The sequence below is a fragment of the Rhynchophorus ferrugineus genome, unplaced genomic scaffold (assembly GCF_030347505.1).
Source record: "Rhynchophorus ferrugineus isolate W39M unplaced genomic scaffold, kcgeb_rfMv2 rfM3, whole genome shotgun sequence".
Lineage (NCBI taxonomy): Eukaryota > Metazoa > Arthropoda > Insecta > Coleoptera > Curculionidae > Rhynchophorus > Rhynchophorus ferrugineus.
This window is the reverse complement of record NW_027472582.1, coordinates 55,418,091-55,548,358: the sequence shown is the minus strand read 5'-3', so window position 1 is coordinate 55,548,358 and position 130,268 is coordinate 55,418,091. Positions and strand designations below refer to the sequence as shown.

The 130,268-nt window shown below is 31.9% G+C and overlaps 1 protein-coding gene, 1 long non-coding RNA gene and 1 other non-coding gene across 3 annotated transcripts; 1 reads left to right on the top strand and 2 right to left on the bottom strand.

The window, feature by feature from the left end:
* Positions 1–15,958: 15,958 nt before the first annotated feature.
* TRNAD-GUC (transfer RNA aspartic acid (anticodon GUC)) lies at positions 15,959–16,030 on the bottom strand. The gene has a single exon. It is a non-coding gene; the product is annotated as a tRNA-Asp (tRNA).
* Positions 16,031–28,357: 12,327 nt separating this feature from the next.
* On the bottom strand, positions 28,358–28,731 carry LOC143194071 (uncharacterized). The gene is made up of 2 exons (XR_013005179.1): positions 28,613–28,731; positions 28,358–28,533 (listed from the first exon to the last, which is right to left on the bottom strand). It is a non-coding gene; the product is annotated as an uncharacterized LOC143194071 (long non-coding RNA).
* An 88-nt stretch (positions 28,732–28,819) lies between these two features.
* Positions 28,820–70,008, top strand: edl (ETS-domain lacking). Its single transcript, XM_076400635.1, has 4 exons — positions 28,820–29,014; positions 29,076–29,215; positions 68,948–69,133; positions 69,232–70,008. Exons 1-4 carry the CDS (start codon positions 28,959–28,961, stop codon positions 69,450–69,452), a joined length of 603 nt encoding a protein of 200 aa, XP_076256750.1. The 5' UTR covers positions 28,820–28,958; the 3' UTR covers positions 69,453–70,008.
* Positions 70,009–130,268: the final 60,260 nt, after the last annotated feature.

The window sequence follows — 130,268 nt, the reverse complement described above, 5'->3', positions numbered from 1 at the left end:
AATTATAATCAAACAGAACCCTAACCTACAAACTGTGTACTTAATTGTAGTTATAAGATCTTCGATATATTTCATAACAGTATTTTTATTTAATTATTTTCTTAGAATTTTGTTGTATGTCAAAGCCAAACTTGACTAAAACTCAGAGTTGATACGGCAACATTGCGATGTTTTACATTACAAATGATTATATGACGTATGTGCAAAAATCCTTTGGATAAACTATAAGTATTATGTTTGATATACAGCACATTATCTAGGGCTAAAAATATTGTTTTGTTTATATTTATTTATATATTTATATTTATGTTGACTTAAAGTTAGTATTTTTGTTTTATCAAGTTAATAAAATAGTCAAAAAGTAGTTTTAATTGTACCGTCTTCCACGGTTGTTACTTTTGGCAAATAAACGAGGACAAAGAACGTTTAATGCTCGCAACAAACAAATCGTTTACCCGCCGAATCGGCACGTCCACGACTTATTCAGCCTGACCATTCCCAGAGATTGCTTCTCTTTTTTTTCGAACAAAAAGTGGCTTCTTCTCCAACCGACTCGACGCCCGTAGAAATGGGAATATCCGTTTCCTGTTTTTAGCAGTTTAACAATTGACTTCCGCTCCGCTCGATGCCCGTCATCGAATAGGAGTATTTAAATCGGCTGTCGGGAGACCTCCCCCAAAACAGGCGGACGCTTCTAGTTAAGGGTAGTTTCCGGTAAGGATTTCGGACAATGGACAACCTTATTCGGTTACATTAGAAACATTAATTGTTTAATCTCTGAAAAAAAGATGTCTTTTGAATCGGTTTAATAATGTCTTTGGTGTGTTTGCTTCAATTGGTACTTCCCATGATGTAACAAAAACGGTACGAATAAACCGGTCGTTATCTATTTAAAATAATTCTTTAATTTAATTTAAATTCGTGGAATCGTTAACATAGCCGTATACGTTATATATTGTTAAATAAATTAGTCATTTATGAAGGATTGGTTATTAGTTATCGATACATTTTTAATCAGTGATGTAATATATTATATTAGGTAGTTAATTCAAAATATATTTATAGTCAGGAATTTTTATTTCGTTGGAATTATTTTAGGACAATACATTCTTCGGCGATGAGAATTTTCATTGATTACGTGTAATTGAAATACGTAATAGAAGGACAAATACATATTTGGCATTTTTTATTCTATTAATTCTTAAAAATGTAATTTTTAATTGGTATTTCAAATACAATATCTGACGCTGAGGTATTTTGTGGTTAGCATTTCAAATACTTATGATTTAGATAATAAACATTGGCAAAACACATTTGAACAAAAATACATTTAGCGATATTATCGATAGGTGTAATTAATAAGTTTATCTTTACAGCAGGCACACCTGTACTGTACGTCAAATTGACAAGTACCTGATCAATTGTTACTTTCTTAAAAGGTTATTTTTGCGATACCTCTCCATATTAGTTAAGTTTATTAGTAGAAATGTCACGATGGATGATATCTTAAATGTAAAGGCACTATCAAAAGTAATATTTTGAAGATTTAATAAGTTTTTAACGGATATATGAAATAAATAGAATATATAATGTTATATGAAAAAAGTCATTAGGGTCATGCTATCATAGTCACCCTTATTACAAAATGCGCTGGTTACCTGGAAACATCACAACAGATGAGAGGCAAATAATTTAAAATCTCACAATTTATGCCTTAGAGATAAACTACCAAAAAAAAAAACATGAAATAATACTTGGGGTGGCAGAAGTATTAAAGAGCATTATTATCTTATTGTTTTAGAAAACAGGGATAGTGATCAACCAAAAATGGAGTTAGAATTAGTTAGCTTTCTAAACGATAAAAATAAAAAGCTTACCATTCTTGAATGCTATCCAAATATAAAAAAGCGCTCATATAATATAACAATACAATTTGTGCTTATCAAGACCTGTAGAAATATTGTTTTCTATAACAGGTTCTATTCATTCTGCAACAAGAGACTGTTTGTCTGATAGTATATTTGAACATCTACTATTTATGAAAAGAAATCCTTCTTTTCCTGAGAGGCTGGGATGGATTAGTTAATTTTTATTTACATAACTTAACTCCTGATAGTATACCGTAATTTGTATTTTGTATTTTGAATACATCATGTTAGATAAAAAGTAAAGCAGATTAGATTCAAAGTCAAGCAACTGTGCTGGTTAGTCTCAACTTAACCTAAAATCAAAAAGATTAGTTTCATATCATTTCGTCAATCATAAAGCCAGTTTGGATCTATGGGGTGCAAATATGTGGTTGCACTAAGACATTAAATTATTAATTAACTATTAATCCAACGCACCCAAAACAAAGTTCTACGATTAATTACCAATGCTTATCGCTACGTAACTAACGAATAGCTGCACGATAACCTCGGATTCAAATGGATATACGAAGTGATCGAATATTTTGTCTTAAAACATGGAATAAGGTTGCTAAATCATAGCCTCGTGGAAGCAATACAGCTACTGGACAACAGGCAGGAAATCAGAAGATTGAAGCGAACCAAACCACACGAACTTGTTTAGTGTATAAGTGTATTTTTAAGTTTAGCTTAAGTAGATTAGTTTTGTTTCAAGTTTTGGGAACTACATTTGATATATTAATCCCGACACGTCTTGCTTGTGTATTAATGCAAGTACAACAGAAAAATAGTAATACATTAATTTGTAAATTAAGATTGCACTAAGTATATCTAATGTAAGTGTGTAATATATTTTATTGTAAATATTGCTTTAAATTTTATATGTATCCATTAGTCATATTGGATCATTGTAAATATTTTAGTCTACGCACTTCACTGTTAAAACTCATTTAGATTATTAGCAAGTATATTGAGGTGTACACTCAATTAAAGTATTAACGAAGTACTACCACAATGGATATTTTGTTATATATTGTATGGATTTTAGAGGGATATTATGCTGTGGTGGCTATAACATGCAATGTTTTGTTTTGGAACTCTTGTTTGGTCGCTATATTAGATTTGCAAGAAGTACTTCATAGTTGGATTCTTTAGTACCAAATATGCCTAATAAGTATTGATTTGCATTGCAATATTGTTATTTAAGGATATGGAAGAAATTGCTACCATGGAACTATTGTTAATTGCTGGAATCATATTTTTTAGAACAAAAATTCCCATTCATTCGAGTTTCGCATGAAGAGATTTTCATCATTTATACCTATATCGATTGGATTTTGGAAAGGTAGTGTCTTGCAACTATTCGAATCTGAATCGATGCTGATATCCCACTAACAGAACAAGGGGCAGTTGACACGATTCACAAACGGACTAGAGGCTAGAAAATATAGCTTAATAGCTCCAAATCTGTCCACGTTAATTTTGCGTTGCGGCCAAATAATAAAAACCTAATTTTGTCACATTAATCAGAGTTAAGCATAATCAGAGAAATAACTTGACATCCATCTCGATGACAGACTAACTGGAAATATCACATTAGACAAAAAGCAGAGTAGATCACACACAAAATCAAAGAACTCTACTGGATAATGTTCCAACTTGACCTAAAATCAAACCCAAAGAGATTGGTTTATCAGTCTATTATGAAGCCTATTTGGACTTATGAGGTTTAAATATAGTATTGTATTAAAATATTAAACCAGCTAGTAATCCAATGAAGCCAAAATTAAGTTATTGTACTAACTACCAAAACCTATACCAACGAAGAATTACACCATATCTTCGAAATCAAATGGATTTACGAAGTTATCCAAGATTTCGACTTAAACTGTGAAATAAGGGTATTAAATCATAGCAATGCAGAAGCAATGTAGCTACTGGACAACACACAGGAATTGATTCTTTAAATTAAGGTTATACTAAGCGCATCTAATGTTAATGATGTTACGAACAACAGTTGCTTTAGTTTAAGTTCAAGTTGTTCATGTTAAGATATTGAGCATCCTGGAGGAGATGGCAATTATTTATATTCATTGATAGGCATGCTCTCTTATGCTCTTTTAGTATGCCAATTTAGTTTGGAGTCTCCTTGATGTATTATTGTCGTGTCGTTTGCGTATGTTGGCACAGTACTGATTTTTGTGATTGGTAGATTAGCAGTGTACAGGAGATATAATACTGGGTCCTGTACGTTGCCTTCTGGGACTCCTGAATGTATTGGATATCTAGTTTTGTAGTAAATTTCGATTTTAAGAATCATATTGATTTTATCCACTTTCTAAATGCTCGAAAGTAATTCATTCGAAGCAATGTATTAATTATAAATGTTACTTTATTTTTTGTTGTTGTAGTTTTTGTTGGTATCCCTTGTACAATGTTTCCACCTTTTAGATCATATCTAGGAGTTTTTACGAGAATTTTTTAAAGGGTGGGTGTCCTAATGTTTGATTATTTAATACATTTACGGGTTTTCGATAAAAAATATCAATAATATGAGTTTCTGTTCGTGTTGCTCATGATCCCATTCCATATTTTTCAACGTTAACATGATTAGATTCATACAGTGATGCAATCTACCATTATATCGTATGAACGAAAAATATGGGTAATTTTGATTCATGCGGGTGTCTGTATTGCCCTTGTTTTTGCATAAATGACTAACAAGCCGATTAGTCGGAACATTATTTAAAACCCGCTTGACTCATTTATGTCTATGGGGTACTTCAATAAATCCTTTCGCCATGAGTCAGGGTCTTACCAGACGATTCTGAAGAATTCATTATTAATACACTAAAATACGCTCTGATAATGCCGATAACAGAGTATTAAATGCAAATTAAGTATGAATAACATTACATATATAATAACATTTGTAACAGCGATAGGTTCAGACTAACAAATGGTTCGATGGGAATACGTTATTAGATGTTAAATGACAGGATAACAATTATGTAAGATCCGCGATTAAATTATGTTTTAATGTAATGCTAATGCAAACAGTAACCGATTCAAAAATGAATATCTAGCATTTTATACTGGTCAGAAATTATTATATTATTGTAGTTTTGGTCTGGGAAATAATACTGTGATTTCAGAGATAATAAACCTATGAATAACTGTCAAGTGGTTTATAAATTAATAATAATTTTGAATATATTTCTGTTAATTTATTCGTAAATAAGATGGGTTGGAGAAAGGATAATTTCAGTTTTTTAATTTATTGAACTTATTCCCTTATCTTTTGATCCTTTTCTTCATTCAGTGGAATATTGGAGATTGGAAAAAGTTAATATAATGGTGTCTAAACCACGCAACCCACTACAAGAAAAGACTTCGAATAAAGAAACCTATAAGCTTCCTACCTATAAGCTAGTAAACTGCTAGAAAAAAAAATTTAACCAGAAAGAAAGAATATCTAAACAACATAATCCTCAAACTATCATTCCGATAAGATCATGGCAGTTTTGAACTGGCACGATGGAATAGCATACAAACTCAAAAAGTTACTTCTGCGTTGATAACACATGTTATTCTGAATCAACTAAACATGCTGTGTAGTTAAATGTAATGGTTATTATTCTGCCCTATACGAGATATGCTCAGGTTTCCTTCAGCAGCATAATGATACCTAATGAGGATATAATAACTGCACCTACGCTGACGACAATGGTTTCCTGTCAGTATCTGTCAGTCGTAATGAAGGCATCTCAAGAGAAGAAAGAAAGGCCGCCACTACCACTTCAGTCGTGATGCAAAATGATGGTATACAAAGTTATTATAACGCCAATTTGTACCTACGGTTTTCAGCTATGAGGCAAACCAAGCAACATTTTAGAAATATTTTAGAGCAAAGTAAAAACATGTTCAATATTCTCCAAAGCATAAGCAACAAATATCTGTGCCTCAATATATATTCAGGATGTCAAAGAGATAAATTAGAAACATTGTTAAATATGTTTATAAAATTCTTATATTTATTTCCCAAAATACCGTTTTTGTAACATCTGCCTCTGCAGGTATTTTGGGTCTTTCTGGCAGTAGACTCCAAGGCCAACTGAACCAGGCGATTGCGTGGTACAAATGCTGGCGGCTGCGGATAAGCCCGAGCAAAACTCAGGCTATTCTGTTCCACCGTAAGAAGGAGTTCCGCGTTTATCGTCTTCAAATGGAAAAAGATCCTATCTCCTTACTCCAGAAGGTATCATACCTCGGTCTCCAGTTCGACCGCAGGTTCCAATGGTCAGCTTATATACAGCACGCTATTTACAAAAGCAATGACGTGTACAGCCTACTATTTCCACTCCTCTGCAGAAAAAGCAAACTCCCAATCCCCCAGAAAGCGACTCTGTATAAAATGCTAGTTCGTCCAGTCTGCCTCTACAGAGCACAGGTGTGGTACAGGTACGTCTCTGAGAAACAACTTGCACTACTTCAAATGTTCCAGCCCAAAAAGTTCGCACGTCACTCAATGCCCCATGGTTTATGAGGAACGTGAACACTCACATCCAGTCATCATCAGTTTTGCGAACGTGCTCAGTGTAATGTTCTCCCTTGGCGCCTTAGAACACGGAAACAACTTGATCAAATCTCTACCCATCCACAAACCCTGGTAGCTAAACCAACTACGACAATCCCAGTCGTATTCCAGAGTCTCTATCGCCCGCAAAATTTCTCTATCCCGAACCTAAAGCGACACCATCAAAAGATCATTTGGTTCTAGCTTGTCAATCTGGAACAAGAAAAAAAAGGTTCATAAGCATTCACGATCAGTACGCGATAAGTATTCACAATAAAGTGTTCATGAAAATATTCACGACCAATTCACGATAAGTTTATATTCACGACTAGTTATTAGTCAAATTTGTAAAATAAGATATATCCGTTTGGTCGAAGATAGTTTGGGTATTTTATAGTGTTGCATTGCATTGTAACTGTAAATACAAGTTTAATATAAGTAATTAAGAAACAGTTTACTTTTATTTAAAGGAAGATACCTAGGAACTAATTGATGTCAGTTTCGTGATTCACTGACATCTCTAAGGACAATTTATTTTGGATCCTATTGAAATAGCATTCCGGAAATTATTTGAACAATATATGAACGGTAAAGTAAGAAATAAGATACTATTGCTTAAGATATCGGAAAAGCCTCGCACAATAGACAAATTAACTAGTACAAGCGCTGATTGGAGTGGGAAGACGATAACACACTGGACTAAAGAGATGTTGCATCCCCAGCCTCAGCCAGATATTAACATGGAGAGATGGGACATATACTCACTGATGGAAGCTATTTCATAATAATAATTAAAACCAATCAAATAAGAAGTTGGACAGTACAGTGGCTTATTGTTCTAGGATAGACATGGCAGAGAAGAGAGAGACGAAAAAATGTAACCCTTCGGAGAGGTCTGGCCAAAAAACTGAACCAAGTGATTTTCATAAGATTGTCTGAATCACTTTACAAATGCTTTACATCATTAAGGCAAGTTTCGAAATATACGGTGATGTATTTATCAAAATTTCCTCATAAATCTGTCTCAGTTTTTTTCAAGTATGAAAAATATGCATGATTCTGAGACATTTTTTATGTTTTTATTACTACATTATTATTAGTCGTTGCCAACTAACCTATAATTTATTTTTAAAATAACTTAAAAATTAGGTATATAGCTATGAAAATCCATTGGTCGTTGCTTGGTATTTACAGTAGCAATGTTTCGTGATTACTCATGAAATTCATTTCACTTCAATATAAGTCAAATGGTTTAATTCTTTTGAGTGTGTCCTGCTAGAGAGTTTATTTTATTTTATAAATATCGGTTGTCTGTGGGTTTTTTCAATAAGTCTTTTGACCTCTTTTTTCACATTGGCCGTTCTATCTATATTTCTATGCTTTTTAGTTCATGAGATCTATATATCTCACTTATATATCTCTCAAAATGTCGTCTACATATAGTAATATTTGTTGATTACATATTTTTAGTACTAAAATCTTTATCAGGAAATTAACAAAATATTTTTTTAATTATATGCACATTTAAATTCGCATTATTGTTGTAATGCAAAGAGAGTTTTCTTTGGAAAATTACCTTTTAAAGTGTTATAATGATTATTTTGTTGTTAATGCAATAATATGTAGTTAAAACCGCAAAATCATTCCCTAGAACTATTATTATTTGCTATTGCAATGTAAATATCGCAATATTTCGCTCCTTTATTGAAACCTACTTAATGTTTCTTAGAAGAGTCCCGGTGTTACCCAGCTAAATTATTTCCGTTGTAATGAGGTAATTTTTTTATTAAATTATTCACTCACGTATTGTCAGGTTGGTTTTTCCAATTTTAAGGGTGTGAAAACATTATCTCTTTATTAATCCCTTTAATAAGATCACATTAAAAATTCTATATATCCTATAGATTAGTTAGCAATTATTCTTATCTAATATAAGTAATCTGAATGAATTTATTGATATTCTCCGTTTTTTCGTAAAAATATGATACCCTTTTGTAAATAGATTTTGTTACTCTTTAGTTAATTTTATTTAAACGCATATGACGATATTTGAATTTCTCGTCTAACAATGAAAAAACTAATATTGAAGATCGAAATTGAATTTGTTTTTCAAAATATTCTGAATGCAATTCAAATTCAATTTTCGTAGCACTTTTTCTTAATTATATATTATATAATAATATATAATATAATATATAATTTCACTAATTATATATTATATAATATATAATATATAATATCGCATATTTGATATTTTAGCTAGTCAAAAACCTCATTGTCAGGGCGAATGTATGTAAATGGTAAAAGTAAGAGAATGTTCGTCTTTTTTTCGACTTTTTGCGAATTTCTCCGAACACTGAAGAGCGTCACATTTTGTAATAATCCGAGATGAATTCCGCAAATTGGGGAAAAAATGTACTGATTCCCCATAAATTTCCCACAATATTATTTTAAGGAATGAAAGTTTCAAATCCTTCAAATAATATTTATTTTTATTTTTGCATAATATGAAATAAAATATGAATTACAATGTATTTTGATTGATAGGTTTAACTTGACACTGCCATCTTATGTCTTTTTGTGCTGTCATGGATTTATAGGAAATTACAGCAGATAAAAAAGAAAATAGGGATAGTTGAAATCAAAGCGCTTGGTAAATATGTCTGACGTCAATGTAATATAATATTCTTGGCACGTTCAAAAGAAACCCTCAATAGCAGCACCAGGTCAATTTTCACCTTTTTTCAATTTTTCCACATTTTTTCCAGTTTTTAATCCAATGTATATTTCGTTTAAAACTAGAAAATGTTGTCTTGCTGAAAAATTTAAAATATTAGCTCAGAATTTGATGTACTTAATTAAATTAGCAGACAGCCTTTTGCAAAGATTTCTTACCTATGGTTTCAATCTGTAAAGAAAGGATATTTATGATTAAAACAAATTATAGAAATTTATTAACAGTTAAAGTACATAAAACATGCATTTCTAAATACACTACAGTGATTCGGGATCATTAATTGTAATCAGTATTTTTGAATAATACTGTATCTGTTATGTAGGCTTTTAATAGGATGTACGGCTTTAGCACGGTATTTTTACTTTATACGCACTTTTCGCGAAAACCATCGGGTGTGATCTGGTGCGAGAATATTGTGAATATCCACTTGAAAGAACTGTTCTATGGTATTTGAAGTTTTTATAGAAGTGTTTTGACTATCGATATTATATTTACAATGAAATGTCAAAATCGCTGTATAATGCCAATCTTCAATCAACATAAGATTTTTTGTAGTTTGGGCAATTGTTGAGAGTTGGCAACTCTAGGTATACTATTAAGAATTGATTGTTTTACATTCTCCTAACGTTCGTGACTAGTAATGTCGACAAAAGACAATCATAATGTGTTTCTTTCATAGACAACTTTTGGTGGGTTTGGTTCGTCTTTAGAGATCCATGAATCATCACCTGTGTAGATCTTACATATAGTTTTTTAACATCTTTTTGAACAAATCGATATGAGCCATTGTTTGAGCATTTGTTGCTCATGGAATTATGTGGGATCCAACATGAACATATATTTTTTAAAGCTAAATTATTATACAAGATCTTATTAATGCTTGTCGTAGGCCAATGCCCAAGGATGTTTCAATATTACGGATTATCAAATGACGACCTTGCTTTACTTTATATTATATTTACATTTTATTCCTTCACTAGTTGATCGAGTAGATGGTTTGAGGGAGGCAGCTTAGCAATGATAATGAAGTCTTTCGAGGTGTTTGCACAAAGCATTATTTTAGAGACAATCATTACTAGTAGGTCATCTGTTTTTTTTTGTAAGTGAAATTGATGGGAAACAAAAGGGACTGCCATCATTTGCAATATTGTAGACTTATCCGATGTTGAGATTTCTTGAAAATAAGTCTAATGATATAGGTACTTATTGTAAGAAAATTACCTACAGACTTTTATTTTCTCGGAGTATTAGGATATATTTCGGAGAAGGTTTAATAATTACAAGGAATTGTTAGAGAATGCAAATCTAAATGAAATTATTTTAGTATTCGGTCTGGTCCATGCCTGAATATATTATTACATTCAAAAAAATATAGCAGAATTAAAAAAGAACAAAAACGAGTTTTTATAGATAAGGTCTATTTTCGTAGGAAAAAAAAAGAAAAATAATAGAAAAACATATTGAAAGAGGGAGATGCGAAAAATGTGAAAGAAAAACAACAACATCTAACCTGTTAAATTCGATGATTTTGACACTTAATATAAATAAATAACAGTTCCATCCATTTAGTAATATTAAGTTATTCAGTGTAACGGTAATAATGAAACGCTCAAAACATGAAATTGATCAAAGATAGCGAGGAGAGAAAAGAGAACTAAAAAGTTCTGAGGCAATGAGTTGCAAGAAGAAATTCCAGCTCAAACTCTGTAATAACATTCAGGCAAAATGGGAAAGATAGAAGAAGAATTTTTAAAGGTTGTTTTAATAAATTTTTTATATATAACGGGAGGAGTGAGGATAATAAGGACTAATTTTGGGAGATTACTGAGACGGAGATCAAAACAAAACAGAGGACAAACAAAGGTTTTTGGTGATATATCGGTACATAATCCAAAGGAATAGTATAAAATAACGATATCTATAAAACCGGCTGCAATTGTGTTCTGTCGGAACCTGAGAGAAATTATGGCTAATTAACCGGTTGTATCTTATAAACCTGCATCAATGAATAATATTGTAATGAATGAATTATGCCTTACGTCTTAAAGTTTTCAATATTTTCTATTTAAATTCCGTTATGTGTAAATCCTTTCTTTATTTTAATTGAATATATGTTAAAATATTTCTTTCTTTAACATAATCACTGTCAATTGTATCGAGTTCTATTCCTTTTCTTGTGTAGGTCAAGTTAGCTATCAGTCTCATTTAAAATTCTTATATATCAGGCTATGATGCTACGTTCCGTTTCCTACGGTTAAGATTTTTAAAAAATGCAAGTGTTCGAATGTAAGGCATTGATGATGTTTTAGAATGCTCCTTATTATGTCAGAAACAACCAAACATACCAATACACTTGGGTGTCATTAGTCTGTGGGTAACACTAAAACATCAAACCATCTAGTAACCCTACGCACCCAAAAAAATGTCAACGATTAATTACCAATGCTTATTTTGATCTTGGAATCAAATGGATACACGAAGTGATCCAAGATTTCACCCTAAAACATGAAACAAGGTTGCTAAATGACAGTAACGTGGAAGTAATACAGCTACTGAACAACACGCAAGAAATCAGAAGAGTTTACCGAACCAAACCACTCTAGTGCCAACCAAAACCAAAACTAGTTTAGTGCATAAGTGTATTTTTAAGTTTAGCTTAAGTATATTAGTTTTATTCTAATTTGGAAAATACATACTGATATATTAATCCCGTACACGCCTTGCTTGTAACAGGTGAATTGAAAAGTGCCCGGCTTGACATATAGATGGCGCTATTAGAATTAAATGCATATGTTTTTTAGTTAGCCCTAACCCTCAAAAGATGCGTATATAAATTTGACAGCTGTCGGATCATTAGTTTGTGAATTATAACATTTTGAGTGAAGGAATTTTTGTTATTGTGAAAAAAATGGATAATAAGAATTTCGCGTGTTGATAAAACATTGCTTTTTGAAGGAAAAAAATACAATTGAAGCAAAAACTTGGTTTGATGCCGAGTTTCCGGACACTGCCCCAGGAAAATCAACCACCAAGGATAGGTATCCTAAGTTTAAACGTGGTGAAATGAGCACGGAAGACGGTGAACCTAATGGACGTCCAAAAGAGTTTGTTACCGACGAAAACATTTAAAAAATCGACAAAATGACTTTGAATGACCGTAAATCGTACTACAAAAATGGTATCGAAAAGTTGGAGGGTCGCTATAATCAGTGTATCACCCGTGAAGGGACTTATCACTACATAGTATAAAACAAAGTCGCCTTTTCTGTCCCTATATCCCTATGTGCGCTTAAATCTTTAAAACTACGCAACGGATTTTGATGCGGTTTTTTTCAATAGATAGAGTGATTCAAGAGGAAGGTTTATATGTATAATACATGCATAATATACTAAGGCAACATTGCTAATTTTAGAGGTTTCTAACGTGATGTCGTAAATTAACCTATTTTTTAGGCTTATTTAGCAATTAGCAAAAACGCTGCCTAACCCTACGAGTTAGATCAAATTAATGTACTACAGTATTGTACACCATAAAAAGGTCTACAAAAAAGTCCGCGATGGTATATGTTTATCTTTTAGGGATAACCCACATTAACCATTTTTATTGTTTACTTTTTACGTGAAATGGCTTATTTACGAAGCTATTTTAAGTAATACGGCATTAATCCTTATCGAATTAAGTACCTTAAATACAGTGTGCAATTAATATAGATCAATATGGTTCCTTACAGCATGTAAATTAAACAAATATTTTCGGAGATATTACAAATTTAAAATTTGCGTTTAAAAATGTGTAATGTAATAAAAATTGTATGAATTTAGATATTCCAAAGATAGCAGGAAATCTCCATAGTAAGTATAGGGGAAGAGGAATTGTTTTACTCCAAATTTAATGCGTGCAGGCCAAGGGCAGTAATGAATGAACCAAAAATACTGGATCGATTTTAATCATGTTTTCATTGAGTGACATAGGCATATATATTTTATGCCCGTGCAAAGTCGGAGCGGGCCGCTATGTTTTTATATACAACGTTCATATTTTTTCTGTACTGTATTTAATTTAGTATCAGCATTGCACCCGTGCGAAGCCGGGGCGGGTCGCTAGTGTTGAATAAAGAAAAACTAATTTTGCCAAAAAATGTGTTTACTATATTAGGCCAGGGACTTTTCAATTGATCTGTTATATTAATGCAAGTACAACAAGTTTATAAAAGGTACTTCCAGCATCAATCATAAGTTAATTCAGTCCATTCTGACTGATGTATTATAGTCACGTTGCACAAGATGCAACGGTATACCGAATTGTAATTAACAAATATCTTCATACCATTCCTTACTTTATACATACATTTACAAATTGGACTTGACTCATCCTTTGGGTTTTCTAACAAAGTTCCGATTCCAGTCGGAAAATTGGGGTAAACCAGTTGGTAAATTGTGCAGTAAATAAAAGCGCGAGTAACAAGACTAAAAAAACGTGAAAGGTTGGTTGTCTTGGATAATTTGAAGAAACAATATTGTTTCAACGATTAAGTTCTTTGAGGTAAATTCGTATTTATAACTGAACTAGTAAATATTTTTTCATGAGGGAGGTGTTTATACAATTGTTATTAAAAATCTGTCAATCTCCGAAGGTTCTAATAGCCTGACTAAACAAAATTTAGATTTTAAAATAAAAAAAAAACATTTTTTAAAATGAATCAAACGTCAAAATACAAATAGATTTTCCTAAATACTGTCTTGTTAACTGCTAATTTCAATGACATACACAATACACACTGAATGGAATTAGTAAGCGCCGGTCTTTTTATTTCATTTCACATGTTTTACGGTTACAGGAAACATCATTTTTATGAACACACTAAAACAAAATCTCTATTTATAACCACAAGGGTCGAAATTAATGGTTCCTTTCATTAGGCTTCATTACGCCATTACATGGTTAAAAGAAATGCTTCTCTTTTAAACAACAAAAGACATGTTGTACTGTTAATCTATACTTTAATCGAATGTTTATAAAGGAAATCGATTAGACTTATTAGCTTTAAAGATTTGTTAGATAAACTAGCTAACCCGGCAGACTCCGTACTGCCTCAATCGACAAATAAAAGCCCTAATAACCCGTAATTAATAAAAAAAATGCTAGGTATGAATGAATTTTTATTATTATTTTCGATTATTACACATGATGTTTCATACTTAAAAAACAAAGATGGCGGTTTTACGACACGCGAACCCGCGACTTATAATTGTCCATGCGCGAAACAGGGAAACTCCAAGTTGACTCCGCCAACTTACAACGACTGGCCTTGAGATTTATTTATGGTCATCGCAAACGCCGGACGTACTGGAAATTGTAAACGTTTAAAATCTAATGGTAAATCCGTTGGAATCATCTGTATACGCGGGATCTGTGATACTGTGATACTCCGTCATTTGCATTGGTTACAGCGAAGACGACCATATCGCTACCTTTGTTAACATATTTACATATGTACTTTATCGACTTCACAGAGTTACAATGTTCCACATTGATGTGAATGTCAAAAGTTTTGGATAATACTGGCGAATATGGCACGATCCAACCATTGTCTACATAAACATTTTGTCCTCTTACCTTCACAACTACGGATCTGGTGACGGGACCAATTGTGGTAATTTTACTTTGCCTCCAGCACAACTTAATCCAGTAAATTCACGACTGTATTTTAACGCCTTGCAATATTTACAAATTATTGTCATTTCCAGTTATTACCGATTTGTCGGCATAATAATCTATTACCGCATCATAGTGGAATGCAACTCGTTCCAGGATCACAGGAGCACTATGTCTGCGGAATCGCTCAATTTCATTACGTCGTGCTTGCTGATGTTGTGTTTGATGTGCATGAACTCGTTGCATTCTAAGCCTATCTACTTCATTGTCACTTTCTAAGGAACGCAATTCTAACATAGCAATACGATTATTTTCTTGATCTGCCTCTCCCTTTGGTCATCAGTGCGGTTAGCACGTGAGGTAGCTCTTCGCACATTGGATTGACTGCGACGACCTAAGTCAGGTCGTCTTCTCCTCGGGATCGTAAATTGTAATTATTCAGAATGACAAAAGTTCTCGCGCACTTAGCAGTAAAGTGTCACTATCATAAAAAATAAACAAAAAAAAGCACATAATTTTAAATGTCTATATATATATATATATATATTTATTTATAATGCGATGCAATTAATTATTAGGTAATTATAATTATATTTATTTTTAACAGAAGCGAAAAAATGTATTTCAATGTTTAAATTTTACTGAATGTGACAACAATGATTAGACAAATGAGGAAGAATCGTATATTAAATTCAGATAGTGTTTATCGCTATAAATACTGTTAAAAACTATATAGAAATTAATTAGGTGTTTCCACCTACATTTGGCAAGTATTTAAACATGACAAATATTTATGAGAAAACGTTAAATCTATTTAGTTTTGGTGTTACTGTTTATTAATAAATTATATTCAAAATATAATCAAGTTCGGTATCTTTTATTGATTGAGACTAGCTTGTATTTTTCTAAATTTCAAAATAATGTATATAATTTAAGTAAATTTAGTACTAGACCTTGACAGAAAAAAAACGCGTTCAAGCCATGATTTGGGAGTGAATAATTTATTCTTATATGATTCTTGTAACGTTAAATTATTGGTTTAACGCGCTGTTTTTAAGTACTTACTTAAATTAAAAAAAGTTCTCTCCGGCCGGGAATCGAACCCGGGTCTCCCGCGTGACAGGCGGGGATACTTACCACTATACTACCGAAGAATATAACTTACTTTATTTTAAAACAGAATTATTGAAGCATATGATCGCCCTGTGGTCGAAATTCGACTACAATGCATTAAATTAATTTTTTCTCTTATGATGGAGGACTAATAAAAAAATTAAATTACTAAAAATAAAAATTAACTAATTATCAAAAAGTATCATAAAAAAGTGAAAAGCAAAAAAAAAACCATAAGTAGGATTGTTTTCAGAACTATAACAAATTCAGACCATCAAATATAAGTATACATCGATCATGTACTTTCTTTACTTTTATGTTATAAACATAAATATGGAATAGAAAATTAAATAATACATGCTTATGCATTAAAATAGAGAATATATGAATAAAACAATTTTGAAATTGATTTTTGACTTTAGAAAGTATATTAAACCAATAACGAACAAAATTAGGTACTATATTTTTTTACAATTTGGTAATGTTTATAAAAGGCATGTTACATTCATTATGAACAATCATTAAATAAATTACTGACTTTCTAAAACTTATATCTATAAAGGAAATAATTAAAATAACTGATGCAAGGTTCAAATAATAAAATGTCATATAGTAGCTTATACACATATCATATTACACATTAAACACCTTAATGTTTATCAATGCTTGTTATATCAAATGTATTGTTAATAAGTCATAATTTCTTCTATTTGTCCTATGTATTCCATCTATACAAATTATGCAGTTAGTTCCATTTTATTTTCTTTATATTTATTTTCCATTATATTTTCATTGCTTCATTTATGTATTCATATAGTCCTTATCTTTTATACATACTCCTCACCTAAAATATATATCACAAAAGCAATAAATCCAACAGGCTGATTAAAATATTAATTTTATATCTACATTTTTAAATAAAATTGCATTGTTTTCGCTTATTTATTTCATTCTTCGATCTCGCCCCTGCAGATAGCTCATCGTCGATGACTTTCCTTTATCTACTGCTTTCTACTTTGTCTTATGTCCCATGTCCAAGTAACAACTCATCAACAAATACGGAATTAAAATTCTATGAGACTATTTTATAACTTAATATTATTTTTATGCAATATTCATTTTAACTCTTATACAAATCAATGTATTTATTATCTGCAATATAATGCGGAAATAACCGAAATTAACACAAAATCTTAAATAACACTCCTTAAAATTGAATAACTTCATTTAATAATGATTAATTAATTAACTAATATGAATTATATTAATATATAACAACAACTAATATTAATTATATTATACTTTGTTTTTAGTCATCCTAAATTACCAGCTCTGAAATTTTTATTTTGGTTGCGAACACAGTCTTAAGAGGTAGTAAAGTAAGGTTATTAAGTACTATAAAGCTTAAATACACATATTTTTATACAGAAATTTCATTATACTTAAGTAATCTAAATATAATTTAAAAATTATGATAGTGAAATGACCTATAGCTTTTATAGTCAAATATGATATAAAAGGTATATTTTATGTCAAATCTTTATAAGCTGCGATAAACGTCATTGAAGAGCAATTCCCAAGCTAACTATGTTTTATAACTTTTTTATGATTTTACAGGTTACATGAACAATAAAAATTTAGACCTGTCACTTTATTGCCACCAATTACCGTGCGGCATGTTTACTTTTCACAAAAATAATACGCCAACAGTCACGTCTATCTCTCCCGGACGCTGTGCGGCATATCCGTCGCCAATTGTCACTTCCGATCTCTAATTTCTTTTCAATTTCATTCTTATTTCCTAACTCCTTTGCCCGTTGTGTTGACGACTAGCGTTGGCAGTCGCCGACAAAACGGTTTGTTTCGTTACGTTTGACACCTGTCGAAAAGACCAGCATTCGGATAAGGTGGTAAAAAATATAGCGGAAGTACTGATTATTTGAAGCTGTACGGATTTTGCGCCAGTGGTATAAATACACATAGATGTATCTGTACTGCTTTTACTACGTGTTTGATGTCGTTATTTATAATTAGTGTCAAAACAGTAATATAGCCTCCGTTGCTAGGTTAAACTTATTTTTTGATTTATTCATTCAGATATGTATTATTATTTCCTTAACTTAATTACCGTATCCTAATATAGATAATTTTTTATATAAGATTATTACAATTAGAGGTTACTCCATGTAGCATCGGCACTATTCTTCTGAGTCATAGTTTGTAGGAATAGTTTTCAGGATACAAAGTTGGTCGAGGTGTTAAAACCTGCAAAGCTTGAATTTACTGTAGGTTTTTTTTTACCGTATATTAAACGCAATTGACTTAAAAACTAGCTGATATTTAATTTAAACTACTGGTATTTTATTTATACTCTGTCGTCCGTAGTTTAATATATTTTCTAGCTTATATCTGTATATAATATATATTCGTAGTCAATATATATTAATATATTTTCTACAACTTTTTCCCATTCAATATCGATGCGGAACAACTACTTATTCAAGCTGCAATAGTATATCTTTTGAAGCTCCTGCAAGAGGATGCTGTCATGATTTTGCATCTATTACTCGGTAGACATTATCAGTAGCAGTTTCAATTGGGTTTAGCAGATCGTATTACGCTACAACTTGATGATTCCACCATATACACAGCAAGACTTTATGGCCATTAATATTCCAGTTCGGTTGATTTGAATAAGTCCTTTGACTATGCACGATGACTTTTTGAAATTGGGACTGTCTTACTATATCCGTGACATCCTATGCCACAGAAACCTCTTTTTTATCTGGTAAGAAATTAAAGTAGCGTGTTGAAACAGCATTTTCACCCAAATTTTATTAGCCATAAAATGGCCATTTAACCATTATAATTATCCATTATAACATAGGTATCTGTAATCTAAATAAGGTTATGTTTATATACCAAAAAAGATCTTTTAAGAAATAATTTCTTGTGTAATAATTTGTATATACTAGCAAAAATGAACTAGGTGTAAGATTACTCTCATCTCGCTACCTAGAAAATACCTCTCCATTGGGAATATAGAGTGTTAATAAACAATAATATAACTTCGAAATTATTGTCTAAATTATCTCAGTTACATCAGCGACTACTATGATTATTCCTAATTTTGTTGAGTAAGGCCGGATACGTTATTTTTAAGATGATATTGAAAGCTTCACAAATTCCTAATGATCAATAATTCGATTGCTAGGCGGTGGCCGCAATTCTGAGTTCACATTAAGTTGAGTCACTGGAATACCCAATATATTAAAGTGATTAAAATACATCTGCATACCCCGTTATGTTAGATCCATTAAAAACCTCGATTTTGATGAATTGTCGATATTGATGACGTTTGTTAATTATGGTAATCAAGAGTGTGGAATTGGATTGTAAGACGATTTATAAAAATATATTAATATATGTATTATGGGGTAATAAAACAATATAGCGTAATCAGTAGAAAATTAAATAATAACAATATAATATTATATAGAGTTCATTTTAGAATTAACATTAGTTAATGTTATAATTTTAAATTGTATATGCTGTTATATAAATATACTACCAATGGTGCAAACGTACTCTTCCGATGTCGAGTCCACTGTTTGCATTGAACGCAGATGCTTCCGGATCTATCACAAAAGAACTGTAAAAACCGACAGGAGTACAATGCAAAGACAAACTTCCTCCGACCAAAACTCCCGTAGAAAATCCTTTCGTCTTGGCAAAAAAAAACATAGAACCCATGTTTGTCAAACAAGGTGACGTCTTAACAATGTTTCCATTTGCATTTAACACTGCGTCGTGATAAAATCTGGGCTATTTACTTAGACGTTTTTGGGGGACTCGTTTTTCTTTCACGTCGTGGGTAGGCTTTTGTAGTATTTTAGTGTGATTTGTATGTACGATGGGGCACGGAAAGATGTACAATAAAGATTATTAATTTGAAAAAATATGACTTAAATATTTTTATATTTGGATTTTTATGTTTCAATTTAGTATAATTATTTTTTAAATCTGAATATATGGAATGTGGTAAATATTGGGGGATATCTTATCTTTCATAGACAAATAATGTTTCAATTTGCCTGATGAAATTACACTCATTTTATGATAGAAATATCTGAAGATTTCTACCCAGATTTTTATGGAATTTTATATTTTTATGAAACATAGTAGAATGTTGTCATGGTGGTGTCATTTAACTTGATTTTTTATCAATAATCTTAGAACCAATTCCTATATATTGGATAACATTCGATGATTTTCAGCTTTATATTTACTCGAATTAAGTAGGGAAAACTGTATGCAAATGGTAATATACATTAATAGTTATCTTAGCAATGTATAATATTACGTCAAAATTAATTTACAGTTCAATTTACGCATGTTTATTAGTACCATTAACTCTGCTACTATAAATGTCGCGTTACACTAAATGATAAAATCTTCTGCTTTATGATTGGCCTTTTTATAAACTACCAGTTCAAAATAAATACTTCACGTCTGATTCATCTGTTTATGGGTTTTAAATGGATATCACGCAGCAACAGTTCATTTGACATAGTATGGAGCATTGATAATTTCACTGAAAACTTTATATTGGAACTGTTAGATTTCATATATAGAAATAGCCCCATAAATATATATTCAATATGTACCGTGTTATCTAATGATAAATTGGTTGTACTATAAGACCACCTTGTGTTCGTTTAGTTATGTACTTCTTCCAGTTAGGCTTCGGTATATATTATATTGTATTGTAGTGGTATGCTCTTCTTAGATGATTCTTGGATGCAGTTATTGCTTCTTCATGTGATGCTAAGACTGCCGTCTACATATGTTGCACTAGTAGTAATTTTGGTAATAGGTAGATGATCTGTATTTAAGAAATATAATATAGGCATGATTAAGATCAACATACATATAATATAAATATAACTGTAAAACAAATTATAAATGAACACTTTTAAAATTAGAATATTACGCTTTAAAAATCAATAAAAAACTGAACAGATTTTATTGAATTATTTTAATTAGTTCTTTGCTCCTTAAATAACTCCACATAATAATTGATTAATTATCACAGCTATTGAGATTATTGATAAGTCACTTTAATAACACTGTAGAATTGACTTTTCAACTGTACTGTTTATTACTGGTACTGTTTAGTATCAAAAATCGACTACTTATGCCATTTGTTTACTTGATATCAAACGTCGTTATGAGTTAATTAATACTTAAATCAATCCAACTTAGTCATCATTAATATCGCATTATGTTTTGACGGTAATACACGTGTGTGTGTAACCGTGAATTATCGTGACATATATCTTGTGAGAACTATTTTTTCAACATATCATGAATTGCTGTTATCATTATATAGTTGTCAATTAGTTAAGGGGGTATTCTAGTCCTTCAAAGCTCACTTCCTTAAAATTATATGCCCTTAGTAGGATTTTTCAACATTTAAATTACTTTTGTAGCTGTGTTGCATCTAAAAACAAAATTATAAGTACATTTTTCTCAAAAATACTCGAATTTTGTTTTTTAAAAATCAACAGAAACAAAAGAAATAATATTGTATTATTGTAATTAGTTACTACAACTCCACAAAATAATAAAATATAATGAATCGTCTACTGGGGTATTGTAAAACTGATTCATATTGATGACTGGCCCTTTGACCTTAACCTTATCTTTATATTATGTTGAAAACACTCTAGCTAATGAAATTATTCTTAAAAGTATTATCTATTCAGTATTGTTCAAATATCCCTGTTATAGAACAATGAAACTTCCAACTTCTTCTTCATTTAAGACTCTAAAAGGTTGAGCTGTCCTTTCGCGTCCATGTTGCCCAGTAGTAATTCGGGGGTAGGTAGACGATCTCTATATAGGAAAAACAATATCGGACCAAATTAACTGCCTTGTCGAACTCCTGAATATATTGGGTGTAGTTATGTTTTTATGTTATGGTAAAATGTGTATCTGTGAGTTAAGATGTTAGTAACTGAAAGGATTGAAGAATTCCGATAAGGGAATTATTATGTACAACATATTATCTCTAAGTAATCTTTGGATTTTAAGGCTAAAACAGTTTTTGGGTGAAGAGGAAAGAAGTTAGAATATATCTCTCTTATTTTTTTTGATAGTTTAGTATTCCGGGTTTCTATCCGCCTTTGGTTCTAAAAAGAACCTTTAATATTTTAACAACGGGTCGGTAGAATCTAATCTGCCATCTTCAGGTCTTGCTTCCTCTTCTTCTACTCCTCGTTCAGTCCAGCTCGTGTAACTTGTAGTGAATCGTTTGTAATCGTAGGATTGAAATATGTATTAACTGTTTTGTCAATATTGTAAGATATTAAAATATAGCCGTGAATCTATTGGATAATGTTCTGCCGACGCAAAAGTAAAATTGCTACAATTAGTTACACCACCAGATACATTACGCTCATTAGAAAAGATTCTAACTACTTTTTTGACCAACGTTCAAAAATATACTTCCAAATGACGTCGTTTGTCGCAAACACATATTGTGCAGGATAACTTTATACCCACTTTCAAGGTATTATTATCAAAGTTTTCTGGTAATATTTAAATTTATACTATAAATAAGTTAACTAAAGCTTTGCAGTAAAACAATGACCAGTTTATCACTTACCAGGAGCTGTTACCACTACGAGTACGCAGATCATCAATTCTTATAAATTTATTTTATGGGAAATGTGGATGTGGATGTTGGTAGGTTAATAGTTTTTAAAAGTAAACAATGATACATTTCAAAACTGGGATTAGCAGAAGTAGTTCAATCCGTGTTAGAATCTTCAAAAAGAATTAGAAGTAAGCAGAATATATTTTTCAAATAAAGTGAATTGAGATATTTGAAAACTGAATATTATAACTTCCTCCACAGATTATCTTAATACAGACGTAACTGTGCTTTTATCTTCAGGCAGATAAGAACCAGACAGTATAATGCCAAAACGACCAAGAAATAAGTGTATATGTGGTAATAATAATTAAGTGTTGTTTGTTTTAGTGGATAAGAAAAGTCACTAGAATTTCAAAACGCAATTTATATATATTTTCCTATTAACATAAAAGTTGCAGAAATCGAACTTTTTTTTATTAATGTTGAATGAAGATAATATGATATACATATGTTATATTTAATGTTTTAAAGAATAAACATTTCTATATACTCTCTTGTAGATTTCATTATTGGCCTAATGTTTCCTATTTGTTTAAACATCACAATTATCAGATTAGCTAGGGGTTTTTGATGTTTTTTAAACACACTTTTAAACGCAGAATTCAAATGTTAAGTAGTGTACATATTTTTTTTTCTCTGTATTATATTTTCTAAATATTCCCGCTTGCAGTGCTCTCTGGTCGTTCCCAAGCACAAACTATATAACTAACCTTATAAACTATTTTGAAAAAGATGTGCTAATCATATCTTGTAAAACATTTTGCATATTTTGCATTATTACGTGACAGCGAATAAATAAAGCAACAGTCGACCCGAAAGGTTATGGTTTCCGTGTTTTTCAACGCTTATTGAATGATATTTATCTATAATGTTGCCAGGGGAATAATTAACAGTAGTGAATATTATTAGGTGGAATTAGTTTGTAGTTAAAAAAATGAATAAAAAATACTGTAAAAAATCCTTTCCCGTTCTTGGACAAGAAGTGGATCCGTCGTCTGAAGAACTTGTCGCTTTTCAGTATAATCCTATAATCGACTTGTTTTTTGTAATCTTCACATGGACTATAAGTGGTAGTCGAACGAGGCATCAACTTGCTTGCCAACCCGTTTTGAGACATCTTAGTTGATAGCTATAGTTTCATTTAGTTCAGCAATTTAAAATAGTTACTATCAAATATATAGTGTAATCTTGGACTTTCTTGTTGATCATTTCCAAAGCTTTTAGGTATATGAAAGGTTTAGAAAATTTTTCATATATTTGACATGATTGTTTATTATTGAACTTTGTTTTAGGGCACGTCAGAAAAACACGAAAATATATTCAACATATTTAATTTATTGTATATTAGTAGACGCGAAAGAGTAGCTCAATCTATCAGGGTCTTAAATGAACAAGAAGCAGGAAGCTGCATTGTTCTATAAAAGGGATATTTGAATAATTCTGAATACATAATACTTTTAAAAATAATTTCCTTAGCTAGAATATTTCCAGCAAATTATCAAGATAAGGCTAAGGTCAAAGAGCAAAATAAATCATCAATATGAATCAGTTTTACAATAAATACCCCAGTAGGACGATACACAGAATTTTATTATTTTGTAGAGTTGTAGGAACTAATTAAAATAATACAATAATATTTGTTTTGTTTGTTTGATTTTTAAAAGTATAATTTCGAGTAGTTTCCAGAAAAATGCGTTTAAAATTTTGTTTTTAGATGCAAAATAAATACGAAAGTAATTTAAATGTTGAAAGATCTTATTAAGGGCACATAATCTTAAGGAGGTAAGCTCTGAAAAACTACAATACCCCCTTAACTAATTGACAACTATATAGTGATGCTAGCAACTCATGATATGTTTTTCACAATATATATGTCACCGTTATTCACGGTTGATAATAAATACACACGCGTATTAAATTCAAAACATAATGCGAAAGTAATGATGACTGATGTGAATGAACGACATTTGATACCAAGTAATCAAATGGCATAAGCTGTCAATTTCTGATGCTAAACTGTACCAGAGACAGCTGAAGAGATTTACGGATAAGTCACTTCTACAATGTTATTAAAATGACTTACCAATTATCTCAATAGCTGGGATAATTATAATAGATAGTAAAGAACTAATTACAATAATACAATAATATCTGTTCTGTTTTTTTTTTATTTTTGGTGTGTTAATATTCTAATTTTAGAAGTGTTCATTTATAATTTGTTTTACAATTATTTTTATATTATTTGTAAATATATCTTAATCATGCCAATTTCTTAATTTTTTTTTGGTGACTGGATTTAACAGTTTAACCTAGTTGTTTTTGTAGATAATCTTGTTATTGCTTTCCATAATCTTGCTTGTAATACGAGGGCCACTATTTATATTTCGGGAATTGGCAACACTGTTGTCATGTGGGTCCATCGTAAAGTTTGACATTTTTGACGATATACGTACTCAGAACATTTTGTCGCACGGACGCTATATGTTTATTTTGTATTTAGTTGAAAGTTTCGTCTCGGGAAAAAATGCAACTGAATCGTGAACATTTTCGTGTGATAATTTTTTTCGATTTTCGACGTGGAATATCACAACAAGAGTACATCAATCAACTTAATTGGACTTTTGGCGATGAAGCTCCATCAAAAACCACCGTGTATCGCTGGTTTAGTGAATTCAATCGTGGTCGTAGTTCGCTGTCTGACGAGTTTCGTGAATGTCGTCCAAAATCGGTGCCAGAAAACATCGATGCTGTGTGCGAAATGATTAAGCAAGATCGTCATGCCACCATGTATTGTCATGCCACATGTATTGTGAGATTAATGCATCCCTACGCATTAGTTCCACCAGCATATATGCGATTTTATTTGAACACTTAGCTGTGCGAAAGTTATGTTAGCGTTGGGTCCCACATAATTTGACAATCGTTCAAAAAAGGCTCGTGTCGATTGGTGTAAATAAATGCTTAAGAAATTCAATCGAAGTGCTTCGAAAGACGTTTATAAAATCGTGACCGATGACAAATCATGGATATATACGTATGAACCCGAAAGTAAGCAGCAGTCGACTGTAGGTATGAACCAAATCCAACAAAAGTTGTTCGCGCACGAAGCACTTCAAAGAAAATGGTGGCCTGTTTCTTCGGAAAAACTGGTCATATTGCCACATTGCCTTTACAGGATCCTAGAACAGTAAATTCTGGTACACAACCACTTGTTTGCCAGAAGACTTCGGTGAAATGAGGATAACAAACAAGAGACGCCGGATTGTTCTTCATCATGACAATGCGAGCTCTCAAACAAGAGACTATTTGAGCACTCATAACATCGAATTGATGGGTCATCCGCCGTACAGCCGCAATTTGTCACCCAATGACTTCTTTTTGTTCCGATCCATGAAGAATAAACTTTGTGGTCAACGATTTTCATCGCCCGAAGTAGCTATTGAAGTGTTCAAAAACATGTTGTTACGATACCTCATTTGTAATGGAATAAATGCTTTGAAAATTGGTTTAAGCATATGCAAAAGTGTATCGATCATCGTGACGAGTATTTTGAAAACCAATAAAAATATATTCGCAGCTTAACTATTTGTTTTTTCCTATTCCCGAAATATAAATACTGACCCTCGTATTAACGAGAAATATTAATGTTAATTTGTAAAATTGTTAATTAATAAAATCAGATACAAAAAATGGTAATTACATAGTTTAAAATCATATGGTCAGTTACTGTGTTAAAGGAGCATATGAACATATTCTTCTTGTAAAACCTTTTTACTTCTGTTATGACTGTGGATATTTATTTTTAACCAATTTAGAATAATGTAATGTATTTTTTTCACTTCCAATTATCATAATTGATGCACTTTTCAAGGTCAGGTGAAATATGCCTAAAAATGTTCGATTCTCTCGACAACAAACTGAAATGTTTCTGTCAACAATTTTAATGGCTTTAATGGTTAGTCTCCAAGCTTGAAAATCATAAGTACTACTGAAAAACCACTTTTTGTTTTTGTAGATCATCTTGTTACTGTTTTTTTATAATTTTACTTGTAATAATCTAATCTTATCATTATCATATCTTGAAAATTCATTGATGTAACAACTTTCATTCCTTGAACTTACTCGACTAATTTACTAATATCAAATTTATCATCAATAATTGATTTTGCAATTAGTATTTCTAGCGTACTGATTCATATCTTCTTTGGATGCTAACATGAAATTGTATTTTGTTTATATAAAGTTTGTAGCTAGTTGCTAACATCTTTCATCACAGTACTCTCGCGTTGTGCTGCGTATAATTAGCGGTAATTTTATTATGCATATATAAAGATTGTATAATAAGTAGCTAGTTACTAAGTTGCTGAGTGGTGGTAATATCTAACATAACTAACTTATAACATATCTATATGTTATCATTTGGAAAATGCGAAGCATTCATGATATGGTGAAAAATTAGTTTTGCACATGGCATATGTCACGATTATTCACGATTAATAATAGACACACAGGTGCATTAACTCCAAAACATAAAACAATATTAATGATGGCTCAGTTGGATTGATTTAACTGTTAATTCATAACCAAGTTTGAGACTGGATTACTTAGTCCAAGTGGCTCAAGCAGTAGATTTCTGATGCGAAACGATACGAATAAATATCAATTCTATAGTGTTATTATAGTGACTTACCAGTAACCTCAATAGCTAACATACGAAGGTTTTTTTATGTTATGATATGTACCCAAAACAAATGTTTTTCTTAAAAATCGGCTCGTTAATATTTTACCCACATAATTTCAGTTATGTAACAAACAGCAGTATAAAATATTTTTATATTGCTTAATAAATAAACTAAAGTATTTAATGTTAATTGTTATCTAAATATTATCTTTCGTTATCTGATAAATATAAATAAAATATTGACGTTTGAAATATTATTTAATAGTTTATCACATTTATATTAATCACGTTATCCTTGAATTAAATAAATGATTGATTGTGAAGAGTATTAGAAGCAGATTTTCTTTTAAATTATCTTTTATAGTTTGTTGGTAGTTTCAGTTATAAGGGTTAATTGAAATGTTATGTGCTTGTGATGTATTTTGATTAGCAATTTATATTGGCCAAAATTCGAATCAATACTACTGTAAACAACTGTTATAATGTAAACAATTTTCGATATTGGTTTCAATGATTTAAAGGTGTACATAATTGGAAGACTTAATGACCGAAAATCCAGTTCACACTTTCTTAGAACTTTCATATAGTTTAGCAGATGATTATATCACGAAAAAACATTAATTTGTAAAATGTTTTACATTTATTCTGATTAATATTAAATATTATTAATAATTACTATGTTGTGATAGTGATTGACGAAATTTTTTTAATTTACATTATAATAATATTGTATACAATATATTTAAAAAACCTAAGAAATCGGCAGAACAAATTGGATCTTACAGGCTTATTTCGCTGTTACCTGCGATATCAAAATTATTTGAGAAACTGCTGTTAAAATGTAATAAATCATTTATAGAAATACCAGATTTCCAGTTTGAATTTGGAAATAACCACTCGACAATCGACCAAGCGCACAGAGTAACAGCGATTGTTGAAAATGCATTCGAAAGTATAAAAGTACAATATAATATGATCTTTTTATTTAATTTTTTTAATAAATTTGTTTTGGGAAATTACATGTAGTTTTTTATTTAAATTTTCTTCAGGAATAAAATGTGATCAATGCATATTTAAATTAACTAATAAAATTACTAGAATGGCGATCGCAGTACCATCCGGACATTGACTTTTCTATAGATCTACAAGAAAAAATATAATCATACACAAAAAATCATTTAAATTGAAACTATCCATAATAAAATGTACACATACACCTACGTCTCATTTATGACATTAGAGAAGGAATTCCTATATCTCCGTCTTATGCCGCGAATAGAAAAAATATTCGGAACGCGCATCACATTCACTTTCATTTAGCTGTCGACTGGTTTAACTATATTGCAACTATCGACTAAATTCTATTATGCTTACATTACCCATTTAGTAATCATTTAAAAATCATTTAATTCGATGTTACCCATCACTATTGTTGACACGTGACAGAATGTGAAATGTCATTATTTGTACGTTTTGAATATATATAATTTATAATTAATATATATAAATAATTCTGTTACGTTCAAGTTTTAGTTGTTACAGTAAAGTGTTAAATTGATAATTTACTATGGCAGATTATTCTTGGAGAACTCGCACATTCCGCCAAAGTATTGTTGGAAAAATGTAATTACAATTATTATTTCTATATAGGGTTTGTTTGAAATTAGTTTATATTTTCATGAAGTGGTGAAGCTGTCCGCAAATCTGGAATGAGAACGCCCAAAAATAGCAAAGAAATGGAGAAGCATATCTTTCAACAAGCCAAAAACCAAGAGGAATACTTGATTTTAGTAGCTCGTCTAATTATTCATATCAGAGATATGAGTAAGTGTTATATTTTATTTTAGCAAGTTTATTGTTGGTTGTCACTTTGTATTAATACTTAATATAATAACAGGGTTATAAGTATACAAGGTTTTGGACCGGAGCTACCAAAAGCTGTTTAAAGATAAATTCGGCCGTTTTTTTAAATTGGTTCTAGCTTTCGAAATATTCAATAAATTATTTTAGTATTTTTTTTATGAAATTTATTGGATTGAAATACATCAATTATTATTGATTTACTTTTATACTGATTTGTGTCATGTATTAGGGTCAACAGTAATCGCTCATGGCCTTCGTCCCAAAATCCGTGGTGTCGCCTTTTGATTGTAGCTATATATGTTGGTATTGCGGTTGACCCCGTTCATCGCTCGTATCCCCCAGTTTTGTGGGAAAAAATCAAGATATGAATACAGGAAATTTATTTTGAGAGACATTCGACCTTCAATCTTATGGAAATTTTGCATCAAATTGTCGATTATGTGCTTGTACTCTGGTGATTTATAGTTACTGATAAAGTTGTGAATAGCGCATTTAAACCATGCCTATGCTGCTGCTTCATCACTCATTTTTATATTTTGCGCCATCCATTACTTTTCGAATATCAGGTCCGACACATTTTTTTAATTTTTACGTATGAACATTTTTGGAGTCAATTTGGTTTACTGGAAAGTCGGTACTTTTCGATTGAACTCTATGACGGAATTCCTAATAAGTCCGGGTTTAACATGAAGAGTGTGGTATACAGGGCAGGTTTTTTTGTCCTGGCTCATAATGGGTACGACTCAGCCACAACCTTTTTCAAATAATGTTGATCAACTGCACGGCTGTCTCACAAACACAAAAAAACTGCAAGAATTCGTGATTTTGATTGCATCGCAACTAATAAACCAATAATCTGTAATGAATATGTAAGTTAATTAATGTTTAGAAATTAGGTACAATTAATTTATTTATGAACCTTTAAATCACCACAACTTTTTCCGTTGATGCTCATTGTATTTGATCGTGACCAAAACTGTACACATTGTGCATTTTCAATGTGGAGTAAAGCCGCCAAACTGTAACTGTAACTAGCAAACTGTACTTAGAACCATATATGAACAAACGGCATTCATTTCGATCATATGGTGTATTCATTACATCAAATAAACTATTGATATCATTGTAGAAGCATATATTATTTTCTTTTCTGAACGTTAAAATCGCATGATTTCTATTTCTGTATATAGTTTTATTGGTGTTTTGTGTAAAAATATGTCGATACCTGCAACCGTGAGGCAAGCCGTTCTTCTTATTGTTTCGATAAATTCAAATCGTGAATGAAATCACTGAGTTCACTTTGCGAAATTAAATGTTTTTTTTCTTAAGGAAATAGCTTTTATTGCTCACCTGTGATGAAGACGAAGTTCTTAAGGATTTTTTTGTTATTGTATCTAGACAAATTGGAAATCTGTCACTGTCCGTATGTGGAACTGGCTTCGATACTCATGATGCGTCAGGATATTTATTGTTTGTAGTACCAAATGTAGTAATCATCTATATCATTTTTTTTAATTTCTCTATAGCGTTGGCACAGAAAATTACAGTACAACTTTTCACCAATTGACCACTTGTACAGCTTTGTTTTGCATGCGTTACAAAACAATTTCGGTATCCTTGACTTCAGCGTCTACTATAAGCGAAATGTCAGCAAAATCTAAGTACTGTAAGTACCGTTGTCAGCTGACAGCCATTATAGGAACGTAGCGGTACCATGCGCGAATTCGAAAACTAGAACCAATCTTGATACACTGAATATCTAAATGCAGGGCGTCAAATAAAGTTAAGAATCGTTCTCATCTGCTTGGATCTAAAAATTGACCCGAATTTGTAAACTTGTGTAAAGGACATGCATGGGAGTTTTTTAATTAAGTGCCTAAGAATTTTATAGATTTTTCAGATTCTTAGAATAACAGGTTAATTCAATTAATCCTATACATATTTTAGTTAGTGTGGTTATAACAATATTTTTCAGGGAGTAGACTATGAATCGTGGCATTGGTGCTCGTTGTGGACATAGCTGAAATTTTTAAAATAAACAACAATATTTAAAATCATATATTTAAACAATCATAAAATTAATTGTAAAATGTTCATTACATTTAACAAATAAAATTGTATCAGTGTGATTATTTTCAAAATATACCAGAGATAATATTTTTCATTTTTGTAATAAATAAATTTTTATTATTGTTTTTAACCTTTGGATTCTCCTTTCCACCCACCTTTGGATTTTCTACGCTTCTCCAGTCCCATATTGTATACTAAAAACATCCAACTACAGCGTGAGCCAAAATGCTCTATTTTAAACCATAAATTGATTTAAATTTAAATTATTTTTAAATCTGTTCTCACTCACTACCCTCTCCGAGATCATGGTCTCCATTTTACGAATTAGAGTTTATCTGGACTGGACTTACTGCTTAACGTGGGCTTCGATCTACTGTCTTCGGCATTAAGTCTGACAAGTGACCATGCCAGAATATATCTGGTCTTACTTAACCTGGTTACTGACGTGACCTGGATCATTTTCCTTGTCGGATTTTGCGCTTTTGCCATTTGGACAATCACAAATATAAATCTACGACCAAGCCACAGCAGGATTCGAACTTGCGACTATCGCAACAGTAGAAATACCGTGCTGTCGCCTTGATCACTGAGCGAACCAAGCCGGCGGGATATCTTTTAAATAATATCGATATACCAAAAAAAAGATTGTTATATTTATATGTCAGTTCTAAATTTATTATTCTGAAAACCCTACAAGGTTTGATCATAACCAAGTACAAGTACTGCGAATCGTACTTGGTGTAACCGCATAATCAAGTGACGACACCAGAATTCGGATTCCTCTCACCGGGTGTAGTTTCGTGATTAGAGGATTGCGGAATGAGGGAATGATGCCTAGGGCTGTCTTCAAAGAGCTCCTTAGTCATACCATATTTATTGCTGTCTGTGTTTATGCCTCGCGAGTGGTAAACGGATGATTTTAGCTTAATCGCTCAAGCTAAGAGGAGGCAACCTCAATAAAAGCCTAGATCTCACGATGGGTTGAGCCAAAGAGATGCGTCGCTGAATTGGAGATCGGTATCTTTCAACCAACCTACAGGATACCTCTCGTCCTTCTGTAGTATTCCAGTTACTCTCAGATTTCAGGCTCTCTGGAGGTTGACTTTTCTTCCCTAGATATTCATGAAAACACTATGTATCTTTTCCTCCTTTAATTGGGTTCAATCGATGCCAAATAGTAAGGATAATACGTATGAAAAAATTAGCGCACTTAGAATATTTAATCAGATTTACGAAGAACCTAAAAAGTGTTTGTAGTAATAAGACGGTTCCTCACTAATATGCACTTAAAATGATAAACAGTCTCACAAATAAGATAAAAACAACCCTTATCTCTCTGGATTTCTAGTTGTGGCAAAATGCCATTCTACTTTCAACTACTGCCGTGGTGTGATCTCTCATCAAGGACTCACTCTGTGTATGGACCACGAAATTTTGGGTACCTCCAAGCCACTTGAAGTTAATGATATTAAGAAAATATCTCAAAACCAAAATGTAGTCTCAAATCTAACTCAGTAGATCATATTAAGCATTTAAAACTTAAATAACATATCTTCTAGAAAGTATTAAATTTATTTATCTGTGTCCGTTGGTTCGTCCCTATATTCTCACACAGTAATACTGTCTTAAATAGCGATTCTTCGACCATGCTTCTTTGGCCTACAAAGTTGCTTCTCTCTGTATTTACTGTGATCATTCTGCGCATGACGAATTCTGGTTTTTGCCACTCTATGTCCTAATAGCAATGATAGCCACAGTCCTAGTTATAAAGTTTATGAAATTTGTAAGATGGAAAAATTCTTTACCTATTCTACATATGTCATATACCACAAATGGAACATCAATCCATCCATCACAACATTTCCTGATAACACTGCAATTCTTGAAGTCGAAGACAATAGCGAAGAACCAATTGTATTAGCGTAGATAATTAATGTAGAAGAAAATTACAACTTGTTACTTACCAACAATATAAATAATTGGATTCAAACCTGGAAAATAAAAATTAATTAAAATAAATCTGTGCGTGTACAGTTCACGTATAATCAGACCGCACAAGCACCAATAACAATAAATAATACTATAATTCCATATAGCAACAACGTTAAGTATATCGGAATTAATCATTTATCAATTACCACTAGCGATGCAGATAATCGATTCTGAGCATGAGCATGATAGTATTCTGAGAATGGTGTAGCGAACTGTTGTTCAAGAACTACAAACGTTTCTTTATCAGAATAACGGTTTAGACAAGGTGTCTAAAATAGCACTGAACTGGATACCATTTGATATAGGTATAATCTCGTCATCAGAATTGACTGAGAAAATATTTACTGGTGAGCACGTGAGGAGATTTAATTCACTGACAATCGACAAACTGGCTATTGTTTTTGAGGGAGAAAATTTGCAAAATAGATGTAAGTGACACGAAGTTCTCTGGGTTGGGGTTATTTGAGAAACAATTTTAAATAACTGTTATACTGTTATTTTTGACCATTTAGTCTAACTCTTGTTAAATTTAAAACGAATGACTTTTACAGAATTATATTTTTTTTATTAATTACATCTTACATTAGATATGCCTAGTACAATCTTAATTTACAAATTAAATTATTGCTACCGTGTTATTTTACTTGCATTACTATACAAGCAAGGCGAGTACGGCATTAATACATCGGTATATATTTCCCAAATTAAAATAAAACTAATTCTGATTTCCTGCGTGTTTAGTAACTGTATTGCTTCCACGTTGATTTAGCGACCTTATTTCATGTTTTAAGACGAAACCTTGGATCACTTCGTGTATTCATTTGATTTCGATGTCATTGTGCAGCTTTGCCTTTGTCATTTTGCATTTTCAACCCCATAGGTTCAAATTGGTTTTATGATTAACTAATAAACCAATATCTTTTATTTTAGGTCGAGAGTCTCTTCCAACTAATCAGTACAATTAATTGACTTTGAATCTAATATGCTCTGTTTTTTGTCTAACATGATGTGTCCAATTTAACCTACTATTGAGATGTATTCCGAGGTATTTAGCTGATTCTGCTTAAGGAATCGGGCATTTGTCAGTGATATAATTAGCTCTTTGTCATTTTAACATGGACAGATTTGGAGCTATTAAGCTGTATTTGTAAGTCTCTAGTCCATTTATAGATCTTGTAAACCACTACTTGTACTTGTTCTACATCATTAGACAGCGATGTATCTTTTGTCATCATGACTCTGTCGTTAACAAATGTTCCAAGGACTGCTTCTTTTGTTGTTGGGATATCAACAGTATAGAGATAACAGTGGTCCCAAGACACTACCCCGCGGAACTCTCTGGAAGCTGAAATAGATTTAAATGTTTAAAATGCCTCTTCATGCAAGATTCTAAATTTTCTTTCGAAAATATATGATTCCAGCAATCGACAGTAATTCCGCGGTAGTAATTTGTAGTATTTTGTAGTTTAAATATATAAATTAAATGCCATACTCGGTGAAAAGCTTGTGAGAAGTCAATTAGTATTGCAGGGCAGTATTTATTTTCTTCGAATACCTTTTCAACAACTGCTGTTACTCTGTGCACTTGGTCGATTGTCGAGTGGTGATGCATGAGACGAAATCCAAACTGGAAGTCTGGTATTTCTATAAATAGTTTAAAACATTTTAACAGCAGTTCCTCAAATACATTTTATATCAAAGGTAGTAGCGAAATAGGCCTGTAAGATCCAACTTGTTTAACGTTTTTTAAGCAAAATTATTCGAGCAATATTAAGACACTCCGGATCATGCTGCAATCTCAAATAGGCATTGAAGATATATGCCAACATGATTATTACTTTTCTTGGCTTTTTTAATAGCTAATAGCTAATAATATTTTTTAAAGCTCTTTTAATAACCCAGGTGAAATGTCATCAATTCCAAGAATTTTTTAGTATTGAGATTGTTGGAGAAATGTCTATTGGAGAAATCAGCTTTACAGCTACTTCGGGCTGATAAAAATGATCATTTCATTGGAATGTGGTAGCTAAATATTCTGCGAATAATTCAGCTTTTTCATCGTTGCGTTGAACCCATTCATTTTGATCAGTTTTAATAGGCGGTACTTTAATAATTGGTCTTTTATATCTCCAAGTTGCTTTCCATAGCGAGTAATCTGTGTCTGCTTCCGGGCTTTAGTGAATAACATATTTTTCGAAGCAACCCTGTCTATAGAATTATTTTCAACAATATTTTGAATAAAAACAAAATGATATTACCAACATAAAAGTTACTAATCTATTTTGATCACTAACATAAACTGATTATCAAGTCGATTTATTGCATTCATACAGTTCATTCTTTATACAACTGTGATATTTTACTTACTCTGACGGTTTATATACTGTCACTTTTTATTGGTTTATCTTGGATCCCTTCGATTAACCGTTATGTTGACGACGTATGCGACCTTCTTATTGGGTTTCGTGCTTTTGTTCAGCCCCGAGTATCTAAAATTAAAGCGGTGACGAACCCCTATACCTCAGACGCGTGTAATCTGAAAAAATATACCTAACCGAACACAACACCGGGCCCACTAGATTCCGTCCTCTTTTTTTTTAAAGTAGGTAAAAATTCCGATCTAACGTCCCGATAGGCAGTTGTGCCGGTCGGTATTTCCTCCTTTTGTCCGTTCGAAATTCAGGCACGTTTCTATCAGGCCACTATTAGCCGAAACCGTTGTTTCGTGCGAATCATTTTTGCATTCAATGTTGGTAAACGGGGCAGACGCGAGGACTCCTTTGGACATTTGAAGCTGGGACGTGAAATTTCTCAGGTGCGAGACCTATTGTTCGGCGAACTGATGCAAAACGATGACGCGTCAGTTAGTATGTATGGGGAAATTGAATTTATTACTTGCCATTTTTATTTTATTCTTCCGTTGGAAAAATACATTATTATACTTTGATACCGAACCGTATAGATATGTAGCTGGTGCCGGTCACATATTACAAAAATCATTTATATTTGTTTTTCAATTTTTCCTAGATTCCCTTTTAGACAACTAATGTAAGATAAATCACAATTGTTATTAAAAATAATGTTTACCATATCTAAGATCTACCAATAATTTAACGACGAAACTATAAAATTAAAACTAATTAACATCCTAATATTTAATTGTAAAATATATATCATAGGCGTAATATTAAAGGCTATAAGACGGTTGTCCTACCTTTGCGATAGTCGCGGGTCTGAATTCTGTTGGAGTGTGATCGTATATTTATATTTGTGATTGTTATTAGGCAAGAGTGGAGAATCCGACAAGGAAAATGATCCCAGTTACGCTAGTAACCAGGCTCGGTAAGACAGGATGCCTTCTGGAATGATTTCTAAGTTGGCTACTCGCCAGTCGGGAGGCTTAATGCCGAGGACAGTGGTTCGGAGCCTTAACTGTAAGTCCAATCCAGATAAACCGTCGTTGGTAAAAAGGAGATTTTAAAACATAAAAAATTTAAAGAAATTATAAGACATAGTTGGTGGTTCTTTTTCGACTACAAGATTGCTTCCGTTTCAAATATATATTATTGTACGTTGATACTGAACCTTGTAGATATATAGCTATTGTCGGTCACACATTATAAAAATCAAATTTATATTTGTTTTTCAATTTTTCCTAGATTCTCTTTTAGACAACTAATGTAAGATAAATCACAATTGTTATCAAAAATAATATTTATCATATCTAAAATCTACCAATAATTTAACGACGAAACTATAAAATTAAAACTAATTAACATCCTAATATTTAATTGTAAAATATATATCATAGGCGTAATATTAAAGGCGATAGGAAGGTTGTCCTACCTTTGCGATAGTCGCGGGTTTGAATTCTGTTGGAGCGTGATCGTATATTTATATTTGTGATTGTTATTAGGCAAGAGTGCAGAATCCGATAAGGAAAATGATCTCAGTCACGCTAGTAACCAGACTGGGTAAGACAGGATGCCTTCTGGAATGATTTCTAAGTTGGCTACTCGCCAATCGGGAGGCTTAATGCCGAGGACAGTGGTTCGGAGCCTTAACTGTAAGTCCAATCCAGATAAACCGTCGTTGGTAAAAAGGAGATTTTAAAACATAAAAAATTTAAAGAAATTATAAGACATAGTTGGTGGTTCTTTTTCCACTACAAGATTACTTCCGTTTCAAATATATATTATTGTACGTTGATACTGAACCTTGTAGATATATAGCTATTGTCGGTCACACATTATAAAAATCAAATTTATATTTGTTTTTCAATTTTTCCTAGATTCCCTTTTAGATAACTAATATAAGATAAAGCATAATTTTTATAAAAAATATAAAACTTATAACATCCTAATATTTGATTGTAAAATATTTATCATATAGATATCGATTTCAAGATAATTCCAAGGCAAAGTCGATGGCTTTTTTTCGTCTAGAAGATTCATTGGATCTCGAGTTCTGACCTGGTCTGGAGTTCAACAAGTTTTCCTACACGTCCCGGTACTGTTTGTAACATATATGGTTGTATAATCCTTCCAAAATAACAGAGAATTCATGCCATCAAAATTTATGACGTCACAACAATACAGTGTTGCTTGATACTGCTTTGACTTTATTTTGCCTTTGACATATGACGAAATTTTAATATAAATAAAATAATGAAATAATAACGTTATCAAATATAACTTTATTTATTATATAGATTTAGAATATTATCTGACGAACATTTTAGTACATCTAAAAAAGAGTTAATTATACAGTCCCAGTAGCTTGTAGTGTAGGGTTATTTTATTATATTTATATTGAATTCTATTCCATACCGCCTACGAATTAGGGTTCTAGGCAAGTTTTTTATGTGGCGGTATCTTCGTTGCAAACCAAGAAAATGTTGTGGCTCAATTTTACATCAACTTTTGTTGTCTTTCCATGTGTGCCCCAATGTTTCATTTTGGATTATCCAAGTTTCATCTAGGAATGCGAAATTATATAAGGAAACCTCTGTAATTTGATTATATGCTTTTAAAAATGGGATTCTTTTAAAAGTAATGTCTGGAAGTTCCATCAGTCCTCTTAGTGGGTTATCTTTACCATTTATTTAAAACCATTTAAACCATATGTTTCCTAACAGTACATGAAGGGATTGATTGATGATTACATCGCTCAGACGCATATTAGAATATAATGCATAGATATACATAAACAAGAAACGTATTATAGATAAGAGCTGTATGTTCCTGAATTTTCTGAGAATACTTCCCAGATTAACAGTTTCCTCTGAAATAATTGGATTAAATATATTATACGTCAAAAACCCTGAATCTTATGAAAAAAAACTACCTTATTGCTCGCACATTTCGGCAGATGCATACTGTAGATTACATTTAGTTTCGTCCGAATATATTACTTTAACGACGTTAGATAAGCAAGCTTATTCGCCAAACCTTATAGCTTCTGAAAACGCTGACAAATTTCTATAAAGATTCTATCTAACGAGGAAATCAGCTTCCGTCTCAACTCATCTTCAGCACTCATGATAAGTTAACATTTCTGGTTCTATCATCAAAAATGTTCCTTCTTGTTATGCTTTTTTAATAGTCCATGCAAATGTCAAGTTTTTGATACATGTTGTTTAGATAACTTACACTGCCACATGCCCAATCTTCTCGTTTTTTTATCAATGCCATTTGTGTTATTTTCTGCACGCATAGTTTTATGTCAAGTCCTTTTGTGCATATGTTTATGTATCATTCATATAGTGCTGGTTGCTAGAGGCCCAGGAGACAATGAAAGAAAATGACTGCATTGTAACTAGCAATGTTCCTGCATCTGATTTTGTCCTGTCTGTGTCAAGTGTGGACATTTGTTCTAATTATTACCCTTAGTATTTCCACAATCTGCCCAGTGGGCAGTACGTTTTTGTTATGTTTAAATTATATATACATGGCATGTAGAAAATCACTTTATTGAGTGATATCCTGTAAAAAGTACTATTTTAATTAATTAGTTTTAAAGCTTATTCTAAAGTCTATATATGTCCAATAATCAGATCATATGGTGTTAGATGTTTTAGTCTACGCACTTCACTGTCACTTCACATATTTAGCTGATTAGCGAGTACATTGGAATGCACTGACACACTTTCGAAGTACTTCACACAAACACGTCGAATTACACTCGTTATTGGTTGTAGAGAAATATCGCGTTGTATCACTTCATTTGAAACATAGTACGCAGTATCAACAATGGCAACACTATTTTAGAACCATCGTTTGTAGGATATATTATACTTGCTAGCGATTCCCCATAGTTGGATTCCATATAAGTGTAGACATGGAGAAAAATTAACAGCAAATGAAGCAGCATGTACACAAATCAGTTCAATTTTAGGATTTATTTTTTTAATTCTTTGTTGAACTCCTGAATGTCTCCCAGTACTAATAGCATAAGCTTACTCAAAATCATATAAAGAAAAAGGATTCTGCGATTTAGTCAAAAAATAAGTAACGAAAAATTCTTGGCACATTTCAATTGAATCATAGATATGTCAAACATAAGAAATTGTTATTTATTTAGAAAATAATTTTATATATTGTAAAATTTTGCTGCCTTTGTCTCCAATACTATGCTACGACACTGAAAGAGTGGCCTTCCTATTGTAACGATAGTCACCGGTTCGAATTTTGCTGGAGCATGATTGTAAATTTATGTTCACGAGTAATATGGTAAGAGTGTTAAACCCGCAAAGGAAAACTATTAAAATCATGCCAGTAATCACGCTGGGTAATACCGGATATCTTCTGGGATGATCTCCCATCATTCCCTAGTTGGTAAGTTTAATGCCAAGGACGGTAGTTCGGAGCTCACCTTAAGCAGTAGGATAAGTCCAGATAAATTATAGTTCAAATAGGGGGTAAACGGTTCAAACATATAATTCAATCTACGAGGGTCACTATTTATATTTCGGAAATAGGAAAAAAAGCAAATAGTTAAGCTGCGAATAAATTTTTATTGTTTTTCAAAGTACTCGCCACGATGATCGATACACTTTTGCATACGCTTAAACCATTTTTAAAAGCATTTATTCCATTCCGAATGAGGTATCTTCAAAACATGATTTTTGAACGCTTCAATAGCTTCTTCGGGCGATGGAAATCGTTGACCATGTTGTTTATTCTTCACGAATGGAAACAAAAAGAACTCATTGGGTGACAAATCAGGGCTATACGACGCATGACCCATCAAGTCGTTGTTTTGAGCCGATGTATGAGAGCTCGCATTGTCATGATAAAGAACTATCCTCGCGAACAACTTTTGTTGGATTTGGTTCATCTTGGAACACCCATACAGTCGAATGCTGCTGGCACAACAGCCGATTATAGACGACATTTACGAAACTCGTCGGACAGCGAACTACGACCACGATTGAATTCACTAAATCAGCGATACACGGTGGTTTTTGATGAAACTTCATCGCCAAAAGTTAAATCAAGATGATTGATGTACTTTTGTGATAATCCACGTCAAAAAAATCATCGCACGAAAATGAACGATTCAGTTCCATTTTTTACCGAGACGAAATGTTCAACTAAATATAAAATAAACAAATAGCGTTCGTGCGACAAATTGTTCTGAGCACGTATATCGTCAAAATCGTATAAAACCAAAGTTATATTTTCCCAACATATTTAAATACTGTATGGTCGCTGGTTTGTATAATTATCTTCTGTCCTTTTAAGAATTTTTTTCAATAACCATCAGCATAAAATTTGAAATTTATGACTTCTAGACAGTTTTTTAAGGGAACAAATTTAGAACCCATCCAGTTGAAAGGAAAGCGCGTATCGCTCTTGATGGTTTCTGCCTCCATTTAGCTGGTGATAAGAGAAACGACGTGCCAACATCAATTATAAGCAGCGACCGCATCCAATTAAAAAGGGATTTTTATCGGCCACTTCGGGACCCTCCAAACGAATAAAAAGCGGAAACCTATTAAGAAAACTGGGGCCAACCGATGTCAGGCATCCGGTACATTTCTAATAAACGATCGATTAAAGCGAGCTGGCCGTCTCGGCGATTCCATATATACGAAAAGGATGGAGACAGGCCGCGCCGGATACGACTTATCACGGTCAGGGATGCGTCCTGAAACGAGCATCTTAATTGATGGACCTATTAATATTCTTGGGGATCTAAAGGTCTCCACACATGGTGTTGACTGTCGTTCAAAGGCTGAAAAGATTTCCTTGTACGACGATTAGATTTTTTTAGACCAGTGACAGTTGTGTATTAATGGACAAATTTTTCTATTTGGCATTTTGAGATATTTTGACATTCTTTATTGGAGGTACATTATCCTTAATTATAAGTTTAAATTATTAATTAACGTCTTTATATAACTTATTTATATACGTCTTTATGTCGCATATACATGTTTGAATATATAATAGTTATTCAAATTTGAATGCCTTGACATTGTTACAAAAAATTTATTTTAACAGAATATAGTTTTATATACATTTTTTTAGTATAAAAGATTTTATTCTAATTCTTTTTTAAGTTGAATTATGATTTGGCACAGTTAATATTGTTATTATTTAAATTTAATTAGTAAAATCTTTTTTAAATGTCTTAAGTTCAACTTACATATTATATTGTTACAAAATATTTACTCCCTTGTATAGCCAAATGTGAAGTATTAATGAAAACATTTGTTAAACACCCTAACCTAATTGTTATATAGGATGGTTTTGATATATCTATATAATATAGTTTACAGCGTGTACAGAAGCTAATTATGGAAAGCGTTTCATGTTTGGTATTCATTATTTTGTTTGTTTCATTTGAAGAAATAGAAGACTGTTAAACATGTCTTAACAGATTTCAAAAAAGGAGGATGTACTATGTTCGACTGTATTTTTTTATGTATGTTCATCGAATTCTCCATCAATTATGGACCGATTTCCAAAATAATTTTTTTATTCGAAAGATGCTCTCTTTTGATCCGAGGTCCCATTGGAACCAAGTCAGGATCTGATGGAAATCGAAGGAAATATGCTGAAATCGATGGAAACCCTCAAATTTTAAAGGCATGTACAAAGTTTTCACATATTTTTTATCTAAAATAATCAGATATTTGAGTATAAAGTTGATGTGATGGAAGACCAGATGTCGTTCAGTGCAAAAGCCGTTCGTTTTAGTTTAAGCACTAACCATATCATATGAAAAGCCGTAGAAATATTGCAGGCAACTGCTTCTATGGTGTAGTAGTTAGAGCGTTCAGCTTCACGTGGAAGTCGAAGGTTCGATCACCGGTGGGGGAAGTTACTTTTTACTGTTATTCTAGTTCTAAGTTTGTCAAATCACCTAGGCTAAGTAGGGGACCCTGGGACCTGAAGCTTTCCATATTTTCAATAATTCTCTCTTTATTCCTATATATTATTCCATACTTGTGTTTGAATAAGTAAAGTGTAAGTACATAAAAGTAAAGAAAGAATAATCATAATTACTTTTTTATAAAGTTCAGTGACATCGTGAGATAGTTGCATATATTTTAATATGTTTCAATATACAGGAATTTATTATGTTCATTAATGTTATATATCAAATACATTTCTGCTCTTATATTGAAAATATTGTAAAAACAAGCTTTAGTAACATATCATCTTCAGATTAGTCCTTTTACTCTATTTTGAGCGAATTTCGACCATAGGGTGATCACCTTTACTTAACTACCCATCATAATACTTAAAAGAATTACTCCGTAATTTATTGAATAAACATCTAATACTAAAAGGAGAAAAATAAAATATTTGTAATAAAAAAATTGAATCGACTTAAAAATAAATAAGGAACTCAATAAAAAGTAAAAAATAATCAAGCCATTTTTTTAATACAAAAAAGACGTAAAATAAAATATATACATAAAAATCATTGTAGTAGCTCAATAAAAATAAACAAAAACCTTATTTAGCCTATCTACGACGCGTATTTTATATTCCGTTATATGCACACAATTTAACTTAAAAGGTTTAGGTAGGTACCTAAACCTATTTATCTACTTACAATATTATTTAAGTACTACCAACTGATCACTTTGAAGTCGGTGCCGAGCCCAAACAATATAAAAATAATAATATAATTTTGTGACCCATATACAAAATTAAATTGCAAACAAAACAAATCTAATTTGTTCAGGAAAATCATTCACATTCTCATTGTAATGAATATTATTGACTGTAAAGTATTATTGTGCATACGGCGAGATCAGTAAGGTGTAGTATATTACAAGATGCTGAAACCGAATGAAACTATTACTACAGATGTCTGTCGATGTTATTTGAATAAACTGGATGACACACACAAACACACACACACACAAAATACCAGCCATAGCGAGTAACAGTTGTAAGTCATCCTTTAGCGTGATAACGCTCAGCTACATGTTGAAAAAGTTATGAATGATACACTGTTGCAGTTCGAATGGGATGTTCTGTCGCAATCAGCGTACTTATCACACTTCAATCAGTATGTTCTAAGTATCACTTGTCCAGACCAATACAGAAACGTATAAAATATATTGTACCAATTCTTCTTCAATAAATGCTTATTTAAAGTAAGAGATGTTCAGGATACTTGCAAGCTTCTAATATTATATGTGCCATTATATGCGACTTTAAAGCCATCTATTGGGAAAATCCAAAATTACTTTCCTTAACCTTAAATTTTAATAGTTATTTATACTAAACTTGTTTATTTGCTTATCAGTTAATCTTAAGATGAAAAATGAAATAACTTTATTTAGGTTTTATTTCATTATATATATTATTATATATTTTATTAACTAGATCTCTGTGGGCTTCGGCAATTTTTTTGGCATTCTTCTTACAGTCTGGAGATTAAACTTCATTAATCATGGAATAATTATAGAATACTTACTTCGCTTGGTTACTTCTCGGATTTTATCCGTTTTTTTGTTTATCACAATTCCAAACAAAGTGGGATTTGAGAGTTGGAATCATCGCGTCCCATCCAAGCAGCAGAAGTATCGAGCTGACTGATCTGATATTGTTGAATTGACGAATTGAATTAGTATATATAAATATTTGAGATAGATGACGTTACTTATTTTGTGTCGCAATATATACTTTCAATATGCGAATTATATTCATATCAAAGTTCTGTTACTATGCTTGATTTTTATAATATGTCCTTTACCTCAGTTATATTTTTAGGCTTTTCCTTTTAACTCTCTTCTTAACCAACCCAAACTTTTAATTAGCTAAGAAAATGTTGTTGAAAACGTGCAGTGAATATATTTCGTCGATAAAAATGTTGTGAGTACTCGAAACTTTTTACATATTTGGTTTAAACATTTTAAAAGTGGTTATTTCGAAATAGTTGATAAAGAATGTCTTGGTCAGTAAATAAACAAGTAGGATTTAGGATTGAATGAGCTCCCTCTTATCGGATATTATCTTATTAAATAATCTGTCTATATTACCAACAATTATGTTTATAGTTAGATACATCGTAGTTTCACTTAACAGAAAACAATCACTGAGAAAGTATTAAATGGAATGTATGAGAGGGTGAGAACTTGGCGGAAGATGTTGGACCTATAAGGTGGCTATGAGAGATGTGATCAAATATAGAGAAATTTAGTGTCGTTATATTATAGAGAGCGGTATGAAAATATCTTAATTTGAAATGTCTTATCATTTATTTCGCCAATTTCGGATTATAATCAAAAATAGATCATCGTTTAACAGGTCGTTTTATTTCATTTTTATAATAAACTATAGTGTCCAATACGTAACAAAAATACGTAACCGAAATGTAGCTGTATGATGAGTCACACATGCATCATGCCAAATGCATTTTTAATTTTATCTGTTTCCGACCTATTCAATTAGTTTTAAAAGTAAATTAAATTTTAATGAATTATTATTATGTACATAATATTTCAATCTAATGAAAAATTAAAAATAAAATTTGAAAAACTAGATAGGAATATTTTTAAATCATAAATACAAATATAAACCATTGAATTTTGTTTCGTTTGTCAATGTAATCATATTATAATTACGTTGACTTGGTTGGCGCAGTGGTAAAGGCGACAGGATTGTTCACCTACTGTTGTGATAGTCGCGGCATCGAATCCTGTTGGTCGTAAATTTTTGTTTTTGTTCAACATTTGTGATTGTTCTTACGCAAGAATGCAAAATCCGACGAGGAAAATGACCCCAGTCACGCCAGTAGCCAGGCTGGGTAAGATCGGATGTCTTCTGGGATGATCTCCAATTTGGTCACTCGAAGTCGGTAAGCTTAATGCCGAAGACCGTAGTTCGGAGACCATATTAAACAGTAGGCTTAGTTCGTAAAAAGGAAACTCTCAAATTTAACAAAAAAATATTTTATTAGATTATTACTATTGCAAATTATATTATAACATAATTATGTTCCAAAAATTATTGCAATTAAAATATTCAGGTAATGCAGATTAGAAATTGTAAATTCAAGTACTCAAGTAATTATTTACATGGAACAACAACTGACTTTTTGTAGTGGCCAAAGATTGTGGCTATTTCGTTATATCCCGTTTCGGATATCTCAGAATGAAACCACTAATTCTCTAGGATTATATAGAATTTAAAATTTTTATAGAAATTTTGAAAAAGGTTCTATATAATACAGAATTTTTTGAAATTAATATTTCATATATAATTGCATTTGTTATGATATTAGTATTATTTAGTATAATAGTGATATTTTTGTATAATATTTAATATCTTGTTTGACAAATCGTTTAGTGTAGCGGCAGCTTTACGAATGCCGAACTCGTTTAATATTCCTGGGGTGTAAAGGAAGGACGCCTGGTGCTGTAACAGCTTGTGGTGGGTAGTACCAGGGAAGTCGTTAATGTGTTTTTTATTTATAAACTATTAGCGGTGGTCCGCCGAGCCTTATCGCAGATGTTGCAGAATATAAGTAGTTGTTTTTCAATATTTATTAAAATGTATTTTACAAAATTACATACGTAATTTTAGTTTGCATTTATTTTCCATATAAAAGTAGTCTTGTACGCATTAGAATATTCTCTGTAATTAAAATTGTGTGATTCATTGGGTAATTTAATATATTATAAGTATTAATTTATTAAAAGCCATTGCTATTTATATTGGCTATGGAGTTCATCATTTTATCTTTCAATTAAATATCGAATCTCGTTTATAATTTCAGTTCACCGAATTCGCAGACAATGCAACAACAATAAGTTTGAATACAAATATCGAAATATAGAAATCGGCGAAAAACAATAAAATGTAATAGCAATTTTGTTCATGGATCACCTTCATATTGGTAAAACAAGAAACTTTTATTATTATTATATTCCTTTAGATCATTTGATGCAATTCGTCAAAAAGTTATATACGGTTTGTCAATTAAAAAAACCTCTAAATCCTATCATCCTTAATTATTATAAACCAGATATAAATAATCGGATTTTTTCTGTTACTGTTATTTTCTGTTATTAGGAATGTATCGTTTAACTTTCTTATAATTTTTTGTTCTTCCTTTTATAAATTCTCAAACGCACCAAATATTTATAACCGTAAATAGTATTTGCAAAATTATTCCCAAGTTTTACCTAGAGCTTCTCGACTGACACACAGTATAGTTCCGTCTTGTTTTATGTTTGATTGTCGTTCAAATTTATCACTTCTAAAATGGAGACAGAGTTTGTGTTTAGTTTCAACAGGAAGCGATTATATTCGTAAATGTTCCACTAATGCCATTTTGTTGGAACAAAATTTAAATGTATAATTTTGAATTTAAATTTCCTTCTAGTCAAAATGAGTAGTTACATTAGTATAACATTGACTATAATTACCTATACATTAGTATTGTTCAATAGTAGAAAGTATCACATTAATATAATAGTTTTTCATAATTAGCGAATATTGTTAATAATAAAATTCTGTTTATAGATTTAAGGTTTATATTATCTTGTTTTTGTTGCTTTTTCTAATGGCTTAAATAAATATAAGGTCTTCAGGGATAATATTCAGTTTATAATAAATTGGTTATATTTCTTAAATTACATATAGATGATGGTTACAAATTCCAGGGAGGTTATCTGGCTCAATAACAGAGTTGGGCAAAATATATAATTTGCTTTAATTAATATACTAATTACAAAATATTATCTTACTTCCATTTAAAATTTAAAATACAAAATATTTTTAAGTCGTGTATTTGATGAGCCTATTTTTCATATTTGAATAGCGTTCAGGGACTTTTTGCTTTTTTCATTTAAGAAGCTGGTTATATATAATTCTGTTTTGGAAGTCTGTGGTTGATCACTATCCCAGTGCGTAAAAATAATAAAATCTTCTTTACTAGTACTGCTACTACTGTTACACATTATTTAATTAACTGACTTTAAATAAGAGGTTCGGCTGTTTATTTTTTAATGTATATTTCCCGATTTCTCTGTCAATTATGGACAGATTTTCACAATTCTATTTTTATTCGAAAAAGTGCACTTCCAAGATGGTTCCATTGGAACCGAGTTAGGTTATGATGGAGGAAGTGGGCAAAATCGAGGAAAAACCTCAAATTTCAAATGCACGTACAACATTTTCACACATTTTTTATCTAGAATAATCAGATATTGGTGTATAATGTTATTGCTGAACTGATGTGGCGAAAAGTCGGAAGTAGTTCAGTGTAAAAGTCAGTCAGTTTACTTTTAAAGCACTGACCATATCATATGAGAAGTCGCAGACAACTGCTTCGATGGTGTAATGGTTATAGCATTTAACTCATACGTGGAGGTCGCGGGTTTGATTCCCGACGGGGGCAACAACTCTTTATTGTTCTAGTTTGGTTAGAACATTTGTCAAATCACCTAGACTAGGTAGCGGATCCCGGGGTATGAAGCGTTCCTTATTTTCAATCATTGTTTCTTTATTCATATTTTTCCTCATATAGGCCGTACTTTTACTTGGGCTATCCATTGTTATACTTAATCAAATAACTGCGTAATTTATTGAGTAAATATCTAATACGAAAAAGAGAAAAAAAATTTTTAAGAAGAAAATTGAACCGACTTCAAGAAATAAATAGGAAACTCACTGAAAAGTAAAAAATAATCAAACTTAGATTCTCAACACAAAAAGAAACGTTTTAAAATAAAATATGTACATAATAATCGTTAAAATAACCAAATAAAAATAAACAAAAAACTTATTTAACCTATTTACTAGACGTATTTTATATTCTACTATATACACACAATTTAGCTTTATACCTGACTACATCTATTTATCTATTTACAATATTATTGTAACTAATACCACCTGATCACTTTGAAGTCGGTGCCGAGCCCGACAAATTTACAAACCATTAACGAAAACTATCAACCGAAAACAGTCGAAAGATTCAATAATCGTAAAATTAACTACTCCAACTGATGACTTTCAAGTTTGATAAATAGATTTAGGTAGGCATTAAGCTAAATGGTATGTATATAGTAGAATATAAAATATTTATAGTAGATAGGTTAAATAAGTTTTTTGTTTATTTTTATTTAGTTATTACAACGATTATTATGTACATATTTTGTTAATTTTTTGTTAAAAATATTTTGATTTTTCTAATTTGCCTCTAAAGCATGCATTTGCAGAAATGTGAATTATTTGCCTCTGATCTGTTATAATGCTTTCTGACAACTAACGTATTTTGTAACTAGAGTGTTAGCATGACGACAATATGGCTCCAGGTTATCGGCGTTGTTAGGTTCAAAAGACTTATCACATGCTCTTTCTAAGCTTTCCTTTAGTTGTGACGTAATATCACTAAAATTGCTAAAATTAATTATAAAAAATTATATTTATTAAGAATGACTCTTTTGTTCCTCTCCAGCTGAAGAATAATTCAGTATCATATAACCATAGACTGGAAGTTGATTCACAAGTTTGTAAAAGTAAATCCAAAAAAGGTCGGACAGACTTTACAAGACGAGTGAAGTGGACTAAGATCTCAGAGAGTTGTGAAGGTTAAAGACGAAAATACGTGAATTAGTCAGTTATACGACACTGGGATTGCACAGTAAAGGTAAAAAATAGACAAGCCTGTTCAATGTTCAATTCTTCATTTTAATTTTCTATTGATTACATTTCTATTGATTCTTTTAATAATTCTATTGATTTGAAGTTTGAACTATAGCTTTTCAGAGAGACTATTCATGCAAGTAACTTGGATTACGTTATTAGTTCTATATTCATAGTGCCACGATGCAATTTTATATTACAAATTTATATCAAAATATTTGTGTATATTATATCAAAATATTTGTGTATCATATATTAGGTGTTGCATGTATTCTGACCTTTTTGTCACTTTAGAAAGGCATTTATTAAGCAAAATTGGCACAACATATGGTAATTAAAATATTTTCCTTCATTTTCTGCAACTTTTTTCGATTTTCCCAACATATGGACGAGCGTTGTCAGGTAAGAGGATACCTTTGTGTCTGTTACTCGCTATTGCTGCTCTTTTTTTGCAACAAGTCGTCGTACAGTTTAGTCAGTTAATGTCGGTATATATGTACAGTACAGTGTCATTTCGTTTTAGCAGTTCATTACAAATCACTTCATGCTGATACCACCATGTACACAGCAAGATGGTCTGGCTATGAATATTCTACTTCGGTATCGATATGAATGATGATCGACTTTCTTGGACTAAGCCATGTGTTTTGTCGTAGTAGAAACCATTTTCTGTTTTGGCATTTTCAATCAATTTGTGTAGTTACAACTTTCTCTCTTTTGGAATCTCTCTCACCGCATGTAAACGCCTGAAGACAAATTGATTAATCAATTGCAAAAAAAGTTATTTTAAAATTTCAAAGAGTTTTCGCCGAATAAGTGGAAGCCTAAAACTTTTTTGCTGCCCTGGTCGTTCTTTGTCATTGACATAAAAAATCATCACTTTTCAATCATTGAAACTGATGCCATTATCACTGTAAGTTTCTGAAAATGCCCTAAAAGGCAGATTTCTTTATATCAAACAACAAAGGTCAAAAATGCAATATTAGACAGAATGACTCAATATTACTGAAGGGAAAACTGTTATTTCAAGTAAAAAAATATTAAAAAAACCGAATCTAAGAGTTAGGCTAGGTTGTTTAACAGTTGTTTCCACACTTTGACGTCTTACTAACAGATATTACTAATCAAAAATTTATTTTGACTTGTCTTGTATGTACAAGAAGCTAATATTAAAGCTTCAAATTTCATTAAAAACCTTTGAGTATTTTTCAAGAGAAAAACCCTAAAAAAATTCTTTTTTCACTTATATGGTAACATTATTTAAATATATTAAACATATATTAACACTGAATACTTGGGGCTGTATTTTTACGGAATTAATTTTAATGCATCTTTCTGATCTTGTATATTCCTTTATCGTCAAAATTAAACAAACAATTGTATTTCCTTGAAGATATTGTTTATTTACGCCGATCGTACGAAAATGTTCTGGTACACGATCAATAATCCCCCACCACTGGACAGTCCCGCCAATTATTTGTTGTGAACCGTCCGACAGGCGACAGCACGTGGCTTGTAGGGAAGCTTAGCTTAGCTCAGCTGCCGGAATCGATTTAAAGCTTCACAGTATCAGTCTGGCGCAGTTAGTCGTGTTCGTTGGTCGATCGCAGTCGGTTGGCACGTCCGCTTCTTTCTCTGTAATTCCTTATAGAGAAAATTAACCAATCGGTTTGATAAACAAATAACGCAGCTGTCGATATTGGAAACTATTTGGATTCAGCACTTGCAAGAGTCGTTTTGGTGATATTTCGGTTGATACAAACGGATTTGGGAAGATCCCAGGTGTGACTATCGATTCGGAGGAAACATTTCTGATAAGGTAAGGCCCTATTCTTTCTTTTGCTTGTTTATTCAGAGCTTTTATTTAATATTTAATTCTTCAGCGGTTAATTTTTTCAGTAAACAAATATTTTTTCTTATTTCTGTTATTTACTTTTCATGAATTTGTTCAGGATATTTTTGTGTGTTGCAGAGTGTAGTTAATATTATGAATCTATGAATATATTTTTAAATATTTTTTTATTGAAATCTAGTAATTAACGCTAATAAGCTATTTGTGTTATCCTAATTTTGCTACGCTTTCTACTATAAACACTTTCGGCTTAACATTTATGAAGAAAAATAAGTACTATTAATATATTAAAATATGTTTAATTACAAATTAATATTATTACTTGTAATATATTGCACTATATCTACATTTGATTGTTAAAAATTGTGTGTTATTAAAAATTAATAATAACAAACTGCTTGTGCTTTAATAACTTCAGTAATTAATACATTTTAATTTGAAGCAAATCAAAGTATTTTTTCGTTTTACTAACAAATATATGTTATGTTAGGTCATGGAACGTTTTTGTCCAATTCATTTATTTCGTTAATGAATAACGATAAATTTATAGCTATCTTTTCTATTTCCCTTTTTTGTATAATTGACAAAAGTGTCGGGTGTAATTTTCCGCAGGAATTTCCATGTAATCACAGAGTTCCGCTTGTTGTTCGCAACTTCTAACCAATTTCCGAATCTTTGTGACCTTCTCCATTGTTTTGACTATTCAAAGAGCCCACCATAGTTACCATCATTAGAAAACAAAAAACGAAATCCATATACAAAAACACACACACATCGACACAGGATTTTTGCATTTGTGCATATTGAATGAAACGGAAAAAAGCACGATAGCGGCAATTGAAAATCGGTGATAATATGTTTCCTTTTTCCTGTTTTGGATGCTTTTATGCTGCCTTTATGTAAGCAAGGATACGGATATCCTGTGCCGGCCTCGGCGCGCCATGTCCTTTCAGTATATTACGCTGATGCGTCCACGCGTTCCCATTTAGTATGTTAAAATATTGCCCCCGTGTCACATACTGGCCCCCATTTTGGCAGCCAATTTCGACGCAGTTTACCATCGATATTTAGTATCAGGTATTTATCACTAGTTATGCAATGTTTAATAGCAACGCCGCATTAAATAAATTAATAAATAAATTAAATAACATCAACCATCAAGGATTGGTATGCTAAGTCTAGACGTGGTGAAATGAGCACCGAAGACCGGTGAACGCATACTTGCTATCACACGATCAGAACATGGTATCAACATACCATCTAAATTGTAGTTTTCTATTTATACAACCCCTGGTAACACTTTAAAATTCATATTCATTATTTAACATTTATGCTTTTAATTTAAATATGTTTATTATTATACGTTTAAGGTTTTAAATTCATTATTTTAATTTATTATATTTATTAATTATTATTTTATTACCCTTTATTTGGTATTTTATGAATTCTACATATACTTTTTTTAATTAATTACATCTTACATTACACATGCTTAGTACAATCTTAATTTACAAATTAATTTATTACTATTGTTCTGTTGTACTTGCATTAATAGACGAGTACGGGATTAATACATCAGTATGTTAGGAGTTCTTGTGGTTTGATTCGCTTCATTCTTCTGATTTCCTGCGTTTTGTCCAATAGCTATATTGCTTCCACGTTGCTGTGATTTAGCTACTTTATTTCATATACATTGTTTCATGCTTAAATCTTCGTGAATCCATTTGATTTCGAGGTCATCCTTCAACTTTTCGTTTATTACGTAGTGATAAGCATTCGTAATTAATCGTAGAACTTTGTTTTGGTTGCGTTGGATTACCAGTTGGTTTGATGTTCTAGTGCTACCCATGGGTCCAAATTGGCTCTACGATTGACTGATAAACCAATCTCTTTGGTTTTAGGTCAAGCTGGAAGTATATTCCGACTAACCATACAGTTGCTCTGCTTTGAGTTTAATCTGCTCGGCGTTTTGTTAAACATGATGTTTCCAATTCTGATTCGGAATCGGGCACCGGTCAAGTGATATAATTAGGTTTTTGTAATTTCACCACAACGTATGTGTTTTAGTATGGACAGATTTGGAGCTATTAAGCTCTATTTTTCAGTCTTTAGTTCATTTGTAGACTGTTACTTTTACTTTTTCTACAGCTTTAAGCAAATATATAGCTTTTGGCATGATAACTATGTCATCAAGAATGTTCAAGCATTGTTTATTTTGTTGTTGGCATATCATCAGTGTAGAGCAGCCACAGGAGTGGCTCCAAAATTCTACATACATGGTAGCATTTTTGTTTTATCTGTCTCTATCGTCAGCAGAAAGAAATCTACAATGAGAAAGACTAACTCAATTAATATAGTGTAAATAGTTAATTTATCATAGTTTTGGACTTACTAAAACTAATTAAAGTTGTTAAATCAGCTTAATATCTAATTAAATACAGAAAAGATTCAGCTTAATATCTAGTTTTAATTTTACAGAAGTATGACATTTACAAAAATAGTTTCACAATGCAACAGATCCTTGAGATGATTTTTTTAAAGAAATGGAGACTTATTAGACCGACCTTACAAACCATCTTGTCTGGTCTATTCTGTTCTAATGTAAAGTAAACCTTATATCTAAATCTTTTGTTATACGAAAATGTTCTCAAGACCTATAAATACCTAATAGTTTCATTGTCAGTTAATTTACATTATGACACATTTTCTTATTACAATGAAACCAATTAAACGTCATGTATAAGATGCGTTTTATTCAATAATAAAAAACGTTACATTTTACACATTTTATGTATTCTACCGCATATCTATAACATAACTGAGTGATATTACGTTTTATTTACATTATTTCAAGTGTGTGATGTAATAGACGATATGGTTTTGGTATCAGATGTTGTCGTGATGAATTCCTTTGAAATAAACGCGTCCGTTTCCTGCGGGTTTACCGGGTGTGATAAGGCAACTTGTTATATTTACGTAAATATTGGTTAGATATGAGGAGGATATGCGTTTTTGGAAGAAGCGTTTATAACTAAACATGTTGATGAATAGTTTTCCAGAAAATATTTGGTTTGAAGTGATTAATGATCGTTATCAGGTCGCCGCACTTGTCTGGATTTCGTTGATTATATACAAAACATGTGAATCATTTTTCTCTTTTACCCGAATTTGGAATGTAGATAGAAATTGTTACATGCTTTGACTCTGTTTCTAAATAAGATAATAAACAGCATTTTTTGGCACCTATATGGTATTATTGTTATATATACCCAGTGAATAATAAATACATAGAATATGTATGAGTTCGTTTTACATCATGTCTTGAACGAAAAAATAACCCAATCAATTTCATTCATTACAAGTACACAACATTATTTCGAAGTCAACTTATTGTTGAATCCAAATATATTTTTATTAATATTTTGTTCCATAGCTATGTCGCAACTTTGTGTATTTGTAATACTACATCATGTTATTAATGACAAGGTGATCAGTATTTGGTTTGTTGCATCTTTCAATAATATGAAGATCATATCAAACACATTTTTTTACACCTTTTTGGGTCAATCTAAGATGCTTTGATGTACTTTGAAATCTAGAAAATGTTCGCAGCTATCTCTTTCACCCTAGACCAATTGTAGGTCTTCTAATATACTATGAAATTTCAATTCTATTAAAAGTAAAAATTGTGATTGTCAATTAATTTTCAAAGATTTTTTCAATTCACGACTTTTAAGCTTTTCTATCTAAATTTTTAGTGATTTTTTAATAACAGGTTAATTGAAAAGTCCCCGGCCTGGCACATAGATGGCGCTACTAGAACTAAATTCATATGTTTTTAGTTAGCCCTAACACTCAAAACATGCGTGTATAAATTCGACAGCTGCCGGATCATTAGTTTGTGAATTATAGCCTTTTAAGTGAAGCAACTTTTGTTATTGTGAAAAAAATTGATAAAAAGGAATTTCGCGTCTTGATAAAATATTGTTTTTTGAAAGGAAAAATACAGTTGAAGCATACATGACACTGCCCCAGGAAAATCAACCATCAAGGATTGGTATGCTAAGTTTAGACGTGGTGAAATGAGCACCGAAGACCGGTGAACGCAGTGGAAACCTAAAAGAGGTTGTTACCGACGAAAACATTAAAAAAATCCGCAAAATGATTTTGAATCACCGTAAATTGGAACTGAATGAAATAGCAGACACTTTAAAGATATCAACTAAACGTGTACATCATATATCATATGAAAGCTCTGTGCAAAGTGGGTGCCGCGCGAGTAGCTCACTTTTGACCAAAACAACGACGAGTTGATGATTCGGAGCAGTGTTTGAAGATGATCAAGCGTTATAAACTCGAGATTTTGCGTCGATATGTAACAATGGATGAAACATGGCCCCATCATTTCACTCCGAAGTCCAATCGACAGTCATCCGAGTGGACTGCACACGATGAACCCGCTCCAAAACGTGGGAAAATGCGTGGAGCAGTCGGCTGGCAAGGTTATGGCGTCTGTATTTTGGGATGCGCATGGAATCATTTCCATTGACTACCTTGAAAAAGGACAATCAACAGCGACTATTACATAGTACATAAACGGCCGGCAAAGTGAAAACGATGGCAAAAATCCATGAATTGGGCTTCGAATTGATTTCTCATCCACCGGATTCTCCAGATTTGGCCCCCAGCGACTATTTCCTGTTCTAAGATCTCAAAGGAATGTTCGCTGGGAAGAAATTTTCATCGAATGAAGAGGTGATCGCCGAAACTGAGGCCTATTTTAAAGCAAAGGACTTAAGACTTGACTATTGAGTTTTGTTTGTAATTCTCAAATATGCTATTAGATATTTATAATTGCTCATCTCTTACTGGTATCAAGTTATCAGATATGATTTTGAAAATGTTGTTGGCTTATATATTTTATTATACATATTATCAATAATGTAACATAATTATGTCATTATGAATAATTATTTATAATGATGATTTTCGTTACAATTATGAAAATATTTGTAACATGTTTTCGGTATAGTTTTGTTATACTATATTAGTGATTATCCGAAGAAGAGAGGACATAAAGTCTTGCTAGTGAAAACTGGTTCATTGGTACAGGTCATAAACTGTCCCGTTCATCCAACGTGCCGAAAATACTGGCGATGGCATCAACAACAACGATTTGTCTCGTAAAACCGTTTAAAACCCAGCCTTCCTGTTTTTCCAGCCAAACGGTCCTAACGAAAACAAACTCGAAAACACGCATTCGGGACAGTTTTCCTAAATGTTTTACTTTAAAAATAGATTAATTGGTCGGCGGCTCGTATTCGGAAGACTTAAATTTCCCCAGTGACACTAAATCAATTCTTCTATTTTTGGAGCGGGCATTATTGGTGTCTGTGGATTTTCTCTTTCCCCATTTTCACAGGAAAATGCCACGCTTGAAGCGTTGCCGATAAATCTCCGTAAATATAGACTGAAGATAAAGTGTATAAATGTCGAACGTGTACAGGCTTGTGTTTCCAATTACAGCGCTTGAAAGGGAAGTTCCACTTTATCCGCCATATTCTCCAGACATTACCCATTTTGATTACCACTTGTGAATTGCATATAATCTTAAGAATTTAAATGGCAGTATATGTTACTGAAGCAGTATTTTATAACTTTTTTAAATCTTCTTATCCAGGATTGCATTGTTTATACCTTAGAATCGGGATTGTGATAGGAAACTTGTGGTAGGCACAATGTAATATAACTACGGTAATTGAGCCTTAATGTTTTTGGTTATAGAGCTTGTGATTTCAGGTAATAATAACACTCCATGTATTTAAATGTATCATTAGGATTCATTGATTGACACTGATTGACAAGTTTAAATTGAGACTGGTACTTTACTTATACAGGAAATGGAACAGTGATCTTTATATGCCGATTTTTCAGTAAAGATCTTTGTGTGTTCAAAAATCTTACATTGGGTACTAAACTCTTGAGTACTTTATCACGTCCTGTTGATGAATCATCTGGATTTCCTAAATATTAATAATTTCAATGCTTCATGATGACTGATATCTAGATATAGGTCTTAAATAGTAACTTAATGTTTCTTATAAACTTTGATTAGAAATTTATTAGTTATCAGCATCGATGTTGAAACTATATTGAAGTTCCCTTTTTTTATCAAAACTGATTGAAAAAAATAATTATTCAACATATGATTTTCATACATATGAACTTTGTATTAATGTTAATAACAACTCAAAAATAACTGCAGTTCTGAACGCAAATTAATTAGTATTGATCTAAAAATAGATGAGGTAAGATTTAGAAAAAAGATATATGCAGGTTATTTTATGATGTCTTTTTATTTGACAGCTAATTTTTTCTACTAATGTTTTTTCGTCGATGTCAATGCAGAACATATATTCAAAAATACTCAAAGAAATTAATCTGGTGCATTTTCAATATTATTTCTAAATATTTCTTCTATTATTAGTTGAAATAATAAATTTCTCATTATTTTTCAGTTAAATTTCTCTGTGACTTAATTGAAATTTAAGATTTCAGTCTTCAAGGACGGGTTGATTTCTAATATTGTACGAAATTATTTGTATATTTAAAAATAATTAGTCTAGAATTTTACAGAATTTTTACTAGAATTAGTCACGGCACTTATTTTTAGCCTTAATTGATCAATTACTGTTATAGTTATTACACTTTCACGTATGCATTTCGTGTTTTTTTACCGTAATTATTACCATACGATATTCCTTCAATTAAAATAAAAGTTATCGTATCAAACTTAATTTATATAAAAAAAGTAATACCTGATGGTGGTAGTCGAAACTATTTGTTGTTAAACACATTTAATTACACATTAAGAAGAATTTGTTGTTGAATGATGTGTGGAGATATAATTAGCGGCACTTTATTCTCGATGTTTCATTTATTTAACGAATTGAAGAAATATGCGCTACGTCATGATCCAACTACGTCATAGGCTAACTGTTTCGATGGCGATCACACGTTTAATTGACCTATATAATTGAACCGAACAATTAAAAATTCAAGCAGCATGCCCGTATTATGTGCGGCGTCAAATAGAAATTAACTATTGGCCGGAGCTGTAAGACATTCGAAACAAATAAAAATTGACCTCTGTAACACGAAATAGTTGAGGCTATTACGTAGGTGGAATGGAAACCAGTTTCGGCTCGGACAGGTCAACATTCCTAAAAGAATTCTTCGTTCGAGAGGAGCTGAATGGAAAGACAATCGATAAGCGTGGTGGACTTTTAAACGGAATATACGGATAGACGCAAGTATCGCAATCGAATATTCACTGTTTTATTTTTGATTGCTTGACTTTGTCTAAGACTTTCACCGACACTTTCACCATTTACTCAACAGTTAATGCAAAATTTAATGCAAATTATTATTGGTCCGAACGAATTAAGTTATGATTAATTTAATTTAATAATCAACGGTTTCTTATTTAGATATGGTATTTCGTTGAAATTTGTTATTTCAATTAAAATGACATACTTTTCTAGGATTAACCGAATTACTAGGTTCGATAGATTTGGGTTTATAGTTAGATTTAAAGAGACTTAATTAATTAGAGGGTGTAAAATTTGGCGAATAAGCTGGATACTGTTACAATTAATACTTTAACTGATTTAAGCCATAGATTTTTAACTTCGTGAGCAGATATATTATCTTGAATAGATTTTTTTCTTCTATAAACTGGACCATTTCTGACCATTCCATCGGTCCAAAGAGTTAGAATAATAATCTAAATGTATTGTTCTATTGCTTTGAAGGTAATTTCCGGCACTAATATATTCCTGGGACATTTTATGAAGACACGCTCTCTTTGGAGTGCTAAAAGCTGGATTCACACTAATTTTTATCTTGTAGTTTTGACTCAGAATCACTCGAATCTCACGAACGCGAATGTTTTTGCACTCGGTCTTAACGAATGCGATACAAAACAACTTTTGTTTTTCGATACAAATTATTTTTTTATTGTGAATTATTTTTATAAAAGATTTGCTTTAAAATATAATAAAATGTAACAACGTATATTAAAACTATGTATTTAGAGTCCGTTCAATAAAACAGTGAACTTATGTCATCTAAATTTACGATGTCAAAATGTAGCAATTTCGCAGCATCAACTCTGAGTTTTAGTTTATTTTGGCTTTGAAAATAAAATAATAGAACAAAAATAATATCAAATATAGTGTATTGTAGTACCTCTAATGCATATATTATCTGGTTTCTATTCGAAGTAACTGACTAGAGACGCAATTTGCTTCTGACTTTTTAATGGTTTCGGAATTTTAAATTAGATTATCGATAAGAATCGATTTGATCAAAATAAGAAAAGCTCCAAAACAATATTTGCCGGTTTATAACCTTATTCTCATTAATATTTTCAAGAATTTTGTAAACGTTTGACAACCAGGCGAATTTTGTAGGTTGATTCGGTCACATGCTCGAAAGTATCAGGCAGCATTGTATCTGTTTTTAACTAGAATAAAATGAGAAAGAATATATTGTCTGGTTTTTAAAAAGGATTTACAAATTGCGATAGGAAATACATTCGACATTGTAATTTCGAATAGACTTGCTGTAGAAAGACCCATTGGTACTTACTTAGTCTCAAATAAAATAAAGGTTGATGTTTTTGCCATTTAGTGCACTTCACTACACAATTACTTAAGATCACACGATTTCGTTCTCTTGAGCCTGCTTCCTAGCTTAGTGTTGAACAAGAACTTCTATGTTTACATAGGAGTGAAGTCTTTCCTCATTCCTTGTTGCAAATCTTTTAATTTCCTCTATAACAGTTTGAATTAGAAGGTCTTGATATAAGTAACTGTTGTACTGAGTGCATGAACAATACTCATTCATACTCAGCCATTTATTTTGAAATATTTGTATCATGTTGACATTACTCGCAGAAGTCGCAGACAGTATTATGTTTTTCGACATAGAGAATTCAATTTTTAGAGTTATAGACGATGTCGATTTTTAAGTAACACTATCTTGATAAATACATGTATAAAGATGGCCTAAAGAAAAACGTATCAAATATAAATAAATAAATAAAGAATTTATTATTGCAATGGCGTGTGGTATTTTGCCTAATATTCTTTAAAATGAAACGCTTATTTTTAAACAAGGGGTCTCTTTCCTTTTAACAAATATCATTCAGTTTGAATAACATTAATAAAGCGGTGTTGTCAATTTTGCTTATTTTTAGGTAAATTTTATGAAAGAACCTTTTCGAAATTCCCCGGTAATTCTAATAGTCGTTTTGATGTACAGTAAGTTAAGCAGCCGCTGTTATATCATTAATTATTTCCCTTTACGATCATTATTTCTTTCCTTCGAACGATTACCGACTAATTATGTTGCCGTTTCCTTTTCGCCAGCCGAATAGATTTTCATGATTTCACGGTCGCCACCCCCCGAACGGAAGAAAAAATATTTGCCAGTGCATGAAAGAAACGCCCAAGTTTGAATTTAAATTAATTAAATTTAAATAAAAGGAAGAAAAAAAACGGTGCTACACTAACTACCGAACAAAAGGAAGATGCTTATGCATTATTAATAGTGATGTTCTGCACTCAAATTGCCTCCTCTTTTGTCCATTGTATTATAATAAACCATTATATTTAGGATATCCTGTTTTTATAATTCGTGATGGTGAATTTTCGCTTAGATGTTTCTGCTTTAATTACTGAACAAGATATTAAACTGCGACTGCTACTGAGTCGCGGTGTGGTGCCGCGATCTTCCCAGAGGAAGGAAGATATCAATTTTGCAATTCTATTGTTTTTTTTACGGAATAGATTTTAAGGACACGTTGAAGTAATTGTTGCCGAGCGTCATGGATAAGAACTTTTCTCTACATTTTATTTGGTCGGTTCGTTAACTACATACTACAAACATTTTTTAAACGCATCAACTTTTTCTTGTTATCTTAATGTGACGGGTCGTAGCTTGAGTTATGCAGAATAGAAATATTGATAAAAGCTTTCAGAATTTTTGAATTAAATATATTTCTATCAATTGTCACAATAATACACTTAACACTATTCACTTCTGTCATAGTTATCGTAATTTCGAGGAATTTGTGTGTTATATCCATTGGTTCTTTTTAATGTACCTTTGCTTTCTTTTTCACAAATTAATATCTATTATACTCCTGTTTTTTTTTAAGACTTGCTTTTGTTTTTTTCATGCTTTCAGACGCAAAATGTAGTTTACAAAAGTTTCCAAATATGTCCGGTAAGATAGTGTATTAAGGTAATATATATGTCATCATAATTTCTTTTCTAGCCTTGGTATCTCTTGGCTCATTTATAAAATATCGAGACATAGCTTTCTTGTTTCCTCTTTCATCTTTGGGATTACTTCAACTTCACGTATTATGTCATACTTCATTGGGTAATGAGAATGTCAAAAAATACAGAGCTGGTTAATTCCTTTATCAAATGCTTGTGCAAATTTTACAAACTAAAGCGACATAAATAGATAAAAATTCGTACTATCTAATAAACAGCTATTTCAAATTGTACTCAATTCTTTAATTGTCAAAAATTATATTTTGTTAGTCCGACTTGTCTGTCAATAAATAGTAATGTTGAGACTACTATTAGCTGTGTTTACAAAATTAATTTTATTCCCAAGTACTGTGCGATATTGATGTTAAAGGCACCGTTTTTGCAATAGTTAATTACTCATTGACAAAACAGTTCCAGTATAAATTGCTCGTTCAGCATCGCCATTCAAAGTGAAATTGATTTCTAGTAAAATTTAACTTATTCACTAAACATACACTTTTTTCTATCAGCCCTATCAATTTTTTTTCATAATCGATCAGTTTTTAGACGTTTGCACAACTTCTATTCTTAAATCATTATTTAACGCTGTTACAGGTTGGTTTTGTGTATATTTCCGCCTGATAATGTTTCGATAAGACTCCCTTTTCATGTTGAAATCGTATGAAAATTCACCAAATTTTCAATTTTATATCCTTTATGATTAAATAATTGATATTTATTATTATATTTCAAACATGTGATATAAGATTAAGCCCTTTATTTTAACGAGATTATTCAAATAAATGAAACTAAAAATAACTGTTTTGGAAATAATTCAGAAAGTTATTTACAGTTTTATAGACTGTTTTATGGTTTATTTTTATAATTATCACATAATAAAAGAGGAAATTTTTATGTTCTTTGAAAATAATAAATCGTCATATGGGAAGTAAATGTTAAAAATAATCATATGCCTGACATTATTTTTACTTTCTCCTTATATCTTGTTTTCTTAATCAGAATATTCTTGTTAGGTTACTCATTTTCAAATCGTTTTGTTGAGGAATAAGTCTAGAGTTTCCTTCTCTGTTAATCTGTTAATTAGATTATTTATACAATGATCATCATTTGCATATTAGTTGTGTTTAATATTTAACACCGACTGAATTAAATTGGTAATATATAATTATGAAATATCGCAGAGTGTTTTGGAAACAGTCAAAATATAGAACCTAGTGGTGTAATGCGATCTCTAGTACCAATTAATAAGCGAAAGACTGTGAAATATCGCTACAACGTCCCGAGCAAACGATTGGTCGTCGAAAATTAACTATGAAATTTGTCTGGAGTCCGACTACAGTGCCGCCACGATTTGGTGCAATAAATCAACTCCGGCATACACGAGCGCCACACAAGCAGCTTACGACTTCCTGTCAAAATCAAAGGAGACGTTCGCCGAATTTTCGTCGACAATTTCGGAGGCGCACGTTTTCGACACGCATTCCCCAGAAAATCGGGAGCGGACACATAATGGACCCATTCATTCATCGAAACATCAGACGGAAATGTTGGTTGGTTCTGTTAGGAACACCCCTTCCTGTACAGCGCTACGGTTACCAACTCCAACCCCCGGAATTGTGTCGACCCCCACATTTAATGGTATCGGTTTTTTGCTGCTGCTGTTACCGTTCCTCAACGGGATATCCTGTTTTAAAGGAAAAGTGTTTTGAATCGTTTATGAGCTTTGATGAATCATTTTTTTCTGATACAATTGGAGACCGTCCGAGAAATTAAACCGTACTAATTAATAAAAACGTTTAATTATCTTGAAAACCATTTTATTTTAATGGAAGAACTGGGTACTTATAGACAACACTGCCGACACAATTTTATTTCAGTACAAAGACAAACCTTTAATTCTAAACTCTTCACTCATCATATATCATAGATAAATGTAAAGGGATGTGATGAAACTATTCTGTCTGAACAGTGTACAGTTGTAGTAAAATGATTTGTGAATTTCAATTGTCAGTGTTTCGCCCGTCAGTTTGCCTTTGATGGTCTTCTGGTCTGCACTGGTTTAATTCAAATTTCCGTAATGTAGCTCGTATGTAATGTAATGTAATGCTTACTAAGTTTTGGTGCCTTCAAGTTTCATTATTCTAAGACTGAGCAATAAAACTACTTCAATCTACTTTTGGTGACTGTACTCGCCCAAGGTCAAGCTTCAAATCTAATATACTAGTTGAATCCACTTCTACCTTATGTTCATCTACCAATGTTTTCACATATTTTTTATCTATAAAAATCAGATATTTATGTATAATGTTATTGCTGAGCTGATGTGACGGAAAATCAGATGACGTTCAGTGCAAAAGTCATTCAGTTTTTTTTTAAACACAAACTATAGCTGTAGAAATATTGTACACCACTGCTACTATGGTGTAATGGTTAACGCGTTTAGGTCCCAAACGAAGGTCGCGGATTCAGTTCTCGGCGAGAACTATAACTTTTTGTTGGTGGTTAGTTAGAACATTTGTCAAATCACCTAAACTTGGTAGAGGACCCAGGGGCCCGAAGCACTCCTTAATTTCCATCATTGTTTCTTTAATCCTATTTTTCTTCATACGGGCTGCATCTTTACTTGGTCTACCCAATGTAATTTTAAATAAAATAACTGCGGAATTTATTGAGTAAATATCTAACACTAAATAGAGAAAAGTAACTTTAAAAAATAAATAAGGAATTAACTAAAAATTTAAAAAAAACCAAACCTAGATTTTTAACACAAAAAACATTTTAAATTAATATATGTACGTAATAATCGTAATAAATAAATAAAAGTAAACAAAAAACTTATTTAACCTATCTACTACACTTCTCACTGTTCTAATACTTTATAAAGAATAAACTCTTTTGAAATGCTTGGTAATTTGGCACATTAATAGGAATTAATTTAGCCGGCATGGTGGCGCAGTGAAGGCGATAGGACGGTCCTCCTACTGTTGCGATAGCCGCGGGTTCGAATCCTGCTGGGGCATGGTCGTAAATTTATGTTGTTTGTGAATGTTCTAGGCAAGAGTGTAAAATCCGACATGGAAAATAATCCTGGTCACGCCAGTAACCAGGCTGAATAAAATTCCTTGCACTATTAACTGAATGTTTAATTAATAAACTATTAATAAATTTAATAAAACGTATTGAAGACAATATTATGGTTTGGCTGTACTTACCAACGACTGATTGTAAACTTTCAAATTGTTGTGGACCCTAATATTTCAAAAAGGACAATTTGTTTTTTGGATATATAATATGATGTTTTTTGGATGATATATTCTCAACGCAAAATATAATATATAAAACGACCATCAATAAAATTCCAATTGGAATAATTCTAAGTGGAAATCTGTGGGATCATTCAACAAAATGGATCTAGTACATTTTTGCAATGCAGATTCGCAACGAATAAAACCTAGAGATTTATATTGATTGATCTACAAAGATAATTCTTGTAATAAAGATTTACGAGATTAGATCTAGGAAGTTTTATCTATTTAATCAAATAATCTAAGTAATATATGGGATATTAGCACGCTGTAAACCAAGAACGTTTAATCCGGTATTACCTAGTGTCATTACATCTAGGTCATTGAACAATTTGATCTAAATAATGTTTAATGTAAAATGCTTTGGGTAATACCAAGAATTTTTAGAGGTTATTTTCTTCGAATGTTTATTTACTAGTTCGTATTTCTGTGAGTCTTCTTGTTCGGTTTTGCAGTACGCAATTTTTCATTAATATGGATTGTGGTAGGAAACTCGATTGATCAAGGGTGTTTGTTAATTTTTCTACGAATAATCACTCGGGTAATAAAGGTACGAAGGACTTGTTTAATTACCAGTCGACATACTGTTGCAAACTGTGTAACATGATGGTACTGTAGCATAGCTGAAGTTAACAGAATTAACTTATTATTGATGCCGGAAGTTCCTTTTATGAATCTTTTAGTGATTGTGTTTGTAAAAGCAGCTATTAATGAGACTTTTAACTCTCTATGTATTTGGTTGTTTTTAATATGCTATGGGGCGTTTAGAATCATCTGCAACTTCTTTTTTCGGATTAGTTAGTTTGAGGGAAAACAGAGCCTGACGATCTTAGATGAGAATGAGTAGTTTACTTGATCTAAACAGGAGATTACTCTCGATACTCCGTAACCATTTGTACTGGCTTGCAGGATTTGATCTGACCATCTTAGACAGCAGTCGAAATTAAGTTGATAGATATGTAAGAAATTAAGTATGTTTGTAGACGACCGCCGAAAACGTGGATTTTATTTTTTCAGCTGTAGAGCTGATACCGTACAATAATAATCAGCCATATAAACACTAAACAGTACTGGAGCGAAGAGAACTGTAGAACTCCAGACTGGATGAATATCCTAAAGGTCTCTAGGAATACCAGACTTGAAAATCAGACTATGGTGCCACAATTTATTAAAGCTTGATGTTCTTAACATGAAAATGCCGTTTACTTTGCTGCTATCCTCGTAGCTTAATGAATTGAGTGGTTTTTGTTTATTTTTATAGGTAGAAAGAAGGGGGAGGAAATGATATATATTATGAGGTTTTTAAGCAGTTTTTTTAAAGGTCATTTAATAATACAAACTATAAACAAAATGTAAAATTAATGTAACGTCTTTTAAACACCGTTCACATGTCCCGTGTAAGGTGATTTGCTTTTATCTCGTTTTAAGAGACGTACGTGCATCAATATTTATTATGTCAATAATGAAAATATACGGTACGTCAATATTTGAAATATACCGTAATTAAAATTCCCGTTTCCACCGTGCAGGATACATAAAAGTCGGTAACGATCGGCCCGACACTTAAAGCCTTTTTAAAAACGACTCTCTGTTTGTGTAAATTATAATTTAAGTATCCCAGTTAAGTAAATATTACAATAAACAAACGCTTCCTGAGGTATTCTCGACGGGACACGCACAATGGAAAAATGACGAACTTCATCAGACTGCCTAAATACAGGAAGCTCTTAAAATTACTGGGAAACAAAGCTGCTTTTGTTATTATGTCGCGGTTATGAGACATACCGCTAAGGTCATCCATGACAAATAGTTTACTTTATTTCGTTTCTTATCGTTATTAGTTTTGATCATACATAAGCAATGACATGCGTGCGTTGGAATCATTACATTTATTGTTTATGATGAACTGACCATTTATGGATTTGTATTTTTCTGAAAATTATCTATGATAATTGTCCTTTTGTTACCTAAGTAAACATAGCTATCAATTGTTATGACTAGGTATTCGCAATACTCATTTATTCAAATCATTGTACATATAAGATTATTTGATTTTATTATAGTTATGCAATTTATTATATTTATATGCTTTTGTACGTAGTATGATTTGTACCATAATTTTTTTATACTCAGTTTCAATAGAGCACAATTTTCTTCTTAATAATTTTTGTTTTGTTTTATTTCTTACACTTAAACCATCAGGGAATATTTACTGAAAAGTGCTTGTTCGAGTATAAAGGCATTACATGTTGCAAAATACGTAAATAATTCAATTAATAAGAATAGTAATCAACAATCACAAAATATTGTATTTATAGGATTATTGGATTTATAGCAACTTATTTATTTTCCTATTAATGTCGGAATTGATAATTTATTTCATAAAACAGCATCAATCAATCAAATTGTTTAGTGACGAAAAAATTAATGAAAAAAATGAAATATTTTCTATATATTTCGATATTTTTTCAATAATTCAGGGATGTAAATCATTTGGGATTATTTTTTCCATGTTTAACGCCTCCTTTTTATCAACTAGGGTTTATCTGGACTTGACCTAATGTTTAATGTGGGCTTCGAACCGCGGTCTCGGCATTAAGCGTATCGAATGGTATTCGACAATTTGAAATCGTCTGGTTTTACCCAGCCTGCTTACTGACGTGACAGGGTCATTTTCTTTGTCGGATTTTACACTCTTGCCTTATTGGCAAACATAAACATTTGAATATGCCCCAGCAGGATTTAAACACGTGACTATCGCAACAGTATGAGGACCGTCCTGTCACCTTAACCGCTAACCACTAAGTCGTCTAACCATCATTTTGTTCTGTACATATTTTAACACTTTTTTTCATTGTTTAATTGTTTCATCTATATTTGTATATGAGTACACCATTTGTATACTTTAGTATATAATTAATATACAAGATAAATAATTTTAAATCTTAAAATTGGAAAAAGCAGTTTTTTCTAAAAATCTTTATTTCCTGCAAAAATAATATATTAAAAAACAGGAGAGTACGTATATAACGCTTAAACATTTATTAGTACAGTACGGTCAATTCTATTGAAGGCTAGTCTGTTTCCGAGATATAAAAAATAAATAAAGATTAGTAAGAAAAATTAGAACTATACGTATATTGATTAAAAAGATATTACAATATTTTACCAGAAAAAGCGCTTTAACATTTATGTGTAGGCCTATTATAAACACAAAACTATTACTGTGAATAAATTTAGATTTTGTTATGATATAGAGGCGCGAGACAGTCAAGAATGTCAGACGTCTAACAGACCAGACCACATCCTGCATCTTGCACTAACTCGTAAGCGTTATTTATCAGCAAAACTCCACTATTAATACTTACGTGGTTATTGGTTTCCGTTTCAGTATTGCTTTTATCGTATATTAATACATATCCGGTATTCCCTCATGGTAATGCTGAGGTATTCCAGTGGGTGGTATGTTACCCAACGTTCTTGATAAATCCGACCAGTTTTAAACAAACATTTTATTGTCGAACACATTTTTGGACCGTTACATTTTGAAATATATTAATTTGTATGTTAAATACTCGACTGTAGGCTGTAATAAAGTCCATTAACCAGAAATAATTTTTCGAGAAGTGCATAACTCTTCATAATTGCTTCCTGGCATTTCCTTATGTAGGGTCGGAGCCACAAATGAACCCGGTCCAAATAGATTTAGTGTGTGCTAAAAACGGTTACAGAAACCGTTAAGAGCGCTTTTCGGGGTGTATCCTTTCAAAGTTCCGACTGGCACACATGTTTTCTGTCTAAACAGATTCCGTTGATGCGAGGATGCAAAAAAAAAAAACGTTTCGATCAAGGGTGAATGAATCGGGAAGAACGGAAACACGGTAGCGACGTCGGAGTCCATATTTTATGTTTTTATTAGTTTTATTTCTGTTATTTCACTTCAACATTATTTATTTAAAAGGGTTACATATTTTTTTATTAACATCTTTATTTCTTTACAGGTTGCGATTTTGTCCAACCTTCACCTTCACTAGTTATCAAAATAGGCTATTACAGTAAGAAAGTAAAGATGGCGCTGCAAGCTGCTGAAGGACCAATTAGATTTGGTCTATCATCAGAATGGGACAGATTATCTCATTATAATAATGTTCATTCCGACAGTGACGAAGAAGATTCTCTTCCAAAAGGTACGGCATATATGAAAATCTTATATAAAAATTTATATTAAACTAACATTTGCCTTCACCATTTTGTCGTCAAATATATAATTTTTTTATATTTTTAGATCCAAGACAATGGACAAGGGAGCACGTTATGCAGTGGTTAAGACATATTACAATGGTTCATGGTTTACCTGATGTGCATCCTTCTAGGTTCCTTATGAATGGAAAAGCTCTTTGTTTAATGTCTCCCAGTATGTTCCTTTCGAGGGTACCATTAGGCGGGAAACTTTTGTATAAGGATTTCCAATTAAGGCTTTGTGCTGCTATGTACTCTAGAAGTTAAAATTTTATATATAGATATCAATTATTTATTTGTGAATATTTTAAACGGAAATTTACTTTATGGTGTATTGTGGTATTAGTACCAGTTTATAGAGGGTTAATAAAAGTTCCTTTCAAAATATCTTTAAAAAAATTGTCCTGAGAATATTACTAGTAGGTGGAGTCTTGTAAAGGTAAATTTGTGAGGCTTATTCATTATATTAAAAATAATATTGATACTTATTGGGATACAAAATTAATGCAATTTCATTATATTTGTACATTACTACCTCATTTTTGAATTTTCTAAATATTTTTAATTCCCTTACGTACATTAAATTTTCTTGTTATTCTTTTCTTTGTAGTATTTTTGGATTGTAAAAATTATCTATAGAGATAGTAGAGAATTATTTAGACTGATTTTTGTATCTTATTGATTTTTGTAAAATATAAACCTTTGTATATTTTTGCTAGTCATGTACATAATTTTGTGAGAAAGTTATTTAATTTGTAATTAATTAGTTTAATGTTTTGTTAGATGTAAATTTTTTGAAATAAATGTAAATGATTAATTTACTATATTTGTTGATTAAAATTATTTGAAAACTTAACCCATATTAAGACGAGTAAATCTAAGTAAAGTATTAATTTACTTAATTATTCATCAAGATGCCCTTAATTTGTTGAAACTCTTCTATACCTTATCTGTTAATAGACGGTGGGTCCCAAATCTGGAGAGTAAGGTTCAAAAACCCTTTGTTAAAGTTAAAAATCTGTGTGTATTTAAAGTACTATTAAAAAAAACAGTTTTCCAAGTTTTCTCTAAGAATTTTCTAATGCGGCATAGTTATAAATAATAAAGAATGCAATCTTGAAATTTGATTACATTGATTAGTTTTTATTCTTTATTATAGTCCAAAATCTACATAAATTAAATATTACATCTACTGGGTTCCTGAAGGATACAGTACTATATTCTTAATATTTTATTTTACTTTCAATTATATTATAAAATCTTTTGTTAATTGTAGTATTCCAATGCATGCTAATAGTAGTCTTCATATTCCAGGCTGGAAAATTATTCAGATGACCTTTGGGGCTATTCTAATTAGTTTAGTGATAATATGAATGAGTGTATATGAAGGGACATAATTTGAGGGTGGATATTTGGCATTAAGCGTTTTTATATAGACGTCCATAAACATTTTACGTTGCAAAATCATATTATAGTACAACTTTGTAGCTGTATTTTAATTATTACGGAGTAGAGATTTAGCGGAGAAGCGTGAGTCCTGCAGCTTCAACAGCAGCATAATGTTTGATAAGTGGACACTCTTCCCGAAAACCTAAAATTGACAAAACATTTTGTTAACTCTATTGAACGGATAGTGCTTGTTAATCTTCATCATAATGGAAACATTAAAAATACATTGGTACTTATAAAAGCTAGCTCGTTGGAGATGTCCCAAAATACTCTTTATAAAATATTATGATATAAAATACTGGTGACATTTTACCGAAATTAGAAATTATAATTTTTAGAGAAGTTCATCCATAATGATGTCAATACTCTTTCACTAAAATACTAGTGAGTATTTATGAGATGTTATTATTGAAATTGTCAAAAGCGTTATAACTGATCAGTGTTGTGAATACTTATTATATAGATTTCATAAGTATTTATCGTCATAAATGCGTGTTTAATGTATTAAAGTAAGTGAGCACATACCATTTTATTTTGTCCAACACAGATTGACTTTTTTGAACAAGGCTTAAGCCTCTGGGCTTTTTCATAGATCCGATGGTTTTCTTATATATTCGGTCCTGTCTGGATATAATTTCCCGCAACGATATTAATCTAATCTGACTAATATTTTAATGATGTCGCACATGCAGAATATTTATTTGTAACATTGATGGCTTGAATATCCGAGAGTACAAACAAATGTCCTAGGCAAAAAACTGATGAAACTACTAACTGATGAATGACCAAGTTAGAAACCATTTCAGCAGATATCCGGCCTTATTCAATTATGCTGTTAGTTTAACTAATATACTTGTTTGTTCTTGGATATAACATTTTTGTCCAGAGACAATGAGAAACATAAATTGAAATCACCTATATCTTTAGCCGGATTCGAATCTGTGAGTATTGCAGCAGTAGGGGAACAGTCCTAGTAATCCTAAGATTTCTACTAGTCAATTGTGGGGGCTAATATGTTTAAATCCCCCACCTTAACAGACTCTAGTTAGTGCTAAAATCTACATTGAGTCAAGCCAAAATCAAAATGCTTAATTAATTCCTGCGCTACTTGATGGCTTATTATATTGTTATTTAAAAAGTACTTAGCAGAAACATTTAAAAATATTTTTGATATGAACGTAATTTATAATATAATTAAACTGTATATAATAAAAGTGTATAATTCATGACCAGCTGTAATTAATTCAACTCACAGCACTCAATTGATATTTTAATTGCTTTCTTACATTATCTTTCCATTAGAATCTGCGTTAAAAGCAGCTCATATCCGTAACGTTTATCGACTAATGGATAGTGACATTTTATTTCATTTACTGTCTTCACACTCGATTATAATAGATTTAGCGTAACAGGTTATGTTATATCGTAATGGGAGTAAGTAGGAAGATCTTTCACAATCTGGAGGTGTTCTAAATGCGAAAGTACTTTGCTTTTTTTGCCAGTTTGTAATAGTTTTCGCTATCTGAAATTTTATTTAATATGCTTTTTATATCTTACTACTGTTTATACTTTTTTAATATAGTACACTTAATTAATTGAATCTTCATATATATATATATATATATATATATATATATATATATATATATATATATTATATATTGATTGTTATAAGCTTTACATTTGCATTAATATAAAGTATCATTTAGTTTATTTAATGATATATTGGCGAAGGACATATTTTGTTAAAGTATAAAACCCATAATTTTATAAAACTCATATTAATTTTATGATATAGTATATTTATTTATTCATTTATAATTAAGGTTTAAAATTAATGTTTATTTTTTTAATGCCAAGGACCACGGTAAGCATAGATCAAGTAACCCCTAGTTGCTAAAAAGGATACTTTACAATATAATAAAATATTAAATATTTATATGCCACTATCAGATAATTTTTACTTTATTATTTTTTGATTATTAGGAAATATTTTGTTAGAGTATATATAAAATCATAATATTATAAAACCCATATTAATTTTATGATATAGTATATTTCTTTATTCGTTTATAATTAAGGTTTAATATGAATGTAAAATTAATGCCAAGAACTATGGTTCGGAGACCACGGTGAGCATAAACCACGTAATTCCTAGTTGGTAAAAAGGACACTTTAAAATATAGTAAAATTCAGATGTCATTATCAGATTATTTCTTGATTGTTATGAATTTTACTTATATTGCTTAAAAATTGTATTAAGCTATTCTATTTAGTGAAAGATTGGCGAAGGGAAATTTTCTAAAAGTATACATTTATTAATTAATATTATTTATTAATACTATTTGTATGATCTATTTATATGTATTTATTGTTAAGGATTGATATTATGTTTCTCTTTCTTCACTTAAGTAAGCTCTAAGTAGTTGCTTATATCGGATATACTTAATAAATTTCAGTAGGTTTTAATCAAATTAAAAAAATATATAAATATGTCAATAACTACATTTATTTGAAAAATAATACATATTTTATATGATATAACCAACCATAAAGCACGTATATAGTAGTGTAGAAACGTATATAGCATTTTACCTTGTATAAAGTTATTATTAAGAAACATTGTTTTACCCTATATAAATTTACATTCACCATTTTATCATGAAATTTGTTATAAGTAATTTCCGATTATTTAAAGGGTTGGAAAAAACATAAATATTGATAATATAAATGAAAGTTTATACTTTCTTTATACCTGGTTAATATAATAATTTGCCTAAGTTCAAATTATTTAATACTGGTCACTAATAAAATAATAAGGGCATGTTAATTTTATCACTGTTAATATTTTAATTTTTCCAAATTTTCATCATTCCAAATCAATTATATACTGACGGTTTAAAGGTACGATGGTTATTGAACACTAGTTATTGGGACAACAATTTTAATAATTTTGTCTGTTTATATAATTTCCAAGATCAAGAAAAACTTTCCCTAAAAACATTTTTCCGATATCGAAAAAGGACTTAATGAAAAAAGTAGAAATGACAGATGTTAATGTTATGCTTTGACTATATCATCAATATTAACCATGAACATAGAACAATATTAATGCTATTTTATATTAGTATATAATTATGATTAAAATATAACATATGTTTTTAATTCATTGTAAAAGTCACATATTGTTTTATATATATGTCACAATATTGATGATAAAAGTAGTAGAGAAGTTCATAAGTCAAATTAAATCGATATAACCCATGCTTGTATCGTCTATAAATTCAGCACAAAAGAGTTGATAAAATCTAAACTAATATTACCCAATGGAAATATAACACATTGTTCTGTAGAAATCGCCTTAACAGTAAGATATAACAAAGAGTTTCAAAATAGATACAGGATCTGGTCGAACCAGGCCCATTATGTGTTTTTTGAATAATTAATAAAGAAATTGGTGTTGTGTATTGACAATAATACATGTCGTAATATGTTCATATGTACATTGCGTCTGGTAAGGGTGTGATTATATCGGGCGATTTTCTCGAAACTGCTTTAAGATGTTTAATGCATCAGTAAGCAATCATAATATATCTTGTAGTAATTAGTGTTCTATGTATATATAATATGTTTTTTTAGCCTAGTGAATAGAATGGAGTGACAAGCAAAAATGTTAAAATTATTATATCAAGAAATTTTTTGAAATGTTTTTGTTGGATCTTTTTAAATATTTGTTGTTGTATCTGTTGTGCGCAAGTTGGCAGAATTTTTAGTATTTTATTTAATTTTATATGCTTTCCGTGTTCGTATGCATTTTTTGTTAAGAAATGTTCTAAGAATTGAGTTATTTTCGGGGATCTCGGGACGTGTAAGGTTTGAGGGTTAGTAAATTATCCATCCAAGGAGCGCAACGCTTAACGTAGATTTTGTGAATGAGGAACTTGGGCATTCAAATGATACATATAGTTTCATGATAGTTTTGTTATGTCTAAGTAGTTAGTAAGCGTTTTTCCAAAGCAGACTTTTAGATGATATTGTTGCCAGAGGTTTCCAGCACTCTGCTATAAATACATTTTGTCTGTCGTGAAGCTCGATAGGACTAACACTATATATTGTATATTTCAGGGATATAGATTAATATGTCTCAATTTTGTTTAATAATAAAATTACAGGTTATTGATAGATCGCTATCGTAAATTATATACTAGGTGTCTAATGTATCTACAGGTAATTGTATACTACTAAACGTTAATAATAATAATGACTAAATAATAATTATTTATACAATAATAACTTTTGTGAGTTTGGTAATCGCAGTGGTTAAGATTATGCACGGTCCTCCCAGAGTTGCGATAGTCGCGGATTCGAATCCCGCCAAGGCATGATTGTAAGTTTGTGTTTATTTGTAATTGTGATTGTCCTTAGACAAGAGTATAAAATCCGATAAGAAAAACTTCTTAGTCATGCCAATATCGAGACTGGTTAAGATCTGATATTTTCTGGGACAGTCTCTGAATTATAGTTATTCGTCAGCTGGTTAGTATAATGTGGAGGACTGTGGGTCGGAGAACGCATTAAGCATTAAGTTCAGTCCAGATAAACTATTAGGTTGTAAAAATGAAATTTTGAAATATTACAAAATTGTATATTATTTTTTAAATATTATGCAATTATATTATTCACGAGTATTAAATAACCAATAACAGAATTACCAGATTATACTGTAGTTAGAATATCATTAGAGCAATATAATTAAATTTATTAGATGAAAGCACCATTTCTTTATAGAATTATTTGTATACTTGTATTAACTACCTAAGTTAACGCGTAGAGTTAGTTGTTAGATTGAGGGTTATAGGAATAATTTAGTATCAGCTATCTCACACAATAGAAAGAATGAAGTATGATACAATAGTAAACAAAATGAAGTACGAAAATTGTATTTTGTATTGTAAGTTCTATTCGAATCAAACAGGGAACACACCAGGATGGGAATCAATTAATGTCAATTGTGAAGGACTAGAATATTTAGCATCATTGTTTTTTTTATTTCGTTTTAAATCTAGTAAACCTGCTCGAGTTGCTGTTTATCTTAAACGGTTGCTTATAGGTAGACGGATCCAACCAGCATTTTGTGAATTGCAGACTTCGGGATATTTATGGAGAGTTTTTATCGGGACATAGACTATAGCTAGATTACTTCTTCTTCATAGGATGTTGTCTAAAATAACACTAGATTTGAATGAATTGTTAGAATCAGCGATCTTACCGGTTTAAAATAGAGAGGCTTTTGAAATCATGCCATTAGAGCCTTATTTCTTCATACTGAAAAATTAGATTTTTCCCTTATAATAGTTTGTCTTTTTGTTAAGAATTTTTTTTATGCTGTTAACTGAATGAAGCAAAGGTAAGAGTACAATGATGTTACATATGGTAGTAAGTTGGTGAAAGTCCGTGAAGGTAGGTAAGATTGTTAAGTTTTGGGTAGGATTAAAAGATATGATAGGTCATAGATGAGGCCTTAGACAACTTTTGGACTTCTTTTATAAACAACTGATAAAATCTCAGATAATGAGGAAGGAGCAAGTCCGGAAAAATGGTAGAAAATTAGAAGCTGGTTACCTATACCAACAAATAACCGTGGTTATGTTTTGTCATGTAAAGTTATCAGTAATGGTATATTTTAGTTTCTCTGGGATTAATCTGAAAATGCTGAATATACGGCTGAATATGTGAATAGTTTTGATCACAGAGTAACAGAGAGAAAACTTAATAGGGGTCGGTGGAGAAAAGTTTTGTTTTGCCCAACATCCAGACGGAGTTATAATTGGCCATTCACGTAATTTGATTGGTCAATTTAAATCTCCATTATGGGCACCATAAGAAAATGATTTTGCCGTGGAGAGATTTGATCGAATCTTTGATAAAATTTGGCCCGTGACAGCCCTGTCGTCACGTTTAATTGGCCAATAAAATTTAAATAGAAAGTAACTTAATTTCTGCAATAATCATTTTTTAAAGACATCCAAATACTTCTTCGAAAGAAAACGAATCTGTATTTCTTTACTGTCATCCGGGTACACAATACTTCTTAGGTCGAGAATTCACTTTATTTATTGCACGAACTACTTATATTTACTAATGAACTAATAATTTAGTCTCTAAATGTTATAAAAATCTAAACACACTGTGCTTTACGTTAAGCACACTGAAAATGGCGGCCAAAACAAATAAATAATAAACAATAATGAAATAAGAAACAATAAGCGCACTGCGATACGAGTGAGCCAGTTAGATCCCGTGGCTGCTCATAGCATAACGATTAAAACAAGTAATCAGTTAAAAGTAGCGACATCTAGATGTTGGACGTTGCGAAACATTTCCCCAAAATTTCCTATAAAGTTAAATCTCTATTTCTTCGTGGTTTTGATGAGTTATGGTTCTAGTTCGTTAATTTCATTCCAACAATGTCGATGTCAAAGATGTACCACGCTCTGGAAGATTAAGTGTCAAAAATATGTTATACAAACACTGTTTAATCATTCCGGACAGTTTGGATACAAAGTTAAGCTGGATGTATAAGTTCTACACTATTTTAATCAAACCAGGATCAACAGGGAGGAAGGTTTCATTACGTCCAAACTCTTAACTCGAACAATTAACCTGCCTGACTGAATGAAGCAATCAATTAGAAGCGACCAAATTTAGCTACTAGGAGAGGAATTGCATATCATCGACACAACACTAGGTTGCACATAGCCTCCACAGCGACTTACCTGAAGTTGCAGGATCTTAGTTATGACGTTTCATCCAGCTTATAAACCGCACCTGTAAACTGTTCCTCTCCGTGGTGAAAAATTCGTCTCAAGAGATTTTTTCGCAAAAAAAACACCGTTCAACATTTATTATTACAGCAATTTAAACATTTCAGCAAACTAACAGGTTTGACACATAGATAGCGCTACTAGAATTAAATCCATATGGTTTTTAGTTAGCCCTAACCCTCAAAAGAGGCGTGTATACATTTGACAGCTGTCGAATCATTCGTTTGTGAATTGTAGCATTTTGAGTGAAGCAACTTTTGTTATTGTGAAAAAAATGGATAAAAAGGAAATTCGCGTCTTGATAAAATATTGTTTTTTGAAAGGAAAAATACAGTTGGAGCAAAAACTTGGCTTGATGCCGAATTTCCGGATACTGCCCCAGGAAAATCAACCATCAAGGATTGGTATGCTAAGTTTAGACGTTGTGAAATCAGCACCGAAGACTGTGAATTCAGTGGGCGCCCAAAAGAGGTTGTTGCAGATGAAAACATTAAAAAAATCCACAAAATGATTTCGAAAGACCGTAAATTGAAATTGAATGAAATAGTAGATACTCTAAATATATCAACTCAACATGTATATCATATCATTCACGAATATTTGGGTATGAGAAAGCTCTGTGCAAAGTGGGTGCCGCTCGAGCTCACTTTTGACCGAAAACAACAACGAGTTGATGATTCGGAGCACTGTTTGAAGATGATCAAGCGTAATAAACGCGAGCTTTTGCGTAGATATGTGACGATGGATCAAACATGGCTCCATCATTTCACTCCGAAGTCCAATCGACAGTCATCCGAGTGGACTGCACACGATGAACCCGCTCCACAGCGTGGGAAAACGCTACAGTCGGCTGGCAAGGTTATGGTGTCTGTATTTTAGGATGCGCATGTACTTTTCACTGACTACCTTGGAAAAGGAAGGACCATCAACATCGACTATTACATAGCGTAATTAGACCGTTTGAAGGAAGAAATCGCCACATTTGAAGAAAAAGAAAGTGCTGCTTCATTAAGACAATTATCCGTGTCACACGTCAATGAAAACGATGGCTAAAAACCATGAATTGGGCTTCGAATTGCTTCCTCATCTACCGTATCCTGCAGATCTGGCTCCCAGCGACTGTTCCTGTTCTCAGATGTTGAGTAAAAAGAACTAATTTTGTCAAAAAAATGTCTTTTATTATGGTAGGCCGGGGACTCTTCAATTGACCTGTTATAGTTCTTTTTATTTTGGACACTAGTAATAGTAAAATTTAAGATAAATAAAAATAAAATAGTTGATATAATAATAATTTCATAAGGAGTTACATTACATACCATATTTTTATATACGGATAATATTACAGATATATCCTTAAAAATATTTCATTGCATGATATTGAATCTCTGATTCTGCAAAATTCCGCTTTTAGAAAGGATTGAAAGAAGGAAAACTTGAAACCTATAAGTCAGCGCGTGAAGAAAAGGTATTAGCGGTGACAATTTTCACGTGCGCAATCTTTCCCATTACGTTGGTGTCGCTTTTCGAGCTCCGATAATCGAGAAGCCGCCTCTCATGGATCGCGTTAAAGCCGAGATTAAGATATCTGCTTTCGGCCGAGCTCGACCCGATCTCGAACGTGGCCTGGGCATTGTTGTTCGTTTTATTTAATTAAAATGTTGCCGTAATATATTGTTAAAAGTCGCGTTTAGTATTTCAAGTAGGCAGAGTTTACTTCTGAAATTTATGTCATCGTCTTATATGGAAGTAGAAAAGTGCCTATTATATATATAATGTCGCATTCTTTTAGGTATTGTGTTCTGGCGTGTATATCTATTTGTACGAGATATAAATTGCCAGAAGGATCGTTGTTAAGTAACATGGGAAGGTGAAGAGAGTTGCGGAATTTTTTTGCGCGCGTTTTACAACTCGATACAATTCACTGATTAAGTTGTCTGCCGTTGTTAATGCAATAACGAACTTTAAACACATTGTTTATATTCTGAACAAAAACGCTTGTTAATTTTTTTAAACCTATATATATATAGAAAATATATATAACAGGTCAATTGAAAAGTCCCTGGCCTATCATAGTAAAACAAATTTTTTTTGGTAAAATTATTTTTTTTTTATTCAACATAATTCTCTTCAAGGGTGATACACTGATTATAGCGACCCTCCAACTTTTTGATACTATTTTTGTAGTACGATTTGTCCTTTGCTTCAATATAGGCCTCAGTTTCGGCGATCATCTCTTCATTCGACGAAAATTTCTTCCCAGCGAGCATTCCTTTGAGATCTGAGAACAGGAAATAGTCGCTGGGGCTCAGATCTGGAGAATACGGTGGATGAAGAAGCAATTCGAAGCCCAATTCATGAATTTTTGCCATCGTTTTCACTAACTTGTGACACAGTGGATTGTCTTGGTGAAGCAGCATTTTCTATTTCTTAAAATGCGGCTGTTTTTCGGCGATTTCGTCCTTTAAACGCTCAAAAGTTGATAGTCTTTCAAAATAATTTTGTGGATTTTCTAAATGTTTTCGTCGGTATCAACCTCTTTTGGGCGTCCACTGCGTTCACCGTCTTCGGTGCGTCTAAACTTAGCATAGCACTCTTTGATGGTTGATTTTCCTGAGGCAGTGCCAGGAAATTCGGCATCAAATCAAGTTCTTGCTTCAACTGTATTTTTTCCCTTCGAAAAGCATTATTTTATCAACACGCGAAATTCCTTTTTATCCATTTTTTTCACAATAACAAAAATTGCTTCACTCAAAATGCTATAATTCACAAACTAATGATTCGATAGCCGTCAAATTTATACACGCATCTTTTGAGGGTTAGGGCTAGGGGCTTATGGTTAAAAATATTTGGGAAGGGAAACGTTTTAAAAGTCGTTTAAATTGTAAAATGCCTATAGTGTAATTGTATGTTACGTATTCATGAAAATGCGAGGTATCATTGTAAACAACTGATAAACAACTTAACCCAACTGTTAAATTCAATAGTTTTGATTATTATCTATATAAAATAACAGATATCTATTTGGTATTATAGAATTACTCAGTATATATAGACGCTAATCACGGAACGTTCAAAATTTCATTTTTGACATTCTTTACTTTTGTTGTTTCATTTGATGAAATCTATTGCCGAAGTACGTAAATACTATTAGAAAATTATGGTGATGTTGCTTCTATTTATTCGATGAAAAGTGGATATACTACGACAATTCTAAGCGTAAAAGCCATACAATTTTATTGACCATGAAGTATTGTTCAGCATATAGTGGGATTAGGATTAGTGTATTGCGATCTGCTAAAACCGAATAAAATTATTACTGCAAATATCCAACGACGTCAGCTGAATAAACTAAACGACGTATTGTTGCAAAAAGGATGAAATATAGCGAGTACCATGCAAAATTATCTATTTGCAACAACGTTACCAGAGTTTTTAAGGATACACTGCTTCAAACTCGAAAGGGATGTGGTACCTTCATATTTACCGCATATTTGCAGCTGTAGTACCAAATATATTTACCAGATATAGTGCTTTCTGATTACCACTTGTTTAGATTGATGTAGCACGATTTGGCTGGCAAATGGTCTCGAAATGCTGAAGAAGTTCGAAAATGGATTAACGATCGTATCGCTACCAAAACAACATAGCCATATTGACAGTCAGATGGGAAAATGTTCTAGAAAATCAGATATCATTGTGTCTCTTTTTAACTAAAATAAAATGAGAAGGAGAATAATGTCTGATTCTGAAACAAATTTACAAATTGGTGACCTATGTACAAAAAAACTTTGAATAGGATATAAATACTCGAAAAAAACATATGGGTATTTATATAGCAGACAAAAATAGCCTGTTAAAGGAAATGGAATATATAATAGGGATTCATGAGACTACATTAATCATAATAACATTAACATTAACAATTACTAATTAATATATTAATATACATTGATATTGTATATTTTGTAAATATTCTTTGGAACATATCGCTTGTTCTTGAAGTAGTTTTGTAATACTTACTCAGGTATGTATTGTGATGATGATGAGCTATAATGATGATTGGTTTTTTTATAGCAGACTAATATTTATCAACTGATTTTTTAATTTAAACGACATAGGTTTATTGCTCTATTACTTATAATTTTTTTAATATATATTTTAAGGTCTCTTTTCACCAACTATGGGTTTATCTGGACTGGACCTAAAGTTTAACGTTGGCTCCAAACCACGGTCCGCAGCATTAAAGTCTATCGAATGGCGAGTGACCAACTTTAGAAGAAATTTTATCAGAAGACATCTGGTCTTAACCCAGCCTGGTTACTGGCGTGACTGGGATCATTTTCCTTGTCGGATTTTACACTCTTGCCTAGAATAATCACAAATGTTAAACAATCACAAACATAAATTTACGACCATGGCCCAGCAGGATTCGAACCCGCGGCTATCGCAACAGTAGGAGGACCGTCCTATTACCTTTACCACTGCGCCACCAAACCGGCTACTTATAATTTTGAATCGTTTCATAACTTCAAGGAGTTACTTTTATTCCTGAGTCTATAGTTGGCGTTTCGCAGTCATTGTTTTTTATCTGTTTCGCGTTTCGCTGATTTTCGTACTTAGACAGCGGTCGAAATAAAGTCTGAAATATATAATTTTAGTAGCCTCAGAATAGGAATTTCAATGTGTAATCTGATTTCAGCAAGGGAACAAAGATTTCAGTTTCAAATTTGAGGCATTGGACAGTTATGTTTAGCTCACAGCTATTCGACAGCATTTAGTAGGCGAAGCATCAAAGCAACTAAAGAGTACTGTAGAACACCAGACTGAATGGATGTCCTAGTCGATAACGAATTACAGACTTTGACTTGAAATGTCTTGAATAATAGACCACGATATCACACTTTGTTGGAGGTTTTAGAAACATTTAAGAATACTGCTCCATGACGTTCTTTTGATGAAAATTACGATTATTTCGCCGGCTAGCCTCGCAACTTGACGAATTGCAGAGCCGTTGTCCTCGCAGGCTCCAGATGTTGCCAGAGTATGATGAGCGTTCAGGATGTCAGTGAGTTACATGAATAAAATTGTTAATTATGTTTATAAAATTCTAATAGTTATTTCCCAAAATACAGTTTAATTTAATATCTGCATTTTTATAGCCTAAAAATCACATTTGGTTGTGGCTACGAGAGGTTCTTCACAACAATTAATAGTTGAAAGTCGTTGATTTGACAAGACCTACAAAAATCATCACTTTGATTCATTCCGTTGTGAATAGTTAATTAATAAATTAGTAGTAACTACAGTGAGTGCTTTATTATTTACATCTAAGTCTAACTGGTATAAAATATTCAAGTCAGTGGTATTCAAGACATGGGCTGAAAAGTCCTTAACACTCACCCCGGGTACACAAAACACAAGTGCGAGCCCAACACATAGATGGCGCTAGTTTTATTTCATTCGCCGCCTTTTCAATGTACTAAGCTTCAAAAGAAAGATGTTCAAATTTCACGATATTTATATGCTTGTAGTATGAACAGTAGTAATAAATTATGTGTTTGTGAATTAAGATTGTATTAAGCATATCGAATATAAGATGTAATTAATAAAAAAAAAATAAAAAATAGGTTTGTGGGTTATTGTGCTAAGATCGACACTACTTTTGTTATTTTCAAAACAATGGATCAAAAATAATTTCCTCTTTTATTTTAACACTGCTTCTCGTTGGGAAAAATACCATTCAATCGAAGCAATAGATTGAAAAGTGCTTTAAGTACTCCGCTCCATCAGAAACGACAATTTGGTTTGGTTAGTTTCCCGACTTCAAACGTGGTCGTAGAGACACCGATGATGCGGAACGCAGGGGACGACCAAATGAGCTGGTAACACCAGAAAATGTATAAAAAACCACAAAATCGTTTTGAATGATCGAAAAGTGAAGTTGTGTGAGTTTGAGTGTGTGTGAGAACGTATTGGTTTCATATTGCATGAGTATTTGACTATTTATGAGAAATCTCTGTTTAAAGTGGGTGCTATGTTTGCTCACTGTTGATCAAGAACAAGAACGTGTTGATGATTCTGTGCAGTGCCTGGCCATGTTTAAACGCAACAAACCGAAATTTTTCTGTTGATATGTGGCAATGGATGGAACATGGATCTATCACTTCACTCTGGAGTCAACACGATCGTCTTCTGAGGGGACAGCACCTGGCGACAGGCCTATTTTGAAGCAAAAGATAAATCGTTCTACCAAAGTGGTATTGAAATGTTATAGCGGCGCTGGAATGACTGTATGGTTCGTGATGGAGATTACGTTGATGTATAAAGCCAATTTTGAGCAAAAAAAACGCGTTTTCTTTGTTACGAGATGGAGAGATGGAATCATCTCTCGGGATCGGGATAAAGGAAAGATACTGTTGGTTTGTCTATTCGCTGTTTGCCTCATTATACATCCCCTTATTGTTTTTTTTTGTAATTTGAATGATAACCAATAACATTGCTATTCTTCCATTGCCATTCGCATGAGATTTGGATTGTTATTTTGTTTTTGATGCTTGTGTTTAAAGGGATTTTAAACAGTATTATAAATCGAAGCAAAAATAAATTAAAGAAAGATAAATTTAAGACCGTAAAAACGCTCCCAGATAATTTAAATTCCATTGGTTTAATTATGATGTTCATCAAAATATTTTTGATCATAACTGGGTATAAATAAAAAAAGCCGATCCAATCCCCAAGCGGTGCGACTCTCCCACCACTTCGTTTCCTTTCTCTCCGCGTGTCTTTTCGCTTGTCCCTCTCTATCTGGCTTAACGTTGCATAAACATGTTCGGCCGTCGTTCTTCAAAATCTCGCCGCCTCAAGTCCACCTCTTTGTCGAATATGATTCACCTGTACCGGTACTTTTTCGATTTAAATTGCCGAAAAATATGGCCGGCCCCCCGACAAAAACTAGTCCCGCTTCGGAAATACTCGGAGCATCGGTCCACAGCGCAATTGTCACCCGTAACTGATTAGTAGATAATGATCGAGGAAACCACGCCCCCCCTCGGGAGACGAGTCGGTCGTTCGGCGGATTTTTTCGGCTTTTTTCGACCTCTTTCGGAACGATCGAAAACGATCGTTTCCGTGTGTCGGTTTTGGTTTGCGCGTTTGCGTTCGCTCTTCGTTGGGATATTTGAGGACCGATCGGTCGGAACTAATTATTTTCGGAGAAGACGGTTTATCAACATCAAACAAATTGGCGTTTTTTTTGGCCGATGTTATTTGGTACTGTTGTCATCTGTTGCTTTAAATGCTTTCGGGTCGGAGGGGATAATTAAAGCGTTAAATTGTTGAAAAACTCTGGTACAAGTTGTTGCTTCTCAGTTGGGAATTCCATCATAAACATTGTTGTTGGCACTTTAATATTAAAAATCATCATTAAGACATTATTTATTTGGAATGTAATATGTTACGTTTACTCGAGGACATGAAATTGACTTTAAGATAACGCAGATAAAACAAATATATTAGTAACTGTGTTTTAAGATTTGTTTACCTTTATTAGAAAGACCTTGTTTTTAAATATGCTTTTTTAGCTTCAATATACTTGATACTGAATATACTTAATATCCTTGATATCACTTTAGTGCTTTTCCGGAAGGCCCGAAAATACTTCTCTTAACATCTATATCATATAGCCATGAAGTCAGTAAATTATAATTTTCTTCTATAAATTAAGTTTCTCTTATAAAATGTGGCATTCAATTGGTTCAGAGAGAAGAGAGGTTACTACGGAGAAGATCTACTTCTTAACAAATACACATAATTGTTAAACACTTTCCTGGATGTCTTAGATTTTGACCGGGAGTGGCATTTGTGACTTATTTACATTTTGTTATGTTGGAACTATTGTCAATTGCTAAAGTCGTATCTTTTTAAAAGAAAATTTCCCATAGAGTCTATTTCAGCTGGAGTTCACTAGTCTAGTCTCTTGGCACCATTCTTGTATCTCTTTTACACTGCAGATATTCCAATAACAAAAGAAACAATAGCTGGAATATTTGTTGACGACATAGTTATTATGGTAAAAGATCTGCCTAAAGCTGTATAAAATGTACAAGTACACTATCTACAAATGAACTAGAAACTGAAAAATACCAAAGGATAAAATTCCTGAAATGACAAAAATCTAATTATATCTCTTAACTGATGTGCGGTTCCTTAAGCAGTATTAGTTAAATACCTTGGCGTCATGTTAAACAAAAAGCAGAACAGATTAGATTCAAAATGGAACAATTGTACTGGTTATGCTCAACTTGATTTAAAATTTGTATTCATCATTCATGTATTAAGATAAATTGTGTGTATATAGTAGAATATAGAATATGTGTAATAGATAAGTTAAATAATATTTTTCGTTATTTCTATTTAGTTGTACAAGGATTATTTGGTACATATTTTGTTATAAAAGGTTTTTGTTGTGTTGCAAATCTAAGTTTGATGATTTTTAAATTTTTATTGAGTTTCTTATTTATTTTTATAAGTCGGTTATATTTTTCTGTTAAAAATATTTTGTTTATCTCTCTTTAGTGCTATGTATTTACTCAATAAAATACGTAGTAATTTTATTAAGCATTACAATGGGTAAGCCAAGTAAAGGTGCTATCTAAAGTAATCAGGTATTTGTGTATAATGTTACTGCTGAACTAATGTGACTAATGAATGTGTGATTATGAGGAATAAAGAAACAATGATTGAAAATAATGAACGCCTTAGGCCCCGGGGTCCGCTAGATAGCCTAGATGATTTGACAAATGTTCTAATCAAAATAGAACAACAAGAAGTCGTTACCCTACCAGGAATAGACAATGCACAACCTACATTGGTTGACGATCATTCGGCTCATTCTCGACAGTGACCGCGAAGGCCTTGAATGCTTTGGCCCATTTAAACACGACAGCGTTACTCAGGCACTAACTACCGAACTGATTTCGCAAACGCAGAAAATTTTCCGTCTTGTTAATGCCTTCCTACACTAAAAAACGAATGACAATACGTTGGGCTATGGCGGTCGGCACTTTACGTTCACTCATAGTGGTAGCACGCGCGTGAAACAAGTGCCCCCTGACGAAAACTATGCCACACTGCTCGTAAGGAACCCAGCTATCACATACTCAAGCCACGACCTTCAAAACATATGTGCGCGCCATCTACAGCGTTTGACTCCATCACATTTGAACCACCCTCGTTAAAAATCACAAGTGTCACCACCAGCTGATTTTCTTAAATCGGCTTTACTTTAAGACACCTTATTTAATTATAGCTATATAAAGTGTATTGTGTTAAAAATTCTAATTACTAGGACCAGACAAAAAAATTCTGTTGCCTATATGTATACCCATCAGAATCATATACATTTTGGATATTTCTCTTGATGATTTTGTTGAAACGCCGATTATGGGCCATGAGAGCCTAGCCTCTTACAAGAATCATTAACAGTCACGTTGTCGTATCAAAATGTTTTTTGGCGTTGAATGAACAAGCTGATATAAATTTAAGAAAACAGGATGTTTCTAGAAAAAGTAAGGAAAACCGAAATCTAATTGTTGCTAAGGTATAGTTAGTATTCAGCATGCGCGTTATTTGTTTGTATCGAGTAATTTTCATACAATATGTCTTTCTCAAACACAACGTATTACGCTGCTCTTATAGATAATACATGAGGATTAACGGTATTTTGTATTTGAATGGTTCAAGAATACTTGAAAATATATTTACATTTGATGCTATATTATCCATTGAGTAACACGTCGTTTACATATTCCCCAGTATCTTATAACAACGTAACATCTCAAAAAGTGAAACACGTATTTTCAATAAGCCGGGCACGCAGTAAATCGAAAATCTACAGTTAGAGCGGGCGAGCAACGTTCCTTAACGACGTCAAACTAAAATCCATACATTCAATATATCGCGACGCGCACATTATACCACTCGGAAACTAATAGCACTTTGCCATTAGTAAATGATTTTGTTTAAGCACAGAGAAAATACAGATTTAACTTTATAGGCAATTTTGGAGAAATGTGTAGCGGTGGCCATTATCAAGATGTCACTAATTTGAATTTAACAGGTTAATTGAAAAGTCCCGGACCTACCATAGTAAAACACATATATTTGGCAATTTTTTTTAATTCAACATAATTCCCTTCAAGGGTGATACACTGATTACAGTGACCCTCCTGAACTTTTCGATACCATTTTTGTAGTACGATTTGTCCGTTGCTTCAAAATAGGCTTCAGTTTCGTCGATCTCCTCTTCATTCGACGAACATTTCTTCCCAGCGAGCATTGTTTTGAGATCTGAGAACAGGAAATAGTCGCTGTGCGGCCTGTTTTCGGGGATTTCGTCCTTAAAACGGTACAGTAACGCTATGCCATAGTGGCTGTTGATGGTCCTTCCTTTTTCAAGGTAGTCAATGAAAATTATTCTATGCGCATCCCAAAATACAGACGCCATAACCTTGCCGACTGTAATTTTCAGGGGTTCATCGTGTGCAGTCCACTCGGATAACTGTTGATTGGACTTCGGAGTGAAATGATGGAGCCATGTTTCATCCATTGTCACATATCGACACAAAAAATCGGGTTTATTACGCTTGATTATTTTCAAACACTGCTCCGAATCATCAACTCGTTGTTGTTTTTTTTTGCATAAAAAACCCACTTTGCATAAAACTTTCTCACACCCAAATATTCGTGAATGATATGATGTACACGTTCAGTTGATATCTTTAAAGTATCTGCTATTTCATTCAATTTCAATTTACGGTCATTTAAAGTCATTTCGTGGGCTTTTTAATGTTTTCGTCGGTAACAACCTCTTTTGGGCGTCCACTGGTTCACCGTTTTCGGTGCTCATTTCACAACGTCTAAACTTAGCTACCAATCCTTGATGGTTAATTTTCCGGGGACAGTGTCCGGAATCTCGGTATCAAGCCAAGTTTTTCGTTCAACTCTATTATTTTTTGCTTTCAAAAAGCAATATTTTATCGACACACGAAATTTCTTTTTATCCATTTTTTTCACAATAACAAAATTTGCTTCACTCAAAATACTATAATTCACAAACTAATGATCCGACAGCTGTTAAATTTATACACGCATCTTTTGAAGGCTAACTAAAAAACATATGGATATAGTTCTAGTAGCGCCATCTATGTGTTAGGCCGGCGATTTTTCAATTGATCTGTTATTACTTGTTTTAATCGCTGTGTTAAGAGCATTAGTTTGGACGTTCTTTTCAGCTAGCCTTGGGAGAATACATTATTTAGAAGACGGTTTCGGGACTAGCGCAGGCGCACATTTACAAGGATCTTTATATTACATAGTTTTCCAGGATGTCTTCATTTTCTAATAACAGTACGTTCTTTATAAGTTGATCGAGTGAAAATAGCAAAAAAGTTTAGAATTTTTAGACTTTTTGCTGCAATAATAATTCTAGAGGTATAATAATTATATTGTTGTATTATCTTCGGTGGTTAACATACATCGGTTTGAATACATGGAAGAAGAAAATTAAGTGTAAAAGTTATGAAACTCAAAGAGCATTAATTTTGTGGGAATATTAGCTGCCAAATTTATTAAATAAGATCAACATATGCCAAAAATTTCACCTAAAAATAGCTTCAGATTCCAAAACGATAACAAGAAAGTGAAAACGAAATTATTAAAATTTTTTAAATTTAAACTTAATTTAAATTGTGTTTAAATTGTAAACTGTACGTAATATACAATTGTACTAGAAGTAATACTAAAGGTAATTTGCAATAACTCAACCAAAATATGGAAGTAGTCAATTCTTTTATGAAGTTTTTCTATCATGAATAGTAGAAAAAACAGTAGTTTCTAGTAATAATTATATTTATTATAATGGTCAACATTATACGGTCAAGGCCGTCACGTGCCGTTCATTAATCAAAGGTCTTCAGAGTAAAATGTTTCCCTTACAGGTGCTTATCATGGGGTTTAAATCAAAGTAGTTGAGTGGGCGATTATAGCCCCATCTAGATATTGGACGTAGGGAAACTTTTCTCCAGAGACCCCTAATAAATAGAGTAACAGATAGAGTTTTCTATCTATTACACTATGTGTTTAAACAGAATGCCAAACAACAGGTATCCGCGAATAATATATTTTATTTATGGATTTGATCTCTCGCATACTTTCGATTTGAACCAGTTTGAAACGGTAAATGTGCTTCGTCGACTCCACTAGAATGAAATAGTTCTCCTCGAAAGAAGAAGAAAAAAAATAACGGCGGCGCGATTAAAAAAACTGGAATGATACTTTTACCGTCCGAGATATTAATATACGCAAATTACTTATTAAATGCACAAATGAAATTAAACCGATGTAATTAAAGATATAAATAACGAGCGGTATTATTTTATTTGCTTGATCACCATGTTTATAAAAAGTTTTTTTTTCGTTTGAATGTACACATAAAAAAGCGGTAAATCAAAATGAATAATTAGTGTAATTTATTCAGAATTTTTATTTAGAACATTTATCGGAGTGCACATAAACATAAAATTCGAAAATATATATTATAAAATGGCCAAAAAAAAATATATATAGAAAAATCAATTGGTGTTCATTAGTCTCGCTAAAAGCCTAGAATGGCTGGACTTATTCCGATATCTTTGGTTTTGAAAATATTTGTGAAAGCCCAGTGAAGACATATATGGTGAAAAAATATGGAATAACTGTGAGAAAAATAGTAAAAACAACAATTTTGTTTTCCCTTGTCACTGTCATCAAAAGTTTTACTGTCAAAAGAATCGTCATTGTTGTTAGTTGTAAATTATTTATGGATGCGTTCGGAGATTTATTTTGTGAGTAAACATGTTGAATACTAATTAAGATTACCGGCTACTATTATTAAATCAAATAATGACATATATGTCAAATGTAATGAACTATGTGCCTAACGATGATTAGAAATCGTATTCTAATTGCAGTTGAGTAAACATTTAGCAAAGATATAGAAATGTGTAGTGTAGTGGCCTCACATGCTAATCGCACTGATGGCCAGCGAGAGACAGAAAATTTAATAGTCGTATTAGTTTGTCACAATTAGAATTAGAGTACAACGAGTTTATGCACATTAAACACAACAATAGCGAGCATGACACAAATAATTGAGCGACTGCAGACGCAGTGCTGCTGTGATTCAGAAATGAGCAGTTTTCCGCAATGAACACTATGATCCGAACGATGAACAGATTGTTCTAATAAATCAGTTGCAATCAATCATAATTGGAGAAATTATAATCGTTTGTCAATATTGTAAGGTATACATCAGTGAATCGACTGGATTACGTTGTACCAGTGGACAAGTAAAACCCCAGAGTCATTACGATCATTAGTTTCTGCGATGGGAAATTATTCTAACCACTTCTTGGCTACCGATAAAAAATCTGGTGCAGCTATGATGATGTAGCTTCCTTGCCTAATTTAATATTTTTGCTCAAAAATCATTAAGGTGTAGTGAGACTGTGGAGTCGACCAAGTGATGGCAGAAATGACCAAAGCCGGTGGAGAAATATTGTTTCAACGATTGTATTCGCTCATATAAATTTGGGCATTGGAGAGTGTACCTCCAGCATGGAAAAAGGCAATAATTGTTTCTATACTAAAAATATAAGATGGTAAGTATTATAAAAACAATGGCGGTATAAATCGCGGTTGTGTATGTAAGATTTTCCTACTCTGCCAGTGTATAGAGGAACGTATTAGATATGAAAAGCTTTCTATTCTCGTTTTAATTGTTTTTCGCTATGCTTTCGATTGTATACACTGGACAATTTGGGCAGCTTTCGAAATTAAATATGTTCTCATAAAAATTATTAAACTTCTTCAGGTTCCATTAGCTGTGTGCGAGTACTGAATTATTTGCTAAATTCATTTCAGATTTCAGTTCCTAGATGATTTCAAGTGTTAAATTTCGCAGTGCAGATCTATATATATGGGCTTGAGAAAAAAATTAAGAGAAATCCAAAGTTCTGAAACCAAAAATAACTGACTGATTTCCTATAGTAAGTTTCAACGGGAACCAGTTAGAGCATGAGTAGGAGTTACTGAGAATTTCCTGAGATCAGTAATTTAGGAGAAGAAAGTGGCATGAATGAAGTAACAAGTCGAATCGCTTTTGCTTCTCTAAGATGGTACATGGGGGAGATCGTGACATATGTAAACTAGTGGTTTTTAAAATGCGATGCTTAAAATAAATTCTATTGTTATCTTCCATATTAGTTGAGAAATTAAGTCATTCGTTTTGAAATGCAAAAATTACTCTAGTGTTTTTTTTTGGGAGGACTGTAAACTATCATCCTATAGCAGTAACTAGTATTGCTATTAGAGAAATCTATCTCATCTTGATAGCAAGTATTGTTAACACATCAGATACATCAACTGTCTTCAGAAAATATTGTAATATGAGTACGATTTACGTTATTTGCAGTTACTTTTTTATATCTACCGAACTATTTTCATGAATATATTGTTATATATGAACTTAATTCTGTATAGGGTGGTCAAATAAATGACACTAGTACTGCAAAATCTGGCATAAATTGGCATGACCGACACTCGTGGTTCTCAAGTGACATACCATGACATTGAGGCATCTTTGAGAATCAGCATGACAAATATTAAAAATATTACATGATCATTTGGTCGTAAAAATATTTGCTTGTGGTATCTTATATAATCTGACAAATGCTAAGGAATGGCTAAAGTCGAATGATGCAAGGGAATATTAAAGAAATTACTCGATATTAGTGGTCATGTAGTAGTGCCATTAGAGCAACGTGGGACAGTCAAATCTGACTAATATACGTCAATTTGTTCGTCCGAAATCTTCCGGAAATTTCGGAAAAAGTCGAACGAGAATCACACTTTATCGTGACAATACAAGCGGAGTCACATTGGCTAAAACGATTACATTTTTTGAATGACTAATTAGGTATCATGAAGTTATTTTCATTGCCATATTTTTAAAAATGGTCAACGATTTTCGACACCCTGAGGAGAAGAGAAAAGAAAGAGAACCCGCTCCAATTCGGTTTTTCAAGTTACTCAATCGGGGGGGAAACAGCGTGACGAAATTTGGTTCCAACGCATGGATATGTGTGTTGATTTTCACAGAGATTATTGAAAATCAATAAACTCAATTTCGTTGATCGATATTTGATTTTCCACTATAAGGTCAGATATATAAATAGCAACCCTCCTATTAGACCAGGTGTAGGACACGTTTAAAAGTTAGTATAAGCTTAATATAGCAAATATGATGAATGTTGTAACGTTTCATATTTTAGTTCATTCATTTTACTGAATGCTTTTTGAGTCAGTTGAACAGATGAGTTAGCCTAATGGAAACTATTTTTTATAAACCATTCTATTCTTGTACGTTTTCAGAAATTTTTAATGCCTTCAGCAGTTTATTGTTCTAGAGGCATTATTGATGCTGAAGAATATAGAACACGAGAAATAGGTTTAGTATCATCTTCCGAATTGGTCTTATTGATGAATCTTAACTAATGGCCTAAATACTACATACTTTTACGATTTCATTGATATTGAGTATTGGTATTGAGTCATATTTTAGTTCATTCATTTTACTGAATGCTTTTTGAGTCAGTTGAAAAGATGAGTTAGCCTAATGGAAACTATTTTTTATCAACCATTCTATTCTTGTACGTTTTCAAAAATTTTTAATGCCTTTGACAGTTTATTGTTCTAGAGGCTGTATGGATGCTGAATTGGCCTTATTGATGAATCCTAACTAATGGCCTAAATACTACATACTTTTACGATTTCATTGATATTGAGTGTATAGAATGTATATGAAAACGTTTGTTAACTTAATAAAGAATTACATATAATTTATAACAATCGCGTATACATTAATTAAGTTATTAATGAAGTGCCGAGGAATATTTATGGTAATTACCAACGAAAAAGTTTAAAATACGCTTAATGCACTTGGTTATCTTTCTAACGGCGATAATCGAATTGGCAATAAATAAGCCAGTGTCCGTGGACTATTTTAGTTTCGATTTAAACAAAATCATTAACTAATGGTGAACAGCTATACGTTTCTACATGATAAATTGGCGAAGAGATTCTGTCCGGTGTGAATTGACGCAACTTGCTCCAGAGCCGTACGCAGTTTCCTAGTAGAAAATAATTTTAAAAGAAAAATCAAATGGATGTAAATCAAGCGGACTACAGCTTTATTTTAAAATTTTATTAGATTATTTGTTGTAGTTGTTTGAACTATTGATTAAATTTACAACATTTCTGTAATTGAAAGACCATTAAATAGAAATTATAGACATATTCTGATTTGGAGTTCATATTCAAAGGAAAGTACCTAGACATGAATATACAATCCAATGGCTAATATATATGTAAGGAAAGATAGCCAACTATGTAATAATGATTTATATGTAGATATTAAATAAGTAGACAGACTACCATAAAATAACCTTGTTGATTTTTAATAAAAACGGAAACATGTAAGTAGTAAAATAAATAAGTGAAAAGCGGAGGAGAGTAAATCAGTGTACATTAGTTCACCTACAATTAAACCGTTCATATAGCAATAAATATGTAATGTTTCCAATTACCTTGGAATAAATCTTGATGCGAAAAATAATATCAAAAAGAAAATAAAGTACACGAATTGAAATGCAAAAATTATATTGCTTATTTGGATGAAAACCTAAATTATTTATGCGTAATAAGTTACTGCTGAATAAGCAGACCCTAAAACCTATATGTACCTATCAAATTCCGTTATGGGGATGTTCAGTGAGAGGTAATTTCGACATAATACAATAGAAGTATTTCAGAAGAAGTTCTTGAGAAGTCTGATGATGTATCCAGACACTATTAGAACAAATAGTTACACAAACATCTAGTAGGAGGAAATAAAGAGATTCTCAACAAGGCATGAGGAGATACTCCATTTCCATGTTAATTCGAAGTGCTGCAACTCTTGGACATCACTGAACTAGAAACGCAGACTCAGGAGAACCAAATCACATCTTGCGTGGTGAAGTGTAATAAACCGTAAAAATACTGAAATGTGTTACTAACTTTTATTTTATTAAGGATTAAGTAAAGGACAATGTAGTAATAGTCAATAATAATAATATCATATTTAATAAATTCCAAACAAAAAAAAAACAGATCATGTCAGCCAATTTATATAGAAAAACCATGCACAAAAAATATGTTTTTTTATTAAATCATGCTTCTTTGATAGAAAAATAGATATTAATATCGGAAAAAAAAGCGATGGAATCCAAAATATACCATCAGAATGGTATATTCTGTATTTAGGATATATGCAGAAGAGCAGCTGGTCCTTCTTTAGCTATTGTTAACTGTTAGAATACTGTTACAGTGAAAAAGGGCCCACTGAATTATTCATGGTTTGATAGAATTTAAAGTGTGTAATAGATTATTATTACCGCCTAATGGAATGTTGAAACTATTGGGTGTGTAATTATTTTTATCAATTTTTATTCAAGCGACTAATGATATTTTTTTATTGATATGAACCAAAACATCACTGAATTATAATAGAATACGAACTCATCCAGTATTCGGGGATTTACCTCTATCGGTACTGTTTTGGTTCAACTGACCCATTTTGTGTTTTTCTCGAGATATGTAACCAGGATTTTATTCCTGTTGTAAATTTCTATAAGAGATGGAGGCTCACAGGTATACCTTACCTATTCGCTCACACATACAGCCACTTTTAACAATGTCTAGCAGTCTGACATTGAATCTGTTTGAAAAACAGCTACAAATAGTTGGCCAAGTAACATATGGTCTATTCAAAATCACAGTGAATTCATGTTAGGTGTTTTAAATTTGTTTTTTACTCACACTATATTTTCTTTCTTACTTTATTCTAGTTAAAACGAGATACAATGATGTCTAATACATTCGAACGTGTAACCGAATCAGCCAACAAAATTCGACTGGTTGTCAAACGTTGTTTTAGCGTTTTGCTTATTTTGATGAATTTCAAGTTGCTGGTTATTATTAATCTGTCTGAAAATGCCGAAGTTATTAGATAGTCAGGTTGTTATAGTGATTTTGAGCATTGATATTGTACACATTACTTTAATACCCTTATTATTTTCTTTATTATTGTCAGTCAAAGCCATTAGGTCTGACTTTTCATATTATCCATGTTACTTGGAAGCAAACTAGTACTGTGTACTAGTATCGTGGACTGTATGGTATAATTAATATCCAAGGAAAATCTTAAAATTTTATAATGATTAAAATGAATGGTAAATGTGTACTACTTTATTCATTGCCAATTACCTTATAGATATTTATCAGTAATTTATGATTCACGGCGGGGATTTAACACAGATAGTTTCATTTATCAGCGAGTAATGGAAAAAAGTTTAAAATCAAACACGTAATTCCAATAAGCCACGCGCGTTGTAAATATGACATTAACAGTTAGAACCTGCCTTGCTTGTCGGGGAGTGATGCGAAAATTCCCGACACTTTATATTAAACTTTGATTTATATCGAAATCATTGAAAAACATGCACACAGTATTAATTCTTCAGTCAATTTTGTAGTCGGAGTATGCGACTGTAAATCAATAATCGCTCGATGCATAATTTTGTGTGAGTTATTGGCTAATTATAATCCTATTATATCCTAATTATACTCCTATCCTATTATATTATTTTTTGCAAGATAATGATTTTAGGAGGGGGTATATAGGAGGGGGTAGGGAATAAAATTAAATGAGCTAAAGTCTATTCCTATTAATTTTATCAAAAAGAAGCTAAACAATCCACCAATCTTAAAGTGGAATGGCGCTGTAGTACTCATAGAGTATTACTCTATGATAGTAGCATATGTAAATATTGCTAAATATCTAGATGTGACACTGAAGGAATAAATGTCAAAAATAAATTAGCTGAACTCAAATTATAAACAGCTATATATATTCCTTGGAAGTATATATATATATATATATATATATATATATATATATATATATATATATATATATATACATACATACATATTTAACCTAATCTAACTATTAAATTCATAGCTTGACATATCTCTATAGACAGGCAGATCGAAGCGTCCTGGGACCTATCCTCTATATGCTCTATACCAGTGACATACCAAACCCAAAAGGGAGTTACGATAGTTATATTTGCGTATGATAAAGCATTCTTAGCACTGGGTAAAAACCAAGAAGCACCCATAAAGAGACTACAGGCAGCTAGCGATTAACTGATTGACTGGACCAAACAATAGGGAATAAAATTAAATGAGCTAAAGTCTATTCCTATTAATTTTTATCAAAGAGAATTAAACAATCCACCAATCTTAAACTGGAATGGCGCTATAGTACCCATAGAGTATTACTCTATGATAGTAGCATATGTAAATATTGCTAAATATCTAGATGTGACACTAGATGTCAAATTAAAATGGAAGGAATAAATGTCAAAAATAAATTAGCTGAACTCAAATTTTAAACAGCTATATATATTTCTTGGAATAACATCCAAAATACCAATTCACAAAAAGAAATTGATTTATAATCAGGTTTTCGAACTAATATATGGCATAGATAAAATATGGTAAATATAGGTAAATAGGTAAAAATGGTATAGAGTTATGGGGTTGTACCCGGGATAGCAATTCAAAGAAATAGATTCAAGTATTCGAGAATAAGGTATTGCGTAACGCAGTGGACGCACTTTGGTATGTACCCAATGATTATTTGCAACGAGACCTAGATATTCCTACAGTCAAGGAATACATTAAAAAGTTCGCTGAGATGCAAGAAGTCAGGCTGCGCCTCCATGAAAACCCAGAGGCGCTTCAGATACTACATGGATGATATTCAGACTGACGAGGAGTAAACCCTGGAAACTTGTGTAATAATGCGTGAGCGAAGGGTGTAAGGTGTGAGAAAGAAAATATTGTCGTTAGATAGACTGGAGTGTCTAGATTAAAATGGTAATTGTTAGCAATAAATTAATGGTTGGTATGGGAGACCAGTTTTATTAATAAATAAATAAAAAAAATATCTCTATAGAGAATTACTGCTTCCCCTTCAATATTACTGAATTATTCAATGTATAATAACGGAACGCTCAAAATTGCGTTTCCGACATTTATTATTTTTGTTGATTTGATATAATGGTTTGAGAGAAATTTGTAATATAACATATCTACTGTCGAAGTTCATCAAACTATTCCCGAATCCTAATTTGGATGAAAACCTAGATTAGACGAAATCAAGACTTATTAGACGAAAACTTAGCATAAACTCTTAAAATTCTTTAAGAAATCTTAACAGATGACCAATCAATAGCCAAGTGGATGCCAATTGAACACATTTGCCGATGTATTATTGCAAGAAAAAAACAGTTATAGCGACTAATAGATGCAAAGTTATGTTTTGGTAATGATAACTCTCGGCAATACGGTGTTGAAGTTGTTAAATTATAGCAGAATGAGAAGTTTTATCGCACTGACTGTTACTCATTCTTGTTAGAAATATGGAAAAAAGTTGTATTATTTGTAGAAAATGATGAGCAATGATAATTATTGTAACAGGTTTTTTAATAAAGGCCTTTTTAAAACAAAAAATATCAGAAAACATGTAAGTACCTAAATTTTTAATATTAATTTTGTAAAAAATATCTTTATAGCTAAATATGAGAATAGATAAAGACGAACTTTTCAAGAAGAAGCGTTATCAACATCAGACTATATCCTTCTGGTCGCTATAAAATTCTTACTGTTATGTGGCACATAATGTTAAATTTGGTAAGAAGTCAAGAACGTCACTATACGAATTTGTGAAGTGGTGTATTGTGATGAAGCCAGGAACTGTTCTCACTCAGATTATTTCATTTTTCACAACTTTAACTTTTAAATGTTGCTATAATTTTGTACAATACTAACTTGGTTCCAATGGGATCACCTCGCAAGTGCTCTCTTTCGAATAAAAAAACATTTTAAAAAGACTCGGCATGATATTTAAAAGATCCTACTGACAGTACGTGTTTACTTCCCTGGAATTATCACCTTTTATGATTTAGTTGAGTAGTCTTTCCATTTGTAAGCGTAGACAATCAGAGAGGTTAGTAAAAGTATTTAATGTTGATATCTGGCCTTAAAAGATTCTTCAAAGTACATTCGAATTTGTATACAATTACAGACATCATATAGACAATATTGATCGTATTTATCATATTCGTACGTATTTTAAATAAAATTTTTTACTGGTCTGGAGGACACTCTCAAGATATATTTATCAAAAAATATATTAAGTTTAACATTTACTTATAACATCTGTTTATTTAATCATTCAAAATTCTCTTTATTAGGTACAAACTTTTTGGTATAAAATTATTCTAAATTAGACTAACCGAGTACAACTCTGTGTTGGAGTGCTGAAATATGCATAGGAAACAATTAATGTTAATACTTTGCTTGCCAGTAGGTGTAGGTATGATTTATATCTGCCATATGCACTTTATTTCTGATTGAGTAGAGATTTTATGGAATCTCGGAGTAATTGTCATCCGCACAGACACTGCTTCCATTAAAGGGACATAAATTACTTGCCACAAGACATACCTATTTGCTCTTGCGTCCTTTGTGTTGCAGTCGTAGGTTTTCGTTCTGAGAATCTCGAATCGTTTTTTCTCTGAAATCTTAGGCTACAAAATATTTTACGAGTATAATTCGTCTAGCACTTTTATAATTTATATTTATATTGAAGGGTCAATAAAGTAGTCATTGTTAATATACATTCAACGATCAATAAAGCACTTTGCTAATAAAGTACTTAGCTATTCTTTCATCATTTATTGCCAACATAATTATTGTCGTGACATACTGCTGCTATTTTTATGTATAAATTTTTCCTTACTATGTATAGTCTATTCAAAGTTGGTGTGAACATACGTCATCTAAATGTATGACGTCAATACGTCGCAATTTTACTGCATCAACTCTGAGTTTTAGTTCAGTTTGGCTTTGACATATAACAAAATTCTAGTAAATATAAAAATTATACAGCCCCTATAATTTATAGGTTAGAGTTGTTTTATTATAATTTCATTGAACACTTTTCCACTCATGAGTTCTAGGCACGTTTTTTATGTAGTTGTATCCCCTGTAGGCCTAATCCACCCTATTAACAATTGTATATCCAAGTAATGTATTTTACTTTCATTAGAGAGCATATTTATTTTTTTACGTTTAGTGTTTGTTTCCTTAGATGGTGTGTTTCCTTGTCAAGTCATTTTGATATCACTGTATTTTTTATTTCTTCTGATACTACCTGTGTACACCATTCTTAAAATAAAATTAATCTTTGAATTATCCCTAATGCTTTTACTGTATCTGCGAAAGAGTTGGTATTTTCTCTCCGCGTCCTCTCATTTTAACCAAATACTCATGTATATTCTGTAAAATTACGCACTTTTAGTTGTTTCCACTCTCATCACCCTGTCTTGGAAATAATCTGCACTGAATCATAATCCCATATTCAGAAAGTTTCACTCAAGTGAATAACAAAGCTGGCCATTTCCAATCTATCTTTTCCAGTCTCCAGCATTAAGCACAATAAATTATTAATAAATGTTATGACTAATAAAACCTAATCAATTACCATTTTAACGTTTACCTTCTTCCATCAAGTTTAGTTGTCTTAAAACTATTTTTATTATCATCTTGCTATGAGCGACCGTTGGGTATATTGGTCACATTCTGAAATATCCATGTCTCATCTAAATACACAAATTGAAATAATAAGTTTTTTGATTTTATTATATCCTTTTAAAAATTGTATTCTTTCAAGGCCATGTCTGAAAGTTCCATTAGACCTCTTTGATATTTTTCAGTTTAGCAGTTTCCTCTAAAATAATTGTATTAAATTTTGTTTATATTGAAGGAACTGCCCACTGTTTCAAAATTATGTTTTTAGTTTTTTGAGATTTTTTTTACTGGAAAGATGGGTCCTCCACTATTTCATTCCTGTCCAAAGTATCTGATTAGAGAGACAATCTGTACTGTCAGGTATTGGCATTTTTAATTAGGGTAATAATAAGCAACTATTTGAAATGTATCAAAACAAGCAAAGCGTTAAAACAACGTTTGCCGGTTCATAACCTCTTATCACCATTGTTCTAAAGAATTTTGCATATGTTTGACAACCGGGCGGCATTGATAGGCTTATTCGTTTACGAGTTCGAAGGTATCAGACAACTTTATATCTATTTAACTAGAATAAAATAAAAAGGAAAATATTGTCTGATTCTAAAATGAATTTACAGCAGGCAATACATTAAACATATTGATGACGTATGTTCAGAGCAACTTTGGATAGATTATATAATCTTAGTAACATCTTAGTATCATTATAGTAACTTTATAAAAATTCAGGAAGAGTTCGATAGTAAGATTATAGCGAGTGAAATTTTCAATATTGAATTTGTAAAGATATTCAAATAATCAATTTAATAATGCTGCACATTTAATATACGATGAGAGAAATATTTCCTTCCTTGTCAATGCCTTTTGAAAGCTGCCTTTCATACATGATTTCATCAAACCGTCAATCGTGCGAAATATGCAGGAATATAAAAAAATAGCGTTTGTTTGTTTCTTTTTAGTTTTAAATAATATTTTAATAAAGCCAATGACTTTGTTTAATTAATTACATATTCTTTTCGACTAGCCTCTTTAATCCCTGTTTTCCATGTACTTAATAAGTGTTGGTGAGTCACTTTTGTTTTATTTTAATATATCATATAGTATTATACATTTCTAATTTCTGTGATATATTCCCATAGTTTTTAGATTTTTATACATAATTTACTGCCCTAGTCTTTTACATAAATATAAAACTCAGAATTCTTGAAATGCTTAAAACTAAAAGAGTTGAAATGATAGAATTTGTAAACGTCGTTTAACAGTATGATAAAACAACATCATTAATATTATTTAAAACTGTAAAATATAATTAGAATTATAATCTGCGAAGCAGTCTGAGAGCTGCTTTAATTAAGTAGGTTAAGTAATCAACAAAACACATTAAATTCAATAGCATAGTGTTTATATTTATACTAAAAACATGTATTGCCTTTCACGTTATTGAAATTGTTATTGGATATTTCAGAAGATATTTAGATACAAATATGAATTTTGTACAAAAATGATTAAATGTAGAAATTAAAATAAAATCTATTATATAGTGGATAATAACTAGATTATTGTGATTTTTTATGAACAGTAACCTTCTATTTAGCCTTCTATTAGTAGAATTTATATCTTGTACGTGTCATGCTTTAATTACATGTACTATAAATTATATAAATTAATTTTTAATGAGAATGCTATTGATTAAATTTAGTAAACCAAATAATCATTTTTATATTATGTTCAAGGTTTTTTAAAAGTATATTTTAAATTCTCCTTTTTACAAACGAGGGTTTATCTGGACTGTTTTACGTGGGCTCCGAACCACGGTCCTCGGCATTAAACTTACCGACTGGCGAGTGACCAACTTAGAAATCATCCCAGAAGACATCTGGTCTTACCCAGTCAGGTTACTGGCATGACTGGGATCATTTTCATTGTTGGATTTTACACTTTTGCCTAGGGCAATCACAAATATTAAACAATCACTAACATAAATTTACGCCTTTACCACGGCACCAACCAAGCTAGCATGTTTATGTTTTATTTTACTTTTAAATATCTTTTTCCTGACAACATGTAGTAAAGAGGTAAGTAAGGTAATTATTTTAATAGTTGTAAGAAATTTAAAAATGTTATAATTCTTATAATCAATACCTATATTCATATAGAATTCGTTCTCGTTATTATTTATACTCCGATAATTTAAAAAAGCTCAATATTTATAATTTTCTCCAGTTATAATTATTTTTTTATTTTTGAAGATAGAATATATTCTTGTATATGAATATATATTCTTGTAATGTTAAAAATTGTTGAAGAATAGAAATTTATTATATAAGTACAGTAACAATAAAAAATAAGTTTCGTTTATAGTACAGTAAGGAAAATCGATACACTATGAAAATACAAATGGTAAAAGTTTGTTATATATCAATATCACTGGTAAATCCTTCCTCAATTCCTCATTTGAGCTAATTTTTTTTCTTTGAGCGTCTTTTTAAAGCCCCTGAATATCAGTAGTTACTGGGAACCAAAAATGGAGCGTAAAATCAGTAGGGAAATGAATTCATTAACTATGTAGGAATGTTGTTGATGGTGAATTGGTGGTGGCCTAAAGGGTCGTGGCGGTCGCCACAACTAGAATATGTAGCATTAACAGTGTACATAAGACTGCGTTGAAAATTAACAGGTCAGTTTATAATAGCTGATTTCATAGATACAGTTTCCGTAATGCTTATTAAGGGGTTATATTATTTTATTTCCTATTTTAGACCTTTAAGAATATGTCTTTTTTCGGGGTTTTGAGATGCTACAAATAAGCCGAAACGAAATGTAGTAGAAGCCTTCGAACAAACCTTCGGGATATAGTTAACTCAGATATACAAGACTCCATATATAACCATACACTCAAAATAATAAAGAATCATTAAATCATTTAATTTAAACTATTTTCTTAATTATAAATAATTAAATAATAGAATTTTTACTAAGTTTGGAATTTAAGAACGTCGCGGACTTCACCATTATAAGCTCATACATTTTCTGTGAGAATCAAAGAAGTTTAAATGAATCCCTTTGAAGTGCAAGCTTCTTCAGCTTTTAGATAAGTTAGGGGTAGTTTAACCTAGATGAAAAAAATTTAGAAAATGTTGGTTTTAAAGTAAAAGAAGGATCAGTGATTGAGAAGGGATGGATCAGTGATTATCGGAGTAATAGTTTGAATTGGAATTGGAACAGAATTGGAAATATGTTGAGTATGGTATCTTTTCTTTTAGCTCCAGTTGTAACTCTTTCAATTATTGATTAACAATTTTTTTGGTGATTTTTGTATTCTTGATACTAAAATTTATACTAAAAATGTTTTTTTTTATATTCTATCCTACTCAGAAAAGGCTTAAAATCTATTCTTCTAGACCAAAATACCCTCTTAACCCACGGCTTGGATTTTATCGGCTTGGATATATATTTATATACAAAATTCATAAATTATATAATAATCATATGTACATCGATCTAAACAAGCGGAAGCGGACATTATGTGTTGTATGCTATATGTGGTAGAATACGATCTGCTATCTGATTAGTGCGTCCTTCAAAACTCTCTCAACGTTTGACCACACGTTGCTACGCTACGCAAGACAATAACTTTGTGTCGTTTACTTGCTATGGCAGGACCCTTCGCAAAAAGACGTCGTTCAATTTGTTCAGTACATTTCGGTACACATCTCCAACAAAATATTCATTCGGTTTTAGCAGTTTATATTACACTACACGTAGATATCCCACCACAAAACCACAGACAAATGAAAGCTTGCTGGTAGACAGTTACGGAGCTAACCTTGATGCTCTAACCATAAAAATATGCGAGGCGTGGTAATTTTGATGTGCAGGACATAGAATGTTCTGGTAGACCGAAAAATTTTGTTGATGCGAAACTGAAAGAGTTATTGGATGAAAACCCAACCCAAACTCAAAAACAATTGGCAAAAGCGTTAAATATAGCTCAAGAAACGACTAACGGGAAAGTCCAAAACATGGGTAGTATCAAACATACCACATCAATTGAATGACAGGCAAATGGAAAACTAAAATATCGTCTGTGAGATGCTGCTTCAAAGGTATGATCGGATTGAGACTGGATTTATTTTGAAATCCCTAAGCGCACAATATCATGGTTATCACCTGGCGTATTGGTTACAATATAATGCTCTGTGTTTGGTGGGACCAGAGTGACGTGGTGTATTAAGATCTATTGAAACCTGGCGAAATTGTTAATAGTGATCGGTAACGAAAATAAATGATCAATTTGAACCATGCATTTATTGAAAAACGTTCAGAATGAGCCCGAAGACACGATAAAGTGACTTTACAGCACATTAATGCGCCGTTTCATAAAGTCAAAATGATCAAGGAAATGTTGAAGTTTATTGGATGGGACATATTATCCCACTCGCCGTACTCTTCAGACCTTGCTTTCTCTGACTATGAAATTTTTGCATAAATGGGTCAATCGTCAATCGTTAATTTCGAAGAAGTTAGAAAATGTCTCGATGAAGGTTTTTGCTTAAAGGATAAACATTTTTATTGAGATGGCATCCATAAATTGCGTGAGAGATGGACAAGGTGTATAGAAAAATAGCTAATACTTTAAATAAATAAAATTTTCAATTTTCTTGAAAATTTTGTAGCTTTTTCCGAAAAAAAAAACGGTAATGACTTTCCGGTGCACCTGGTATATATCGCTGATGAAAATATACTGAAGAATTTAATGATAATTTAAAGGAGCTTTTATTTAGGAAAAGTGCATATTTACAAGGAATATTAACAAAATAGTAATTATTCAAAATAAATTAGACAATAGCTAAAATATGTTAAACTGTTACGCAATATGCTCGAGTGTACAAAATCAAAGACAAATCTTGGCTATCCATGGGAGTCCCTTTTTTTCATTAATAATCATAAACAACCGTTAGGATATAATCTAATAGTTTAGTAGCAAGTACGACTTACGGCTTATTTGAATTAATAAACGGTTTTAATGGGGACCGTCACAACAAAATTTTATGATTAATTCGGGTCATCAACTTGTACCGACACCGACCGAACGTCCGTAGGAGTCTGTAGAAGGAGGAGTTTCTAGAGAAAAAAATTAGAAGTTACGTCTACGCTGACATAATACACGTCGTTAATATCGTGTAATAAATAATCTCGGTTTTAATTTGTTGGGACATGTGTCTTTTGGGAGGAAAAAAAGGTGGCAAGCTGCTCCTTCGCCGTCTATTGTTTTACAAAATAGTTCTTTGGCGTGTGCTGTATGACCAACATAGATTAGTAATTTTAGAACCGGTTTGATGAATAGACCGAAAGGAATTGGCACAGAATTTCTTTCGGTTTGGTGACAGAGTGCGGGCGGGTAAATGTGAACGTTCGAAATCGAATTATGTCGTTCGTAAAATATTTGCGGAGTTGTTTGCTTGGGCTTGTTTTAATGTCAATGTATAAATGGTTTGTGCTAAAAATAAACGTATTATAATTTTTTGTTATGTTGACTTTATCGATTCATTAATCATATCATTATGTTGCATATTGAGATCTTTTAGAAATATGAAATTACGATATAGTTTATTTTTCCAAATTAGACAGAAAAGCTTTGAGGTTTGAACATAAAAATGTTATGTACATTTTTGTCTAATATGTATCTTATATAACTCCCATCAAATACTCATTGCCTATTGGGTAGATTATTGTGGAATGTTAAGATGATATAGATTTTATAGACTAGTTTTATACTGAGAAATATATTTTTAAAAACATATTTTTAACATAATACGTTATATAAAAGCAGAGCAAATCAGACTGAAAATGTAAATAAATGTAATGGTTAGTCGGAAGATACTCTCAACTTGATTTAAAATTAAGAATGTCTTAATGAGTCTATTATAAAGTTTATTTGGACTTATCAAGTACAAATCAGACCAACGAGTAATCCAATAATGCTAGCATAAAATTCCTCGTACGATACGTAATCAACGAAGAACTATTCCTGCGACCATAATTAAAATCAATTGGATTTACGAAGTTATTCAAGACTTCGCATTAAAATACGAAATAAGGTTACTAAATCACAGCAATATAGAAGCCACATAGCTATTTTTTCATTCATTTCTATATATTCTAAATGTTTTCAATACAAGGAAGAATATCGGGCCATTAAGTACAAAGGGAATCATTTGTCAGCCTCAGAAAAACGTTATCTTTTATAGGCTAGTTCCTTTTTCTGTCGACTAGATTACAGGATTACAGTATTTTGCATCCAAGCCAAAAACAACTAATCTGTGGACTTATTAGAAATATTAATTTTGACACAATTGAATAATTTTCGAGATGTATAATATTTTGATATCGATTCGACAAAGTATCAGGCTGACCATTCTGATATTGTACAGTTTCTCTTTTGTTCAATGGCATGCTATATTTTATGTTTTACTGGCTATAACCAAATAATAGAAAGGAATAGAAAATGGTGATTTTTTCTTCAGTCATTTTTCTAATATTCCTGCAAAAGTTTTGCAATTTAAATATGCAATCCATTAATTATGCTAATCTAAATAATCTTTAAAATAGAAATTACATGATTGTTATAAATTAAAGCTTACTAGTTAATTTTATGATAATTTTATTACTAATAGATGCATATTTTGTAAAAGAAACAGTTTTTGAGCTCAAAATATTTTCATTGTTAGGCAGTGTATTTTAGCAGTTTAGTATTTTGGGAATTCAGATATAAGCTGTATGATATTTCCATTGCATGTTAACATTACAACGATAATATTGTATATATATATATATATATATATATATATATATATATATATATATATATATATATATATATATATATATATATAAGAAACTCGCTGTACAACAATATTAAGAATAGGATTAGAACTTAAACAAATGATATGCAAATTATTTGTAAACCGGACAAATTATTTGTATATTAATATGCATTATTTAACTTTTGGATGAAAATTATTTATGTACAGCAAATTATTATTTTATTAAAATTGTTTATAACATAAACAATATAATCTAATATATAAAAGGGTGTAGTCATAGAGATCTAAGAAGTCATTAGTGCAGATATACAAAGCATCATTATTCAGACCGAAAACAGAACACTGATATATATGGAGATAATTGACAATGTCGTAACCTATTGAAACCTAATTTAATAGTTAAATGTCAGTAAAATGATTCATTCAAATAAGAGATCGGAAATTATGACTTATTACTTATTGTAGTGTACATATATTTTTATGTTTTTTATATATAAGATTTTATATAATGTCGTACATACTATATTCATGTTAAGTACTCGTAAAGCTGCGGTATTTGAAAAACTATTGTTGAAAAACCTACAATCAGCTATATGGAGAAAAACCCTACTACAAAATATACCTAGACATATTTACACATCTTATATCTTTGATTTTATAAATAAACATCCAAAAATTGACCGAGTGCATAGAATAGCAGGCATTAAAGATACTAAGAAGAGAAAAGAGTCTGCCTAACAATATTTTGAGATGTAGACTAAGCCTGTTTCACATGATTATTCACAGATTGTCTGAAAATGTTGCCGAAGAAATACACTGAACTCTTAAATTACAATTACTCTTTCATTACAGTCAGGATGCATGCGGTTAAATAAAAGAAGCATACTCGATAAGAAAATAAATGAAAGGGGGCACCCTATGTAGTGTATTGAAGCCATTAATTTATATACTTTAAACATGTAATTTATCACAAATAAGCAATGAATCTATTAAAAGAATCAATCTTAGATGATCTAGAATTAACTGAGTTTAAAGTTATTTTCATTTTCATTTACTTTCAGTTTTTATTCAAATTACCAAATACTTATAGATTTGATACTTTTTCTATCTACAGTTTGAATTTGAAAGATTTTCAGTCGATTCTCAATTATTTATTGACATTTTTCAAATCTTCACTTTTCAATCGACGGACAAGTTTCTCGATAATCTTTGGTTGGTTGGTTTATTTTGTACTTGATTCTGTTAAGTTCAAGATTCATTTCATGTATCATGCCATATTTTTCATATTTCAGTATGAAATAGAAAACTGAATTTTGTAAGTAATTTAAAAATATATTTTAGAAATTTATTTGTACTGTCTTTTTGTTTAAATGATACATTTGTAAATGTATAGTGTCATAAACATATACATGGCACATGATGTCATTCCGTTATGTAGACTTTATAAGCTAATGGAATCAATAGGACCACAAGCCACAGCAATAGATTTATACTACTGACACATTCCTATTCCACAATAGTTTTTGATAGAATGACATCTATCAGGTCAGCGAGTATTCAAATAAAATATGGTGAGCGATAATGATCAAAAAATGATCAGCGATATTTTTGGTGAAAATGTGAAATAATCAAATCCAACTGTTAAATTCGATGGTTTTGATATTTCATTACGTAATATCACAATTTTCCATTTAGTATTACTGAGTTATTCAATGTATAGATTTGTTGTTTTATTTGAAGAAATTTCCTGCCAAAGCCCAACAACCACTTTTACAAAGTTAATGATAAGTTCGAACATAATGAACTGCAAGAATCTTCTGATTTGTTTGCATGCGATCATCAGAAATATCCAAGAGGAAGCAAAATGACTGCCACTTGAGTTGATTGAAAATTCCATTTCGAACGGGTTCAACATAGTAATTTCACTGTCAGGCAGAAAAGGTTTTCTCTGGCATATTGTGAGTGAAGACCAGCACAGTGTAATGTACAAATGAAATCATGTATTGCGCAAAATAACCAGCAATAGCGAGTAACAGATACAAAGTCATTCTCTTGCATGGCAATGCTCGACTACAAGCCGCAATAGTTGTGAAGGATATACTGCAGCTCGAGTGAGAAGTTCTGACACATCTAGCATACACATCAAACATTTAGTCTAGTCAAAGTTATTTTGTATATAGGTAATCTAAATTTGTGCCGTCAAAACATCGCAATTTTGCCGTATCAACTTTGAGTTTTAGTTCAGTTTGGCTTTGATATACTACAAAATTCTAATCTAAATAAAATAATTAACAAAAATACTGTTATCAAATATAATTTGTTTTAACATTATAGTAGATCTAATGCATATATTATCGAAGGACTTAAAACTCTAATTAACAGTTATAATAGTTTGTATCTTAGGATTATGTTTGATTATATTTCCATTGAACTCTTTTCCAAACCACCTGAGTTAGAGTTCTAGGCGTAGCTGTATCCACTGGAGGCTTAATCTACCTAATTAACAATTGTATATCCAAGTATTATATTTTACTTTCATTACAGAGCATATTTACTTTTTACGCTTCGTTCTTGTATACTTCGGTTGAGTGTTCCCTTGTAAAGACTGTTCATGTATATTCTGAACAATTACACATATATCCGTGCACATGAATCTTTTACAGTCTACAGTAACATTTCCTACAGTTACCATATATTACTCACCTTTACTTTTTTCAACTCTCATGACGCTATCTTAGAAATTGGCAGAATTGAATCATATCATATTCAGAAAGTTTTATTCAATTGAATAACTAAGATGTTAATTCCCAATCTATCTAACATTTGTTCAGGTTCCATCATTTGTCAATTTATTCTTCAAGTCTTATCGAGATCATGCAAACCGAAGGTGTTATTAATCAATCCTGTTTCCAGAATGAAGTACAATATATCTGGCATGAATTTTTAATAAATATTATGAGTCGGCTTGGTGGTGCAGTGGTAAAGGCGATAGGATGGTCCTCCCACTGTTGCGATAGCCGCAGGTTCGAATCCTGCTGGGGCATGGTCGTAAATTTATGTTTGTGATTGTTTAAAATTTGTGATTGTCCTAGGCAAGAGTCCTCACTGGCCAGTTGGTAGGCTTAATGCTGAGGACCGTGTTTCAGAGCCCACGTTCAGGTCCAGTCCAGATAAACTCATAGTTGGTAAAAGGAGACTTTAAAATATATTTAAAAAATAATGTTACGACTAATAAACCATATCAATTGTTATTCCAACGTTTACCTTTTTTCATCAACTTTTGTTGTCATAACACTATATTTATTATCATCTTGCCATGAGTGACCATTGGGTATATTAGTCCCATTCTGAAAAATCCATGTCTCATCTAAATAAATAAATTGAAATAACAAGTCTTCATTTTATTATATGGTTTTAAAAATTGTATTCTTTTAAAAGCAATATTCGGAAGTTCCATTTCCATTCCCTTCGATAGTTTTCCGACTTTACAAACAGTTTCCTTTGAAATTATTTAATGTCTGATAGAGCTAACATCAAGCTAATCATCATTATATTTTTCATTTCTTGAGATATTTCAGTGACCGTGTCCTAATATTCAGTACAGCTGCAACGCGCTAAAAAATAATTTCTATAAAAATTGTATAACTGTAAATATTTATATCTATAGATAGACCCTAAATAGTCCCGGAGGCTGATAGGTCTATAATATACAAATAAATAAATAAATAAATCCATAAAAATTGCAGCAAATTCATATTTAACAGTAAAAATTATGCTTATCTCTCTAATAAATATTACTGGCCAGAGGAGGCTTCCATTATCTCGTTCCTGTTCAAAGTAATTGATTAGAGATGTAATCTATTTTGTCTGCAATAACAAGCAGCGATTGGAAATTTATCAGAATAAAGCAAATAGTCGGGATATAACCTCTTATCCCTATTGTTTTGAAGAATTTTGTAAACGTTTGATAACCTGACGATTTTGGTAGGCTAGTTCGCTTACACGTTCGCTTTATCAGACAGCAATCTTTTTAACTAGAATAAAATAAAAAGGAAAATAATGTCTGATTCTTAAACGAATATACAAATTGCGGCAGGCAATACATTAAACATCTTGATGGCATGTGTACAAAATAACTTTGGATAGACTTTGGATAGTGCTTTCTGATTACAACTTGTGCAGGAATCGGCGGGCAAACGGTTTCGAAATGTTGAGAACGGGCGAAAATGGATCGACAATTGTATCATTGCCAAACCAACAGCGTTATTTAGATATAGTAGTGCTAAGGTACCAGAATGATGGGAAAAATTTACAGAGAGCGATGCAAAATATTTTGATTAATATATATTTTACTAATTTCTCTCTAAAATATTTTAAAATGAAAAAAAAGAGAGAATATCTGCAAACACCTAATATGTAGTTTTCTCGTATCTTATTTAATTTTTCTTTAACACTTTAACCTTTAACCTTTAACACTGTGGGAACTTAATAATCATAGTAGTGAATAAGTTAAAATTGACCTATTACGTATCGTAATATTCTTGTAAATCAAGTCGACCTTGATGAAAAAAAGGAACTAGATTGTGACATATCGGCGCCACATAGGAATATTCATGGCATATTCCGCAATGTTACATTAGTAAGTGGTACGATTAAACGTGTCGAGTTAATTATAGAGCCGATAATATTGCAGGAATGCGACGGAAATCGGATCGAATACGGGGGCGCCGGGACACGTTCCGCATAAATAATAACTGAATGTCAATGCCAATAATACAATAATAAAATAATTTCCACATTATTAACACCGCGAAACTATTTACGTGGGATGAGATCGAAAAGCGAGCAGCGTGGCCGCGTTACATATTTGTTTCCATTATGTCCAATTAGAATGGTCATACATATTTTGCCGGTCATTAAAAAAAAAATGATAAATGAGCTATGCGATCCCAACGTTTTTTTCTTCATTAGTTCGCGTTTGTTTCGTGATGTCTCCGTCTTTTTATCTATTTAAATAGATAAAACGTGTCTTAGTGTATTAATAAATGGTTCACTTTTAACTTAACATTTTACATCTGATTAAATTGTTTCAAAGAATTTTTAAAATGCTTTACATCTATTTTTTAATTTTTTGTTTCTATTTGTTTCTTTTGTTATTAGCGCCATATTATTTTCCTGAATATCATTTTAAAACTTACCGGACCTACTGTAAAAAGACCAATTAGAAAACATCTTCTTTTACCCCTCTTGGACAGTGGTATAAATGGTATTATTGTTTAGTGGATTTTATACTATTGCTAATAGACAAACATAAACATATTCACATCCACATTCTGAAGACTAACGACTATTTAGTAGCAAAATTGCCTTGACAGCTGTGATACTAAGTCAGTGTAATATTATAATGAGTTATATTTACCTTAGCCTTACGAATTAATTACTTCCCTGGTATCTGGAAAGTAGCTAAAATATTAATGATACTTAAATCAGGAAAAATACCAGAAGATGTGACCTCCTACCGACCTATAAGTTTATTACCAATAATCTCGAAAGTTTTCGAGAAATTATACATAAAAAAACTAAACTATATAATAGAAAAAAGAAAAATTATTTCAGAACATCAGTTTGGCTTTCGCAATAAGCATGGGACTATAGAACAAGTGCATAGACTTATAAACCAAATAAACGCTGACCTAAATGCCAAAAGATATTGTTCGGCTGCTTTGCTAGACATATCTCAGGCTTTTGACAAAGTATGGCATATGGGCTTGCAGGTTAAACTAAAGAAACTTCTCCCTCATCCGGACTATCAGCTACTAAAATCGTATCTCACTGACAGACATTTTATTGTAAATCAAGGCGATGAACATACCGAATTAAATCCCATATATTCAGGAGTTCCGCAAGGTAGTGTACTGGGTCCAGTACTGTATCTTCTGTATACGGCTGATCTGCCCACCACAAAGATAACTACTGTGGCAACATTTGCAGACGATACAGAAATCTTAGCATCCCATGAAGATCCAGTCACAGCATCAATAAACCTACAAACCCACCTGGAGCAAATACAATTATGGTTGAAGACATGGCGCATTAAAGCCAATGAATCAAAATCCACGCATATAACGTTTACCCTGCGTAGAAGAACATGTCCACCAGTGAATATCTATCATCGTCAACTCTAAACGGAAACAACTGGGACTAAAATTATATCAAATGTATTGGCTCATTGGGCGCAAATCCAAGTTATCATTAGATAACAAGATATTGCTGTATGAGTCTATACTCAAGCCCATTTGGACATATGGAATTCAACTATGGGGTACCGCTAGCAAATCTAATATATCCATCATTCAACGGTTCCAAAATAAGGTGTTGCGTGCCATTGTTGATGCTCCGTACTATATTTCAAATAAAGTGATACAACGCGATATTCCTCTAGAACCTATAACGAGTGTAATCCAACGTGTTTGTGTGAAGTACTTCGAAAGAGTGTCAGTGCATCCCAATGTACTCGCTAATCAGCTAAATATGCGACGTGATAGTGAAGTGCGTAGACTAAAACGTTTAACACCACCTGATCTGATTACTGGACATATGTAGAGTTTAGAATAAGCATTAGAATAAGACTAATTAATTAAGATAATATTTTATACAGAAGATTGCTTAATGAAGTGATTTTCTACATGCCATGTATATATAATATAAACAGAAGAAATACTTATTGCCAATAGGGCAGATTGTGGACTCACGAAGAGTAATAAAAAAAAATTTACCTTAGCCTTGATAAAGTATCGATATCGACTAAGAATTATCTAAGTATATTTATCATCATCAATTTATAGGCGACGCTTGAATGAACTGTCTATTTCTAAACCAATACTCTGTTATTGGTGCCGTAAGACCTCGAATATTCCTGATCAACTTACCGCGTTGGTCATTGGTCGCAACCGTTCTGATCTAGGGCAATTTAAATTTCCACTTTGCTATAGAAGTTTAGGAAAAAATTGTTTGCATTTAATTCAATATACTTGTCCAAATCATTATAACTTGCGTCTCTGGATTTTTTCATAAACTGTATACGAATGAATATAACATATCGGGACGACATATATAGAATTTGCCTTACACATGGCAATTGAAAGATCTCAAGCCATACAGAATGTATCTTGCATCAGTTATGATTGGAATATTTCCTCTCTTTTCACACACCATCTTAGATCTCATTATCTTCTCCTATGCTACTTTCTTTTGTCATATTATCCTCAGATCATTCCCCTTTTTACCAATTTATCTGGACTGGACCTAGTACCTAATGTGAGCGCCGAATCACGGTCCTCGGCATTAAGTGACCAACTTAGAGATCATCCTAGAGGGCATCCAGTCTTACCCAGCCTGGGTAATGACGTGACTGGTACTGGCGTTACTTCTGATTGTTCGATTTTGTACTCCTGTACTCTTTTTTGGATAATCACAATTATAAATATTCACAAACTTACATTTACCCCCATGCCCCAGCAGGATTCTCATTCGCGGTTATCACAACAGTAGAGTCTCCTATCGCCTTGACCAAGCCGACTTCTCTGTATAACTGATAGCAAATACTTTAACTCCTGCACTTGCTCTTCCTTTATCCCGTTAAGATTTATAATAGTAAACAAGCTGTCGGTTATCAATACTTTTAGCTATTTGTTCATTCATTATATTTTTCTCAAATTATATAGTTCCACAATGCCGACTATATCATGGACAATATTGCTTATATCTGTATCTATATCTATAGAGGTTCCAGAATAAAGTGTTGCGAGTCATTGTCGATGCCCCATATTGCGTGTCCAACAAACTGATTCAACGCGATATCCCCTTAGATCCTATAACGAGTGTGATTCGAAGTACTAGTGCGATGTACTCTGAAAGACCATTAGTACATCCCAATGCAACAGTTAAATGTGCGCGATGACAGTGAATGCAAACTACCATACGAACTGATTAATAGACATATAGAGTGAGATTTAATAATTTCTAGAATTCGAATTAAAACAAGAATAGAAGAAGAATTAGAAGTTAGAATAGTCATTAGAATAAGTTAGGATAGACTTTAAAATAAGTTAGAATAGTATCTAGAATAAGATTTAGATTATAAGTTGTACAGCATATCCATTACTGAAGTGATATTCTACATGTTAGGATGGTTATATAATATAACGGAAATCATACAATAATATTTATTATTGACGTTCTAAGAGATTAATAAAAAAATGTACATCTATATAAAAGCATGAACATCATTATCAGTAAATATAGCGCTATCGTCGGCGAGCATCAGATCGATCAAGCTCTTTCTCTCAATAAGCATGTTTTATTGTAGGCCTTATTTTATACAATTTTCTGAATACTATTAGATATAAATAAACAAAAAAAAATATTTGGGTTTCTAAATAATATATTATGAATATATAGAATGAATTTCGCTTCAAAATTGTGTTTCATCCAAAGAATCTTTTTTTTATCGTGATTGAATCTCTGTAAATTGACTGAAAAATTGTGAGTGAATTTGCAAAAATATGCAAATTTTTCACTCTTATTAATCTCTTAAAACGTCAACAATCTGCCCGTGGGCAATAAGTATTATTATACGATTTCCGTTATATAATATAACCATCTTGACATGTAGAGAACTTATTCTAAAGATTATTCTAACTTATTCTACACATTATTAAATCTCACTTTGTGTGTCTATTAATCAGTTCGTATGGTAGTTTGCGTTTGAGCCCATGCACAACACCGTCATCGCGCACATTTAACTGTTTGGCGAGTGCATTGGGATGCACTAATAGTTTTTCAGAGTACTTCGCACTAATACTGCGAATCACACTTGTTAGGGGTTCTAAGGGGATATCGTGCTGAATCAGTTTGTTGGACACGTAATATGGGTCATCGAAGACGACCCGCAACACTTTATTCTGGAACCTCTAGAACATCTAGAGGAATACCACAGGTCCAAATGGGCCTAAGTATTGACTAATACAGCAATACCTTGTTATCTAACGATAATATAGAGCCAATACATCTGGTTTAGATTAAGCCCAAGCTGTTTGCGTTTTGTCATTATATGTTTGTCAAATGTCGATCAAAATGCATTTTCAGATATTTAACGTTGTCTGCTTGCAGAAGTTCATGATTATTCAATTTTACTGACGGACATGTTGTTCTACAAAGGGTGAATGTCACATGGGTGGTATTTTGTCTCATTTGTTTTGATACGCCACGTTTACAACCAAAATTCGATATTGTTAAGATGAAGTAAATTTGCATATGAATGTTGAATAATATTTTTTTCTAAATCCATCGGAAATCTAATATGGTGAACAATTTATTAAGAAAATAAAACAAAAGTGTATTGTGTAAAGGTATATGTATAAAGAACTTTCGAAAATGCACTGGTATACATTTGGACGAACTGTCCAAAGTCATTATGCAAAATCTGGCTCAATTGGCGGAGAAGTGACGAAAAGATCCGCGTCGCATCGTCGAAGATAAATTTTGGCGACGGTTCGTCGAGCGGTCGGGTCCCGGCATTCCTCCCAAATAATGGGTGCTCTTCCTCGACATCAATAACCACCGAAAAATGCCGGTGTCGTTGGTGGTTCGGATTCCGGCACGCAATTTCGCATGAACAGATGCATAAACCTCCGAAAACGCCTGCGAACCCGGCAAAACAATGCCTTTATGTTTGTTAATTAATGTCCGAAAACGTTTCGGCCGCATGCCGGCCCTTAAACAAGACGAGGCAACGCCAAACATTTTGTCTGCCCGCTCCGACCGACCGCTTTTAAAAAATTCCCCCCGACATCGGCAAAAAACGCTGCCCGAGCTCCATAGACCACGTGACGCTCGGGAAATTCGCGGACCCGCTCGCAACCCAGACAGGTATTCGGCTCGAGTGGCGGCTTTTTGCTGCGCCGGATGACCGTGCTGGCATATTAATGCGGTGGCGGGGTAGTGGGGCTTCTCGCCCCGTACGAGGGCGTCGCGTTACGTGAAGACGCCTCAACTGGATCAAGCTCCCTTGTTTTATATAGACAATTAGAACGGTTCTATTAAAATATTTGCTATTTGCTATATTATTTACTGTTGGACATGTGCTCCAAACCACGGTTCTCGTAATTAAGCCCATCGACTGACGGCCTCCTAACTTGGAGATCATCCCAGATAACATCCGATCTTACCCAGCCTGGTTACTGGCGTGACTGGGATTATGTTCCTTATTGGATTTTGCACTCTTGCCTAAGGATAATCACAAATGTTAAACAATCACAAACATAAATTTACGACTATCGCCTTTACCATTGTGCCCACAAAGCCGGCATTTGAGAAAATTATTTAAAAAAAATAAATAAAAATATCATAAATAAATAATAAAAATAATAAATAATTAATAACAAAAAAATATATATAAATAAAATAATTTGTAAATTCCTTTTAGAATCTGACAATATTTTCTTCCCATTTTATTTAAGTTAAAAGAAATATAATGCTGCCTGATACGTTTGAGCATGTAATCAAATCAGCCTACAAAATTCGTCCGGTTGTAAAACCTCTGCAAAATTCTTCAAAACATTAGTGATAATAATTACAGGTTATAAACCAGCAAGTTAATACCTCTAAAATGTACAGAAAATCATAATTTCTCTTAGAATTATTTATAGTACAATGATATACAATATCTTAGATATTTTTCGAAAATTTCTGTCGGCGGTTGATTTTTCGGTATAGTGCTGCCAGATTTCTTTAAAAATTTATTTATTTTATAGACCCCTAACACAGTTACCCTTAATATTACCCCTTATTTTATATTATAAACTTTTTTAAACGACCTTTAGCGATACGATCCTAGTACTTTATTATGGGCAAGCTGAACTCTTAACCTGGACAGCTACCCACTGGGTAGCTAAAATATTTGTTTATATATTTTTTGTGTCACTGGTCTAACAGCTATACCTGGTAGCTTTTATTGCGTATTGCTCTTTATTGGAATATATTTATATGTAGGGCATATTACATATTAATTTCAGGTACAAAAATTCTTCCTCCATGTAAGCTTTAATTATGTAAAATTTCACGGCCCCAGATGCCCCCGTTTTACTCCAAAAAAAGAGGCAAAATTTTCTCTCAGTCAAGTAATATAGAGATATCTGGCTTCGTATACGTCATTAGGAAGATAAATGTATAGTCTTTCGCAATTTGATATTCGTTTTAAAATTAAAAAATAGTTTCCTTCTGGATTTATTCCAGCTAAAAAGAGATACAATAATACGTTCAAATATGTAACAAAATCAGCCTAGAGGATTCGTCCGGATGTCAAACCTCATAAGAAGTGGGTAACGCATCAAGATCATCTTGATGTTAGGTTTACCAAAGATTAAATATATGAAATGCATAAAAACAATGAATAGTTTCTTCAATATTGACATAATTTAATGTAATTTGCAAATTAAACTGTTAGCGTGGAAAGTATTTCTAGAAAACTCAGGAATATGCAACTCTTTGTTGGGTAATTTTAAGCTAGTACATTGTCGAGTAATAATCTGTTGTGAATGTTGGGTTTAATGCTCGTATTGAATGAAGAGGTTTAACGGAACTTCCAGATACTTCTTGTAAAGGTACAGTTTTTAAAAGCATATAATATAATCAAGGAAGACAATGTTTTCTTCGAAGTCCAATGGCTACTACCATGGAGAAATGAACCATAATATATTTTTGCAATGGTTGAAAAGATCCTAAGAAATGCATCGACAAAGGCTGCAATTAAAGAATGTCTTGCAATATAAATTAAGTTCTGAACAAATCAAGTCGTTCTTTATTATCTAGAACACCAGTTATTAATAAGTGAAACCAAAATCAACGGTTGGGATATGACCGAGCAGAAGTGTTATATGGCTTTGAAGGTAATGAATTTTGAAAATAAAATGTTGAGCCTTCCGTTATTCCACAGACGCTGAGTCACTGAATAAAATGGAAAACTGTTTTCATATAGAGAGATGTTTAAAACCATCGAATATAATAGGTCTTCAAATTGATACTTGGCATTTTCACCAACAGCTATCGCTGATCAAAATACATTCAAGCACCTAATTATTTTTTATTATTAAGCGTTCAAATATTTCATCACATCGATGGTGCTACCTCACAATATGTATTGAAAATATCATTACTTTTTATATCAGTTAGCATTATACTATTTTAACAAACAAAAATATTTGGCAATAAACACGTTTTATTTAATTAATATTGTATATTGATTGCACTAATTATTTATTATGTATGTAATTAAATTTTATAGTATTTTATATAGTTCTGTTTATAGTATATTCGTTAACACGTTTCATACTAAGAAAATGAAACTTAAACGTAATCTATTGGATCTTTCTGTTATCTTCTGCTAAAAGTTAGTATGCCTTAGTCGCTCTTCATCATATTCAGGACGATTTTGCTTGATTTAATAAGATTTATATAATGAATGTGTAGGTAGCTAGGTTAATTTCTAGCTTCTATTGCTAATTTATTTTTGTATCCAGTCTTATTTATGGGTTTTGTTATAGGGGTAGTTTAGTTCAGTAGCAATGTCGCGGGATGAAATATGTATAAGAATTTCATCGACTTTTCATCTTTAACGAATTTTAAAAGATTAATAACTTTTTATTGAGTAAAACAAGGATGTTATCTTTATGTTTATAGCTTATGGACTATTAATTTTTCACTAAATTTATGTTACATTTTACAATTTTCCATGACCTTAAAATATATACCATTAAATGGCAATATTTCATGGCAATGAGTTATCCAAAACGGAAATGAAAATCCGATGTTACAGTCGCAAAAATTACTTTATTTTACGATGCTATTTCCATAATTTTGAATATAATTATTCCAATGGTCTTCCAGTTTATGACTCTAGTATCAATAGCTCTATTTTCCATGATTTTTCCAGTTCTGAGACTTCAATTTTTTGAATAATATCTCATGTTATATGAAGATCTGAAATTTGATTTCATTCATGTATGGTCTCAACAGATAATGTATTTTGCCGTCAAGAATAAGAAAACGTATTAGCTAGCGATAGCTGTTTTGAATGTAACTAAGTTTCTGTTCTTTCACAATAGTTGTTTAATTTCTAATTAAAAAGACTGATTCTAAATTACGCTCTCGATATCTAGCTAATATTTGTTTCACCCTCGTAATTATTATTCTACATTATTGATATAAGCATTTATATATACAATCCAATTTTTCTTTTCATTAAATGACGATCTTTCTCAGTCGATTTCTCGAAATTGTAATGGTTATTTAACTACGAAGAGAGATCAAGCTTATGAAGCATGGCTCATAATGTTTTTAACTGAATTTAAATGTATACTATTTTAAAAATATAGTTACTTTTATTCTTAAGCTTTATTATGATTAGTTCATCCATTTTATTAAATCATAAAAGATGATGTAATTTCCATTTAACCGCCAGCAGGAATGACACCATCAACCCTTTAATTTGTAAACAATAAACTTTATCAGAGTGGATTTTATTCAGCAAAGCATCAACGACAAAATTTAATTATGCACTCGACTTTATTAAGTTGTTATCTTGTTAGCTGATACGATGCTAAAGAAAAGATTAAACGCCTTGAAATATGGTGAGGAAATTTACTACCCATCGTATCTGTTTATATGGATATTTGTCGTGTTTTGCTCACGTTTTATTTCGTCGTACATAGTGATTACATTGGAATGAAACATTGGCATCATAAAAGTTTAAACGGTTGCTTGACCTGTATGGTTTAACATGATATGTGGTGTTTATGTTCAAAATTTGGTGATTCTGATGATTATATTAAAACTTTAAAGTGAGAGGTGGTGTTGAAAACAAGAGTCACAATATCTAGTGTCATTATGTTGCATATGGCACATATATAGTATACGTCGTATTTTGAGTAAATGTTTACGAAACGCAGTGGTTACTTGTCCAATTAAAATTTGCTAGTGAATGTTATCATATACTTGTGCATATTGTTACTGACAATATTCTTATTTAGCATGATTATTGTGTGTTGGTTAAGATGATTTAGAAGAAGATAGAAGTTGGGTTATGGTAACTGTGAAGTCATTTATGAACTGTGCGTTGTTTGAAGGACGACCAGAATAGGCTAGGAAGCACCATTTAACACTTCTGAATTTGACTAGGAGTTCTTGTCCTATGATCAACTCATTTGTCTTTTTTTGCCTATTCTTATGAATATTAATAACTAGGAGGATGTTGAAAAATGTACTATATCTTTAATTTAATTTATGTTATAGGTATATGGATGACTAACCCATGACTTTCTTCGATTGGAATTGTCGTAGTACATACACTTTTCATCGCTAATCACAATGTGCCATAGAAAACCCTTTTTTTGCCAAGCAAGGAATGAAACTGCGATGTTGAAACGGTTCGAAAAGGTATTTTCAGCCAATTCGTCTTGTAGTCATGTTTTTTTCTTTTGGAGCCTTTCCATTGCATGTAAACATCTAGAAACAGTTGACTTATCAATTGCCTGAGTAAATATCGTCCAATAAGTCTTGATAATCATAGTTTTCTAACTTGTTTGGTTACTTAAGCCGTTCTTTGCCATTGACATAGAAATTACCACTTTTAAATGATTGAATCTCAAATCGACAATTGAAAATGGACGGAGCAGCATCATCGAGCCTTGCAGGTATGTGGTCGCATTCGGCAGTAGAGTTTTTCAAATGAAACAACAAAAGTCATTATATTAAAATTATAAATATTATTAATATTATATTAGTGTATTGAAACTATAACGCTACAATTCCTGGTTATGGAGGTCGTTTTTTTAATTAGCATTTATATCATTAAATATTATGAAGATAAATAACATGAAGAACTAATTCGCAGTCATGTTATTATCAAATCATTTACTATAAGTATAAGTACTGGTGTCCGAAAAAAACATAGTTATTTTCGCAATTTCACTATTTTGATACCTCTAGACTGATAATGATGACGATGTGTCCAAATATTGTTTAATAATAAGCGAATTGTTTGATGCTTTTTCTGGATTTTGAGTTATCTAAATATCATCGATAAATTGAAATGGTAATCCACAACCGAATATACCTAGTTTATTGTTTCTAATTTATTGTATTTTCTGATATACGTAATCGCCATTACTCTAACTGTCTTGAAACTGGCGTGAAAATAATAATTCATGATTATCCTATCTGGTTTCACCTACTTTTTCTGAGGCTTAATGTTGATAGAATATCCCAACATTATCATTTTATATGTATTATTGGTAATTATAAGTGAATTGATTATTCTTTTTATGTTTTGTGTTATATAAATGTAAGGGATGAATAGGGATGACTGTTAGTTCATAACATTTTTTATAGTTAATTGATTTCATTTGTTGAAATACTCAATTGTTATTAAATTCTGGAACAATTTTTTATATTATATTTGCTGTTTTTCAACAGATAGTGTCACAAGAACAGTGCTGATGTGATTTCTGAGTTCACTGAGTTCTATCTCACTTTCTGTATACACCTGATATTAATAAAATAACAATTTGTATAGGCCCATTAAAAATCATATCTGAATTATTACTTGAAAATAATTAAAATATATCAATTAACATCTATTACAACGTAATACTACCGAATAAATTTATTTTTATTATTTTTGTGCCAAATAAACAAATATTAACATTGTTTGGTGATGTAATATAGCTGTTGGATAACATTTATTGTATAAAAACGATATAGGATGTATCCTGTGACGTATAAACGCCTCCAAGGTAAAGCCTGTGCTTAGATGTCATGTTAAATTGCACAGGTCAGGCGTCCATTTTAACTTTTATGATGGCAGTGTTTCATTCCAATGTAATCACTATGTACGACGAAATAAAACGTGAGCAAAACACGACGAATATCCATATAAACAGATACGATGGGTAGTAAATTTCCTCACCATATTTCAAGGCGTTTAATCTTTTCTTTAGTACCATATCAGCTAACAAGATAACAACTTAATAAAGACGAGCGCATAATTAAATTTTGTTGCTGATGCTCTGGTGAATAAAATCCAGTTTGATAAAATTTATAGAGTACAAAGTAAGATCATGATGCTGTTCAGAGAATTTTCTGCTACTATTCTATGCTGTGTTATTTTGTTTTAAATCAGCTTACACTAACTGTAATTAATTTAGAGACAAACAGGTGGTTTTCGGGAAACAAAAATTTTATAAGGTTCAAGAGAAATACATTTTAGTTTTCTTAAAAGATGGCTTTATAACTGCACACATTTATATTGAAGTCAAACAATAGCGAATTTTAAAAGTAGCAGTCCATATAATAAAATAGATTCAAAGATTTTAGGAGCCTCATTTTGGATTGTCAACTGAAAATGGAAATTTAACAAAATTTCTTTCATTAAATTTTACTTATTTTGAAAAATGAATGTTCACTTGAGAATAATTTCTAAAACGAACGAAATTTATAATAATTAACTCTTAATAGGGTGCTGAGCTTAAAAGAGGTTTGTGAAAACCAATTGGAATTATGGTTTTGCCAGAAATTTAATAAAAAGGCATCGATCAAAACGACACATCCCGCTGTTTAGCATTTGAAATGTATCGGAGAACATCTCTTAGAAAAACCTAAAAAACCGAAATATTTTTTCCAAACCAAATATAATATGCTAAATATTTTTCATTGTCTTGTATATTTGTGTTTTGTCAATTAAAAGTTTAGAAAATTAAAAGGGATTCTTGTTAAATAATAGATAATTATATTAAATGGGTAAACTTTTATACTCATAAAATTAACCTAAAAATAACATCCTAAGCACAGCTCTATTAAAGAATATCGCGTGGTTGTGAAATCCGTCAAGCTAGTTTAAAACTAATGCATATGAGCAGTTTTATGTCAACTGGAAAACCAACTTATTGGCCTACTGATCATGAAAAAACCTCAGACCTGTTAGATATCTTCATTGTAAGAAATATAACATAAAACTATATAAAAGTCGAAGAAAATTTTGAGCTAAGTTCAGATCATACGCCAGTGATTCCAACGTTGATCGAAAATATAATAAGAAAAGAAAGAAATCCAGCGTTAACAAACAAGAGAACAGACTGGGAAGGATTTGCTGAAGAACTGAACAAACGAATTCAACTAAATGTAACCCTCAAGACAACTGAACAATTAAATCTTGAAGCATAAAAATTCGTAGTAGATGTTCCACAAGCTGCTTGCAATAATACTCCAGAAATTAAGAGTACAACTAAAGGAATTAATTATCCAAAACAAGTGAAGGAAATGGTAGGTGAAAAACATAAATTAAAAAAAGGCAACAAAACAGAACACCTAAAAATAAAATTAGTTTAAAGAATATAACCCAACGGCTGAAAGGGGAAATACTGGAAATTAAAAACAAAACTGGCAAGCCACAAAATATCGAAAGCGCTCATGTCTACACGGTCCACTTATAAGAGACCTATATGGGAATTGGGCACGTGACAATTGCCAAAAAGCAGAAGCAATTGCTGAATATCTAGAAAAAGTTCCAAACCAAACGAAACTAATATTGAACATAATTTGCCGGACATAGAAGCTGAAAATTCAATGATTGAATTACTAACCAACTGAGCAAACCAAAGTTATTAAAACTGACCTTAACACCAGGAAGTCATCAGGCTACATTTATAATATGAGAATAACTGCAAAAACTAAAGGGAATTATAAAACTCACCAACTTGATCAATACAGCATTTAGATTAAAACATGTCATATTTGGAATCATAGGCATGTCATAGGCATTTGGAAGATGGCGGAAATTATAATGATACCAAAACCTGAGAAGTCACCAAACCAAATAAAAGCCTGTAGAGCTATATCACTGATGCAGGTAATATACAAGGTAACCGATCTAAGGAACCGGTAATAAAACCGATCATAGAGAGAAAAAACCTAATACCAACACACCAGTTTGGGTTTATCAACAAGCACTCAACCATTGACCAGGTCCACAGAATAACAGATGTTATTGAAAAGCATACGAAAGTAAAAAAGTATGCTCAGCTATATTCTCAGATGTAGCACAAGCCTTCGATAAGGTTTGGCATGAAGGCCTTGTTCATAAACTACATAAAAAGCTACCAAAACAACACACCGAACTATTAAAATCATACATTACAACCAGAGTCCTTAGAGTCAAACAAGAAGAAGCTTAGTCTACAATAAAAGAAGCTAAAGCAGGTGTACCACAAGGAAGAGTACTGGGACCAATGCTTTATCTACTCTACACTTGTGATATACCACAAATAGAGAATATTACGATGGCTATATTTGCTCATGATACTGCGATTATAGCTGTCGGAGACAATTGTGAAGAAGCCTCACGAAAATTACAACAGGCAAGTTGCAATATATATAATTGGACACAAGCTTGGAAAATAAGGATTAATGAAAGTGAATCAGTACATGTATAGTTCACCTATAAACAGACCGTACAAGCACCAATAACATTAAATAATACTATCATTCCATATGCAACAACGCTAAATATCTCCGAATGAATCTAGATGCATAATTTCGCTGGAAGGGACATATTAAGAAGAAAAGAAAAGAACTGGAATTGAAATATAGGAAAATGTACTGGCTACTTGGAAGAAAATCACGATTATCAGTACATAATAAATTGCTGTTATATAAGTGAATACTGAAACCTCTATGGACATACGGAGTGCAATTATAGGGATGTTCTGCAAAGAGTAACATACATAAAATACAAATTTTTCAGAACGTTCAGACGTTCAGACACCCACAGTCAGTCAAGAAATCAAGAGAATTGCAAGGGGGCATGAGTAAAGACTCCATTATCATGAGAATATTGAAATATTGCAGCTTTTTGATACCACCGGTACAGGACACAGACTGAAAGGAATCAAACCATCTGATCTTGTCTAGTGTTGTGTAGTGAGATAGTAGGCATATATTAAAACATTCAGCAGTGACATATATAAATATTATTTCACCAGAGACTGAGATAGGACCGATTAGTCCTCCTAGTTATATACCTAGGTTTAAGTTATCATAAAGACAAATTGTAGGTTAGACGGAAACGACTAGTAACAATGTGATAACTAAATAATAATAAAAAAAATAGCGGTTTTGGCCAATTCGCATGCATGCGAAATTCCTTTTATTGTTGTTTTAAAATTATCGCCATCTCAAAAAGTCTGTTACTTTAGAAATAGTTAACGAATACTAATCACATACTATCATATGGAAAGCAAATTAGTAGTAGCGGTAGTCCAAATAATTTGAAAATTAAAATTTGTTTTAAAAACTGAAATCATTGGTTTTTACAATAGTGATCAGCGGAGGACTTGTTCTTTAACAAGGATGGTTACACGGCTTATAGAATCTGTGAGAAACTGTTAATAAAATACCAATTAATTCTTCATATATCTAATATTATATCTATATACAGAATTTGCAATCAATCTTTAGTGATTTGTTTGAATTACCGTTTCATAAAAAGATGTCTATTTTTGTACGAAACAGCTGGCCGTTTTGAATGAATCGAGGTCAATTATTTCGAAAAGAGTTATATCGGATAATTCGATAATCGTTCACCGAATTGCTGGTTTTCGGTAAACAGGTGCGAATTCCGTGGTAATTCATCTTAATCAACCGTCTCGGAATGTCCGACGAAACGGTGAAAAACCCGACCGCGTAAAACAGAAAAACTCAATTAATCCGAATGCGAAAATTACGAAAGGCCCGGGTACAGAAACGAATGTCGACAAATATTCTGGGGCCGGTTCGAGTCGTGGACGTAACTAGATGTTTATTAGCGCGGTAAAAAAGCTGTGGCCCGACCTTAATTGTCATCGCAGGAATTCATCATAACAAGAAGCAACCGGCTCGCCACTCGGTCGCCGATTTGTCTCCTGCAGGAAATGTATACACAGTAACCGCGCATTTTTACAGTCATTATGTCATGCCCGCGAAACGTCAAACTCTGCCGCGGTTTTTGCTTCGGCCTCGTGACAGTCGAGGCGGCCGAGCTCACTCTGGTGATACGTGGATGAGAAATAATGAATGGTACCGGACCACATCGATTATTGGTCATTGATTTTGATTTTTTAGTTTCATGCGTTTAGTACTGAAAGTCTTTTTTAGGTATATGATCTTATTGTTTATTTAGGTACAATCATAGAGAGAAAACTCAATAAGGATCTCTGGAGAATAGTTTTGCTTTGCTCAATATCTAGATGAGATTATATCGGTCATTCAGGTAACTGTATTGGTTAATTTCTCCATTATAGGCACCTTTTGCTGTGAAGAGACTTGATTGGTTCTTTGATAAAGTTTGGCACGTAACAGCTCTGAAGTCACGTGTAATTAATAGAATTAAAAAAAACAATTTAATTTCCGAAATAAATTTATTAAATAAAATTCAATGAATAAAGTAAATATAACTTTACTACCAACTTATATATACTAATGACTAATAACTGAATCTCTAAACGTTATAAGAATCTAAACGCTCTATTCCTAACTCAGTCGTACTGAAAATAGCACCCGAAATAAATAAATATTCAACGCACCAAAAAGCGATCTGAGCCAATCAACACCCATGGCGGCTTTTAGCATAGCGATTAAAGCAAGTAATAAGTTAAAATTAACGACATCTAGATGTTGGACGTCGCGAAGCTTTTCCCCAAAAATTTACTATAAAGTTAATACTCTATTTCTCTAAGTGTACAACTTACCTGAACAATTACATTCGTTTTAAAATTATTATAAAAATCGAATCTTTCGAATGAAAAATTCAATGCAGTAAAACTAAGAATTTCACTCATTTTAGAAGTTAAATAAAAAACATTAGAAAAACACTGAATTAAATAGATGAGAACATATTCTGGATTAACAGGTGGTACTACTTTCTACATCACATACTGACATTATCCATTTCATTTCGTGTTTCATCAAACGGAATCTTTCTCTTCTCTTCTCATTCCTTCCTTTCGTCGCCATGCCATAGCTCTGAATCAACTGAGATTCGGTCACTGTCCTTTCTCGCAAGGTGATTTGGTGACTTCGAGCCCGCCTGTTGCCCTTAATTCAGTTTAATATGTACTGGGCGACTCTTAACGTCTCATCCGGTTTAGGGCTGTGTATGTGCTGCAAAACTTTAGGAATTCCTTAACAGGAGAAAATACGGACAGCCTTCTTGGCTTTCTGCGGGAGTTTGAGTATTTGAGTCCAGCTTGATGAGATGAGTGTCTCTGACCAAATCATCATTACCACTTTGATGTGGGTGCTAGTGTGTGTGCTCTTGATGGATTTGTTTTGTCATGGCTGTGTTTGTTGATTCGAATTTGTTTGAATACAAACAATGTATGAACAGCATGTAATATAGTACATGTTTGTTGCACGTTGGTGTATATATTGCTTAGGTTACATATCAAATTCTGTAAGTTATATTTCAGTTAAATACGTTTAAGTTACATACGCCTTGTTCTGCGTTGATTAAAATAGAGTTCGAAAGAGGACAAATCATTGGTGCTCAGTTAGCGGGAACCGAATTTATTGGTCGCGATAACAGTAATCACCATAATGGGAAGCGTCATCGGCGAAGAAGATTACTAGGCGAAGCTCAAACTTAACTCACCGAGATCGATGCACATTGACACCGTCAGACAACATAAAGCTATCGCGGAGAAAGCATTAATGGAAGGAAAAGGAAATAAGTAGTGCAATGAAAACAAAACTTGGGCCCTTAATGATTGAAATAATATGGTATGGTCTGATGAATCATCAGTTACATTATTTTCTACAAACAGACGGGTTTGGGTATGGAGAATCCCAAAATAAGCCTACGATGCGGACTGCCTGCTTCTTACAGTCAGTCATGAAGAAGGTTCCGTTATAATTTGAGTGGCAATATCGCTGGTCTTCTCATTCATATTGCTGGGTTACTACGAATGAATATTTGGATATCCTGTATGGTGATGTTCTTACTATGTCTAGCATATTGCTGTTGAATAGTATCATATTCCAAGATGATAATGGGCCCATACATATAGCCAAATAAGTCCAGTATTGGTTGGAGGAGAACTAGAATATCATCAAACATTTTTCCTGACAATCACATCGACAGGCTTCAACATAATTGGACCGTTATGGGGAGTTTTAGAATGGAGTGTGAGGATTAGACTTCCATCTACAACTACTTTAAAGCAATTGGATGACGTTTTGGTACAAGAAATATAAACTCTTCAGACACTCCGTGAAGAATTGCAGCTATTTTAAAAGGAAATGGTATTTCAACACCTTATTAATAAATAAATAATTAATAAGTAACACCATATGTAGTACAGTAGAAGTATATGCAGTATACTTCAAAACATTGAAGCATTTCAAATAAGTCTTAAGGTCAAATTTTAATAGTTTCGTAAGTTACATTAAATAATTCAGTCATTATTTAGCGTAAAGAGTTTCTTTAACATTTATCATATCTAGTTATAATTATGAAATTAAGGAATGATGTTTATTGGATATATATACACTTATGTTAGTTGTACAATGTTAGGCATAAACAAAAAGTAGAAAGAGGTGTGTTGTTAGGATGGTGTGGAAACATATACTTTAATTAAACACTCAAAACACAGCAAGAAGTTGATGGAACCTTTGTCAAGTTTCTGAGATGGAAGGAGTTTATTTATTCGAATCTACATGTATCCATAACAACTCAACTCGGCTTCAATCAACGCAAACTTCCTTTCAACGAGTCAACGAGTTAAAAATAGCAATAAAATCACTAAAGTTTGATAACAGGTTGGAGTTGACCAAATAATAGCAGAAATGGCCAAAGTTGGCAGTGAAATTTTTATTTTGATGGTTTCTTGTTATGCTTACGCAATTTTGCAGATCGAAGAGAGTACCGTCAGCATGAAAGAAAGCATGTAGGATAAAAAGGAAAGAAAGAATGCCATATAGGATATATTTCAATATTGAAGGGGAAAGGAGATTCTTATTGTAGGATCAGAAAAACTATTGGAGAATATGCCCCTTATCTCCTTTTAAAAGAGTTAATCAAATCAAAAAGTTGAAGATTC

What these genes read in the sequence shown, in the direction of transcription:
- edl (XM_076400635.1), top strand. Translation starts at nt 28,959, where the DNA reads ATGGCAGATTATTCTTGGAGAACTCGCACATTCCGCCAAAGTATTGTT. An exon ending in CAAAGTATTGTTGGAAAAAT is followed by an intron (nt 29,015 to 29,075) that starts GTAATTACAATT and finishes ATTTTCATGAAG; the next exon opens with TGGTGAAGCTGTCCGCAAAT. An exon ending in AGAAGATTCTCTTCCAAAAG is followed by an intron (nt 69,134 to 69,231) that starts GTACGGCATATA and finishes TTATATTTTTAG; the next exon opens with ATCCAAGACAATGGACAAGG.